Source organism: Ambystoma mexicanum, chromosome 5p, assembly GCF_040938575.1.
Source record: "Ambystoma mexicanum isolate Mex_15411 chromosome 5p, UKY_AmexF1_1, whole genome shotgun sequence".
Taxonomy (NCBI): Eukaryota; Metazoa; Chordata; class Amphibia; order Caudata; family Ambystomatidae; genus Ambystoma; species Ambystoma mexicanum.
The window spans coordinates 142,933,045-143,077,223 of NC_090930.1; the positions used below are offsets into that span (position 1 = coordinate 142,933,045).

Below are 144,179 nucleotides of genomic sequence, written 5' to 3' on the forward strand. Positions count from 1 at the left end.
GTAACTGCAAAGGATGCCCGAAGTAAAATAGTGCCATCTTTAGAGGCCCAATCTCCATTACATTAATGGCTCGCTAAACAAATGCTAACCAGGCTCTGTAGCTATTTGGAAAGCAGACTAAACATGCACTCTGAAAGGAAGCTTATACCCACCTGAGAAAGTTCTCACAGGCACCCTGTGCATGTATAGCGCAGGAGCTCTTGGGAGAGAGAGACACACACACACACAACTAGTACAACAAGTGTGTGTGTAACAATTAACTAAAACAGAGATTCTCCTGGAGCATAATCAGCCCACTCCTGTAGACTCCTGAAGAGTGAGATATTTAAATAAGTGTTGGTTAAATAGGGTGGCAACTCAAAAAGTGCACTCACTCAAGACACCCCCCAACCCCCGCCCCATGCAGCACTGGGAAGTCCACACTAAAAATCACAACTCCTGCTTACATTAGAATAAAACGAGTATTGAATTTTATAACCAAAAACCTTTATTCGGAATCAGAATATATGCCAGACAGGAAGAACACAGACATCTAATGCCTTGAAAGCCTTTTTGTGTGTGCGGGCCAATAGAATACATGCACAGCACATGGGACACGAGGTGAGCAGAAAATGACCCCGACATTGTTGAGATGCAAGATATCACTGCACGCCGACTATTATTTTTCTGTTGGACAACTCTTCATTACAAGCTTATGTCAAGACACACCCCTGTGTTTTGTCAATCAGCATTACGATATAAACAATCCACTTCCTTATGTAACTAAAAATGTTATCATGCAACGGAAACCTTTGTAAAAGTTTGTGCCGGGCCCCAAGACTGGATACAGAATAACGGGCATTGTGTAACTGGAGTTTTTGCGAGAAACTAGTTAGCAGCACTAAAAAAAAACGAGGCTGCCATTTTATTCTGTATTCATTGGTAGGGTATGCCTCAGTCTTTGAAAGTGTTTTAATGTGTTCTTGTTTCCCACAGATGACCAAGTCCATTGACAAGCCCATTTTCTAATAATCTATAAAGGAGGCTTAAGACTGCTGGGTGAGAGGTCCTTCAAATCATTTCACAGCAACAACGTGGACTTGATCTGTGGATAGCTGAAACATATCCACTTAGACAAGACAGTCCAAGACTCCAAGACCAATAGTCATACGACAGTAGTAACAACAAAAACAAAACAAATCACTCCACCTTTACATGAAAAACTGTAAACCCTCTGCACCAACATTCTCTTTAAAATGTCATGTGCAGCTGTTATGTACTCCATTATCTTAAAATATAACATTCCTAAATTTTACAAAAACAACTTTTTTTTAAAATAACATACAATTAAACATTTGCTATAAACCTCAAGTAGTTGATAGCGTCTATGCAATCCAGCCGAATCACAGTAGATCAACAAACACAAGTAAATCTAGAACAGGATCAGAAGGATCATTTCGACAAGACCCGAGGAGGTGAAAGTTTAGTTTAAATGTATAATATTAAGCCCATGCACTCACTGACCTGGAGTTCTTATTCACTGCAGTAATCTTTGCCTGACTGATCACTGGAGGCCAAACCAAGAGATGATTCAGAGCATAATCGGAGAGAATGCAACATGCAGGCCAAAAGGTCACAGCAAGTCTGTACCTCTAGGAATAGCTTATGTTGAGAGTACAGAGAAGGTGGGTGGGGGGCTTAATGCTACACTTCTAATAGCACCTCCTGGACCATCAAATCTGACAAGCATTCCTGTTAAATTCACTGATTACAGAGAGCGCCAGTGTAGAACCTGGGATGGGCTCTCTCCACACGCCACTACCTTCCCTAAATAACCACTTTACACATCAGACGAAACAGCAGAATATTAAACCCCCAATATTGTCAAAAAACACCATCACCCAAGTTAAAACATCAACAGCAAGCTATTAATGATGTTTAATGCTTCATGTGTCTTCCCGAGTAAAAGTATCCCTACAATGTCCCCCCCACCAACACTCCGTGAGAAGCAGATGGATATAAGCATTTGGACCCTGCTTTTGGTACCGAGTTTTGTGCAATCAAGAAGTGCCAACGTTGAGAACGCAGAAACCCAAAACGGTGCAGTTTGTAAGTTCAATGTCTACTACTCCACTAAGGAGATCTGCTTGATGATATCAGACGGAGAAATAATTCTTTGTGCAAAGCCAACGTCTACGAACAGCCTATAAAAACTTTGATAAAACCACTTAAAACGTTTTTTCTTTAAATCCACAATTAAAAGATTGAAGTAAAAATCACAATTTCCACTCTGTCAAAAATGATCCCAAAAACGGTCCGTCAGCAGTTCTTCTTCTCATTAGCACTTTGTTTTTTGGAACCTACCAGCTGCACCTACAGTTATACTTTCAGATCGACAGGGTCATAGGCCGACACTTTCATCTTTTCCAGTGGTGCAGCAAAAATCTTTCGTAGAACATCGTAGTCTGGTTTCTCTTCGTATTTCAAAACCATCACATGATCGAGGTAGGTCTTCAGAGCCTCTGGGTATTTTCTCTTGCCGAAGCAATGCTTGAGGAGACCTGCCACATCAGACTTGTAGCTTTCCTTCTGACTCCGAACAGCAGATGCCGTCATGCCTTTGCTCCATGGAAGGATGCCACACATCCACTTCAACATGCAGTACCCCAGCATCTCCAAGTCACTACGCCGAGATGGCCCCATACCTTTGTGGATATCAAGGCTGATAAACTCCACTGTACCCTCATGAGGCTTCCTACTGCCTTCCATTGAAGTGACGTGTGTCCCACCAGGGCAGTATCGATACACAGAGAAGTAATTTGCCAAAAGAACCTTGCTGAGATCTTCAGGATTGACAAAGATGTCCTCAGCCTTGAGATCACCATGGACATATTCATTTTCGTGGATGTACTCGAACACGTCCAGCATTCTGTATGAAATCTGAAAAACTGCCTTCTCGGAAAGTGTGTCTGCACATGTATCCAGCACAGACTGCAAGCTCATACCCAAATCAGGAAATACCAGAAACCTATAGTTACCTTCATGCTGCCCAAACCCAACACAGTTTGGGATTCCAAGGAAGTTCATTCCACGAGTTTTTATCCATTTATCCACTGTGACTTTCTTGGCAGCACGCTGCAAAAAGTTGTGCTCATTGTAGATCCGTCCATTCTTTGCATCCAACTTTAATGACCATCTTTGGTTTCCAGCATGTGATCCAGAGGCTGCTTCAGCTGCATAAAGAAAACCATCAGGGCCACGTGCCAACAGTCTCCCAAGTTTCCATTTCTTGTTGCTGTTGTCTGTAAGTAGTTGATTTTCAGGTAGTTGTTCAATAGAGATGCTCTTTCTACGCTTCTTTTGAGGACTGTCTGTGCTTTTCACAATGCTACGATTGGCAGAACTAGAGAGTTCATGCTTGATGGGAGTCGTTGCCTTTGTGGGTGAGCTCTCTGGAGCTTTTCTTTTGGCACGACCACGCCCTGCAGTCTGGCAGTCTTCGGGCTGTGCACATTCTACAACAATCTTGATAATCTGTGGAGCTCCTGGGGGGCTAGGAACTACTTCTTGTATCTGTATTGAAGATGTTTTATTTTCAGGTAAACGCACTGTGGAGAGGGTCACCTTTGGAGGCGAGCTCCCAGGAGCTTTTCTTTTGCTTCGGCCACGCCCTGTAGTTTGACAGTCCTCCTGCTGTGAACTTTCTGCAACAGGCTTGGTCAGGGGCGGAATTGCTGGACTGGGGATGATAACTTTCTTGGGGCTTTGAGGAGGTGAACATGTGGTTAAGATGGTCGACTTTGGAGGCGAGCTCCCAGGAGCTTTTCTTTTGCTTCGGCCACGCCCTGTAGTTTGACAGTCCTCCTGCTGTGAACTTTCTGCAACAGGCTTGCTGAGAGGTGGGATTGCTGGACTAGGAATTATAACTTTCTTGGGGGGCGAAGGGGTTTGAGGAGGTGAACGTGCTGTTGAGATGGTCGACTCTGGAGTTGAACTCGGAGGAACGTTCCTTTTGCTTCGGCCTCGCACTGGCACTGGTGCCTGGCAATCTTCCAGCGGTGGATCTCCCACAACAGTTTTAGTGATCACCTGCGTTTCTGGACTGGCGAAAACATCCTTAACGGGGGTAGAAGAGGCTTGCTTTTGTGGTGAGCAAGCGGGGGATTTCGACTCTCTTTTGCCTCTTCTTCCCGCGGGTTCTTCTTCTGGTCCTTGCCCAACAAGAGTAGTGCTTCAAACGGCGGTGGTCGACTCTGCAATTGGCACTGTTTCCTCCTTGGGTAATTTAACACCGCACTGAGGGCAAAAGTTGAACAACTGCTCCGCTTTTTGGCCACAATTTGGGCAGAAATTAACCAGCATTCTCACAGTGTTTCAAGAGCAACAAGCAACGTGCGTATCACTTAGGGCTCCGGGCGCTGCTTCCGGGTATTTTGAAGAAGCGAATCGCAGGGGTTCTTGGGAAGCCTCTCCTTCCGTAACTCTGGCGGACATGTTGAAATGTCTGATTGTGCGCGATTGATGCTTACGAAAGGGCAGAGGGGGGACGTAGAGCTACGGGAAATGCAATCAGGTAAATGGATATCTAATGTCTACTCACACGATAGAATATAACCAGTTACCAGGTTCTCTATTTTAAACAACTTAAAAGCAAATATATACCAGCATTAAAATTCAGTTTATTTTCTTAGATGCATTTATACATATTGTTTTTAAATAATATCCGTGTTTTTCTTGTCAGCCAACACTAAATCAAACATAAAGCTGCAACTTACAATTGCCGTACATTTAACATTCACTTGCGTTGTCCTGCGTCTATGTTCATTGCCGCTTCCCAGACCTTCCGCCTGGGTCTCGTCCAGACCGTAAGTGACAGCATGAAAGGTAAAAACGAGTGCGAGCGACGGCCATGTTCGGGTCAGGCAATACGTGCAACCGTTCAAAGTAGAATGCACTCCCCCTCTTTCTCAATAGTGTTTTACCTGACTTGAACATGGCCTCCTTTGAAAACACGCGACGTTCTGTTGTGTTGGAAGCGGTTGGCCGTCCTACAGCTCCTGATTGGTGGAGCAGCCGCCTGTCAGTCAGCGCCGGGGGCGTGGCCGGTGCCTGCTGGTATGGTTCACGCCTCTAGGCAGAGGAAGCGTCGGTCCGGCTGTGCAACTTTACCTCTGCAGCCAGAAAGGGGGGGATGCAGCGAGACCCCACGATCCCGGGGTCGGAGCAGGCCAGGTAAGGGCAGCGCCGGCGCTGGGGTATAACCAGGTGGAAGCGGAATGCTGGGGTGCAGGCAGGGCTGGAGGGGAGGGGTCAGGCTTGATGTTTCGGGCTGCCCAGCGAGGGGTTTTATGGGGTGGGGAATGGGGCAAGAGCGTGGATGGTGCTTGGGAGGGCCTACGCCCCCTTGCTGTAGTAGGGGACTCACCTTTTGCTTCCATACATCTATCCATAGGGACATGGCAACAGAGCAATTGCAAACCGTGCTGCACCGTGTTCCGTGCTCAGGTTCTAGCATCTGTTAAGAGTGTTCGCCCACTGCCCTCTCTAAAGACCACCCAGGCGTGGCTTATTTCTAGCTAACCGTAGGCCTTGAGCTCCTTTCTTTTTAGATAGGTTCAGCAGCTGTCCTGATGTAAACTCCCGAACCAGGCAGCGCCTACAAAACCCCCACCCCCAAATCGGAGCACAAGCGCACTTGGCCGCTTAATAGACTATTATTTTGGTTATAAAATGTGGCAATCTGAAAAGTTCCACAGACTTCCTCAAGATTTCGACCTATTTACCAACTAAAGAATTTCCTGCCTTAACACACCCTTAATGGTTAATGTAATAAGTTGAGTCTAAGAATAGTCCTAAAACTAAAAGGTAGTAATTAAACCCAATTAAAATGATCACAGGTCCCAGTATAAAGCAAAGCAGAATATAGTAAAGACAAACTGCCTTAAAAAATAAAATCAAGTAACACAGCAGTGTTGTTTTGATCAATCTCACATGTCTAATGTATTTTTAAAGTGCACATTTTGCCACTTTATCTTCCCAGCCTTGTGTGCAGCCTGGATTGTTTTAAAGTAGCAAACGGCGATTTGTGAGTATGGGGTCACTATTTTGTTACTTGGGCGGGCTGGACATCATCTTTGCTCCAGTCCTACCTTAGGGTGTCATGATGTTTGGTCGCAGCCCTTGATTCTTGATATGTAAGCAAACCGACAGACCACAACAAAAGACATATAAACATACCAGCTGCCTGCTATGCCACATAACCAACGTATTGTTATGATGGGACTGAACAGTACCACGAAGGGAGTGGATCTATTGCTGTCCCTCTAGAGATTGGTGCAGGGCACCACCTGAGGGTGGTTTCTGATATATGACAGCCCTCAAACTTGTTTAACTAGACTCCTTATCGATTATAGTTAACACGCACCTGTCCGGCTGAGGGATATGCGTATTCTGTTACAGCCTTCCAGGCGTGTCAAGCTTTGATCTGTTACAGTCCTGCTTGGCTGTGTTTTAAGTGTCCGCTCGGTTAAAAGGCCCCTACGCCGACTGCGAGTGTTTTATCCTTTGTAGCCCATCAACTCGATCACATGTTTGATTACGCTCGCCAGACCTGTCGGGCTCAAACCGTAAGGGTACCCTCATATTTCGCACACTGAGGCTGTAGCCGGCCTTTCTTTCAGAGCCTGTCAGACTTGTTAGACTGAGGGATGTGCCAGACCCAAAGGCGATATCATTTACAGTCGCTACTGCAAACCAGGACCGGACCTTTTTGTATCGTCGTGTGATGGCCTGTCTTTCTGAGCTGACCGAGAGCAGCTGGACAATGTTGTTAGTGCAAAGTTACATTCAGGGCAACTCGGGGATACCATGTTTTAAAACCTGACTTTTTTCAAACTAAGTTGGCCTCTGTTAATTCCATCACTTTGTTTCCGCCTTGAAACCATGCGCTGACTGTGCGTTCCACAAATACAAAAATGGTTATGTTTGTCAGTATTTTGCTGAATACTATTTCCCAGTTTTGAGGAAGCTTGTTTTAGTACAAGCTAAAGAAATGGGTTGTGTTGGTTACCAAGTGTCTCTGCGCCAATCTATTTATCCATGTTTGTAATATTTTTCTTCCAAAATGTAGGCACTGTCAGCATCAGGTGGGGGGAAGACCATAAGACCTGCCGGTCTGCAAATGTGTGCAAGAAATGAAAGGGCGACCCCTCACACTTGTGCACTCAATACCTGTGATCCATCATTCAAAACATGATTCTGTTCCTTGTTCGTTTTACTAGAAGTGCTGTATTTAATTAAGTAACTTGCTATGAGAAGGTTGCATCATTATTATCGGATGTGTACTTGTGCAATCATAATCAGCCATTGCATACAATGCAGTAAGAAACCGCCAACAATAACCTGTTGGTGCACATGCCTCTTATTTCGTCAAACAATGGCTTCCTCAAGAAAAGTTACAAAATATCTGGCTCTAGCCAGGTTAATTCCTGACAATTCAGGTGTGATATCTTTTGTTTGCTTAAAATTTCATTATAACATATGGTAAAACATTTTACATTCAATGATTACAAATTTAGATTAACAATCTGTGAGGTTTTTTTTTGGTCTGTAAAGGATGAGACGGTGAAGGAAAATGGCCCAGCATGAGAAAAAAAGAGCATGGTTTCATTTGAGAGTGTGGTTAGAATTAAGTAATTATTATTGTACACTACTATGCTTAGTAGTAAGTTATTTCACGGTGTGATGGGCTGTTGTGCTTCACATGCTTGGTTACACCCCATAGATAGTGAAGAGCGGAAGGTTGTCTCTGGCACAGGTTTCTGTGCCTACAGTAGTGATGGCTGTCAACGCGAGTGTGCAGACGGATGGTGTGGATTAATTAATGGTTGACAAAGAGTGCCTGCGGGAGGTGGTGAAGTTTGGGGGAGGGCGTTTATGGTATGAGCAGTTGTGATTGTGGTAGTTGCTGTGTTAGGTGGCTTTGGTGACTAATTGGTAGCTAAGGTGAGGAGGTGGAAGCAGAACAGTGTTTACCTTACATTGAATGTTTCATCCTGTCAATAAGTGTTCCAGTGCTAGAGCACAGTGCCTCTCGTACCCTGTGTGGGATACGATGGAGTGTATTCCTGTGAAAAGATAAAAAGGCGAGTTTGAATGATCACATTGTAGTAGTGCAAATCATTGTGGGGCTCAGTGCCCAAAAGTGACCATAATTACCTATATACACTAACAGAATTCATTCATGGCATCTCCTGGGGAGTCCTCTGTGTAGCTGTAAACCAGGTACTGCTGTTTGTTGAACAGGTGGGTAACAGTATGCCTCCTGGATTAAGGTGGGTCTGTGTTTCAGATTTCTATGGGAGACAAATGTCAGGGGTTAATTTCCCTGCCAATAGACCTGCGTGGCTCTATCCAATACATGGTCAATGGACCAGGATTGGGATTATAGAGTGAGCATTGAACGAAAAGTGAGGGGGGGTAAAGTCTTACCTCCCAAAAGAGCTGTGAATACAGCGTGTATCTTCTCCTAGAAGACAGTTGGTGTTCTGCTCAGTCATTCTCCTGCTGCCATCTTGGAGAAGTCTATTTATGCTGAGTATGATCTGTGAAGTCATAGTTGCATTAGGATCCGGGTGTAGGCTTCCAATGTTATTGCATGTGTAATTTTTCAAAGGATGGCATTAGGATCCGCGAGTGGAACTTTGTTTTTTCTTTAAGGACATTTTACGGCAATTGTGTGTGTGTGTGTGTGGGGGGGTGGAGACCCCCCGCCCCCCAAGCCCTTCTTCCCAATCCCCCTACCTTTTATTATTACCCCCCCACCTACATTTGTAGTAACATGCAACCAATTTCCCTTGATTAAATCTACTGCGGCCAAACCTCCCATTACCTGGCATTGGTGAAACTTCAGTGTTTGCACTCCTCTCTCCCAGGCAGTGGGCCTCAGTGTGCGGTATTTAAATGGGCGAAATGTATTGTTGCAGGCATTCCCTCCTGCAACCTCCAGGTGGTGAGCATCTGTGTTGTGTAATCTGGGAATGGTTTATGGGTTCTGGTTCATGTCTCGCTAGGCTGTGAGTCGCAGAGTGACATGGGCTTGGTTAGTAGTGGCTGACCATCCTACCACAGGCAGTAGGAAGATCTTTAAAAGCGATGAGTTGATTGTGTCAGGCCCAGGTAACTCCTGGCAGCTGTAGTGTGTAACCTCTGCACGAGTGTGGTGAAATGACAACTGGCCTGCAGGTCTATAGGAATGAGTAGCGGATACAACTCTTATTCTGACCAACCCTACTGCTAAACTAGCAGTGATTCCAATCATAAAGGTGAAACGGGCCCCATCCCGACAGGTCACACCTCTTTTTAAGGGGGAGGCTCTTCGGGAAGAATAAGGGGGATGGGAGGCTCTTCAGGAAGAATTCGGCACAGGAGCAAAAAAAAAACAATATAGTACAGTTGTCCCAAAATAAGGGAATGTCCCACAAGCTTCTATAAAAATAGGATGATTTTAATTAAACTAAAAATGCAAACACTAATCGTACACTATAACCCACCCCTGTAAGGGAAGACACAGAATAATGTATAGACTTGTAATGAAAGGGGCAATCTGGTTCTGTAGACAGCGATGCATAGGCAATCATTTCAGCAGCAATGTCAAAAAGTCGAAAGCTCGGTGGTGATAGCCACTGGGGCCCATTAAGGCAGGCCAGGGGGACAGAACCACTTCAGATCTATTGAATGCTTGTTCTTGCAGCTAATACCACTGAGCAGGCTTCTATGTGCTTTGGCTGGGTTGAGGCATTTCAAGGTGGCTGTTCCTAATGGATTGTGGGCACTGGCGGTTGAGTCGGCTTGAGACGGTCCATCAGTGCAGTCCTGTAGCGGTGATCATTTGAACCCAGGTGAAGAACTGGCAGGCAGTGGCTGAGTTGCCTCCAAGAGGTCTAATGATGCAGTGTGGCTTTTCAGTGGGGATTGACTCAAATGGCCGCTGTGCAATCGTAGATGGTTTGAGACCGCAACGAAAGCAGCAAGTATCAACGGCTGCTCTTGGGTGCTTGCAGCTCTGGTAGACCCAGCTTGAAAAGTAGAAAATGGGGTCCAGAGCTGTTTCTTTTGCGGTTTAAAAGCTTTATTGCAACATTACGAAATACAAGCCTCATGAGCTATCAATATATCCTCTAGACAAATAATTAACAGCACATAGAAGAAAAAAACATGTTTGTAGAAGAAAGAAACTAAAAAGAAAGGGAGAACAAGAGGTTAGAAGAAAGAAAATCCAGAAACCAGGAAAGGACAGAAAGCAGTAGTCTAACCAATAAAACCATCAGTGCAGAATCAATGAAATATTGAATCAAATAGTCACAAATATGCATTCACACAGCAATAGCAATTTTAACTAGAGAGACATCCCATTGTGACAAAAGTTCAACCGTAGACCTCCACGAATCTATTCCAAATGCCCCAGAATTTCTCAACATCATCCGCGTTCTTGTAAATTGCCTTCTCATAAGTTGGAACAGTCATCCACCCATTCATCAATGTTAAAGGAGCAGCTTGACTTCCATCATCTCAATATCATCCTTTTAGCAACCATACTGGCTCGAAGTATCCAAGTCACCTGCCCAAAAGAGATGTCATCAACTTTTGAAACATCTCCAAGAATCAGCAAGGTGGCAGAGAGGGGAATCGTACCGCTCGGAACCAGTCCCAACCTCTCACAGATGCACTTTGTTGTTGGGGGTGGGGAGGACCCCATACAGAGGCAAGGCACTTGACAGTCACAAGGTTTTTAGAGGGCATTTTCAGGTTTCTTCACCTCCTGGTGTCTGGGTACTAGAAGTCTCAGCTTGCACTACGATTTGTCCAGTCAGCAGGTCACTCCCATTGTTCCTCTGGGATGATGGAGGGAAAGGGCCTCTCCTTTTCTTGGAAGTCTTTGTCTTCAACACTATGAAATAGTGCTTTGGAGCAGAATGTACCCCCCAAAAAGTTTCACGTGTAATCCTTCAGTAGATGCAAAGATGATTCAGCGGTTGTGTGGGTCTCACCCCCATAAGTAGGCAATCAGCTGATTGGTTCCTTCTAGCCTTCTTAAGGGGATAAATACTGGCTTCTGCTTGAGAATCTCCTGTCTGGTGAATTCAGACCCAGAGTGCTTTTCCTGCAGTAAATGGGGAGAGGGCACAGGAAGTGTGGGAGCCCTGGTAGAAACCAAGATGGTGGGACCCTTCTGTGTACAGGTGCTTGTCGCCTTCCCGCCTACGCCTACATAAGTCTTTTAATGACCACCCTAGTGGGACTTCCTTTGTCCTGGCAGAGCTTGTAGTTTAAATCACTGCCCCCCTCCCACCCCCACCCCCCACATCCCGTGTGCAGTTCTGGTGTTCCTGGAATTTGACAAGCCTTTCCCAGGGAAGGGAAAGGCTTTTGCTGTGGCAGAGCCCAAATGGTCTGTTTGGGTGAAACTCCTTCATAGCTGGTGAATACACAGGTGTCCCTGACGGGAAGGTCGCTAGAAAGCAAGGTGACGATAACATTACACTAAACGGGCTTTGTCAGTACATTGTATATTTCCCCAGAGACCGCCATGTTATAACCAGATGTATGTTCTATTTAGATTTTTAATTTTCCTCCCCGTTCTGGGACGACACATTTATAGGATTTAATTTGGGATCAGGACAACCCACACTTAAAGGCACGCCATGGCTGCTGGAGCTCTCTGCCCCATCAGTCTTGGCAGGAATGCACAGGTCATTTTGTTCTGTCATGTTGCCAAACTACCAGGCAGTAGCTGCACTATGTTTTTCGACATGGATCATGATGAAAGTGGTGTCTGAAGCCAGACCTCCTCCAGAGACCGCTCTACCCGCATTATTGTATCAATACACATAAAAGATGCTCATGCTGGTGCACTATTCTGTCACAATGGGCTGTTGATGGTTGTAGGCCTTCCCGAATGTGCTGGGGCATTTCATCCCCCACTGAGCAGCGAGTAGGATGTCTGTGAAAGGGCTCCGTTGATGGTGGCAGGCAGTCCCGCCTAGCCGGGAGCTGTGGAGTGTAATCTGCAGGGGCTTGGTTGCAGAATTGACAGGCCATGGTAGGCACTGAGCGCTTGGTTACAGGGCCTCGTTCCTTCCCAGGCAGTGGACTTCGGGCTCCAGCATGTGTTGCGTGAGCGGGGCCTTCCATCCCAAGCGGTGGGCCTCGGGGGACCCAGTGTTTCCCCGGGCCAGCTCCAGGCTTGGTTTGTTATTGTTTTCGTGGTTAATCCGCCTCAGGAGCAGCTGTTGGGAGGAGGGAGTGGGCAGTCTCTCTCTCTCCCTCCCTCTCTCTCTGTCCTGGTGCCACCCCCTCTTCTGTAATCTTTTCCAGAGGCCGCATTTATTTTTACTCTTGTTTTATTTCTGTTGAGGAGTCTAGCCAGAGGCGCCGTTTTTTTCTGTGGGGAAGCGGGAATAGCGACCAGGCGGATGTTGTCTCAATTATTGAGTTTTTCATACCCATACATTTTAACATTTTAACGCTGTTATTGTAGCCACCTTAATTCACAACCTTTTCTCCTTTGTCTTGTTTTACTGGAAGTCACAGACCAGCCTCCCACAAAATTGTTTCTTACAAATACCGCACCCATTAGGGTTTCCAGTCATAAAATGATACAACCAAGGTCCCATTTCTTAAACAGCGAAATAAAAGGTCTACTCGTGGTGTTTTGTGTCCTCTTTCAAGTTTTACTTTTTTTTAAAAGGTGAATTAAAAGCTCAGCAATTTCAACATTTTCTCAAGAACCAAGAGCTTTCACATTCTTTGTAACCAACACTTCAAGTGAATGAGCTCTGTTATGACTGACAGTTGTGTGTGTGTTTTTTTTTTCGTCTAAGTAAAAGCATCACTGCATTTCTGCGTGCCTCTCGCACATTGACGGCTTAGACTGAATAATCATATAGCCCTTCTCTGAATATTTCTCAAGCAATGAAGCCCTTTTCTTTCCCCGCGTTCCTAACCGTTCCCGCGGCATCTGTTCTACCCTCGCATGAAGCCTCGTGCCAATATATCACCAGCAAGGCATGCCGCAGAAGCAGCCAGTGCCAGGGCCCAAATATTTTCTAGCACTCATGTGACATTACAGGTGGGCATCACTGCTGCCACCACTCATAGATGTTCCCCACAGCGTCGACAGGAGCCCCCATTTGGCGCCTAAAATCATGAAGTATGGCCCAGTGTAAAGAGGTGAGGCGACCACATGGCACTTCGCCCGGCGTCGCATACATCCATGCACTGCCCTACACAGAAAGCGCATGTACGTGTTCTTGCGTACGACTCGCCCTGCCCCGGTCAAAACGGGGGCACTGGCCCGACCTTCATTTCAGGTCCGTGCCTCCTTCTGCCCTCCACATTGGCTGAACGTAAAACAATAACGCGCTTTACCGGAGCATGCCCGCATGCCTTGCTCTGGCACCTCTCTGCCACTCCTTGATTGCCTGAGGCAGGGAGTCTGATCGCTTCCCGTTTTCATTGGACTTGCAGCATGGAGCAGAGCTGTGAGGCGTCTGGTATTTACTAAGGAAGGTGCTTGCTGCGTTTGCCCCCACCTGGCTCTGGCATCCCGTTTATTTGGATCTATGTGATTACTGCAACGGCCGAAAATGCCGACTTTTTTTTGTTAACCCTTTACACCACATATATATGCTGGGGGGGAGACCCCTGCAGGCACCCCCACCTTAAGATTATACTCTATACCCACCACATATGTGCTGTAATGGGGGTTTACACCACATATATACATATGCGGGGGGAGACCCCTGTAGCCCCCCCATATTAATATTATACTCCCCCCGCAGCCCCCCCATATTAATATTATACTCTAACCCATATATATTAGTAATGGGGTTAAAAAAAAAGTCAGCATTTTAGCCGTCGCAATTTCCAGGTCGACATTTTTGTACGATGCCCTTTTATTTCTCTTCTCTGCCTTAACTGGCCTCCTCTACCTGCACAAACCCCCACCCCCCCTCCTCGATTAAACGCCCAGGCCTCCCCATTCCTGACCTCACCTTAGGCTTCATCGACCATTCTGTTGTAGGTGAGGGTGCGAAGTGCCAGCATTTGCACATAGACGGGTGCTTCTTTCTATAGCCCCCCCTTTCTTGTGTGCCACAAGCATCAGGCCCTCCCGTGTTCCCCACCCCACTTGTGAATTCAGGGACATAAAAAGTTTCCTTGAACGAGGCAAGTAAGTTTGTAATATGTAAGAATGGTCACTATTATGTATTGTTTAAGTAACATTGTAGTAATGTACGGACGGTCAAGGCTTTCTTTTATAACATAAGCTGTAAACTGAATTGCTACCAGGGACTCCCGATTTTGGCAAATAAAATGGTGAGATTAAATTGTTTACCCAGGATCAAACATTTTGGCAAATTGGTGGACCTGGTACTCTAGACTAGTCGTGAGATTTTTTTTTCTTTCACAGCACTAGCGCTTGTTTGTGAAAATATTTTTGTGGTTTGCAAAATATTCCATCCTGTGTTTCTTCGTGACCATTTTTCTGGTCCAGCTCCTGTTGGGTGCCAGCCAGACCCCCCTGCAGTGCAGAGGTGCGTTTTACATTTGCACGTATAGCATTTCCAAAGTGCTCTTCCTATATATGACGGGTCCCTCATGACTTTCATCCTAAGGATCCTCCTGGGGTTGTGCACTATGGGCAAACATTGGGACCCAACCCAAATCTTTTAACTTGTTTAAGCTTCAGTTTCGAAACATGAATCCCAGAAACCAAAGGCCTTGTCCCGCCCTCAAGCACTTATGTCACCTTCTCCTATTTCTATGCTTTGAAAATGCCACAAGTGCATGATCTCCCCTGCTTGTAGACCCCTGGTATGAATCTCCGGGACACTCTAGTCCCCCTTCCCCACCGTTGCCCTCTCCTATTAGGTATCCTCCCCTTAAGTCAGACCACCGACTCCAATGCGCCCCACGTGCTCACTCGACGTCCCCTTTGGCACTCCCCCAACATCTTTTATTGTTTTCACAAGGTCCTCTCGTTTATGCACTGCATTCCCAATCTCATAGTCAGTTTAAATCTCACCTGGCCAGTCAACATATGTCAGAAACACGTTCATATGCTTATGTTCCCTCTTGCGTTCCTATGTAATGCCACAAACCCGCGACATAGGCCCAGATACACCATTGGGAACCAAAGCACTGCTGTTGCATGCCAACACGCCTACATAGACTGAGGTTTAGCCTCGCATGCCCATGTTTATCCATCACATGCCCACATACCCCTGTAATATGTTAAAACGGAATCATTTGGCTCACGTGTGCGCCTTACCTTGTCGAGGACACATGCAATTGTCTGCTTCTACACTGCTGCAGAACATTTCTATGCCAGTTTCCACATTAACATTCTACATAGTGCAATGGAAACAGTAGTGCACGCTGCTTTCACTTTCGCGCAGGACGTACAGTACAGGCAACAGCAGTACAAGCTTGCGCCACTAACAGAATCGGTCCTTCACACGCAGTGGCAATTTCCTTTCTGAGAAAAGGTATAGCACAGGCGGTGACAGTGTAAGTCTCACCCGCATAGAACAGCAATGCAAGCCTCCTTCATATTCCCCACAGCAGGGGTCTGCAAGCTTTGGTTCGCCATATGTTTTTGCCACCTCCCATCGGCCCCATCTAGCATAGTCCATGCGGAGGTATCATGGATTTGTAGTCTGACACACCTGGAGAGCCGCAGGTTGCACACCACTCATCTACAGCATTGTTGGCCGCAGTGCAAGCCTCATGCCCACAGAAGAGGTACAGCATGTGTAGCACCAGTACTATGTTGGTGGCTCTATAGGACTGTGCTTGCCCTCTACGTGTTTGGTGCTAGCACTTCAGGCGTTGGATTACTTGATACATTCACACCTTGCTTATTGCAATAAGCAATGCAGGTCTGTTTGTGACCAGTCACATTGGAGAGGTTTCAGTTTTGCTCTCGGCTCTCTGTCATTTTTCTTGGGTTGCCCAGGGAAATCTGTAGAGAAGCTGTCCAGTGAGAATGGCAGAAAAGGATCTGTGCAGAGGGCTATGGTAGCTTATTCAAGGCCTTGTATTGCCAAATCTGGACGGGTTCTGGACGCTTTTTCCTATTCCAATGCGGCCATCGCAGTAAATTCTTCTGCCATATCCTGCGTCTTTTCCTCAGTTTTCTTCAAAGCGGATAATTCCTTGTTTTATGTGACGTCATGTTCCATGCTTTGTGTATATGGAGAATTGAGGGGGGCGAGTGACATTTTATGCCTGGCTAGACTTGGAACTTGAAATTGTTTTATCCCTGCTTGTCTTTGTTCCTTGCACTGAATTCCCGTTAAAACAAGATTGCCAAGTCAAAAGTTTGCCTGGTGTGGAGGATTGGCTTTTTGACGTGCAAGTCTTGTCGAAATATGAAAAGGTTATGCTTTTTGGTCAAGGGAAGGAGGGAAGTTATCATCGGATTTGGGGGCCTTTTAATGACCTGTATGGTTGAATATTTGGGTTCTTGTGTTTGGTGGCCTATTGTTTGGATGGGGGTTGGTGAAGGACTGTTTCGTTGTGTGTCTTTGTATTGTTTTGTTTTTGTGGTTGTGTCATGAATCTTTTCTGGAGTTCGAAAATATTATCTTACTATTGTTTTGGGGGTCCATATTGTTTGACTTTGATTTATTTTTAATTCAGCTGTTTTAGGAGTATTCTGATCTGGATACTTTGTTCTAATTTTGTTATGGTATGATGCTTGTTGCACTACACCTTGTTTTCTATAATGCTAAATAAAGAGTTTAAAAAAAAAGGTTTGCCTGTTTGTAGGCATTTGCCTGGCAATGCCACAATTTGCCAACTGTTGCCCCTCTTGTTGCCAAGTAATGCCTGGAACATGCCTTTCCCATTGCTACACAAGAATACATATGGTTGGCTTATCCAATGCGTGTTCAAATGTAGACTAAACACATATATGTTTTTTGTTCCTTACCAATCTGTAGTAAAGAGTATATAATATTTCTAAGATCACAACCAGATAATGCTAGACTGGTTCTACTAGTTTGGCTGGACAAGGATTATTTAGGTTGCATGAAGGTTTCTGTTGCTCAAAAGCAAGAAAATATTGGGGCATCGCCCGTCTCTCAAGTTTAGATGGTCGTATGGAATCTTATTTGATGAAATAGGCTTTGGAAAATCTGGTAAGATAGCTCAGCAGGTTGAGCGCTTGCGGCAGCATTCGATGTGTGATCTGCTGGTCGCAGGGTCGTCTGCCAGCAAGGCCAACTCAGCCTTCCATAGTACTAACTCCGGTAGGGTGATATTGTATGTATATATGTTCTATGTAAGCGCCCTATAAAGAATGGCTGCTAGGGGGTTTCGTGAAATCGTCATAATCCTGCAAAAGATTGTCTTTTTGTGCGAGTGCGGCCTCAGTATGCAGGATTATCTCAAAAGACCTCTTTATTTCTTAAAATGAGTATGAGATCAGCTCTGTGTAGTGACAGTAACTCACCACATGCATTCAGCTTGTCCAATTTGTTTTTGTTTTAAAGGGCTCCTAACTCTATGCTAAACCAAGGGTCTAGAGTTGGTCATTCAAGGCCTGGGATGAAATTATCCTATGCAACTCGAGCATCACAGTTTTGGTGTTGTGCGTTATTGGGCACAGTTTCCCTGACTTGAAAAGCGCCGCATAATTGTTGGGTTCATGTTCATTACCGTGGGTACATTTATAACCCTGGTGCGTCTACACCGGATCCAGAGACGTTTTTTGTGTAGTCAAACTACTGCCTCTTGTACATCAGTACATACACTATGCACATGAATAATCACAATGTGTCTATATATTGCATCCTTTATTGGTATTCCTCTTTATAGCTTCTTAGTAGAGGAGGAGAAGCTGCTGCTGCCAATGCATTTCGGACCAGTATGGTCCATCATCGGGGCAAGTTCTACAATGACATATATTTTTTTTTTTAAAACCTTTATTTTTGATTTTTAAAACATTAAACAACTACGCACCCACATTAGGGTGGTTTTAACTCTGCGCCATGTCCTACCTCCCTCCCGCCCTCTCCTCCCCCCTGCCCCCCCGCTCAGTCCTGTGACTCCTATGGGTGTGCAGTCTTTTTCCGGTTACTTGAGACATGTGGCCGGTGTTGTTAGCTCTGTGTCATCACAGCTGGCTTGTTCCTGTGCCAGGGGTGCCTGGCCGAATGTCAGGTGTCTCCTCAGCTTCGTTTAACAGGAATTGTACTAACGGGCCCCAGATGTCAGGTGGGCGGGCATGTAAGGGTAGTGACTTAATAAAGTCCGTTTCCACATCCTGACAGTAAAGAATGTCCCTGCGCCAGGCAGGGATTGTTGGAGGGGGGCCTCGACCCCAGGCCATAGCCACTCTCCTGCGGGCAAGTGTCAACAGGAGTCCTGCCAATGTCCTTGACGGGGCGGAAAGTGATTTTGTCATGCCGAGTAAGGCTGCCGTTTGGCTCGGTTGTATCTCCTCACCCACTATTGCTGCTGTCGTCTCCAAGACTCGGCTCCAGAAGGGTGTTATTTCAGGGCACTCCCATGCGAGGTGGACGAAGTCTGCTGGTTGCATCCCACATCTCTCGCAGTTCGCATCCGCCTCCGGGTGGTGTCTGTTAGCTTTTGCTGGTGTGTAATAGGTCTGGTGGAGGAAGTTGAAATGAATTAGTTTAAGGCGAGAGTTGAGAGCTATTTTTTGTGTCTGTTTCAGGATGTAGGTCCAATCTTCCTCTGGAATGGTCATGTGTAGGGACCTCTCCCATCTGGTCTTTGCCTGAGTAAGTTTGGGTGTCGTGTCTGTGATGATGGATTTGTAGATTTGCGACACCAGCTTGCCCTCGCCTTGCGCCTGTATGGCATTGTGGAGTAGTTGCCAGGTTGGGGGTTGTTGGGGGAAGTCTGGCAAGAGAGCTTGTAGAGTGTACCTGGTCCTGAAATATAGGAATGTGTCAAGTGCGGTGTTGCCGCCTTTCGATTTTGCTTGTTGTGGTGTTATAAAGCCGTCCTCCGTGAAGAAGTCTCCCAGGGTCTTTATTTGTAATTTGTCAACCCACTGGTGAAATACTTTCTCAGATGTCAGTGGAACTCCTGGGATGAACTTTACAGGCAATAACGGAGAGTATCGAGGTTGTACCCCGTATATTTGAGCCAGTCTCTTCCAGACCTTGTACGTTGAAAGCATTGCGTTCATGGTGCAGTTGGGGACGGGAATTTGGCTGAAGACGACTGCTGTTAACAAGTTTGGGGTAGCCAGGGCTCGCTCCACCTGCACGTGAGGTCTGATTGTATGGGTGGCGTACCAATGGCTGAGGAATTGCGCCTGGGCTGCCCAGAAGTACTTCTCCAGGTCTGGGAGGGCGAGGCCCCCGCTCATCACCGGGAGTGTCAACGTTGCGTGCGCCACTCTGGCTGGTTTGCCTGCCCAGAGCAGCTCAAGGACCATACTCTTTAGTCTTTTCAGGAAGGTTTGGGGTAGCAGTATAGGGATATTGGTGAATAGGTACAACAGTTTTGGAAGAATCACCATCTTGACCAGGGAAGCTCTCCCCCAGAGCGTTAGCGGTAAGGACTTCCACCGCGTCACTTTTTCCTGGAGGGACTTGACTACCTCTTCGTAGTTGTCGCGGAACACCTCGTGGTAACTCAGGGACATATGGACCCCCAGGTACCGGACTTTGGACGTTTTCCATGTGAACTGGAAGTCATCCGCGAATGGTTTGGTAGTAGGGGTCAGCGGGAATATGATGGACTTCGCTGGATTGACCTTCAGGCCGGAGGCTGTTCCAAACTTGATTACCTCCCTCATGACCGGGTTTAGATTTTCTTCGGGATCCCGAATGAGCAATGCCACATCGTCTGCGTAGAGGGACGTAATGAGCTTGTGCGGTCCGATTACGAGCCCTCTTTGTTGTCTATGCTCTCTTAGGTTGGAGGCCAACGGTTCCATTATCAGGGCGAAGATGAGTGCTGAGAGCGGGCAGCCCTGTCTGGTGCCCCGTTGGAGCTCTATGGGAGCGGATTTTGCCGTGCCTACGATGATGTTGGAGCGTGGCTTGTTGTACAATAGAGAAACAAGTTTGATGAAGCGCGCACCCAGCCCCATTCTGGTGAGTACGGAGAACATGAACGGCCATTCCACTGAATCGAATGCCTTCTCGGCGTCGAGGAGGACTGCGATTGCTTGAGCTGAGGGATCGAGAGCTTCGATGACGCTGAACAGCCTCCTGATGCCAAAGGTTGTATTGCGGCCCGGTATGAAGCCTGCCTGATCTGCTAGTACCAAGGTGGGCATCAGTGGTAGTAGTCTGTTGGTAAGTACCTTCGCGAGTATCTTGTTGTCGAGATTGAGGAGGGAGATGGGTCTGTATGATGCACAGTCCTCCGATGGTTTGCCTGGTTTGTGCAGAAGGATGATGTTGGCTTCTCGGGTAGAGTGGGGGAGGGATCCCTTCTCCAACGACTCCTCATAAACTGCCGTCAGAAGGGGAGCGATGGTATGTGCGAAGGCTTTGTAAAACTCCCCGGTTAAGCCGTCTGGGCCGGGAGCTTTGGAGTTCGGGAGGGATTTTATGGCATCAATAATCTCCTCTTGAGTGATTAGCTCATTCAGCGGTTCTCGCAGGGGTTGTTCGACCCAGTACAGTTCAGTATCCTCTAGGTACTCCCTTGCGGCGGTTGGGTCTCCGTTGTGTCTAGTACTGTAGAGTTCTTGATAAAACAGCCTGAATTCTTCTGCCATGTCTTCGTCGGTGTGGGCCATTTGTCCCTGTTTGTTCCTGATCCCTTCTATCGGGGGCAGTTTATTGTCGGCTCTGACCAAGTTTGCCAGAAGAGCGCCCGGTTTTTGCCCCTCGCCGTATTGCCTGACCAATCTGTCGCGGTTTAGGAATTTCACTTCGCGATCGGCGGCGTTCCTGAATCTTTGTAGCTCTTCTCTCAGGGCGACTGATCTTGTTGGGTTGTTTGTGTCGGTGCCTTGAAGTTCTAGCTGTTTTAGCTTCTCTTCGCTGGTTGCCAGCTCCCGCCTTATGAGTTTCAGGATGCCATTTTCTTTGGCGTGGCAGACCCCTCTGATGTAGCACTTCAGAGTTTCCCAGAGCGTGCTGGCTGAGGAAACTGACCCTGTGTTGGCTTCAAGGAACATCGAGATCTCCTTCTTCAGTTCCGTCGCGAAGACCTCGTCTCGCATGGAGCCTGTTTTGAAGCGCCACCTCGTTAGGGGAGGTTTGGGATTAGCCGGGATGAGGACGAGAGTTACTGGGGAGTGGTCTGAGAGAGTTCTTGGTTGGATGTCGCATGAGCCGCTGGTCCATGGGCCGTTCCTTGAGGTCAGAAGGTAGTCGATTCTAGAGCTAGAGTTGTGTGGTGCGGAGTGGAATGTGTATTCTCGCCGCTCTCCGTTTGATGCTCTCCATGAGTCTTTCAGGTCGAATGCTTTGCATATTTCTTTTATTTGGAGGCAGGCTCTGGACGGAGGGTGTGGGGTAGCGTGGGATCTGTCTTTCACCGGGTTCAGCACTGTGTTCATGTCCCCACCCCAGATTATGGTTGCGGGGTCTCGAGACGAGAGATGGGATAGCACCCAGCTGAAGTTGTCAGGGCCGTCTACGTTTGGTGCGTAGGAGTTGACAAGGGTGATTTTTTGGCCATCTATGATGCCACTTACGAGGACTGTCCTCCCTTCGATGTCTTTGGATGTGTGGACAAGGCGGAAGCCAATCCTCTTATGTATAAGGATCGCTACTCCTCTAGAATATGACGAGTAAGAGGAGAAGTACCTGTGGCATCCCCAACTCTTGGCCCACTGATGGTCCTTCCCTGGGAGCAAGTGTGTTTCTTGAATCATGGCTATGTCCACTTCATGTCTCCTTAGGTATTGGAGGATTTTCCTGGTTTTCGATGGGACATTGCCTCCTCTTATGTTCCAGGTTATGACTTTGAATGGAGTAAATTAGGGTCTATGTTGATTCGTCGTCTGTTTCTCAAGATTGTTGGTATTGTAGTTGGGAGTGATCTGGCGGATAGAATGGAGTCGGGAGGTTCGGAGGTTGGGCTTTGTGTTTGCGTTAGTGAAGCGGGGGGGTGTGGGGGAGATGGCGCGGAACCTGGATGCTCCTCACTGTTGAACCATTGTGAGGATACCCACCTCAACTGGAGGTGGTGTGGTACACTTAACTTCCCTCCCACGCGCGGGCAAACCCCAACAGACCCGCGATGTTCCCTTTTCATCAACAAACAGTAAGGGTTGCTGTGCGTGGGGCACTAGGTGCCTCCCGGGAGTCAAGGGTGGCTCTCCTACGAACTAGAAGTGTCACTTTCTGCGGCATGGGTTTGCGTGGATGCGCTGGAGGCAGGAGGTCGTCTCCCTCGGCTGCCCGGGACGATTATTATGGTGGTTCTCTGCGCCTTTGGTTTTCGCGCTGCGGCCTGGGGTTGTTTGGGGCAGGCCTGCAGCCAGCTCGGTCCAGGTAGTCGTTGGCTTCATCAGGTGTGTGGAAGAAGAACGCTTTCCCATCATGTTGAACGCGAAGCTTTGCCGGGTATAGCATTGAGTAGAGTATTTGGTTGTCTTGCAGTCTCCTCTTTACGGTGGTGAAGGAGCGTCTCTGAGTCTGTACGCTGGGGGAGAAGTCTGGGAAGAACTGAATTGGATCTCCATCGTACTGGAGGTTCCCTTTTTCCCTGGCTGCTTTGAGTATCGCATCGCGATCTTTGTAATTTAACAGTTTTGCAATAATTGGCCGTGGGTTTGCGCCTGGGATTGGTCTTGAATTTGGAATTCTGTGGGCGCGCTCGACTACGAATAGCTGGGAAAGTTCATTCCCGAAGAGCGCTGTGCAGATCTGTTCAACATGGTCTTCCATTTTGCCTTGAAGTTGTTTTTCCCTGATTCCTAATATTCTGATGTTGTTTCTTCTTGAGCGCCCTTCTAAGTCTTCATTTTTGGCACAGACTGCCTTCATTTGGGTTTCAAGGGTGGAGATCCGCGTGGTCAGTGCCGACGTGCCGTCGTCTAGGTCGGAGACCCGTTGTTCCACCGTGTCGAGCCTATCGGCGTGCTTGTCGAGCCTGTGTTGGAGTTGGTCTACTTTAGACGAGAGATTGTCTAGTTTGCTGCCTAGGTCACCAATCCCCGCCTTGAGGTCCATCAGGATTTCCCTAATGTCGAAGCTTGGTATCTGCTCGTCCGACATGGAAGTAGCGGGTGTTGGGGACGCTGTTCTGCACCCTTCGTTGGGGGGTTTGCTGGTATGGCTTGCGTCGAAGTTCAATTTCTTTTGGGTTTTGTCTGTTTTCCCCATTACGCTCTTGTTTCTGCGTTGAATGCTTGACCACCCCCCACTGGTGTTTATAGCGAGTCCGATGCTTTCGACCTGGTGAGGATGGCGAGTGTTCACCGTGCCGGAGCGCGTTCGTGCTCTCCGCTGAGTGAGAGAGATTTAGGGTGTCTTCCGGTCTTGGCGGGTATTGCGCTGTTTTGTGAGAGAGGCCAACAATGTCCACCTTTGTCGAGCTGGAAGCAGCTGAGTGTGGGGCCTGGTTCGCTCGGATTATGGGGCAGGTGATGTGCGTGCTTGGAGCACCCGATTTTGAAGGGGGGATTCGTGGCGCCTGGCAGCGGGGGTAATCTTCGTCGCTTTTGGCGGGCGCTCCGGTTGCCGTCTGTTGGGACTTGGTCAGGCCTTGGAGTGGGGAGTCGTTGCCGGGTAATGGGGCTTGTGCGGCGTCGGGATGAAGGGGCAGCGGGAATGTTCTGTGGCCGTTATTCGGGTGGGCGCCAAGGCAGGCAGTCTGTGTGGGGCTTGTCGTTGCGCCTCCTGAGTTTACACGGTGTCTGGCGAAAGGGGTTTGAGCAGCCTGGTGGGTCGGGAAAGCCGACCTTTCGCGCTGGATGGGGATCCTACCTTCGTGTCTGGCGATCTCCGCTGGATTTTCTGCCTGGTCGCTGCGGGGACGGAGACCGTGTGTCTCTGGGCGCTGTCGTGCGCACGTCAACCCGTTCTCTGGTGTGCCCTCGGTCTCTGACCCAGCGGGTCGCTGCCAGTTCTGGGCGCCGGGTGGCTCGCCGCTACTTCAGCGCTTTCGGGCCCGGGTTGCTCCTCCCCTCTTGGCCTGTTGCTGGTGTGGTCCGCGGGCCTTGGCGCTCGAGCAGGATCTCGGCCGGTGCTTCGCCGTTGGGGAGGAAAAAGGTCTCGGGGTGATCAGAGGCGCCTTCCTAGCGCACCTGGTAGCAGATTTGGGTGAATTGGATGCCGCAGAGGCGAGGATGTCGCAGGATTAATGGAGAGCCACACGGAGCTCTCTAGGAGGCGGCCATCTTGGATGGCTCTCTAGCGCCCTCTACAATGACATATATAATATGAACAGAAAATGACCTTTTTACCCAAGAATAGAGCCATGCAGTTACACTTGTACAGGTGCAGAGCCATCCTACCTGCCTCACCTCCACCAAAGATGCCTCACAGTCTGTTCTGGAAAACGTAAGTAAAGCTCCGATTTTTGCACACTGTTCAAGATGTTCACTTGTTAAGAAGGTGCGCTTATTGGGAATATGTCAGAATCGTGAGCCATACCTGATCATCAAGGGGTGTCACACTCTTAAACTAAATTTGTAAAAAATGTGTCCCTCGACAATTTACTTCACCAATAACTCTAAAAACTCTAGTTTTTGCACACTGTCCAAGATGTTCACTTGTTAAGAAGAGGCACTTATTGGGAATATGTCAGAATCGTGATTCATAACTGATCACCAAGGGGGTAGGGAGGTCTCCGTCTTAAATTACATTTGTGAAAAATATGTCCTCCATGACTATCTACTTCACCAATCACTCTAAAAATAATGGTGACAAAAGTTCTCAATTGCTATTCGAAATATCAGAGGACTACAAACTGACTACTGTTACTGTACAGTCTTGGAATCCATCAATACAAAAAGTGTACCTTGACTGTAAGGCCCCAGCTCTAAATCCTGCAGGAGCAGATGAGTTCTCCAGACCCCTTAGTTGGGTGTTCCCAACAATCTTAAGGTTACAATTGCTGAGGTGACTAGGCCGGGAGAAAGGAGTAGTGGATGAAATAAAAAAGGATAGGTCCTGTAAGAAAGGCTTGGCATAGTGACCACAGTTCAAGGGTGTTTTTTGAACTTTAAAAAGGGTGGATTAAATGCCTATCTAATATTAAATCTACAGATGGGAGCAAGCTACGACCATCAAATAATAATAATGCAGTCCTAGTGGAGTCTCGCCAAAATAAAAGGGCCTTTAAACGATTGCCAATTCTTCCCACTAAATATAAATAGTGTAGGGTAAGGTTCATGAAAAAGTAAGAAATGTTCGCAAAATTATATGTCGGGATGTTCAGGCCGTTGGCTTCCCTTCCCCATGTTTTAAGCAAGGGACAAGGCGGTTCACTTAAGCATAGCACACCCTCAGGCTTGTTCGGCACAAGGACACAGTTCCATTACCAGCGTCAGGGCCTTCTGTGCCAGAGTCTCTAATGTCTCTTGCGGTATAGGTTAAAAAATAAGGGTGCCTGTTAAGCCGCAGGTCCTCCAGGCTAGTTGTATAGAACAATAATACGGTTTATAGTGATATTACCGAATTACATTATGTTGAGTCATAATGTCGAAAAAAAAGTAAAAAACCAAAAAAAATTCGAATGTTTTGTTTCTTTTTTGTTCAAAAGGGGGGGGTTCCCCCACCCCACCTTTTTTTTCAATATTTTTTTTTGTTGTTTTACCGCTTTTTTCTTGTTGTGGAACCCAAAAAAACATATAAATAAAAAAAAATTCGAAAACATTTTTTCCACATTTTTTTTCGACATTATGACTTGAATGTTCGACTTTTTCACTGCACACCCAATAATACAATGGACCTTGGCAAGTGAGATTAGAACCTCTTCATACAGACAACGTAAATCTTGTCAATATCACAAAATATATTTATTTATATACAACTTCACAGTATTTGTTCAGACACCATGGACCTGATTCATGGAACGTTTTCCTATGGGATTGCACCATTATAAAACACTTCCATGAATCAGGCCCAATATCTCTTAAAGGAAAACTTATTCAACATCTACATATATATTCCACCATTCATCTCATTGTTCATTCACACACTCATTAATGTACATTTCTACACAGATGGATTATTCAAAAACCCATGAATACTCAAACATTGAACCAATTCTAATTCCTTACACCTATATCCATTCTAAATGGGTGTTCATACAAAAAAATCAAATGGCAAGTTTGCTTATTCAATGGTATCGACATATGTTTCGGTCGTCAGGGGATGGTTACAAATAAAGCCACAAAGTTAATGCAACCTTCTTCAGGATGCGGGTCGTTGGAGGTGAAACCTGCCCGATGTGTCATGAGGTGGGAGATATCATCTATCATCAATCTCCAAACCACAGTAATGGAGGTAGTGTCAGCACTGGAGTATATCCTCAGCCCTTTTGTGGTTAAATTGACGGGGGCCTGATTCATAGGTCAGGGTAGGGCCCTTTTAAACTCTATGCGCGGTACATTAATCCATGCTAATGGTCCAGGGACTGAGGGTGAAAAAATACCAGCGCTTGTCTATTTTTGTGTTTCCTTATTATAGAGTAGTGTTCTCTCATCTCATATGCAGCACACCTATTCAAGGTCAGCTAATCTGATGGCATACCATGTATGCAGAGAAATTATTTATGTAGAACGATTTTCTGCTGGAGCTCGGCAAAATGTCAGAACGGGTGCAGGGCAAAGTGATATCACTTTGCCCTGGACCCGTCCAGTGCTGACACTACCTCCATTTCTGTGGTTTGGAGATTGATGATAGATGACATCTCCCGCCTGAATGGTGGAATATATATGTAGATGTTGAATACGTTTTTTATTTAAGAGATATGGTGTATGAGCAAATACTGTGAAGTTGTATATAAATATAGTTTTTGTGATATTGACAAGATTTACATTGTCTGTATGAAGAGAGGTTCTAATCTCACTTTCCGAGGTCCATTGTATTATTGTTCTTGCTGTAGAGGGCCTGATGTACTAAAACAAAGTTTATTTTCCTTTATAAGCACTCAAGTTGGGTGATTCACTCTTCACCCTGGACCCCCCCACAGCTGTGCTCAGATCCCCTTTCCAATGTTCAGAGAATATCCTTTCTCGGGTGACTCACTGTTCACCCCGGATTCCCCTCAGCTGGGCTCAGATCCTTTCTCTTACACAACTAGTCTCCCTCAGCCGGGCTCGGACCAATTGCAGTTCATATTAGCTATCAAAGACTTTCGAATGTGCACAAGATTTAGCTCGACCCTTTGCAGGACCAATTCGATTTGACATTTTCCACCTGTCACGTGGATACCTAACAGAGACCTACAAATGAGCATCCATGTGCCGTACCACTCTGTATATGTATCTATCTTGGCTTCAAAAGCTCAGTCACTCCTTAGATGTTCAATTATATATGCGTCGCTTATCACATATGCTTCACACACTGTTTCTTCAGATTGCTTTATACAAAGTTGTCACTTGCAATCTTGGTCTCCCTGACTCACCGGCTTTGCTGACTTTAATGGCGCTGCTTTGTTGTAGGAGCCAAGGACAGTACCACAGCAGCAATCGCTCCTCCCCGTCTTGGCTATCAACGCGTGGAGAGCCCCAGGTACCTTCATTCCAGGTCTTATGTTTCTTATTCTCGATCATTTGTGAAAGTAGCGGTCTTCCTCTAAAAAGGTCAGGGGCACTTCCCTCCTTGCAACACTGTCTGGTCTTGCCTTCTTTTTCCTCGTATTAAACTGCCATCTCAGAACTGCTGCATCCTCATGTGTTTTGCCTTGCTCAGAGTGTGCTTTCGTGCTCAGCCTTTTATCCGTGTGGGGAAGTGTGATGGAAGTCAGGTGTGTAATTATCAGTAATTGCTTGCCTGCTTGACCCTTGTGTTGGGACATGTCAGGTATACGGCTCGGGTGTGAGTCCAGTTTCGCGCCGGGGAAAGAGGGGGAGGAGTTCCTAAGTATCCTACCTGGTAGGAGGGGGGGGTGTTACAGGGAAGGGTATACCGCATCCCACCGTCCGGCCTCCCCTCCCTGAAGCCCCCCCCCTCCATGTGATCTTCCTGCACTGGTCCACCCCCAGGAACTGGATCCAAAAGCGATGGCCGTGTCCTGGCCACCTGGATGACGGATCCCTGGGGACTAGCGGCTGAGACACATTCTAAATTCGCACAGTCCATTCTGAAAACCATTGTCTCTAGAACCTTGCTCCTTCAGGAAACCTACAAATAAATACATCTGATGGTTACACAACTCTTACATCACTGACATTCCCCTATAATATTCAATACCACTTTCCAAAAGTTACACGACTACCTCTGCCCCAAGCTTGGAGGTAACGGGCTGTGTGTGCTTTAGACTCCATTTGCTTTATGTAGTTATTCCTGAATGATACTTATTCTAAGAGTTCCTTCAGATTTACTTTTTTTTTACCTTGGTTCTGTCCATAAACCTTTCTCCAGTTATCTCAGACTTAGTAATATCTATTTTCCTTTTCCAGATTTGTTTCATACTTTGACTCCCTTCCCAAAGTAATTGGACTTGGAATTCAAAATGTAATCTTATTTGCAAATTGCCTTGGCTAGTTCCGTTTTCATATTAAAACTCCTTAATGTTAAATATCTTCTCAGGTAATGAAACATGGATTCAATGGATCTCCAGTGTTACCAGCAGTCTGACTTGTTCACTCATTAAGTTTCAGATTCTATACTGAACAGGATATCACTGACTTTCAGGAGCTAAAAAAAAAATGCTATTTCCTTTGCGTTCATGATGAATGAGTTTCCTCTGCGCCTCGCGCTGCACGTTCCTGGAGATCTCCGCATTTGCTGGAACCTTGGATCAGACGCCACATGCAACCGCGGTGGCTCGCTGGGGAAACTGCACAGCCCCAAATATCTCTATGAAACAACGGGTTCGGTATTCTTCCGACTCGCGCACTTGATGCTGCAACACGCCATAGGGTTCTTTCCTCAAACCCTCTTCTACTGTCAACAGAGCCCACACTTTGTTTCTAAATTTGCTAAAATTGCTTTTACCGCAGCCGAGATGCCCCCCCACCATTACTTTTCATTATAATGAAACTTTTCAAAATGATCAAGAAGTTAGGTCAGTCTCTATAGATTAATTTCCACAAGGTATAAGATTAAACATCTGTTGTTTAAAGCACTTTTTCCACTATGTGACTTCCCTGTAACTTTGTTTTTCTGAATTAAGCGGCACTTATCAGAGTTCTGTTGCTGGTACTCTTTCAGAGTTTGTTTCTTCACTTCAGTTTTCTTTTTGCAAATCTTCAGAGTGATTCTCATTGTTACACAGGACCTCTATTTCTATGACCTTTCTTGAGCTTGACAGGAATGAAGGGCAGTTTCAAATCTTTTCAAAGATTCCTAACTACCTCACAATGATGTCTGACTTAATCATTGCTGCTCAACCAGTCCACCATCTAATTGGGACTATTCCTGAATCCTGAAAAAGTACTGTTAAGGAAAATAAAAGTATTCTACTAGCCCCAAGATGACCACCGTAGACAAAAGACTTAAGATCTGACACCTTCTTTGCGCAAAACACACTTCCACACCATGAGCTGCCTTCTAGCGGGGATACTTAATGGGCACCTGACACTTGAGCCTTAATTGGCCTGTTGGGTTTAAGGCTAGAATGCTCTGAAACAAAGCTTTCTTCGAGAAGCCTATGATCATTCAAGTAGCCTACGTAAAAATGAAAGAATTGAGTGAAAATAGAGGGTCTGCTCTTTGACCAAACTAAAATCATAATCAATTTTTCAATGTGACAAACTGTAGCCTATCCGTTATTCGCCATATAGGCGCTTAACTACAGTGCGCTGAAGACGGCACCATGCACTGGTTCACTATTTACCAATTTGTTAAAGCTATGCTTCCGTGAACGCTGAAAAGTGGCACGTCGCCAAAATGGCACCCGAGGCATATGATGTTATACGTATCATGTTGTGCTCGGTGTTACTGCGTAAAAATAGTATCGCATGGTTCTATATAGACTGATGATATAGTATTACCTACATGTGAACTGATAGCGTTATGACTAAAACTGTAAATCACATCAGCAAATAAACATTTTAGTGGGAATGTGTATGTGAATTTATGTGAATTTATGAATGACTCGCTGTGTTATTAGTGTGCAGAAATTGTGTATGCCTTAACATGGGTTGTATGTTCCAGTCTGATAATCATATTGAAAATGACTTATCTGAAGCATATGTAACCAGAGTAGAATTATTCCTCATGTTGCTTACAATATAGTAACACACATGAATGTCACCATCCGTACAAATAGAGTGAGTCCAGTAAAGGTGAAACATGGAGGGCCTTCTTATAAACAGTTGCTGGTAACAATGTCTGTTTCCATCATTGGTCTACAAAAGACAATAAGGTGTTACATACTGAAGGGGCACATTTTCAGGAATGGTGCCTGATTCAATGAACTGTACTAGCACGGTGGTCCTGTTAATAAGAACAATCATAGAAAACAATTAAAATTCACCTCTTCTTTCAAGTTATTTGGGATAATTGTTTCTAGCTTATCAATCCAAAAGGTTTCTCTTTGTCTTTGTTAAAGTTTCTTACTGATGTTTATCCGGAGATCTTTATCATCAACAACTTCTAAAATCTGAAACCGTATTTGTGATAACTGGTGTTTATGTTCTGAAAAATGTCTGGTGACCTGAATAATTCTGTTTTATGTGGGTGAATATTCGATGTTCAAACCACCTTTATTCCTGCCTTTCTGCAGGTTTGGCCTGCGTATAGCAGGCCTCAAGGACATTTGATGGAGTACACTTCATTTTTTGAATTGCAAGTGGAAAAATGTCTCAACAAAATTCTTTCACCTGTCCTGGGGTGCATTACGTACTCTCATTTTAATTATATTATTGCAGCTGTTACATCCCAAACGCTTCTGCTGAGGTAGATGCAGTGGTTGTGTTCGTGGTGGTGTTCTAACTAAAAATTCTCTTAAATTACTTTTCATGAGCAAAAATTGGTTTTTCCCTGAAAAGTGACTGCATCCTTGCATCACATGTTAATATGGGCCAATGTTTCATAATGGTCTTTTTGATGCCATGATGATTGCGTGCTGTATTTGTTAATGAAAACCAACAGCGTGCTTTCCTTGTCCATCTGTGTATCCTTCAGAATTAAGGAGGGCTTATCTGAGTTCTGCCTTGTCCCGTGATCTAGCAATTTTTTCTTATGATAACCACATTTCTGAAATGTATTCAAGATGTGAACTAGATTCTCCGTGCTTATCGTCATTATTAACGATTCTCTTAATCCTTATAAGATGACTAAAAGGCAGTCCTCTTAAGGTAAATGGCAGATGAAAGCTCATCCTGTGAAGTAAGTTGTTTTTGCGGTCTGTTGGGTTATGGTAGATTGTGATGGAGAAACTGGGTGTTGTGCGGGGGTAACCTGTACATCGAGAGAGTGCACTAAAACCCATCAATTCACATGTTGGACAGGATTTGTTTGTTTGATCTTTAATTATCTAGATAGAGAAGTACCTGTGTATTGATTATTCATTTGTTTGGTTTAGACTTCTCCAATTATCTTTGCTGATTTCTTTTATGCATTTTTGATATTCTTTTTGTTTGATATTATGGTAGTTGTCATTTGGCAAAATATTAAACCAAAACAATGTATAACTGACCAAGTGAATAATACATAATTTTTTCTTTGGCATAAAACTGTACGGTTCATTCATTTTTCTATTCAAAACTGACCGCTAGCTGGGGGAACCTGACAGGTGTTGAATAATATAACGCCCAATACTAAATACAACATAATGTATCATCTGTTTACTAGACTTCAAATCGCAAAATTCATATTTCAGACACAAAACATAATTTTGTCTGCAAACAAGTGGCACAGCCATAGGTGCAACAATGGCACAGGGATATGCAAATGCATTCATGCTTAAATGTGAACACGACTATGTCACTCAACATAAAATTTGGCATAACTATATTAAGTATTGAGGTCGCTCTATAGATGACATTTTCTTGATATGGGAGGGTAATGCGGAAGATCTTAATTTTCTGCAGTATCTCAACATGATTGACAATAGAATTCAGTTCACCCACCAGCACTTTCTCGATGTACAGGTTACCCCACAGGAACCAGTTTTCTTGTAAACTACCATAAACCTACAGACCGCAACAACTTACTTCACAGGATGAGCTTCCGTCTGCCAGCAACCTTGTGACGACTGCCTTTTAGTTAACTTATAAGGATGAAGAAAATCGATACTAATAAGTACATATAAGAGCCAGTGCACATCATGAATACATTTCAGAAACGTGGTTATCACAAGGAAGAATTGCAAGGCAGAACTCGGAGATCAGCCCTCCTTATTAATTCTTAAGGGTACACAGAGGGACAGAAAGCACTCTGTTGGTTTGCATTAACACATACAGCACGCAATAATCATGCATCAAAAATACCGTTATCAAGTATTGGCCCATTTGGATGCAGTCACTTTTATGGGAAAGACTTTTGTTTTGATCATGAAAAAGCTGTAATTTAGGAGACCTTTTAGTTGGACTAACAGCACGAACACAGTCACTGCCTCCACCTAAGAGAGGCACAGTTTGGTATTTAACAGCTGTAATAACACAATTAAAGGAGCGTACGTTATGCACCCCAGGACATGTGAAAGAATTTTGTTGAGCCATTTTCCATTTGCAATTCAAATTCAAGAATTTGTGTAAGCTGTCAAGTGTGCATGTGATCTCCTCCTACATGTAGGCCAAATTTCCCAAAGGGCACGAATAAGGTGGAATCAATACAAATCAAATATTCACGCACATAATCGGAATTCAGACTTTTTTAAACAGTTCTCATAAATATGGTTTCAGATTTTAGAAGTTGTTAGTGACAAAGATTTCGAGATAAGCGTCAATAAAAAACTTGAACAAAGAAAACCTTTTGGATTGATAAGCTAAGTAGTTTTCCCAAATGGTTTGAATGAAGAGGTGAATTTATATTATTTTCTATGATTGTATACTCTACGTATAGAGGCTACATACATCAAGGTCAATGTGACAAACTAAAATCATAAGCAATCTTTATTATAAACCATCTTTCAAAGAGTGGGCCCTCCTATTTATTTTCACTCAATTTTGTCATTTTCACATACTACTTGGTTGTAGGCTTCTTGAAAGAAAGCTTGGTTTCAGAACATATTGCCTTAAACTCAACAGGCTAATTAAGGCTCAATGTGTATGCTTTTTGCATCAATGGATTCTAGGACTGAACAGTAACAGTAGTCTGTAGTCCTGATATTTTGGATAGCAATTGAGCACATGTTTTACAATTTACTTTTAGAGTGGTTGGTGAAGTAAATTGTCGAGGGACACATTTTTTACAAATTTAGTTTAAGAGTGTGACACCCCTTGATGATCAGGTATGGCTCACGATTCTGACATATTCCCAATAAGCGCACCTTCTTAACAAGTAAACATCTTGAACAGTGTGCAAAAACCGAAGCTTTACTTACGTTTTACAGATCAACAGACTGGGATGCATCTTTGGTGGAGGTGAGGCAGGTAGGATGGGTGTGCACCTGTACAAATTTAACTGCATAGCTCTAGTCTTGGGTAAAAAGTCATTTTCTGTTCACATTATATATGTCGTTGTAGAACTTGCCCTGCATTGGCAGCAGCTTCTTCGCCTTTGATAAGAAGCTATAAAGAGGAATACCAATAAAGGATGCAATATATAGACACATTATGATTATTCATGTGTATAGCGTATGTACTGATGTAGAAGGGGCAGTAAGAAGAATGCCAATAAAAGATCCAATATAGAGAAACATTGTGATTGTTCATGTGTATAGTGTATTTACTGATGTACAATAGGCAGTAGTTTTGACTACACCGAAGCGTCTCCGGATCCGGTGTAGACGACCCATTTCCATCTGAGCGTTGGTTGGTTTTTTGAAGGATGCTAGAAATGTACAGACATTACAGAAATCTAAACTAGTGGTGCCCACCCCCTTCCATAGTCTTACATTAGATGTCCTATCAGGAAGGGCAGGGGTAAATGCACACCCTGCTAATGGTGAGGGGTGGAGACACCTGAAGTAAAGGATGCATTTTTCCAAGAAAGGGTCAAAAAAAGTGCATGTAACTTGTACATTAGTTAATTTTAGTTAAAAAAGCCAGATACAAAGTGCTCGAAGGAAATCCTTTGGAGTGCCCCGGCACCCAAAAGGTTTGTCATCTCCCATAATGCACTGCTTGTGCCACGGTTTATCATTTCTGAAAATTCAGCCATATGGAACTCACTATTTGAATCTAGAATCGTTGTTGGAAAACAGCCCTAAAATGATAAGGTGTGCAAGTAGGGTAGTTTTGATGCCAGGGAGCTTGTGGGAAGGCCAAGCAAGAATGATTGATGATATTTTGAGGCTTGGAGCTAGTGTAGGCCGCCCCCCTCCCCCCAATACATATCTCTTCCAGGTCTAGATTAATTTTCGAAGAGGCAAAAAAAAGTAAGTAAGCCCTATGGGGGCGCAAGTGGGAATGGGGAATGGTTCCTGCAAGGAGGAATTACTGGGTCCTCCTATGTCGGAATGACCCGGTTATTCCTCATTGCAGGAACCTGGTAAAGGAGCCCGGGTTGGAGGCAGCTCCATGGCTACATCCAACTCGTAATGAGGCCCACAGATTCTCTTTCAGTTTGGTATAATTGTACAGAAAGAAATGGCATTTAGTTGCACAAAATAGTATCCGTTTTAAACTGTGATTCTCAATACAATGTGTTCAGCTTTACAGAAATTAAGTCTCACTTTGAACTGAACTTTAGCACAATACATGGTATCTTGCACGGAGCCTGTGTCTCTTTAAACTAGAATCCCCTTTCTTGCTCCCATGCTAAACTCGTTTCCAGGGAATTACTTGGACCAAGGCAATGTGGATTTTCATTGACACTTATGTACTTGCATTCAAATGTTGCTTTCTGTGGGAATCAGTCTGGACCCTGTGAGTAAGAGTAAGTAAGTATAGTTCAATACTATAATAACTTGAGATATGGCAATCACTGTGATTACTAGTTGGGGGGAAGAGCAGTATTAGAACTTAGGAAGCAAGATGATTATTTCTATAAATGCAGGCATTCCTTCCTAAATTAACTTAAAATATATGGGAGGATAGTATTAGGTGGTCTTGGTGTTTTTGGGTTGTTAATTGAGCTTAAGCTTTTATGTCATTAATTACATTGAAAAGAAATTCTGCAATGAAAAACCTAGCGAAGCCGGTGTAGTTTACTGTATCCTTTGTTTTGATTGGACAAGCTTTTCACATGACTTAACAGTGAGGATCTCGGGTCACTCCTGACATCAGCAGGGAAGATATCTTCATTATTGCACCTCCCTCTTCGTCACAGAACCTATTTATTAATCCACCCTGAACCCCACCACATCCCCTCTTCCTCATCACAGTGCCCCACTACCACAAATTCCCACTTCCTCTTTGCGGCCCCCCACTTGCACCACATCACTCTTCCTCGTCACAGTACCTTACTTCCTACAACTCGCTCTCCCTCGTCACAGAACCCCACCACCACTCTTCCTCGTCACAATACCCCACTACCACCAACTTGCATGTACTCTTCACAGCGTCCCACTACCACCATGCCCCTCTCCCTTGCCACAGCACCCCACTACTACCACCTCACCCTTCCTTGCCAGTCCCCCATTCGTACCATCCCACTTTCTCTTCACTGCCCCTACCATCACATCACTCTACCTCATCACAGTAGCCAACTACCACCATAACACTTGTCCTCTATAGCCCCTCTTCCCCACCTCACTCTTCCTCATCAGAGTTCCCAAATAACGCCACCTTAGTCTTACTTGTCACAATACACCATTAGTAATCCTTTATCTACCGTACAAAAAAATGATGCACTACTTGATGAACCTGATGTTGCGTAGCTGAAGAACAGATATTGAAAAATGTTATGTTACCAGAGATAAAGGCAGAATTACAGGTAGTGGGAGGTATAGCATAACAAAAACCTTGAAATTCAGTGAAAACCTTACTTGAAGTGACTTTAAGTTGCTGATTTATCACCACAAAACCCCTGAAATGTGTCAGTTTGGACGCTGCACCACCTTAACAATGGGGCCCCAATTGCGCTGCCCCTAACCACCCTCGTGACCTCACTGAAGGCATTGTCAATATCATCACTGGTAGAGAATAGAGAGATGCAACATTTAAAAAGCAAGTTTCTGCATATAAGGGTGCAAAGCTTGATTTGGAGTTTGCTTTAAACAATATTGACCATTTACAACCATGGTATTCTTACACGCCATAGTTACTCTGTATTGAATGAGCATTTATCATCATGTGATACTCTAGTACCTTTTGTCACTCTGTTCTGAAAACATTCCCCTATGCAAAGAAGACATTTGGATAGTACAGTTATGACTTCATCAGACCACCAAAGAATACAACCTACATGAGAAGGAACGGTTTCCGAAATCATTGTATCTTCACATATCTGACTACTTACTGTCCGTATAGCTAATCAAAAGGTAGGCCATGACCATGTCAAATGGTAAACGTCAGGGCCGGCAGCCTGGAAGGGTTAACGATGTTAAACACTACCTTTTTGAGGTCACATGGTTATCAGGACTAGAGTAGCTAATGTACTGGATAGACAAAAGTTGTAATCATTTTAGTGCTGTGGTTTAAAGCCGGCATTCAGCCAGCATTCATCTACGTATTTTGGACTATGACACCCATTGCATATTCTGGGTAGGGCTAGTGGAAGTTGTAATGTGAAACCTCTGCAGACTCTGCTGTATTGAATCTGAAATTGTAGATTGCTACATGCAAGACCAACTTTCTGTAGTTCCCCCAACCATTATTTATAATGCTTGACAAATGTTTTCGTACCTTCACGAAAGATGGGGGTATATTGTATCTCTGGTATATCTCTATATGCAGTCCAAAATGTTTACCAATGGCTGGTCTTACCAGTAAGACTACCAGTAAATTCATTGCGGAGGTCATAGGTGGTGTCCTACCTGATTTCTCATTTGATGTCATCACTGATGGCAATCGACTTGTCCTAACTGATGTCATATGTGAGTCATCGGCTGCACAACAGGGGCCTCATAGTTAGGGTGGTGTAGCGGGACCGACCCCCTTCATTATGGGAGCCCCAATGACAAGCTTCCCTTTGCGGGACCCGGATCAGACGCCTGGTAAAAGCGGGACCGGGAAAGGACGCCTGGGAGGGGGGGAAGAGGGAGGTAATAACGGGCCAGTTGAAATCTGCCCGTTATTACCTCCCTCCCCATTCCCATTGAGCCCTATGGGGGCGCAAGTGGGAATGGGGAATGGTTCCTGCAAGGAGGAATTACCGGGTCCTCCTATGTCGGAATGACCCGGTTATTCCTCATTGCAGGAACCTGGTAAAGGAGCCCGGGTTGGAGGCAGCTCCATGGCTACATCCAACTCGTAATGAGGCCCACAGATTCTCTTTCAGTTTGGTATAATTGTACAGAATGAAATGGCATTTAGTTGCACAAAATACTATCCGTTTTAAACTGTGATTCTCAATACAATGTGTTCAGCTTTACAGAAATTAAGTCTCACTTTGAACTGAACTTTAGCACAATACATGGTATCTTGCACGGTGCCTGTGTCTCTCTAAACTAGAATCCCCTTTCTTGCTCCCATGCTAAACTCGTTTCCAGGGAATTACTTGGACCAAGGCAATGTGGATTTTCATTGACACTTATGTACTTGCATTCAAATGTTGCTTTCTGTGGGAATCAGTCTGGACCCTGTGTTGGGTTTCCTTAATCAGCAAGGTCTGCAAGCTGTTCTGTGTCTAGGTTCCCATATGGACTACTCTTCTCCTTAGAAAGGAGACCATCTCTTTGAAGCCTCGATGAAAATCTCAACTCTCCCATTTGGTGTCACTACACCCAGCTAGCCATCTCCTTTGGTTAATATATTAATTGTTTCTATGTCTTTGCAGTCTTTTCTTTATAATCAAAAACCTGCCTTAATCTTGTGACTTGAAAAGTGGGGATATCCTAGCCTTGTAGATACTTTGATTTTGACCCATAACCTTTCATATACATGTGATACTTTAATGAGACAAAAACATTAGGCGTTGTCTGTTGTCCTGCACACGAGAAATATTTCTCGAGTCTGTGGCATATTTATGATAAACCATGAACATTTTATGTTTGAAAAACAAATCTTTTTTTATCTACCAATCCCAATTTGGTTGCTGTTAGCAGGATCTTTGACTATAAAGTTATGGATTCTTTTTATTGCATATTTTGGCCATTTGATAAATATGAAGCTTGCATTCATCTTGGACTGAAGTGCATCTGAAGAAATTACTGTTTTTGCCCACTCTGTGTCTCTGTCTTCGGCTTGGGCCTCCCTTTTGAACAGCCTCCCGGCCATCTTGAAACTTGAGGAGACCCTCAAGACCTTCCTCTTTGCTTCTGCCTTCGCCCCCCGCCCCCTCCCCTGCTGATCTGTTCTCTCTTGGCACCGTGCACCTGGCCCCCCTCTGTCCTTCGGTCCCAGGTACCTGCTCATCCTGCACTGCCTCTGGGCCACCCCCTGCACTGGGATCTGTATCTGTACCCATACAGTGCCCCTCCCGCTATTCTTCTGCACTTAGCAGATATACCCTATCTGAATAATTTTGCACTTGCCACTTGCTGGCTGCCCTACCACTGTTCATCGCCTGTATTTATTTATTTCACTTATTTACTCTGTTCTCTCCTCTGTTCTGCTCTTTCCACTTCTCCCCCCTTCCACGCACTTTCCCCCTTTTCCCTTTTCCGTGCACTTGCGCATTCTCAATGTCACGGGGCTTAGTAAGCTCGTTGTTTTTGTCCTCCCTTGTTCCCCTCCCTTTTCTTGGTCACGCTCTGAAACACTTCTGTACAAGTGCGATATAAATAAAATACCATATCACTAGCGGTCCTCTGTGTTGCATAAGACTATTTTCCATTATACTGATTTAATACAAGCTAAAACCTGTAATTTCCATTTCACAGAAACATCTTTTGATCACAGCCTAGAAATCCTCTGTTTTACAGGATTATGCAAGTCATTCTTACTGTGTCTAAAACTGCAACTTGTGATCTGAAGTCTTATGAGACCATTTCCTGAGGTTGGGGATAACTCTTCCAAACTGTACATTTTTTTGCACCATTTTCAAGCTGCATAAAATACTTTGTTAGATAAAACTGTTGAAAATTAATACTGTTTTATAATTCGTATGTGCATTCTTCTCTTATCTTGGACACTATGGTGAAATTCTGGAATTGTTAATATATGTTTCAGAGCTTCAAAATAAATCTTCTGGGACCCGAGAAAAGTTATTTTGCTGGTGATCAAACTCCAGATCATGGGGCCCTAAAATGTTAGATGTGCCAATACCTCATCTCAACAGGGTTAGTTCTGCGTGTCTTGTTATTCCCTGGAATTGACAACCCAGTCTCTGGACATAAACTGCTTGACGGGCCTTGAACTAGTGATGGTTTGTGGTACTTTCTTTTACTTATTGAAGCCCTTCTCCCGGGTGCACAGTTACCTGCATCTCAAAGTTATGTTCTTTTTAACTTGGCAGTAAGAGGCGGAAATCTTTCAAAAAACAATCTTTTGGGCAGCACATATCTCACTTAATATTGAAGCAAGTCTCATGTTGTTTTACTCTGTCATGTCTGGATGAGAGCAGTAATAGAAAGGGCGGGGCGTGTTGAGTGACATTCTAGAAGGGTCTATCCCGGCTGACATGTTAATGTAAAACATACCCACATCACCAAACGATTTCTAAACCAGATAACACCAGGCCACTTGCTAGGTTAAGTTTTGTTATTTAGATGTCTACTTTGCTTAACGCAAAGTCACAGAGGTACGTCTGGAGAACAAGCAATCAATCCCCTTGGCACAGACAAACCAACTGCTTTTCAGGTAATTGTTGTAAACCGGTTGATTGAAAATGGCTTTCAGTGGCCAACAATAGCAGCCCCATCAGTGCTTCAGCATTGTTAAATGTGGCTTCGACTTTTCTTCTTGGCTTAACACGATCTTGATACCGTGTGAATCTAATCCTAGTTTTATCCTGCCTACCTTACCAACCACGTTCGTTTAGGGATCAAAGAGCCCTTAGGGTCTGTGCTTGGCAGTATGCCAAAACAGGGAATTTTAAAGATTTTAGAAGTGGTTGGAGATCTAAAATATTTTCACGATCGCATTCCAGGAAAGTGGAATATAGAGCGTGGAGAACGCCCCAAAGTAGAGGAGAAATGAATTTGAAAGTGTTTCAACGAGGAAGCTGCAGTTAAATGTAGCCTATTTTTCACCCCGTGTTATGTACATGCACCGGCTATACATCGCTGGGGCAAAACTTGAAACCTTTAAGTTGAGAAGCTGTCGCTTTGCCCACAAAGGGGATATACTGCTCTCAAAGGAGCTACCTACCAACAGCCTTGCAAATGTTCTTTAAAGTGTCTGTAAATATATATGCACCATTGATACTTGAAATATAGTAGCTGGACTATAAATGCACATTTCACACACCTCCAAGTTGGGCATGAAGGAACAACTACAGTGCCGTACGTGCCACTGTAAATGTGCAATTCGCAGCCAGAAGTAATGCACGGGAGAGGGTTCTTTCTTCTTTCTAGTTACAGGTCCGATGCAGAACATGGATCGTCGTCCAGGCTCCAGCTCCTCTCTCCCAAACCTCATGGCATCTGCTTCAGCAGTGTCGCACGACGTGCGTGATCGCGTTTAAATGTTTCTTTGCACCATGCGTAATGCAGGGTGGGTGGCTCCCCAACTCCTTCTCCTTTCTGCAATGGTTTCCTCTTGTACCGCGTATTTGCCGTGCTGACGCGTCTATCACCAAGGGCTCCGATGTCTTGATGCACGTGACTTTTGTTGTCCACTGGCAGCCTTGACCGAAATCCTCCAGGAAGGGATGTAGATTGTTTCACTGTTGATCCAAGAAGACATGATTCTTCCTTTCACTAAATTACTATAGTTCAAAAGATCAAAAGATCACTCAAGTCTCCCAGTCCCTTTTCGTCGTCAGATCGTCATACCTTTCTGAGCGCTTGGAAGACCGCTAACTCCTGTTTTGTGTGAAACTGAGCCCTTTCATTCGAAGAACGACTTCTACAAGCCCATGGGCTTGGTGCCTTCATCTCGGCCTACCGTTTTAAGGCAGTGGCACGTAACATACCAGGCACCACATCCAATGAGGGTGTTGCTGTTCCGTGCGGTGCAAGCCATGGTTACAGAGCGTTCTGATGCCACAGCAGGTAGCAGCAGAGGCTTGGACCTATACATGGAGTACACTTTTGCAAATGGTGCTGCTAAATGAAGGCCTTTAATTGCATATAGTGTCACTCCATTTTCAGTTTTAGCAGATGGAGGCCATCATCCGTTCGCTGGCAGATTAAGCCTTTGCGTAAATATTGCCTTGTGCAGCACTTGCACGTGAATTGCTATTTGCTAAGGCAATGGCAGAATGAATAAGCAGTGTCTGTGTCGTTCGTGGTCCATCTGCTGCTGAAACCATGTAAAAAGTGCATTCATTTTTCTGGACGTTTTATTGATCTGAATCCAAGCACCCAGTCCTTTAAACAACGGCAGTCGCTATTACCCAAATGAATGCACCATAGTTATAATTTCTCAACCTGTAAAGGATCCGACTGGATTAAACATGTGTTCTGCAGGTTTAGCACAGAGCTCGGCACTGAGGGCTTAACTAATGGGGATATTGGTTAAGGATTCTCACTAATGTAGGCCGAGCCTTTACTCTCTCCGCCTCCCTTTCATCTGATCCTAGTTAAGGTAGGAAACCTGGAGGTATTACGTGTGAGAATCCTTGCTGGACCACTGTGGCCAGGTACTGTGCTCCTGCACCCCTCCTACCTGTTCAAGGTAAATTCGTTTCTGAGCTTGCATTGACCACGTGCCACCTCCTGAGTGTTTTCTCGCTAAGTTTTTCATGACCAGGGAGCGACTGAATGAAAAGTAAATTCACCAGTGGTGCTTGGAGAACTCTAGGCAATGGATCTAAACCCCCCCCCCCCCACCCACTCCCGCTAACCTTGCTCAATAAAGATGCCTGAGGAACCCACCTCTGTTTAAGAGATGATGCTTTCAGGTGCCACTCGTCTCAGATTCATTATCCAGGTCCCTTTCTTACTCTTCTGGACCCCCTGCACCAGCTCTCTCCAGGAAGCTTCTAGGCACTGAATCAAGACAAGAACTGCCCCTATTCTCCCCGACCAAAAATCAGTAGCAGCCGACACCTACTATTTTTTCCCCTCTTGCTCTTTGCCGCCCCCCTTCCCTCTCGCCAAAACTAAAAGTGCTTTCTCGTGGCCTAGTGGGGTTTTGCTATCCAGAAAAACCATAGCAAGCTACAAGGTAGGAAACTAGTGGAGATATGAATTTACAATAGTGGGACATTTGGGATGTTTGTTATCAAAGATACTCTGAACCAGCAGGGCATGAGTATGCTTTCTTTTCCAAGCTTCCCTAGTTTTGCCTTTTTTAAAATGATATTTAGAAAAATAACACGATCTGGGTGGGTTTTATTTTCTTTTAATGTCTCCCCTTTTTAAAAGCTAGCTTTCCTACTTTTTGAGGGCTTTGCATGCTTCTGGGCAGGACAGGCTTCCTGCACACTCGTAGGAATCAAGCCACACATCAGTTAGCTCCATTGTTTGTGGGGACTGAAGTGTCTAATGCTAGAATGATCCCTGATTCTTGGCGGGGAACACACTGATCTGATCCCTATTTATTTAAAGGAGGTCCCGTGATGGTGTAACTTGGTGTAGACTTACCCCTTTGTTTTCACACCGCTGTAAACGTTTTACCTGCTTCTGTTCTATATTGCTTGCTTTTTTAGTTTGTGCTATAAAATGAGTTTCCCGACACCATCTCGAGTAAGAAGGCAGAGTTGACTAACGGTCTTTGCCGTCTTACTCTTGGCACAAAAGGCCTGGAAGCGCAAAGCAGGGTTTCCAAATTTCTGGATATTCAGGCTCTTTTCTGAAATATTCACAACGAATCGGATTGCTGTCAATTTCCAATTTTCTTACTCTGATAATCGAATTGCTTTCTAGTACCTGGTTAAAGATAAGACTGGGACAGAAAGGGATCGCTACTAACTCAGATACTGTAGTAGTCGGGCAATGTATTGGCCCCTCTCGTTTAAAATAATAAAAACAAAGTGTTCACAAAATGTTTTGGCTTCTCAAGAATAGGCACTTTTAATTTTTTTGCTAATTGGAAAACAGATCGCTTTTCGCAGTAAAGGTTAGAAAGTTCAAATGGGATAAATTGCTTATCACATTTACCACGTGAAACGGTTGTTGTTTTTGTTTTTATGGCAACACAGAGGTGCAATTCTAATTTTCTAAAAATAACGGCGCCATTTTCGCAAACTACCTGAATGTAACACAATTCTGTACCTGTCACATCTTCACACTGGACTACAAAATGGGTATCTAGTTGGAAATGTCGTGTGACCCACTGCAGTTTAATTTTTACATGACCAACCGCTCAATGTGTGATTACTTTGATAGACCGTTTCTTTGTACTTAAATAAGTGTTATCAAAAATGACTCGGCCTAGTCCTTTGAATAGCAGTCATTATTTTTATTAGTTTTCATCAAATAATACATATCCCCCGCCCATTTACATTTTGTCCCAAAGAAATACAGAAACAGTAAGTGCAACCCTTAGTTGCGTAGTCCCTTTTGAGTTGATCCTTACTCACCTTTGTGTCCCTTCACATCTGTGAAGTATCGATTCTCTGATTTACTATTTGTTTTTCCCCAAATCTATCTATGTACTATTACCACCAGAATCACAACAAAGCCCAGAGGTGGTGTTCTGCACAGGTAGATACTTTTCTGCGCACCTCGTTTGATCCCAACTCCTAATTAGGTGATGTTTCAAAAGTAGCAGGCATTTCAAATGCCACGTTTTTCGAATTACCAGCGTTTTCACCATGTGCTCGGCAGGTGTCCTCCCTGTCCTGGAGTGGGTTTCGAGAAGCATATAGTGCAATACATTTTCACACATTCGTCAATCCCTCCCAGGTTGTGTGGTATTGATGGCAACATTGTGTGGCAAGAAAAAGCAAACATTGTAGTTTTAGTCTTCCCATGGTGAAGGTGAAACTACCACCCCCAACCAGACTATGGGGGACCTGGCATGTAAAAAGTGGAATGGTGTTGCAATCCCCCCGAAACCCTGTTCTATTGATTTCCCGTCAAAGATAATGTTTGAATTGCTACTAAGTTTCATTATTTTACATTTAAGTCTTAAAGTCGCCCGGGGAGGCCCGATACCCGGTTACTAGTTGCCCTCATTGTAGAATACACGTTTTCTTCTAGCGCCATTCGAGCCGCAGCTGTCCAGTAAAGAGCATGTCGGCCTGAGGCAACCTGTTTGTTGGCTTTGATGCTGTGAATTGGGGTTTTAATAATTATTATTTTTTGTCCGTTAGTGGCGCTGCCCCTGCCTCATCGCTACAGGAAGTAGTTCCATTGTCTTGGTTATGAAGCGCCATGAAGTAAGCCCCTGTGGCTGTGATCAGTTAAACCTGCCGGTCACAAGTTCGTATCCCACCTGCACTGAGTCCGCCTTTCATGTTTCCAGGGTCAATAATCGGGGTTTTCCTTCTTTCATGGGCTATTACTGTATACCATTTAGTTGGGTAATAGTATTAATTTGGTACGAAATGGGAAAGAAGGCTGTAGCCAGCACTGCCTAAGTTATTCATTTCTTAAAGGGAGTACTTTGTATTGAAAAACTTGCAAATCTACGAACTACCCCATATTCTGAATGGGTATCACCCGTTTACTGCGAACCAAAAAATACTGAACACAAAAAATGTTTAAAGTTTTACTCTGCATTTCACCTCAAGGATATGTGGGGGGTGAGTTAGGGTAATAAAGAAGGTATGTGGAGTATGGGAGAATTGTGGGGAGTTCCCCCGCCCCCCACCCACTTATACTTGCAGTGAAAGTAAAACCTATTCCAAGTTTTTGTATTCAGCAGCATTTTTAGTTTGCAGTGATCACATCGATCCTTATGAGTGCTGAATAATGCCCAGCCAACACCTTGTTTGTTTTGCGTAAGTCACCCGAGTGGGACAGTTATGCCCAGACGTGGGTCCCGTGCTTGCTGGGCCTAGAGAGCCAAGCTACTCCTCGCTGATGAGGCCCAACCAGGCCTAAACATGTTTGGGGACGCTTATGGTCTCGTGCAGAAGGGATGTGACCAAGCAGTCCGGGCAGGACTGCCCCTTTTGGGGTAGGACCGAGCCTTATTTGCATATGGTCTTTCCCCTTTGATGATGGCTTGGCAGGCAACGAACGATAGTCTGGAGGGTTGCCCAGAGCAATGCCAGAGGTTAGGATTAATTCTAAACCTTCCAGCCATCACCTCTTTATTTTTGCTTTGTCAAACTGAGTCGTATGGGTATGCCCAGACGTGGGTCCCGTGCCTGCTGGGCCTAAAGACCCAAGCTACTCCTCACTGATGAGGCCTAAACATGTTTGAGGATGCTTGTGGTCTTGTGCTGAAGGGATGTGACCAAGCAGTTTGGGCTGGTCTGCCCCTTTTGGGGTCGACTAAGCCCGATTTGCATATGGTCTTTCTCCTTTTGTAATGGTTTGGCAGGCGAAGAACGATGGTCTGGAAGGTTGCCCAGAGCAATGGCAGAGGTTAGGAGTTATTCCAAACCTTCCAGCCCTCCCCTATTCTGTTTTGAATAATACGAGACCAGGGAAGAATCTAGCTTTTAAAGAATTTGCCAATTTTAAGGACACTTCCTTTGAGCAAATTGAGGGGAAGGTGAATTGGAATTTCGAATATGGCGTGTTACAGAAGCAATTTTAAACAAAGCTTGGGAATGGGACTGGTGTGAAAATATTATGCACACAGCAAGAAAAGACATTGCTTTTTACGTTTTCGACCGGCCCCTTTATTTTGTTCCAGCTACAGCGCTACCTACTCCCGTTTCCTTCCCCCAAATACTGCAGATGGTTTTTATTGATGGCACTAGATCTATTCCATTCCGTGGCTGTTTTAGGCACAAGGCTTGGTATCTCCAATAGCTGGAGCACACCTGCAGATGCGCTAACAATCCTTTAGTGTCATCCTCTAAGCCAGTGGATTGCAGATTCAACATTACACGTGTTTGCAGAAACTTGTTTATATACAATGCTTGATAACCCGGGATGCATTTTGGTTGCGCTGCTTACCAGGACGACCCATTTCACTCGCTCTCACTTTGAAACTGAATGAATATTGAAGCTATGATAGAAAAGTATCATTTCTGATGTAAAGAAACATTTATTCTACTTCTTTTGAATTTTGCATTTGGAAAGAATTTGGATGTAGTGTAATATTTAAAAAGATTGCAATGAAATGTATTCTTTCCATTTATGTATTAAGAAGTACAGACATTTTAAATAACGGTAGCCCACTTTTAAATACATTTTTTTAAAAAAAAAAATCTATTCTAACTGGTGAAATTAAAAGTGCTGTTATCTCTGCAACCTGTTGCTTGCCACTCCATTTTTAAACGTGTGGATTGTGCCTTTCTGTATTATTTTTGTTATGGATTTGAAATCCTTTCGTTAAAAAGTTGATCTGCATTGTTATCAAAATCCTGATTGGCGCACAAAGACGAACCGAAAATAAAGTAGACATGAAGAAGGGGGGTCTTGCATAGAGCTGTATGGTGGAACCGCCCTGTGCATTCGTATGATTTGGATAATTTTAAGATTACTCGGTCTTCCATGGGAAGCTCTTGCCACAAGTCTTGGTGGTGTGAGTTTTTTGCATTCTAGCTGTTGCATTGCCCAACTTGGTGCTCTTAGTGGGGTTTGCAACAAGACTGCAACCACTGGCGACAGTGCGTTTGTTGTTTTGCACAGCAAGTATAATGTAATGACCGTACAACTTTACCATGCCAGGTTTGTGTACCTTTGCTATGGCTTTCTACGTAATTGGTACATTGGATGTTAAAGAAATTGGGAATATGTAATGGAAAGCATAAGAGATGGTATAGAAATTGGTGTGCAGGTGGCCACATGCTTGAGAGCGTACATAAGTATGTAAAAATAGACAATCGCTTAAGTAAATGGATATGTTATGTTAAAGGTTCTTGTACCGCACACTGTTGCCACCTGCGTGGTGCATTGGCGCTCTGGCAGATCTGCAATGCAAGGAGGGTGACTGAGTTGAGTTTGTTAGTCGGATTGAGCGGTATAAAGGCAAGAGAGCTGTGTTGTGCTGTTGGCAGCTTCAGTTCAGAGAAACTTCAGTGAGCCCTGGTGCGTTTTCGGTTAGTAGCGGTCATCTCTCCCATCTCACAGACTCCACCCCAGTATGCTACACTCCCCACTATTCATATGAGTGTTTTACAATTCCTGCTCCCATCAGTCTTTGGGTTTGTTCCATTTCCCACCCCAATTAATCTGTCTTGATTAACCCAACATGATGCAGAAGTTATTTGGTGTCTGTTTCAGGGTGCAGCAGGGAGCATAAGGCTTAGCTATACTATTAGACTGGATGCTTAATGCGGCTAACCTGCATATCTATGCTAACAGCGAGAGTGGCTGATAAAATTGGGAGCATGCTGGATAAGGCCAGCCTATGTGGGTAGGTTAAATGCTGGTCAGAGTATGGTTTCAGGATATTTGAACATGGGATTTTCCCAGAGTACTTTAGTAGCTGTACTACCTGCTTTTCATGCAGGTTTCTCTTGCTGGATTTTGTCTGGTATGGCATGTTGGATTGTGTTGATGGGGGTCGGGTCCTTTGCTCGGTCACAGTTCATGGGTGTGTTGTTTCCTTCTTTGTTTTGGCTGGGTTCCTTTTTATTTGTATTTGTACGTTTCGAGGTGCATACATGTTATTCAGTCATTGTCATCCCCTTCAGAGTTGAAGAGCCAGGTTTAGAAGTTTTCTGAATTTTAGATGGTCTTCCCTAGTTCTTATTATTCTCTGGAGGGAGTTTCAGATTTTTACGGCTATGCACAAGATGGCTAATCCTCTCGTGTAGGGTTTTGGTTCTAGGCGAATGTCGTAGCTGCATCTAAGTGCTCTTGTTGGCTTGTAGATGGTGATTTTCCTTTGTATGAATTCCACTCCCTGTCTGTGAATTGCTCTTTGTGTTATGCTCATTGTTTTGAAGGGGATTTGTTTGTTTTGTTGACTGGGAGCCAAAGTAGCATCCTTAGCGCTTGTGTGATGTGGAGAAGTCTGGCAGCTGCATTCTGTATTCATTGTAGTTTCTTCAGCAAGTACTCCGGCATTCCAAGGTATATGCAGTTGGTGTAGTCTATACTGGACATGATCGGGGAGATGGTGGCAAGTGTTTTTGTGCGTAAAGGAAAGAAAGAGTAGAATCTTTTTGATAGTGTGAAGTTGGAAGAAGCTTTTCTCAATTATCACATTGACCTGTGGTTCTAGTGTTGGCTCATTGTCCATTAGGATTACAAGGTTTTTGACTACTTTGGATGGTTTTGGTGGGGTTCCCAGTTCTGTTGTGCATGGGGTGTCCTGGTTGTTTCCTTGGTCATCTGGTGAAATCATGAGATTATATATAATTTTTTTTTTGGTCCGGGTACTTTTTAAGGTTATTAGTGTTCATCCATTGGTAGCGTTCGTTGAGGCAGTCCGTTAGTGTGAGGTTCTCCTTTTTATTGCCGTTCATTTTGTAGATGATTTGGCTATCATCTGTGTAATTGTAGCATGTGAGGCTGTGTCTTTTGATGAAGTTGATTAGTAGATTCATATAGCTGTTGTACAGTAGCGGGGATAGCGAGGAGCCTTGTGGTATGCCACAAGTGGTGTCCTGTGGGGTGGATTTTAACTGTTTGTTCTTTCGGACAAGAAACATTCAATCCAAAGCAGTGACATGTCGCCGATCCCTTCAAGTCTCTTGACAAGGGTGTTCTGGTTGACTGTGTGACTGTGTAGAATGCTGGCGAGAGATCGAGTAGTATCAGTGCTGAGTTTGTGTTTGTCTGTCATGGTCTTTAGGTCATCCAATATAGAGAGTATTGCAGTCTTGTTCTTCTCATGGGTATGAAGCCTACTTGTGCCTGGTCCAATAGTTGTGTGTTTCAGTATTTGTTGGTAAACGTGGGGTTTCAATTAGGTTTGCCAGATAAGGAATGTTTGAGATCAGACTATACTTTGAGAGGTCATCTTAATTGCCCAATTTGTCTTTGAGAAGCAGTTCGATGTAGGCTGATTCAAATGGTCATGGTACTCTTCCAATTGAAAGTGAAAAATTGAAGAGGTTTAGGTAGTATTCCGATGGCGTTCCATGTGTAAGGATCGATATGTAGATGCCTAGTGGACAGGGTTCAGTTGGGGAGTCTGCCTTGTTGCTTTTGTTCACCAAGCTGATGAATTTTATTTTCAACATTTGGAGAAAGATGTTCAACCTGTTCTCTGTGCTATGGTTGGTTGGATGTGATGAACGGTTGGGTGGGTCGGTCTAATTTGTATGATCAGATGTATGCAGGCGATTTTACTTTTAAAATTTTCGGCAAGATCGTTGCATAGTTTTTGCGATTGGACTGGTGTGTTAATGCGTTCTGGAGGATTTCTTATCTCATTTATGATGATGCTTTTTCTGAGTGTTGTTGGCTTTTGAGACTCGTAGCATTTCTTTTTCTCTTTGAGAACTTTTGCTTTATACAATTGGATAGGTCTTTTGATATATTATTCTTTTGTCTTTGTTCTAGTTTTTCCTCAATTCTTCTAGTTTCCACTTTATTTTCATTACTTTGAGGTGGGGCATGAACCCTCTGGCCACCACTTTTTTTCGTGATGGATGACCGTTTTTTCCGGTGAGAATCTATCCATTGTTTTCACGATCCATTTCAGGATTAGGTCTGTTTTTTTCATCCTCTCCGTTGCGTCCAGGGTTGTAATCTGTGGTATGAAGGATCCTCGTTTTTCTTCAAGGTCACTGCTTTTGATGGTTCTCCAGTCTCTTTTTGTGGGGGTTCCTTTGTGGCCTGTTGGATGCTTTTGATGGTATTTGGACCACAAAGAGTATAATGAGGCGGTTGCATTTGGATTGGTGGTGCTGTTGTAATCAGAGTTTTACTGGCGAAGCTTGCATCTAGTGCGTAGCGTGCTATGTGGCTCTTTTCACCATTTGCCATAGTTTCACTGTCTCAATCTGTTTAGTTTTCTGCGTTTTTGTTTTCTCTTCTTGGAACTATGAAGTCTCTGTGAATGATCAGGTGATCAGGTTTAATGGCCATGTTCGTGACCTCTTCTACGAAGGTGTCTATGAAGATTGCGTCGTAGGTCGGGGTTTATAGAAGAGTATAAATGTGAGGTTTGTTTGTGGGTCCGAGGTCGGCTGTAGGAGTAAGGATTTGCATTTCAGGATGTTCAGCGGATCAGCCATCTTATTTTTAGGTGTTCTTTGTTAGCCACAGTGATTACTCTTCCTCTTTACCCTTTCTTTGCCTGTATGCATTTAAAGTGATCAGGCAGCCAGCTGTGCAGTATGTCTTTGCAGTTTTCACGTAGCCAGGTTCCTGTGATGAATAGGATGTCTGTTTCCCCTGTTGCAGTGTATATCCTAGATTTCTGTTGTGCGTTTGGACATAGATCTTGTGTTGATTAGGTTGCAGTGTATTTTTTATTTTATTGTGGCTTGTTTGTTCTTGCTTGTCTTCTGGTGGTCTTGTTTACGACTCTCATTATTGTCCCCACAGTGTTTTGTTTTGGCTAGTTTGCGTATTGGGTTCACGTCTTCTTCTGGATCCTATTCTGTTTCAGGTCGATGTTGCAGATGGTTCCCTTGGTTTTTTGTAATATATGGAGTGGAGGTGTTGTTTCCCATCATTCTCCTGTGTTTCTGCCCTTTCCTTTTGGAGTCCCGGTATCCTGCGGATGTGTCTAATGTTTCTGGTTGTAGGTTGCTGCTCTGGTGAGTGCACTGTTAATGGGTAAGGCGTCGGGTAGAGTGATTTTTGTCCTGTTTTCATGGTCACTCTTATTACAGTCGGGCTTGTGGGCATGGTGGCCCGTTGTGAATCCAATTGGTGTATATCTTTACCTTTTCCGTGGTTTCTCGCACATCGTCCTTTCCTCTGGCGTGACCTATTCTGTGTTTCTGTCTTCTAGTGGTTTTCCTTTGAGTATTTGGGTGGTTGGAGTATATCACAGTTGCGAATGTCTTCTCTTGAATCTGATGATCAATATTTTAGGAAGAGGAACACGTGACAGACCGTTTTGGGAAGAATGAGTGGTGAGGGGCACAGTTTGTGTTCAGATTTAGAGTGGTAAAATGGGGAATTTAGTTTCAGGGTGAGGGCATGGGTCTGTGATGGACCTATTGTGGGAGATGGCATGGAGAGACATGCATTTGGAGAAACTGCTTCTGGGGAGAGCAGGTAGCAGGGCTGACAAAGTTGGCATTCTAAGGAAGCAAATATTGGCAGGGGCTTGTATGGAGAACGGATTTAAACAGCTGGCATTGAGAAGGCACGTTTGGCTGGACCGCTTTATGGAGTGTGCGTGGAGATGGTCCGAAAGCCGTGACATGCTTTAGGAAGGGACTATGGCCATATTTGGCGGACATCTTAAAGGATTAGCATAGACAAGACAGGATTGTGAATGCTGGATTGAGGGCTGGTGTCCACTTCACTCCTTGTGCCATATCACAGTTTAGGCTCTTGAAAGTGGCTGCTAATCCTAGCCATCATGCTGTGAGCCTCCATTGGGACTGGTCTGGGAGTGCTTCTCTCTACGCGCATGATTGGGATTGTTGACTGGTGGGAATATTTTTGGTCATCACCCACATAGGCCCACATGCTTTCGGGAATGTATCCTCCCGGGCTTCTGGTGTTATGTGGGATGGACAAGCCTTTGTATGTGCCCCATGATGAGTACCAAGAAGCTTCCAAGTATGATCTCCGCACTAGCACCCAACCTGTCTGTGGTCGGAGTCACAATATTAGGGAAGTCTACCTCGGAAGACCAGGATGAGGAAAAGTCTGTTCACCATTGATTCCAGGTTTAGGGCTTTATCCGGTTACTTGAACAGGTCAGACCCGTGGACTCCTGGTGTGGGCTTTTCCATTTGACTTTGGCAATGAAGGCCTAGGGACAGTCCTCTTTGAGTGGCAAGCCGCTCTGGATGAATGATATGGATGAAAAGTATGTCTGCGAGAATGAGTAATGAGAAACGCTGTTTAAAGCAGTGTTGGGCCACCATTTTACTTTGATCTAGCGGGGGAACTATGGCCTACGTTCGAGGCTTTTATTTCCCTGTGCAGCTGTGCTTCCTTCCTTCCTTCCTTCCTTCCTTCTCCCAACCCGAATTGATCTCTGGTTGTAGCCTTGCACCATCACATTTATTACGGAATGTGTATGTGATTTTGGCTAAATCTGCCATCTTGCCTTCCTTTCCAACTGCAACATTCCTAACTATCCTAGGTTCTGTAGGCTGCTATGGAAAACCAGAGGTTCGGGTAGTCACTTTGGCGAAAGTGCTTTATGAATAACAGATTATTTAGAATACATCTGCTTTTCCCGCAATGTGCACATGTTTCTTCCACCTGAACAAAGCCCTTTGTATTCCCAGTGTTGACACCTTGTGCCACGACTTGTGATCTTGTGAGGGTCTGAAGACTGTCGTGCACGGTGACACTTGTTGGGGGAGCGGTGCTCGTTTGTGTCTATTCTTAACTCTTTCCTTAGAAAAGTGGTCAGAAATCTGCAAATGCAGAGGAAGGGGCGTCTGCATGGCCAGAAATGTGAAGCAGCGATTATGGGAAGACTTCAGACAAAATGTGGTTGAATAAAAAAGTGCTGTTGTCCCCTCCTGATATCGGACCCTTGGTTTTTATCTTCTATTTGTTAGAAAAAGTAGCATAATTATGAAACTTTTCATTGTATTTTTGTCTCCTTTAAATTCAACATTGGCTAAAATAAAGACCCGCTCGTCCCCGATGGCATTCATTAAGTAATATTCACAGTACACATATCAATTGAAGGGCCTTTTACCTTTAGCCCATTACCCTGTGCCTTCTGCTAATGAACTAACCCTGTGCCATCTGTCCCTTAAGCTCCATGCCATCTGTTCGCGAAGCCTCTCTTGTTCCTTAAGGTTGCCTGAAGAGAGGAGAATGCAGCAAATTGTAAGCCTATATTCTTTTCGGGGACTGTCGGTGCTTTTATCTGCTGTACTGCATGGCCTTTATTTTAATGAGTCATTACTTTTCCCGCTTAACGGACATTTTGCTTTTCACATTACTACAATTTGTTTGCCTTCCTTTAGACTTTGGGGCTGAACCCTCAAGTTGTGCTTGACCTTGCATTTATGTGGTTACACATGATAGATAACTTCTCTACTTTTATCATGGAGTGCAACAATTTAACTTGCATGATACAACTGCCAAATCAGTGAATATAGGTAATGTCGCTTCTGTTTTCTTTGAATCCAGCTAGTTCTGATGCTAAAAGACAATTGCACCAGAAATATCCTGTAACTAGTGTTTACAGGCTAGTTCTGATGTCCCAATACCTCCTGCAGACTTAGGAGTTCCTGTCCACTTTCTCCCACTAAGTGAAAGTGAAGGATGGTGGGAGGACAGGGGGCGAGTGCTGTGGCACTGCAGAATCAAATTGAAGTGTGCTTTTAACCCATTGGCAGAACACTTGAGTTGGCACATCTGCTAGGCTTCCTTTTACTTTTGGTCACCAGAAGAGATGGCCAGGACTACACCCTCTTCCTGAGATCGTGAAATAACATATAGTAAATGTAGCCCATTGACCGGTTGGTTGGTGGGGCATTCTAAGCAAAGCTCCTATGCTCACTGTCAAGTTCACAGGGCACGTTGCTGTTTACCGTGGAAGCAGATTGGCCATATAGCATGAATGCTGTAGCAATGTCTTGCTTTTAATCTAGGCTTCGCATGCACAGCTCCCCTTCGCTTTATACAGATCTAAATACATTATGCGGTGTGAACATGTAGCAAAGAGAAACGGAAAACGTGTCCAGTTCTTTCCTGGCAGGCACGTTTTAAAATGTTCTTTTAATCCATTTAGGTGCGTTTTTGTTGCTTAAAAAAAAAAAACGAAGCTCTGCAATATTGACTGGATGTTTGAGGGGAGAACACGTAAAATGAGGCATACAGTACTGGCTAACATGGGTCCTGTGGAAGTCACCTCAAATGTTCCTCATGGGTGTGCTCAAAGTCTATATACATAGAAATGATCTGGCCAATGCTGGATAATGAGTGACCCACTCCTTTTTATTCAATATAATTCATATATAAAAACGAGTATAAAAACTCAACAAAAAAAATACAATATTTGAATCTGTGTTACACAGGAATACAAGCGTTGTGCATTACATTTAAATTCAAAATTTAAAAAACCAGGTGCGACTCCTATAAGTGATGAACCCTTTTAACTCTGTTGGGGCCAACATATGTCTATCTGCCTCATCAGCCATCTGATTCTGCAGTGTTTTATTAAACTCTGCCATATCAATGGGTTGTCGACACTACAGTGTTTCAGCCTTTTGAGCAGTTGCGTAATGATCCTATTTCATCGGGCCTTCTTCAGGACAGACGACTGCGCTCATATCCCTGTGTGCGAGCTATCCTGTGGTCCATTGTCATGCAGATTGGCCCCATGCACGTCGGAGCAGTAATCTGGAATGAAGATCCCGACTCCTCTGTGTTTATCTTTTGTATTTCTTTGTCTGTACCTAATGGGCCAGTGGTGTCTCTTCTACTGGTGTATCAGTAGTCTCTCGGGTGCTCATCTGGCCTGTGGTAGGCCTGTCGCCTAGCTTGTAGTCGCTGGTGAAGAGATGCCTGAGACTAAACCCCTCTGCCAGCTGGCAACGCTGAGTGTGATGCTTGTATTCCTGTGCAACTACAGCTAGCTTAATGTATTGTTTTGTGAGTTTTTACTCTTGTCTTTAATATATGAATCATATTGAATAAAAGGGATGGGTGACTCATCGGTAATGACACTGATCATTTGTATGTATATAGATATATTGTTGAGAAAAATAATAAGTGGGCACCACAGGGTAAATATTATTATTATTTGTCGTCTTCAGTTCGTATTTGTATTTCAAATTTTAGCAAAGAGATATCTAAACACTTGCGGGAGCAGGCTGAGAAGGGTCTGGAGTCACCCTGACCCAAGAAAACAAGTGAGGCAATAGACTAGATGAGAAACCTAGTCACACAACCGCTCTCCGTTTGTACCCAGTCTGGGTAATTATATTCGAACAAACAATTCCAAATAACATTAGTTTGGTTCTTCTTAATTTAAGAATTGTTCATAGAAAAAATAATAAGTTCCAAGACTTTGTTTATGTAATATATATTCTTTTATCAAAAAAATCAAAAGAATGATCACTAATCAAATCTTAGTGAGGACGCAGCTGACATGTTACTTTATGCTAGTAGACTTCAAGTGCCAATGCATTTCGGAGTATAAAGCTCCTTCATCAGGGCAAGTCTGTACTTATAGGAAACAATAACATCATCAAAAATGCATACAATATACATAAAGCAAGAAATACATAATGATATGTAATGGTAGCATAATGATAATAAAGCGCATAGAAGAATAATGGTTACATACCCCAATGGAAGAATTCGAGTCAAGGTGTAATATGTAAAAACAGAGAAAATGAAGTAAATAGAAATTAGTGTAGATTCGCGTTTACAATCATTCAATTGATGTCATGGGCTCATAGGTAGAAGAAAATTACCTCGCTTAAAGAATGGAGTCAGGCGCGTTAAAACTGGAAAGAAACAGTATCAAACGTATGTTCTCGCAAAGAACACGATCGGATGCTGGAGGGAATCCAGTGTGCGATCTGTAAAAGCGAAATCTGCTTTAGTGGGTGCGGTTGTAAAAGAGTAGGTACACGGAGTGTAAGAAGCCACAACCGAAGCGGTTACCTGAGTTCAAAGAATAGTGTCAGCGGTGGACGCAGCGAGCCGTGGTGCATCGCTGACTGAAAGCGTTGCTAGGGAAACGGTAAGTGAAATAGGCACGTGACCGCAACCCGCTGGGCGAACCCGCGCGATGCGTAATGTGATTCAAATGGCAGCATACTGCCGTTGGGGGCAACAAAGGTGCAAGAAAAACCATTACGGGGGCTGCAAGGGCTGAGGCATGAATATTAAAAACGAAAAATAAAAATAAGCATAACATAGACATAGAAAAAATACTCATCATATGTAAACATCTACATTATGAGTCAAACATAACCTATATAAGGCAAGTGTAATCAAATTCCATCATATTCAAAAAATGTTATACAGAACTGAAAAAAAAGCGTCCATTACAAGTGCTATACCTAATGTATCAAGACTAATAGATGTATAAAATAATGAACATTCAGACAGCATAAACAATATATACGACCGATCCGCAGGTGGTGGTGTCAGGTGGTACCACCTTGGGTCCCAGTCGAATGACCAGGAGAAGCAGACCGCTTGGGGCGAATCATAATATTTGTAAAATGAAACAAGCAAATAGAACAAAAATCGCAAATTTACAGATCGCACACTGGATTCCCTCCAGCATCCGATCGTGTTCTTTGCGAGAACATACGTTTGATACTGTTTCTTTCCAGTTTTAACGCGCCTGACTCCATTCTTTAAGCGAGGTAATTTTCTTCTACCTATGAGCCCATGACATTAATTGAATGATTGTAAACGCGAATCTACACTAATTTCTATTTACTTAATTTTCTCTGTTTTTACATATTACACCTTGACTCGAATTCTTCCATTGGGGTATGTAACCATTATTCTTCTATGCGCTTTATTATCATTATGCTACCATTACATATCATTATGTATTTCTTGCTTTATGTATATTGTATGCATTTTTGATGATGTTATTGTTTCCTATAAGTACAGACTTGCCCTGATGAAGGAGCTTTATACTCCGAAATGCATTGGCACTTGAAGTCTACTAGCATAAAGTAACATGTCAGCTGCGTCCTCACTAAGATTTGATTAGTGATCATTCTTTTGATTTTTTTGATAAAAGAATATATATTACATAAACAAAGTCTTGGAACTTATTATTTTTTCTATGAACAATTCTTAAATTGAGAAGAACCAAACTAATGTTATTTGGAATTGTTTGTTCGAATATAATTACCCAGACTGGGTACAAACGGAGAGCGGTTGTGTGACTAGGTTTCTCATCTAGTCTATTGCCTCACTTATAGATATATTGTTACCTGGATAGATCAGGGAATAGCCAGGTTCCCCCTCTTATACATGTGCTCAGAAGGTTCCATCCACATGTGAAATAGAGCTTAACCACTGGATTTCACAACACACGCCATGCAGAGCTCTGGGTGTAGCTGTATGGGGAGGCTCTCCATTAAGACCACTGCCTGAGTGGTGGAAGCCCTGCCCTCTCAATGCCACCTGTTTTGCAATGGGTGGATGCCACCCACCCCTAATCCAGGGCCTAATATTAATCGTTCATCCTGCTACTGCATGCCTTTATACGATCGTGGATATATTTGGTGACTACCTATTCTGATTGTATACAAAAGAGAATATTTAACGAAAGAGCATTGTTCAGGGGATGGATTGGGGGAGGAGGGTATAGATTGGGATTGCAATCATGGATTTATTACATTTTGGACTGCCCTAAACCATTAATACTTTCGGTCATTTTGATATGGCCTGAATTTCCAGGAGATATTCATATCTTTATGCAGACCTGTAGGGGCGCAGACAGGCGTTTCCCTGAGTGGATGTACACGCAGGACCATTTGTGTTTGGCAGGAGGTTTTAGAGCTGGACACTTTGGGATCGCTGCCACTTCCTCAGAATAGTTACAAAGTTCCACATATTCACTTCTGTTCAACGAAAAACAGTTGTTCTTGGAACTTGGGTGCTCTTGGTGCAATGGTAATGCTGTGCGGTTCGATAAAAGTCCCATGTTATTTTTTTCTCTTTTGTTTAGGGTCACTAGTGCGCAGCGTGTTAATATTAAGGAGCATGTGGGACTGGCTTCTCTAGTGGAGCAGTATTGGATTGGATTGGGTTGAGTTGGTAAGCATAAAGCCCAGGCAGTGGCCTTTGGTGTGCGTATAGGATCTGAAGAGGAGTTAATGTATGGCTGTGGTGAGTAGGCATTCGGAGGGGTTTGGGGTTCGTTTTCCCCCGGCCGCAAGCCATTTCACAGAACTATTGTCTGGGATGTGGATTCCTAAGTTACTCTGATGTCTCGGGAAAAGGAAGTAGCAGGTTTCTCCCTTCAGCTACTCACTCCTCAATTTTGTTCTGATTTTATGATCGTGCTTAAGCCCTAGTATTGTTTTCAATTTGCATCTTTTCATCTTCCTTCGCAATTTTGAAATAAAATGATCAGTACTTTGTATTTATTTATTTGTATAGCGCACCTGGCCCAAGGGCATCTGGGCGCATGTCTTATGTTACAATAACAAAGTATACAACACAGCATATTTACAAAGATGCATATATACAAAAAAACACATATTAAACATACAGAAACGCAAAGAAATAAGAGTAAGGCTGTGTGCTTGGATAGCAGTTGTAAGAAAATTCAAGTAATTACAGAGGATAAGCATTCATAGTATTACAGAATGTGAGGACCTGGAGAGGTATAGGAGCAAGCTATCGTGTTTGAGAACGATGAGACAAAAATAGTTATTCTTTTTTAATTGGAATAAAACCTGGAAGACCAATATTGGGGTGGAAACCACTCCCGATGGTTCAATTTAAGTAAACCACAAAAGACCACCTCATTACTACTTTAAGCCAAGGAGTGCCACCATCACCGAGGCCATGTGACATGTAAACCGCTACATGGGCACATAATGGAACCAAAAAAGATATCAACTGTTTACACTGGGCCCTGAGACCCGGTGGGCCGTACAGCTAAGACTGCATTGCTATGTCAGTCCTTTTCATTAGTTCTATGATCGAGACTGATATCATTTTTAGGGAGGGTTATATTGGCAACTAAATCTGCCTGTATCCATGGTTGAATGCAAGGCACAAAAAGGAATCTGAGAAATCATTCTCCTCTCGCCTACTCTAGTTTTGGCTATTGTGGCCAGAATAACATTCGGAAACAGCATTTCCAAGATGACGGTTTAATACAAGGAGAAAGACGGTGAGACCAGAGAGGGTCGCAAGGAGGGAAGTACCCGTGACCTCTAAAGTCTGTTACTTTCGTGATCCTTGGAAAGTAAGAAACCGAAGACCAGGAACTAAGGATGATCAAACCTGCACAGTGTGTCGGAGGTACCCGGGGCTCGCCCACGTCAATGACCAAGGCGAGGAGGAGCGATTGCCGCTGTGGTACTGTCCTTGGCTCCTACAACAAAGTGGCGTCAGAAAAGGCAACACAGCCGGTGAGTCTGAGAGACTGATATCAAACCAGCTTGTGTTTTGAACCAAGGTTGCAAGCGGCAACACGCCACGCAGATATAATTGGAAACCAAAAGGAGTAGTTGAACTTTATAATTGAACTTTGGGAGTCCAAGAAAAGATATCATACTCCATACTCTGTGGTGTGGCGCGGTGCCATGCAGGTGCTCATTCGAAAGTCTGTTAGGTATCCAACTGATGCTGAGTGTGAGGAAAAAGGAATATTGAGATTGAAGTGGTCATGCAAAGGGTCAAGCTAAACCCTGTGCCCAATCGAAAGCCTTTGATAGTTTAAAAGTACATCACAATTGGTCCGAGCCCGTCTGAGTAAGACTAATTGAGTGAAAGAAAGAGATCTGAGCCTGGCTGAGGGGGATCCGGGTTGAACCATAAGTCGCCCGAGAGAATTATCTGAACATAGTTTGAAATGGATCGGAGCCCCGGAAGAGGTGGATCCAACATTGAACCTTTTTATTTTGAAAAGTATCTGAGCCTTGCTCAAGTGAACACCCAAATTGAGTGCTATAAAAGGAGAATGTTTTTGTGGTTATATACCAGGCTTTGAGTCAAGAGACCTGCAAGAAGTAAAGATACTTGGACACAGAAGGTCTTGAACTATGAAAATGGAACTGTATTCTGGTGCCGCAGAAGCCAGAGTGTGTTCTTTGCTCGAGTGATCCGCCTTGTCCCATGCTGAACACCTGGGGAAGGGAGCCGAACGGCCCGACTTATCATTTTGTGAACACTTCTTTCTTTTTCTTGAACGGCACCCCACCTTATTTTGCAAATTAGTGGTGAGGATTGGCAATAGGATTTTTTAGTATAGGCCCTTTTTAATTTGACAAGACTCCACTAGGACTGCATTATTTGATGATCGTAGCTTGCTCCCATCTGTAGATTTAGGTTTAGATGGGCGGGTTTATCTCACCCTTGTGAAAGTACAATAAACACCCTTGAACTGTGGTCACTTAGTCTGTATTACTGTTGATATCATGCCTTCCTTACACCTGCTTAGCCAATTGGTATAGACTGAGTTGGAGACGTCTATTCTTTTAACCCTGGTAACCAGTCTGACATTCCACCTTGGCATCCAGCAAGTGTGTGCCCAGCCATTGTCACCCTAAATAATTAGAGGTTTACAGAGCACTCCACATAAAGTCACCTACCACGCTCTACCTATAACTGGATGTATGTTTAAATCTTTAGTGGTTCTTCACAATCCTAGTATATCTTTTGAATAGTTTTTCCACCCCACTGTTGTATTAGAACATTATTTGTTGTACCCCCAGCTGAGTTCAAAGGCCTCTATGAACGTGTGAGCTGGACTGTTGACACCACGGACATCTTCCTTTTAGAATACAAGACTTCAAACTAAATATGTTCTTAGGGTTTGAACCGATAGTAACCAAAGACGGCCAACCAAAACCCATCCCTGGAAAAGAACCTCAATTTCGATCTACAAGCACTTCCCCGTGCATCCATTGCCATACACACCCCCCCCCCGCACTCGCGCAATCTCAATGTCACCTGGCCTAGTAGGATCGTTGTCTGTCTTCCCTTGGTTCGTCCTCCATTGCCTCGTCGCGCCTTGAAACACTTGTGTATAGGCACGTTATAAATGCCATATCATGTTAAGCCCAAGCAATCTCAGTAGGTTTGGGCTCCAATCACTGCAGGGCTAAAATATTTCTGATGTGTGAGAAGGCCATTTAGCCCTAGTCTTGCTTGAAATTCTGGGACTTGTTTTTTTGTATTCCAAATTGGAAAGAAGAAAACAAGTCAGAGCCCAAACGGGGGAAAACTGGACTGGATGGCTTTCTCGCGCCTGGCCACAGGGAAAAACCGGAGTGCCCTGTGACAGCAAGTTCAACGTCAATAATTTGCTCCTCACTGTTTCCTCCCCCGATTGCTTGCAAATCCCTTGCTGCCAATTGCCCTCCATTCCACTCTTTTGTTCGCTCACCACTTCTTGTCTCTATGCTTTCCTCCCTATGTTCTTCCCTCTGGTTGTGAAACGTTCTGCTGCTTTCCTAAACTAGGTGCGCGCTCAATAAATAATTAATATTATTACCAGGGTTCAAATTAGGATTTCTTGACCAGGACCAAAAAGCAGCTCCTGGGTATTTGGCAGTACCCATTAGGCAGGAGCTACCTCTGGGGACCAAGAGCCGGCCCATAGCATGCAGCAAGTCACAATATGCTTTAAATGTCTCTTACATGTGCCCTTTATTTTTCTTTAAATACATTTCCAAATCTACGCAGTTATATATGGTACCACTTGCCAGGGGAGTCAAATCTAGCTCCGATAGCTTTGATGGATGCTGCAGCAAAGATCTTTACTAGTCTGCTACTCCAACAGATTAATCAGCATATCATAAAGTGCAATCTTCTCTCGAAATATCAGACTGGCTTCCGACGCCAAATGGGTTGTCAACTTAATGCGACACTCATTGCTCATGTATACCAACAAACTAGATCTTATAAGGCAGGACCGGTATACATGGCGTCACTGGATCTCACTGCTGCATTTGATTCGGTAATTAGACGCACTTTATGGACAAAATTGACCAAATTTGGATTTCCTGAGCAGCTGGTGTCTATCATTGCTGCCCTTCATAAACAAACCACTTATCGAATTCGGTTGACTAGCAATGGGGCATTCACCGATATAATTCCCACTGAGATCGGACTGAAACAGGGATGTAACCTTGCTGCAGTCCTCTTTAATTTATATCTATTAGACTTGGACGAGCAATGGAGGGATGCCATCATTTTTCCAGTGAAACTGGGGGGCAACTGTGCTAAATTGGTTGAGTTTTGCAGATGATTTGTTATTTTTTGATAGGACCCCCTTTGGGTTACAGTCAAAATTGGCCCTGTTTCATTCCTTTGCTAGCAAACATAATCTTGAGATCAATCTTAAAAAATCCTTCATAATAACGTTTATTGAAGGTCGGGAAAAAATTGTTAAATTTGAATGGGGACTGAATGGGATTGCTATTCCTAAATCCACTGCCATCCGCTATTTAGGCTACCAACTTGCTAGTTCGTACTCTTTGGAAGGATGGAAGATATTTCTGGCCGATAAGGCAAAAATGTTAACTATACAGATGAAAATGATTCATCATCGTCTGGGGAAATACTCTATGATCCCTATAATGAAATTTTATAATCAAAAGATTGAACCAATACTATTGTATGCTCTAGATCTATGTTTGCTTGATGTGGAACCAATTCTTGACGTGATCCAAGGTAAAATGTGGAAAACTGTTTTGGGTCTGGCTCATTCGATCCCAAATGTTATTGTGTATCATGAGATGGGCTTACTACCATTATCAGTGAAATGGCACTGGCGACTTCTCGGGCACTATGGTAAAATGCTAGTGCCCCCTAAAGAATCACTCTATGAAGATCTAGAATCTATGATAAAGAAAGGACACCCTCCATCATTTCTAAAATATAAGAACAAGATGGAGGAGTTGCTATTTTAGTGCCATGATCTCTCGGGATGAGTTGGTACTGTGCTTGCCCTCATGCAAACTTAAATACTTCAGATATCATTGCTGTTTATTGATTGATAAAATTAATGAATATCATACTTTTGGTGAATACGCAAATTTACATGGCAGTGGGGACATCGGCCTATGCATCAGGCTATTTTTCCTTGCAAACGGGCCAGGAAGACGTATTTGAGATTTCGCTTGAATCAGTTACTTACAAATGAGCGACTGATGTCATGGAAATCCTATAATAATTCACCTAATAATGGTCAATGTAGATTCTGCAATGATAATACCATGTTGGAAACATTGAAACATCTGACGGTTTACTGTGTGTATTTTGAATCTGTTAGAACCCATATACTTGGTAAATATCTGTACACAGTATCTACCCTAAGCAGAGAGGCCCTCTGGCAAAGATGCATGGTAGGGATGAATCAAAGCCTCATTATTGGTTTAACAAATTTCTTAACAATTATTGAAAACAAATTGCGGAGAGCTGCGAGGAGGTGCAGTCTGGCAGAGATCCCTGAATCTTTTTTCCTGCTTGCCTGAGTCTGTTCTTGCCTTTCATTAAGGCACAGGGTTTAAAAACCCATTTTGGCCGCGGAGAGCTGCGAGGAGGTGCAGTCTGGCAGAGATCCCTGAATCTTTTTTCCTGCTTGCCTGAGTCTGTTCTTGCCTTTCATTAAGGCACAGGGTTTAAAAACCCATTTTGGCCGCGGAGCGGCCGCGGAGAGCTGCGAGGAGGTGCAGTCTGGCAGTCCGGCTGCTGGCGTGCTGGCTGTCTGTCTGCCTTCCCCGACTGCTCCCAGCAAAGCAAAGCGAACCCAAGTACTAAATCCCACGCACTTAAGAACTTACCTGAACACCCCGACGACTATCCTCCCAGCACTGAAACTAGTGCAATCATGGAGGAACCCTCCCTGATAGAAAAGACGGACCTTGGGCAAACAGTGCAAGAAGAAGCCGGCCGTGTGTTGAGAAGCGGCTTTCTCACACTAAAAAAACAAGAGGAACCACTCGAGCGCAACACACAGGAATCCAAATACAAAACGAAGAAAGCACAGCATTTAGAGACGTCTGATCTCTCCCCTCCGATCCCCCCCTCAGATCGCCCCATCGGCTGCAGCACGACCCACCTTGGAGAGGCGCCGTATCACCGCCTGCAGGATCTGCCGGCTGGCGGGCGCCGGTCGGGAGTCCGCCCCTCGCGGTCGCAGTCGTGCCGCCGGAGCCTGAGCTGGGGAGTGGGGGGGAGCGGGGGTCAGCGGTGGAGTGTGCGGCGGCTCTGCCGATTGCTACGAGGATAAACGTCGGGGCCGTTGAGCCCCTCCGTGCGGAGGACCCGGTGCCGGGTGTTGGAGGGAGGTAGGAGGGCCCGATCCCAGCGAGCCCGCGGCTGGTTTCAGAGCTCCAGGAAGTGGGGAGAGGTGAGCCTGAGCCGGAGAGTTGCCGCACTACGCCCTCGTGTGGCAGACTGGAACCATCACATGGTGAAACATACACAGAAGCAGTACCAAGGACAAATCTAACTACAGATAAAGGATTGATGGCTTTTTTCGAGACAATGAAGAAAAAAAAACACACTGGGTTGGATAAAAATGACCTTTGTAGAAAACTAAAAATTGAAAGCGAGGTCCACCCAATGACTATAAGAGCTGCTCTACCAAGCCCTGAATTAGATTCGACTGGATACGGAGACCAAAAGTCAATCACCTATTCAACTACAGAAGTACACGACGGATTCAAGTCCATACCTATTCTGTCTCATTCCCCTACTCCTGGAAAAGAGGAGGAGTCAAAGCTCAAAGCTCAAATTTCCAAATCAAATGACATTGTCATAAACCAAAACACACAAAGTCTAGAGGGAAAAAAATTAAAGCCAACTGGCTCATCAACACCCAATAACAGAATACCAAATAAGATACAGATGAAAAAATCAACTAATACAATAACTCCGACAAATAACCCGATTGGAAGGTTTTTTGAAAAATTGGGAAAGTTTCCGCCGGTAAACCGGTTCGAGCTATCGGATTTGGAAATCTTGGAGGGATTTCCCCCATCCCCTCGAAAAATCCCACCTAAACAACCGGCTTCAGCGCAGGGTCTGAGAAGCACCAGCCACTCACCCCAAACACGCTGGCACTACAACTTATCTACGTCCCATCAAAAAACAGAACCACCGACTGTCAATACAGATCTCAGACTCCCGGAGCGAAACTTGGAAAACAACGCGGAAATGAGAGAAAAAAGCGTTGTGGGACAACCAGCTAAAACCACGCACTGGGAAGAAAAACAATTAGATCTTGGCTCACAGCCAGCTACGACTGAAGGAAGAAATTATGTTGAAACACAAATGGCAGACCCCATTATGAGCGAAACACTACTGCTTTCATCCTTAGGTATGGCTGACAAATCGGGTAAAGCCGAATCACCAAACAAACTTCTGATGCTGAAAAAAAAAGAAACGGAATCAAATACAACGATGGTCCAACTAGATCACCAGAGAAAACGTGATGAAATCAAACTGGCGGAGGCACTATTAAACTATAAAAATACGTTAAAAATCAGAGAAACTTCTCTCGGTGGGATTTTGATCCCGAAACAAAGACAGGACGCCGATCAAGTAGAAGTTTCACGACCATTACTCTCTACTCCATATAAAGCCAAGACAGAAAGCGAAATGCATAAAAAAAAAGACACCAACTTACCTACCAAAAACACTGACATACTACCAATTATGTCAGCTGTGAACATCGCGCTTGCACCATTTGGAAAGCTATATGAAACTATCAATGACGCGTTAAAGGATCACACCTCATTATTAGCTGCATGCAACTCAAAGCTAACCCATCTCGAAGGCTATATAACAGCCTTAGAAGCTTGGAAGGCAAGTAAAAATGACCAAAGCTCCATGACAGATAACTTTGAGGTATTTCACTTCAAACATAAATCAGTGAATGTGTGCACTCAAACGAATCTGACCGAGATTAAAAGAAAACATAAACCAGAAAACAAAACGGCAGATGTATACCCGATGACCTCTGACAACACGGGCGCTACATCGCCAAAAAGAGCAATAAACTCACATGCTAAGCCTGGTGACACGGAAAAGATCGGTAAAAACCTAACGGATGAAGTTCAACCCAGAACGCAAACCGAAGTGAGCAGTGTAAAACTGCTGAGTCTAAAGGTTCAAAAAAATCAATCATCAGTAAAAGAAAAAACCACGAAAGCTCTATCTGCACAGAAGAAGCAATCAACAGAAAGCCTTTCAAATAAGCTTATGACCAAATGGATAACGGTGAACGATCAAAAACCAAAATCAATGGAGATCGAGTCCTCCCAGAGCACTGTAGAAGAAGAGCAGAGGGGAGCCAATGAAAACAACTCACTGGACCTATCCAATCTAAGCGTCTACTCCATTGAAACATCGGAATCAGACATTCCCAGACCATTTACAAAAAAAAGAAAGGTATCCTTTCTGGATGATAACCACCTACAACGTGAATCAGAAGATCCACACCACCAGATCAAAAAAAAAACATCAACAAAAAAGAAAAAGAAAACTGACGACTCAAGTAACAGAAGTTGTCAAATCACCCCAGAGAGGAACACGCTCCTTCGTCTAGGTAACTCAAAGATCAACAAAACTGAATCGAAGCTCGGAGGTACCGAGGATTCTTATCTAAGGAAACACAAGGGAAAACACACTGTTGGAAGAACTGAAGAGACAGCAAACAACGAATCGCGGTACAGACTAAAGTCTCGGACTAGTCATAGTGATTCAGATAAAAATGCAAATGCACCAACACACAGAATAACGAGTCACAGGAGGGATGTGAACAGGCGAAGACACAATTCCGGGGAATCACCTGGATTAAATCGAAGACTTCCTGCCTCGTCCACACAACAAAATTCCACGCGTACATCCAAAATTTTCACTCAAAAGTCTCACTCGTCACGTACGCTGAAGCTTGAAAGACGTGACAAAACGGGAGAAAAAATCATCCTCAATAGAAGAGCAACCATGAAGCTCCTCGAAAAAATTAACAGAGGAGATCTAATCAGAAGTGCAGACATCAAAATAGTGGAATTCGCACATAAAGCTAGGACAGATAGCATCTTTCTGCACATCACGTCTCTAACAGTGAAGAAACTCCTGCTCCAGGCGGCAGGCGAACTGTCTAAAAGAGGGTACCTCCTTAGGGAAACCACATCTGAAGAAAGAGGTCATAGGAGTGCTCAGCCATATGCACCAAAATTAGAGTGCACTTATGAGACAAACGGGAAAGAGAGACGGAAATCAGCTCTGTTCATCCCGGAAGAAATAGACACTAATAGAACAAAGAGGAATTCATACCGAACACCAGAGAAGAACGAGCGTGCAACTGAAGAAAATAGAAACACAGAGCGAGCAATTAAAAGGCAACACAGCCTAGACACCAGAAGAGATAAAGGAAGAGTAAAGAGCACTGACAATTCTACCACCTTGGGAAGGTGGAAAACACAGGAAGGGACCCCAGTAAGTAAATCAAACAGACAACCGAGGGGCCCGCCCTCGAGATTGGGCAGAAGGGAACAAGAAACGCGAAACGATCGAGAAAAGCCCCCGACTTTAAAGCACGATGATAAGGTGGAAAAAGCTCTCAAAAAATGGGCTTGGATACCGTCCGTATTGACACGCTACGTGAAGAAATAGCAATCAAATAGCCCTTCGGCGAGGACTAGAGGAGACTTATTAGACTAAACGCAAGGTGTACAGAAGTTGAAGCAAATGATCACCATTGGCTCTTGGAATACAAGAGGCCATTCCCATCTGACCAAGCCCGGAGAAATAAACCTTGGCCAATTTGACCTAATAAATTTACAAGAAACATGGCTGCTCTATCCACCCAGCTTGGACGGCTACGAAGTTCTATTATCTCCTGCTCAAAAAGGAGATAAAGGCCGACCTATATCAGGCCTCCTAACAGCAGTCCGATCAGGAGGGCCCTTACGAATAGTCCACAATCTGAGATCATCCTTGGCAATCCAGGCAACGTTACTGAAATGGGAAAAAGAGGAAACTTACCAAGGAAAACTCAGATATGACCTCCTTCTCCTCCTGAACATCTATTGGAACCCATTAGAAGTTAAAACAAACGATTTTCTAAACATCGTGGAAAAAATACTGACTGATGTCGCTGAAATCTACGATGTGGACCACACTCTGATATGCGGTGACCTGAATGCCACCTGTCCCGGTCACAAAGCATCAAAGGCTCTGCAAAACACAACAAATTCATGCTCAATCGCCCGAGGCTGCGCTTGGTCGGCGTTGATGAAATCCAGAGACTTGTACAACTTGAACTCTTTAGAAGTTGCCAGCACCATCATCCCTACATGGGAAAGCGAAGGAAAGAAAAGCACCATCGACTACATCTTCGCCTCCAAAGAACTATACTCTATAATCACGAGCTTTAAGGTAGTGAAAACCACCAGCAGTGATCATAACTTACTATCCGCAACGTGGCCAGTAAGAACACACGCGACCACAGTAATGCCTTACAAGCTTGAAACAAATGCACAAGGAAACCGGCTGAAAATGACATCAGATGTTTTAATCGATATAACAACATCCTACTATAGACAAAGGACTGTTGAAGCTACCCCTGAAAACTTGGACTACTATCCCCTTCTCATTCCATACCTGCGCCCAATGCAAAAGAGAAGACCGGAAACAACTCATCTGCACAAATATAATGAAGAGCTGAGGATAAAGAAAGGAAGGTAACACGACAAGCAAAATGAAATCCAATGCAAAAAAATTTAAAATCGGCAAATATACAAAAAAAAGGCTACAAAGCATGGCTCCAATGGTTTCGTTGGAGATTATACCAAAAAGATGCTGAGTCCATGTTGAGAGCAACGTGTAAAAAGAACTCACAAGACTTCTGGAAACTAATAAAGTCCAATCAGGCTACTACAGATACAACTATCACCAATAGTGTCCCAGAAGAGAAATGGGTAGAACACATCACCGAACTATTTAAAGAACCTACAACACCAGAAACCGCAGTGGTAAAACAAAATACATTGCAATGGATAACTTGCTCTGAGCGGGCTATTCTGGAAAAGATCTACAAGTTAAATAACTCTCGAGCACCCGGCCCAGATGGAATATCCAACATTCACCTAAAACAGGATGCAAAAGCCTGGGCACCTCTAATAACAGAAATTTTTCGTAGATGCAGAAACACAAGACAAATCCCTGACACGTGGAGAACAGCAAACATCGTTCCCATTTACAAGAAGGGCCTGAGAGACGATCCGAAAAACTACAGGCCTATAGCACTTCTAGATGTACTTGGAAAACTCTTCGGCTCCTTGGTGCTAGACGAATTTCAAACATGGCAAAAGGAGGCAAAAACAGCGGACCCATTTCAATCGGGTTTCGAAAAGAACTTAGGCACCTCCGTCAACATCATGCTGATCAGCATCCTGACGTCCAAAGTCCTAGAAGGTCAACCGAAAATCTTCATTGCTACGATCGACCTGGTCCAGGCCTTCGACCGCGTCAATAGAGGAAAACTATGGACGAAACTCGAAAAACAAAATTGCCCACTATTCATCCTAGAACCAATGAAGGCATTGCATAGTGACACTTCCGTCAGAGTCCGGTTTAATGCAGCAGGCTCGTTGTCTACAATCATAAAGACAGCGAGAGGAGTCAAACAAGGGTGCCCTTTGGCACCAGCATTGTATAAAGCATACATGGCGGACATAGTGGACGCAGAAAACAACACTCGATCATTTCCTCCTCAAATAGGCATGCAGAAAGTGACACGTCTGCTCTATGCGGACGACATTCTTCTATTTGACCAAACGCCCATTGGGCTCCAGAGACAACTGGATAGCCTATCCTGCTACCTAAAGAAAAATGATCTGGAACTCAACACCTCGAAGACCAAAATAATGATCTTGGAAAAAGGATCCAAACAGAATAAACGCCCCCAGTGGTTTGCGAACTCAGAAAAACTGGATACAGTAAAGAGTTTCACATACCTGGGGGTTAAATTATCGTGCAGCAGAATTGAAACAACAATGCAAGAACATTTATTCTCCAAGGCAAAAACACTAGCAGCACAAGCCGTATCCTTGGAACGTAAATTCGGCAAATTTTCAATCTTACCAATAATAAGATTCTTCAAAGCAAAAGTTACTCCAGCTTTAACCTGTGGAGCAGAGGCAATGCCTTATCTCCCGAAAACACTGTGGGCAAAACTGGAAGGATCATTTTGGCGGAGGGTGCTCCGGTTGCCAAACTCTACCCCAGTAGCAAACATTCGACGAGAATTAAGTCTGCAATCATTGGAATCAGTGGTGGAGAGAAATAGCTTATTGTTCCTGGGAAAGATTCTAAGACACCCACGACCAAAAATCCTGGAAATCATTTTTGCAGAAATGAAAAGCGGCCAAAACCCCATGCTAACAACATGGTATAACAACCTTCTAGATCGAGCTGCAAATATTGGTTGTTCTGAATGGGAAATCGAACGCATCCCTGGAAAAATAAAGAAAAAACTAAAGTTACAAGATTGGATTGAAACACTCGAAATAGCTGACGAATATACAACTGTGGCCCATCACACAACCAATACACAAAAGCTGGATGTCGTGAGAAACTACTTAAAAAAAGTTCCCAGACAAAAGATTGCGTACAATCTTTCTGAGAGCACGCCTGAATATCCTGAAGACAAATGAGATCTTATACATCAGGAAACAATCAGTGACCAACAAGTGCCGCTTCTGTGTAAGTGGGGATACCGAAACTCTCAGACATCTACTCCTTCACTGTCCTGGTACGAGCAACACCAGACAAACTTATCTTCATCCACACGGATTAAAGTTCCAGACCATAAGGGAAGAGGATTGGTGGAACAAGCTTATGAGCGGGGATTCAATTTCCCTGACTATAGCAACTGCAACATTTCTGGATACTTTGAAACTAGAAGAAAAGGACAATCGAGATCAAATAGGAACCAGTTTCTCCTAACTTAGAATAAACAGAATCTTAAAAGAAAATCATAAAGAACAAAGGGAATAAATAACGGTCTTAGGAAGCACCCGAGAAATTGAGTGAAGGAAAGATCTTGTAAAAATTGAAATTCAATTAAAAAACAAGAAAAAAAAAAATTGTCAGAAAAGCTACCAATTGAAAGTGATGAACCATGAACTACTTATCAAGATGGCTTCACTAGAGGAAAATTGTGTTTGTACTAATTTCTGTACCAGCTTGGGTAGTGCTTTTCAAAGTTGTAGCCCTATGTATATGTTTTTGTGTGCAATCGGGATATGAAATGAAATGAATTGAGTGTTTTTTACCTCTGTCAAGATCCAAGTAGTGAACCCTGGACTTTTAATATGTGATGTTGATGTCTAAACCGGTCTAGTAATACTAGCGGTGGTCTGCTATGTTGATGTATAATCAATAATTTTAGATTCTTAAGAATAATCTATGTAGAGATGTTGTCTGGGTTTGGATGTAAAGGATGGTGCTTGTTATGATGTATGTGATTTATATGAAATATTATTGTCTTGTTTGTTATGTTTTTAAAAGAATTTTGTAAAGGTTTGTAAAACAAACCATAAACAATAATAAAAAATAAAAAAATGTAGCTCCTGGTAGCTGTTGGTTTCAAGCTAACTAGGCTCCTCTTGGCTACAACCAGGAGCTAAATTGCTCCTAGCTCTGATATAGTAATATATATTTGAACTGTTCTTGAAACTGCTCTGGTCTGTTATGCTTTGTAGCCCTGGTGTTTCTTTCAATGGCCCTCTGATCTTGACATTCCACACTAAGCTGGGGTGGGATCACTCCTCACAGACCAGCTGCAAATAGAGGAGTGCTAGACAACCTCCAAAAATAAAACTGTTGTCATCCCTACCTACAATAGGGTATTGGCTAACCCTGGAGTTCCTACCTTCCATTGTACCCCCCTTTTCTCTTTTATTTAAACCACAAACAACCTTAACCTGGCAGTCATTACCTCTTTTTATGTACTCCCTTTCTCTATATCCTGGCATGAATTCCTTCTGGGGCATCTGTTACCCCAGTCCACCCCACTCTTACTGATTCCTGGGTGGACCCCTACGGTGTACTAATGGACCAGACCCCTTGGCCTTTCCAGGTACTACCCACCAGTAAGAGGGCAAGAGGATGACCCCCCAAGTGGGCAGCCTCTTGCCCTAGGCCTATTATCTTTTCCTCCATAACTTCAGTCCCCCAACCTCTAAACCAATTGTTATGGTGGTCTCGTGGGTTTCTTCTCGGAGGCAGTGCTGCCTGCCCTCAAGGCAATGTTCTCTTCATGGTGGTGCCACGTGGGGCATCATACTATCTGCTGCACATCTTCACAGCCTTGTGCCATTGTCTCTTACCTGGGCATGGATAATCGTATTCGCCGCTGAGTGGACCCCATGCTTATTTGATCTTCAGGCGGTGTGCCCCAGGTGGCGCCAAGCTCTTCAATGCTGAATTGGTGGAACTATGTTGACTTACGCCATGGCCCTGTGCACAGGGATGCCAGTCTCACTGCCACCACATCAGCGCATTTCTTCACTCCCTTGTGTACATGCCGGTGGGCATGCCGCAGGCTCTCCGGGGATCCAGGGCTCATCACCCGGACTGCATGAAGTTCACGGCCTGGAACTTTCTTCACCCCAGCACACGTGCTGATCTCTTCCAGGCCGTCCCACAAACAGCCCATTGTTTTTCCTGTGGGCAAGTCGACACCGCAGCAAGACCTGTGGGTGCCCGGGCTGCACCGGACACGCAGTCCGGTGCTCAAGGTTTAGCCTTCCTGCTCCTGGCAGATGCGGCCTAGTCTTTGCAGTCTTTTGAGGACGGGTGGGGAGCGTTGAGGGACACTGCCTTCCAGGGACCTTGTTGTTAATGCTTCCCACTCCTTCTCTCTCCCACAAATAAGACAGTTAAAACTTGCATTTATCGACATTCTCTCTCCTGCCCAGTCCATTTCTTGGACAGGGCAGGCACTTCCACTGTCTTTTCACCTTTTATTCCATTCCATCCAGCCCCAAGTGGGCCTGGATGGTTCAGTCAACAGAAAAACATCACACAATCACTAAATTAAACCCCCCTCAACCCTTGGTGTCTGTCTTTTTTTTAAATTAATTTTACCTCTGGGGACAAGCGGCACAGCCCATCTACCCTAATTGGGCCTGGGGCTATAATTTAAGGGAGCAGGAAGCCTAATATTAGCATGTGCAAGAAGCTAATTCCATTGCGGCAGGTGGAACAGAATGATCTGCTGTCGTCTCAAGAACCAAGGAAGTCCCCCTTTGAACAATTGCATTTACGTGGTGTTCTAGCACCTTGTGATGGGTAAAGATGAAGGATTAAGAACTCTAAAGAAATTTGACACTTAAAGAAAATAACATGCTATTTTGACAAATGCCTTTGAAGGCCCTCTATTGATGCATTTTCAGTCCCAACAACATGTTTAGCAATAGCCATCGGAACAGTCTTTTAATAGAAGAAATCTTAGGACCATTTTTAAATCGGCGAATTTCAGTTTTCTCGTTTTTGTATTGTATTTGTTTTCATTTTTTTTACACCCTCTCCAGAAAATTCCAAACATGTTTGACCTCCCAATAGCGTTGGAAGCAATTCTGGTGATTGTCTTCGTGGTTTTCCCTGTCTTGCCTCAGTCTTTTTGTGTCTTGCTGGCCGCCGATTGTGGTGTGTTGCTTAGTGCTTCCATTAATTTTGCTCTCTTTAAGAATGGTAGGTTTAGTAGGTTATTTAAAGTGCAAGTTCATGGTTTTCCCGGAGTCCTAAGCTCAGTGCTTCAATCATGTTGTCCCCATGCTATTGAAGAGGAAAGTAACCCAAAGAGTCAAATAAGCACTGCACCTCTTTTCAAGGGAAGAAGTTTATTACATGCAAAAAGGGCTGACGGTCCATTACAACAGAGTTCTATGAAGGGTTACATCTTTTATAGGCTGATGAGGCATAATTAACAATAGTAATATAACAATGAGTTACAACATAATCCCTTCACCCTCATTGGCTGCCACTTGTATGGCATGCGAATGTCCCTGGAACGATTGGCCACATCTAATCCAAGCCTGTTACCCTGTGCATCCCCACTACGAATTCCAAGAATGGGGTTGGTGTTTTTACCTTATTGATGCCTTGTTAAATTGTAACCGTCACGTGGTATGCACCCCTCCAGCCCAGACACTATCAAAGTAAGCTGGCGAGGCTAACTCTGCATTAATAGACGGTAGGCCTTCTCATTATACCAGGCACCATGGTGCACACAAGTTGCCTGCCTGATCTTGTAATTCATTTATTGGCATCACCTCCGCTCCTCCTATCCCAAATTACAGAACATTCCAGACACCGCTCCCCCTCCTTTCCTTTGAACCCCAGGTGCCCAGTAATTAAGTGACAGGGGCACGGCTCTCGAGTTTGAATTTCAGGCATTCATTTGCTTTTGGTTGTGTCTACTTGGAATTCATATGGGATCACCGCTCATTGGGGAGGGCAGTAATGCTCTAAATCTTCACCTTGCCCATTGGCATCACACAACCTTATGTCCTGGTCTCATGAATTTGTCCTTCAAAGGGCACAGCCCTACCCCCCCCCCACTCCCTCCCTGCAGCTCACATTCTGTTGCCACCCATTCATACTCTGCACCTGGATACAATGTAGCGTTTATCTGTGCACTGTGGGTGCCTCTAACCTCGGCGTCTCCGCCGGACCGGGAAAGGGGATTTGTTTTTTGGAGCTGAGCTACACAAAGCCACACCTCCCCTTCAGGGCCTGCATTCTATTCTGTTCAGAGTGTACCAAGCCTTAACTTCCAATATGGCGATGCCTCTGCCATGTTAACACGTTGACCTCGCTTCTGCCACAGTACCTTTCTGCCTCCATCTTCCGTCAGCTTCAACTCTTCCCTCACCTCACTTCTGTCCGTAAACATAATATTGCTCTAACTATAATCTCTGCAACCGCAACAGTAGTGCATTTGTTGCTCTTTCTCTGTCGCTATATGTGAGCATCTGTGTGTCAAACCTAACTAAAAACAATACATGCACTTTTAAGCTGCGCAACCCTCTATCGATGCCCACAGTATTTTGTGCTAATAGATTCTTCTCAGTCTGACCCTTTTTGCCTGGCGATTTACAGTGCTATTATATTGGGTGACCAGTGTAGGACTAATAGGACCAGTTTTAAAGTGCGTTGGCCATTATTCACATTTGAGGACCCTCACCCTATGCTAAGAGGGCAAATGCACCAAATTGCAGGCACTGATTGTGCCCTGCAAAAGATTTCTAGGTAATCACTGGACTAGCGCACCAAAGCCTTCACAAGTCCAAGCATAACCAGCTCCCTATTACCAGAACTGCTTCCTTCACACTTATGAAATTGTCTGTCTATGTGTAACTTTACTTCACTCAAATTCTCAAGTATGCTGTGCTTGCTTTCTATTCACACAGTAAACGAGGCCGGTGGCAGGGGTGTGGAGTGGGAGTGGGAGACAGAGGGGTCTAGTGTGTGCGGCTAACGCCATAAGAGGATGCTGGATTTGAGTTGCCGGTATGTATATTTCAGCTGATGCAAATCCTCCCTCCCCATGCACACCTCTTAATGTTCTGGAGTTGTTCCTGCCGGACTGCTTTATATCCTGATGTCTGTCCTTCTGTAGGAGCACTGGCTTTACAAAAAAATAACTGCTTGCTTTGATAATATTGTTTGTACTTCTGGCATAGTATCAAATAGTTTGACCAGGTTAGTTGGCTTTCAGGGTAATGAGATATGGTACTAAAATGCACAATTTAATTCTTGACAAACGTTTGCCAAAATACTTTGCCTACCTCTAAAATAAATGTTCATACCTGTAGTAGAAGCTATTTATATTTCTTATTTTGCTTTTTCTCTTTAGATCCATAACCATGCTGCCATCCTCACAGACAGAAGAGAAGACCAGCACCAGATCTGCTCGCATTTCCAGCTAACCACACCTCGATTTGCATCTGTTGTCATGGAAACCTGCAGCAGCAGTGATGTTAGAAAGGACACCCTTGAAGCAAAGCCTGCATGCTGTAAAATCTCTGCCTCGGGAAGCCAGGCTCGACTGTGTGGAATAGCTAGCCACCTATTGGAGGCCACAGAAACGCCTGCAGTGCCACCCGAACCACAGATTCCAGGAAAGAGAAAGAAGACGCCATTCACGTTTTTTGGGGTGCGCAAAAGTATTTGTACCCTTCCGAATTTCTTTAGTGGACGGAATAAAGGTCCGGGAAAGGGAGCCCAAAAGAGCCTTTACAAGAGCAAGACGCATGACTGCATCAGTGATGTTGGCTATGGAGAAGTGAAAAGAGGACCCTTGGAGAATATTTCAAATGGGGGACTAGTATTTAACCATCATGAGCATCGTGGAGCGAAAACATTGCCAAGTTCTCAGAGTGCTCATTCGGCAATCGAGGCTGGTGCCAAATTAGATTTTCACCACCAAAGGGCATCGTCATGTGGGAGCACAGAGGGCTTAGATACCAAACACAAGGAAGACCAGTCATTGTCTTTCCCAAAAGCCAAAAAAGGCCTGAAGGGCCTGTTCAGTGGTATGCGGCGGCACAAAAAGAGCAAGGCTCGCAGTTGCGATAAAGAGGAGTCTCAAGAGCTGCATGTGTTGCCATCATGCACAGATCAACTACATGACAACCCACGGACCGAGGCGGCGGACCTCCAAGACGTCCATAGCCTCAATGCAACGGACAAAGTTGACACTGAAGTCAGCATAGAGAGTCCAAGTAAAAAAAAGGCTTCCAGCAAAATTCAAGAGCACCCCGAAATGGATGTTGCAGCCACGTTATCGGAGTCGCATGTTGTTGCCACAAACTGTTCAATAGCTGAGCTTGCTGAGCTGCCAGAAAATGATAGCCCCATAATAAACCTGGATGCAATGCTCGTTTCTCCCGAGTCTGAAGAGGGCATCATTCCAGAATGTGGGAACCCAGATGATCTCACAATGGACCCAGTGTCCTCACATTCTGCAGATCGGAACAGTTTAATATTTGAGGATGTCGCCTCTCTCAAAAGCTTTGATTCCTTGACTGGTTGTGGCGACATCATTGCTGACCAAGACATTGACAGCATTGCTGAAAGCACAGTGTCTGTTGAGCGGAGCCGAGAAGTGACCAAAAGGAGTTCTTGTCTTGTAACCTATCAAGGAGGAGGGGAGGAGATGGCCACACCGGATGAGCTTGGCGATGAATACCTTCACCGGCTGTGGGAGAGTGCTGCAGAATGTGGCGTGACCGCTGATGTGAAGTCCGAGGAAGGCCATGTGGGGTTGCAAGATGTGTCGGACCTCTGCTCCCCTCTTCAGACGGGGATCACTCGCCTCTCTTCTGAAGGGGCTGTTGTGGAACCTGTTGATCTCTTAACACCACAGAGTGACCAGCAGGGATCTGCTCCGAATAGTGATGAAGGCTACTATGATTCCAACACCCCTGGGCCTGAGGATGAGACAGCAGACAGCCTCAGTCATGACTACAAGAAGGACCGTCTTTCAAGAGACAGCTATAGTGGTGATGCACTGTATGAATTCTATGAGGCAGATGACAGTCTTATGAGCCCACCTGCAGGTGAGAAATCCTTGTTTGAAAGGGAGGCAGATTGCCCTGAGCTTTTTGATCACTTTTTAGACGGTGGCCTTCCAAGTGATCTGAATTTGATGCACATTCTTGCACAGCACATGGGTGCAATGGAAACTGAGGAAGACCGATTAGCTGCAATTCAAAAGCAGATTCTGCAGTGGGAACTGAAAAGGGAGGCAGTTTTTAAAAAGACGGAACATGCACATCTAGAGAAATGCACCAATGTTGAGCCAAACGTTGAATGTAAAAGCAGAGCCGCTGTCTTCATTGGTAGAAACCAGAATTGCCTTAACAGTGAACAGATTCTCACTCCTAATTCAAGCAGGACTAGCGTTAATGATGCCTTGTCTGATTCTGGCACAGAGCCTCCAAACTGGAGAGACTTTCATGGAATGCCCTTGCCTTGTTCAGATTCTTTTTACAGTGACCAAAGCGCCATGGGCAAATGCCACCTTCAAATAACTAAAAAGAGCTCTGACTTCGATTCGGATGTGTATGGCTCAGTGGGGGGCATCAGTGGCCACAAGGCTTCCGGGATGTTCTCAAATATCAGAGAAGTCTACAACGGCATCTGCTTGTCAAGGGAACCTAGCGATGGCGTCTTTGACTTAATTTCAAAGGACTCGAACAGCGATTGCGAGCAGGCAGTGAGTTTCTCCCAAGCTTTGGTCGATTTCACCAGCAATGGGACCTTGTTCTCTAGTCTGTCTGAAAGTATAGGAAGCTCCGATTCGGGCTCTTCTTTTACTCAGAATCTCACCTCTCTTCCAACAATGGTCAATTTTGACATTGTCGATGTTGAAAATGATGGGGAAGGTGAATTTGACCAGCAGATAGAAATGAGTGCAGAGGAAGAGATCAATGCATCCTTTGAAGACTTTGAAAGCAGCTACGTACAGAAGGAATCTTTTGCAGAATGTGATGAGCAAATGTTTCACATGGATCCCCAGATTGCTTTGCAAAGTTGCAATTGGGGTGTTGCGAGTCTTCCCCGCCATCTTAGCCTTTATAGACTAGGCTCTTCTCTGCCAGCTCCGTTGTCTCTGAATCGGCGAAGCCGATCGCTTGATACAGAAAGCTTGGAATTTGAGCTTGCCAATTTGCATCTGTCGAAAAGTGGTCTTCGGTCCTGTGAACTCCCAGCCAAATGGGAGGGTAAAAAAGATGACTTATTCTATGAGCTCACTAACAGTAAAGAAAGGGCTCCCCCTTTTTATGCGGACGGAAGAGCAGATGTCGATTGGTTGAGGTCCCAACACTACAATGCGGATCTCAGTCTAGAAGTTGAGGAAGGATGGGATTTGGGTCGGAAAGTTGACGCTGCTGTTTTGGGTAGCAGCTTGCATACATCTGCGCTGTGTGAAACTGATACAGAGAGGCAGGACCGAAAGCTTTTTGAGAGAAGGCCTCCAAACAGAGGGGCTAGTAACCCAAGCCCAAGACAGATGGTGAGGCCATCCAATTTACCTCTCCCGAGTAATGGCAGACAGTCCCCCGAGCATTCTGGCTCGTACCAGTATTACGCAAAACATATTAAAAATAAGGCTGCCCCTGCATTACCTTTGGAAGAACAGAACAGGGATTTTACCCCCAGATTTTGCTTCACTCAGTCCTCTGACAACCCCACAAAAAGCAGACCTATTGGTGTCACCCAGGGGGTGCCCCAATTTATTCCAAATTGCCCTGAAACCTTAAAGCATTCTGCAAATTATGCTGAGCGCTATGAAAGCCCTCCCAACATTATGCAGAAGGGGAGAAGCGAGCAAGTTGAACCCATGCCCACTAGTTGGACCAATGACTACGGGGACTGTCGCAGCAATCACATGCTGGCTTTTACCTATAGTAGTACAGGAGGGGTTTAGGAGACCTCGCTTCCAGCTTCCTAGTCATGTAGGAAAAGAGTTTTGAATAGTTTGCCTTTACTGTAGTGCGCTTAGCCATGATATATATGGGGATTGTATTTCGTTTTTAGTTGCAATACCAGTTTTATATTAAAGCTGCATTGACATGTGGCGGGCCCTCTGTTGTATGCTTCAGCAGGTAGAGCGAGCTTCACAATCTATCGTTCTGCTGAGCCATAGGGGCCTGCCCATTTTCTGTACTGCACAGGGTTCTCACCATCCAACATGATCGCATCTTTACTCCCATGAGTTGCCTTGACCCTGTTATGCTTGCAACATGATGCGGACTTTCCATAGCAGGTTTAGTTCATTTTCTTTCAAAGGAAGTTTATTATTACTGTTTGAGCCAATGTATTCTTATGTTTAGAATACAGGACCTTTACGATGCAGCCTAAATTAGGCTATGTGGTTAGAGTAGATTCTTTTTTTTTTTAAATGTCTTTTATTTCGGCCTAGTGAATGCAGCAACGAATGGGGAAGTACACTGCCACTACACACACAATAGCACAAGAAGTGGTGCACAGAACTTTTAACATATTCTTGGTTTCAATGGTCACTCGCAATGCTTTTTATACCAACCACCAAAGACAACAGTCTCTCTATTTTTTTTTTTTTTTACGTTTTATTTTTGTATGGGACGTTTAGTTTGTGATTTATGTCGATGAAACACAATGTTACTACATACTGTCCTGATACATTTCGAGATAAAAGTGCACGCCTTTGTAAATGTGTATATTTTGTTTTAGTGGGTGAACGGAAGTAAATGTTTGCGAATAAATATGTTTGTGGGATCACCAGCTGAATTCAGGCCGTTGACGCAACTGAAACGTCCTAGTCTAGATACCGCAAGCTTTCTTTTATTGAACTGTATGAATTCAAATTTTTGTTTAGGAATTGCGCCCCCTTTTTTGTTACACAAGCGAATAAGGTTTGCGTCAAGTCCCCGTTTAGCCATTTGCAATCCCCCGAGACATGCAAGATGGCTGGACACAGTAGGTCATTTGTTTGCGGTCTCCAAAGGTAGCACTTTCAATTCATACTTGGTACTCTAGAAAGGAGACATTTTTATTTTCTTGTTGTATAATTTTAATCACCAGTTGCCTGAAGTCAAACTAGTATTTTATTGTGTCGTGACCGAAGGTAAACTCGAAAATAAATGTGTTTCCTGGAGAGTACTTTTGCATGGTTAATTTCTGACTTGTCAAGAACACGGACTGTTTTTCTGCCTCAAAGTACATGTCCTTAATTGTGTCTCTGTGAGTTGTTGTAATTTGCTTCAATGTCCTCACTCTTGGTGTTCGCTAATTTAGCGAACACCAAGAGTGATGACATTGTTAGGCTAATGCGCTTTGCAGGCTTTCTGTAATGTGCTGAGCCAACCCTGCTGGACCTCCCCTCCACAGAAGTCTACCCATTGGGGCCTTCAACACACTTACTTTTCCAACACCTTCAAAAGTTTCGGGCACCCCGTAAAGAAACCGAGCACCTATTACTTCAGCCCTGGCTGTTGGCAATGGAAGCCGTTAACCGTATCCTGAAACTTAAAAGGATGGGCTGAGTAAACTGAAGCTAAACAAGTCCACCAGCTGCAACCCTCCGTCTGCCCAATCATGTGTTCAAACGGATCCCCGAGCCCTGCAACCGAACACCCTGCGCAAAAAGTTGTAGCTCCTCCTTCTGGCCTCTACAAATCCCTTTTAGGAAGGCAGTACATAATTCTTTCAATCCAAACGGGCATATATGCACGTGTATTCTCCAGTCCCCCATTGCACAATATGAACAGTAAATTAACATTCGATATGCTGTGTTATTTGTAACGTGCTTAATACCCAGAGGTTTTTCTCCCAAGGCGAGCACGTTGCCCCTGAGCTATCCACCCGAGACACTTACAAGGCTATGAAATGAAAAGTGCCGTCATCGAGGTGGAAAGCTCAAAGTGAGGAAATCGATTGCCATATTGCAAGCAGAAAGAAATGCGACCCTCAGTCAGCACTTACAGGGGCAACACGCTCGGTTTTATTGAGAACAGATTTCTTAATGATATATTCACATCAATGCCAATACCGATGCACCTTCAACGCCCAGGCATGCTTCCCTAGTAATCCAAACACATCATACAATTACAAAATTAATATGGGGTAGGGAGGAGCAAAGAACAGCGGACCAAGGCGTATTCGTGCCTGTATCTATCGCAATCCTAAAATAAGATGGTCTAGTGAAATGACTTAGTATACTATAAAAACCCACATGTCGCCCCTACTCCAACATCCAGTCCCTTTCCGATGAGTCATTGGTATCTACCTGCAATGTCCTTTCTTTTTAAGTGTGAGTTGGGGAGGAGCTCTGCCCATTCATGCACCACCCTGCGGCTTTGCCCACCATTGCTTCTAACTGCGCTTGGTAAGCATGGCTGCCTTGTCGGTGAGCAGGAATTTCTTTCCTGTGCCACCCCTCGTGCCTTGTTTTTGGAGAAAAAAAAAATGTTTTTACCAATAATTTTCTTTTTCATCGGCCTCCTGCCGGTCCATACTGCTGGCATATGCCACAGCAAGCTGGTTATTCAGCGGTAAGTCATCCAACACGAGTTTTTCTTCAGTAGATCTGCAAATGTTGTGTCCTGAGCTTTTAGCCACAGACTGCGTGGTGTATCTGTGCATTGTGGGACATGTCTGTTGGATCCCCCAATGATCGACTTGCCGATTGGGTGTTCATCTTCAGACCGGCTCCTCTCCTAACCCGCAAGCAGTTTGGCAACGGTTCGAAAAGGGAATTTAAGGTAAAAGTCAATTTCTACAGCATTCAGCCCTTGGACTCGTTACACAGGTCTCTACCCCGGAGGTTTTGTCCGAATATTCTGTACCTGGCGCTATGACGGTGCCTCTGGGATTACCCATTTTATTATGGTATTTATTGACCACGGACCTACCTTTTGAAAAGCAACAGAGCGCTTTACAGAGGTATGCATCAGTACAGATGCATATCGGGGTGTTTTTCAGAGGTAACGGAACCAATATACATCGGGGGCGAAATACAGACGGCCGCCGAGGAGTACAGCTGTACTGCGTGGGGGTGAGGAGAGGGGCGGGCGTCTAGCAAATCGGGACTCGCGAGGGGTGATGTGATGGCCTAGGTGTTGAGGCAGAGAGATTCCTTGAAGAGGTGGGTCGTGAGTTTTCTTTCTGAATTGTAGGAGTGTGGGGGCGAGTCTGATTCTGACTGGGAGGAGGTTCCAGAGTCTTGGGGCGTAGGCAGAGAAGACTTGTTTTCTGGTCCTTCCCCTTTTTGGAGGTGGAATTGCCAGCTTTCCAGTGAAATGCTTGCAGGAGTCTGGCTATCTTTGCAAGGGAGGACCTTCCAAAGGTAGCATCTCGGCACACTATGGCATGTAAATGGTTTAATACCAGGAGAGCGACTCTTGAGGGCCTTCAGCCTGGCATCAGGATATGTCCCAAGGATCCCTGAAAGGTTAATTTGAAGGCCACTAGCAGTACTCTAGCTGTTTTAAGCAACATTTGGATTTCTGCATATATGAAGCAGGTTACAGTGCTACAGAGGAGCCAGCTTTGCTTCAACAAGTCTGATCTCTTGGGTCAGAGAGCTTAATGGCACCGTCGCAGTCCTAAGTTTTCATACTCCCAAGCCTCCATGGAGGATTTCCAAGTGTCCCAATAGATGTGGCATTCACGTTGAAAAGAATGTTAGGAGAAACCGAAACAATGTGCAAGGAACTGCAATCTGTGCAATCCCTTGTTGGGTAGAATTTCATTTTTTGTCCAATATTCTCCCCACTTGTAAGTCTCCCAGCACCTTTTGCCGCAGCCTTGGATTTCTGATTGGTTCTGAGTGAGTGGAACGTCCCCCCCCCTCCCCCACTCACTCAGTCTTTTACCTCTGGGAACCTTTTAAAATCCTTTAGGTTGTATCTTTTTTGGAGTAATGCTTCCCGCCACCTTAAGGCATCTGCATTTTACTATTGCAGCACACTGCATTTTTGTGCTGTGTTGCTGGACGCTCCTTGAGCGGGCCCTTTTTTATTTTTCCCTGTGAATAACTACTGCAAGGATGGGGGAATATACTTTCTATCCTACCTAACTTTTATTTCTCCAGCATTGGGTCTGGCATGGATTCACATGCTCATGAATATTCACCATCATCAGGCTGGGAATCCTCGGTAAAAGAAAACAGTTTCACTTTTACTTAAACTGTATTTCTCCTCTAAACCAATCACTATCCTCTGGGTCATACTGCCCTCATCCAATGACAGTCCTCTCCCTAAGCCCCTCTGGCAGCCATCTTCAAATTTTTACTGCACGCTTCAGTGTTGGGCGTCCTCAAGTTTGCTCTCTGAGCTATTTGTGCGTTTGCTTCGTGTTCTCGACAGAAAAAGTTATATTTTTGTTTCAAAGGAGCCTGTGTGCTCTGTTCTTCATCTGCCGTCAGCTGGGACCCGTTGTCAGTGAAGTTCTGCGCCCCTCAAGGGCGAAGATCCTACAAGGCCATCTTGGACCTACTTTGCGCCCTCCGACCATGACTGAGAAGGAGGGAAGATCCCTCTTCAGGCCCTGCACCAAATCCGGTCTACTGGATGGCAAGCACCTGCAATGCCTCTTCTGCCTGCACCCAGACCAAACGTAGAGTTCGAGATATGCCTTGGTTTCTCCATGAAAACATACTAGTCTGGTGGCGTGGCTTAACACGAACAAGGGCTCTGACCCCTGCTCCAAGCAGGGTCACGCCTCGTCCAGGACCGGCTGGTCAGAGGAGCTGTCTTCTAAGTCCTTTTGAGGACGCCTCATCCATGGGAGGGCCCAAGATGAGGCCAAGAGCTGCAAGTCCGAGTCCACCGGGATCGCTGTGGAAGCGGATCCCAAAGTGTATAGGGCTAGACCAGCATCACCTTCTGCCACCATTGCCAGCATACCTTCAAGTTCCTCTTCAAACAGGAAGTCATCTACCCTGGCTAAACTAAGGGAGAAATCCGAGAAGCAGCAGACTGACGAGAAGAAGGCCACACAGCCCAAACAGGCTTTGATGACTACTACTACTACTACTACTGCTACTACTACCATGGCAGCTCTGGGTGTTGATCCTACAAGGGTAGTTCCCACGGCTGGGTGTCCCTGCCCTCACGGTGCGACACCACTGCAGTGACTTTGGGAAAGTCTGCAGGCACGCCAGAAGTGGTCAAACCAGCTCAGGCCCCTGTTCAAGACGCTCAGAGAGGGGGGGGGCGGAGGGGGCAAGGAGACCCGAAAACAGCCCTCCCAAGCCATGGATGTCTCGTCTATGGATGACTAAGATCAGGAGTCTTTGCATACGGTCTACGAGGACGTTGAAGAAGAGGACGACGGGTCAGGGCCTATTTATCCTGTTGTGCCTTGTTAGCTGGGTGACATTTCCTTGGATATTCTGTCTACTCTACACACTTTGGTGTCAGAGATCTAAATAAGAATCCCTCTGGCACTGGTACCAGTGATTCCCTCAGGTCCCTGATCAGCCTGCAGCGAAGAAGCGTCTCCTGACACCCCATAATCAACCTCCTCCACCATGTCCGGCCCCTTGTCCCCCAGCAGACCCAGACATGGGTACAGGAACGGATACAGCTACAAAGACGGATGACGAAGACATTGTCGCAGCGGACGGTGAATCACTACATTTGGATGCTCCAAAATAGGGTGTCCCCAGTGGATGAGGTGGGGTCATTCCATTCCATGATCGCCATAGCCTCCGAGCTTTTCCAGCTGGTGCCTGAGGAAACCAAGAAAGAGTGCTTTTTGTATCAAAGGTACGAGGCCAAGAGGAAGACTATCATGGCAGTGACATTTCCTGAATGATGTTTGAGAGAAGGGCCTGGCCCTCATGACGAACCCTTGCATGACTCCAGCCAAGCGGGGATAGGCTGGAGAAGAAATATAGGGTGCCGGACTCTGCACCCATGTGCTTGAGGTCGCAACCATCACCAGATTTGGTGGTATTGGCGGCTGTGAGAAAATAGTCGACTAACCTGTCCTCGTTGCCTTCGGTCCCTCCGGACAGCAAGGAGAAAAGAATGGATGCCATGGGAAAGAAGGTGATTTACACTCCAGCGTCCATTATCAAGGCAGCCAACGCACTTCCGATCCTGGCCAAGTACGAGTTCCTCCCTGCCGATAAGAAGATGGAAGCCCTCGCTCTCTTCCAGGAAGGGTAAGTGGTGTTGGATCACACCATCACAGTGGCATTGGACGTCGCTGACACAGGGTTCCGGCAAATGGGGAAAAGTGTCTGCCTTCGTTGGCAAGCTTGGATGAAAGAATCAGGACGATTGAGGGTGGGCACCGCTTTTAGATTAATCGTCCATGTTCGTGGTAATTGTGAGTAAGGTAATCTGAGCACGCCTTGAGACCTTGGCACAAGGTTAAAATACTGGAAAGAAGAACTAGAATTAAATCAAGTTCAAGGTGTGCTCATGTATGGCTCTCCTTTGCAGCTGCAATTGAATATACTGTTGCTTATGTTGACATATCCAGTATATCTAAATATCAAAAAGGAGACGGAAGCTTCTTTTGTAAAATGCTTTCAATTTCTTATTGCTTGGAGGCAAAAAAGTGCATCCAGAATATCAGTGGCACTATTCGTGGTATGCCAATGCATTTTGGAACAGGTCAGTCTTCAGGGCTAGGGCACTGTATATGTTAATAATCGTTCACAGTATTTATAGTCCTTCACAATCTTTGTAGTGATATGTTCAAACCTATTAAAGCATAAATCAAAATTCAAGAGCAAACACATACACAGATACATTCCGTTGTCAATATGTACAACCACCAGATTCAGAGAGTTTGTCAATTATCACAAAATTATCGGTTTCCAGGAATTGTCAGTTTTCAATACGTTTTATGATTACCAAAATACTGTGATCAAGCAGCGAGAGAAATGAAGATGGACAATAAATATTAGTGAAATTTGTGCCTCTACTCTCAAGGTCAACCAATATCCACAGGGTTGTGTCCAATATTACCATGTGACCAGAGTTCTTATATGTGCCTGAAAAAACATTAGAATGGATTCTAATTGTTAATAAGATCAAAGTCAAACTATGTGTTACTGTTTACTTTCTAACTATATTGGCAAATGTGCCTACCTGCTGGCCCTTTACAGTGTGTACGCACGCAGTCAATTGCTCTATAGAATAAGATCAATTGGTAAGTCCTATTAGCTAAATTGGGACCAATATGGAAGGTGATGAGTAATACGTAGTGCAGAATTAGGGCCGCCGTCTTGTAAAGTAGATACCAGCTGCTGCGTGTGTTACTAAGCACCGCCTGGGGAAACCCAGCATGTGCGGTACACTCGGTTGTGGTTAATCGGTTTTGCCGATGCTAGGCGATGTGATGCTGTGCGTTCGGGAACGTGACAGCGTCACGTATGCCTCGTGTCCCGCAGGTCCCTGTTGCCGGGGGCTATGGTAAGGCTTACCCTGCTACAATGTCTACTACTGCGTAATGTATTCTATATATCACATCAATTAATGCATATCAAGTGTGCTGATTCAATATAAAGTAAACACTCAAATAGGTTTTATGTCCTGTAACCACGTAGTATTAAATGCTGCTAGTGTACCTGATATAGCGAGATGGCATGAAAGTATTTCCTTCCCTTTATTCCCGATGCTATTTCAAAGCGTTCCAGTCACGTAAACGCACAGATCGATGTAAGTTGAATGTATTTGTGTGTAATGACCTGACAGTTACTTGGTGTTTAGTGCTGTTTGAAGGAAGGCTTGCCCTTGTGGCATTTATGTGGGTCAATCCTAACGCCAAGGGAGACTACGGTGGAACGAGCACAGATTGTGCAACAGACCAAATAACATTCATTCTAAAGTGGCGAGACATTGGAGCGACAAGAAACCTAATATCAACCAAATACGGTTCCAAATATTTGATGTGATCACACGACACAAGGCACATGAGAATTTGAGCAGACGTTTAGACCAGAAAGAAACCTACTGGATCGATCCAACACCAGGGAGAACTACATGAAGAGATGAACTACATTTCTTACCTATAAATTGACCACCACTATGGCACATGAGAACATATGTGCAGATGATTGTCATCATTTTCAATGTCTAACCACTGTGCCAGCCTTTTGGCTTTTTACTATCCTCGTTACTATCCCTATCCAAACATAGCACTTGTACCGCAGTGATCTCACCATACTCCTGTGGTGATAAGGGCCATTGAGTCCCACTCAGATGTTCTTGCATTTTCTCTTACATTTTCCAACATTGTCAAAAGTTTCTTGGAGAATTACTGCAGTAGCACATTGAACGCCTGACTCAGTTTTCTCACGGATTATAATAGGAGAAACAGTAGCCTTGTGCATAGCCTTCATTCAAACAGCACTAAACACCATGTAACTGTCCGGTCATTCTGTTATTTGGCATTTACATAGTGCTTTATATATCATTGGTATTACCTCAAAGCGCTGTTAGGTTGAACACCCTCGGGGACTGCAGTCCATGTCAGTCGAGACAGTAAGGTGTCATAGGGCGCTGGTGTGCCCCGAATATGTGCGTAGCTGATGCGATTGCTTGATGGTAGCTGCATCCTAGCATTAGGTGTGGTGGTATTTTGATATCAGTTGAATGTGTAGTCTGGACTGGGTTCTGGCTACGTTAAGCCTGTGTACTACGCTTATGTGTGCATCTGGGCCGATTTACGTGTGATATAGCTGCGTTTTATCAGAATGTTGGGTATTCATGAAGTATTGTTTGTATGTGAGCAGGTAGGTTGAATTGATAGTGGTCTAGCTGCACTCTAATTGTTGTTGGTCTTTATTATATGTATTTGCATTTTTAAAGTGCTCACACAGCCAGGGGGCATCGAGGCGCTATTAAGGAAGATGGCTTAGTTGAGTATTCATAACGCGCTTATTAACCAGAGGTTTTTGAGCGCGGACCCTCACACAGGCACAACAAAGACCCAGGGCCAGCCCCTGGGTCCAATATAAGGAGCTGCGCTGGCAGCAGAAACCAGTTTGGGACCCTGCACGGGGACCCAAACGAAAGAGTATTTTGCTCACGCAGAGTCTCTCTTTCCCAGAACCCTCCCACTCTAGAAAAAGGGAGAGGAGAAAGAGAAAGAAGACAGGACACTGTACGGTGGCCACTCTGTCATGGACAAGGAAGGCCGCACGGGCCAGCGGGTGCAACCTCCGGACCCGTTGCCCAAAAGTACAGCATGTTATGGTTACTGTGATTATGTTCAGGAGAGAGTGAGCATAGTGCTAGGAGAGGTCTGTGTCGGAGTGGAGGTTTTGATTGAACGCGCTCGCTTTCTGGATTCCAAGTGGGTGTTTGCGAGTGCTGCGTTCAGAATAAGCTTATTCGTGACTAAATGAGTGCATTCAGTGTCGTCATTGCTTGGGATCTCTTTGAGCAATTGTCATTTGGATGCAGGGTCTCAGCAGCCTTAGATGGTCTTAGTCGGTTTTATGGTTTTTAGAGCCTTGCGGCAGGCCATGTAATCATGGGTCTGTCGGATGTGTGTGGAGAGTGAGTTCCACAGAGTTGCTGATCCTGACAGAGGCAGAGGTTGGATTCACTAGAAAGTGTGCATAGCTTGATCTTAGGGTGCGAGATGGGAAGTGGGCTATTATCTTCTCCTGTAGGTACCTTGGGCCGGTCTTGTGCACTGCTCGGTGGGTCTTGCATAGGGTCTTGAAGGTGCCCCTTCGTCCGGCTGGGAGCCAGTGGAGGGTACGGAGAACAGGTGAGATGTGGTTTGTGTCCCAGGGCGAGGAGGAGTTTGGTGGCAGCGTTTTGGGCTCTTTGTTCTGGACGTGGGTTGGTCCTTGTCTTGGGGTTTCTTAGGACAATTTGCGTAATGTCGGCGTAGCAGGAGAGGTTGCACGCGCGGATGATTCCTGGTAGAGTGGACATAGAGGTTGAAAAGGAGAGCAGAGAGGCATGCACCTTGGGGTACTCCATTGTTCACAGGGCGGGCAGACCAAAGGGGAGAAGAAGGCAATTGTCTCCTGTTTCTGAGGAAAGGGGCAATCCATTTGTGTGCCGAGCAACGGATTCCTAGGGAATGGAGGCGGTCAAGGAGGATTGAATGGTTAACAGTGTCTGCCGAGAGATCGAGGAGAATCAGCAGTTGAGCTGAGAGTATATGGTCCTGTCGATTAGTTTCGCGAGAAATCTGGTATTGGAGATTGGCCTGTAATTCTTTAGGTTCAAAGGGGTCGAGGGATGCCTTTTTAGGAGCGGTTTGACATGCACTGTTTTAAAGGCTTCAGGGAAGATGCCAGAGGTGAGGGAGTTGTTTAGTATGGTTCTTACATGTTCTCCTATGCAGGTAGAGGAGAATGTTTCTTTCAGAACAGAGGCGGGGCAGGAGTCGAGGGGTGACGTGGAGGGTCTGCTGGCTGATAGTAGGTCAAGGAACTCTTCTCTGTAGATGGGTTTGAAAGAGTCGAAGGTTGGTAAAGTGGGTGTCTGGGCTATGGGGTTGGTGTAGGGAGGGAGGTGAGCGAGGACAGTTTGGTGTTTAAGGGTTGCCATCCTGTCATTGCAGTTTTGTGGAAATGTAGAGAGAGGGAGTCGCAGAGTGGTTGTGTGTTAGTAGATTTGGTAGAGGTGCAAGTAGGTTTCATGAATTCGGAGATGATTTTTGTGGAGTTCTTTGCTGCTGCTGCCACAGTTCAGAATTTGTTTATTGTAATAGGCTTTTTTGCCCTTTCGGATCTCGGATTTGTAATTACGGTGGAGGGCGAACATGGATCTGCTGAGATTGGTTTTAAGTGCTTGCTGTTTGCGTTCAAGGGTTATTTTGATTTTTGAAAGTCCTCAGGTGGGGTGTGAACCATTTGGGGGACGGTCCTTTGCGTGGGGTTGTGGGGCGCTATGGCGTGAGAGGAATTATTGATTCTATAAGCCAAGAGTCGAAGGATTCTATGGTTAAGGGTCTGCCAGAGGACAGTGTTGAACGGCTACGGACTAGCAGGGCTTGAGCTAGGTCTGGAAGTATCTTTACTTTGTTCCAGCATTTGTGATCAAAGGTTGGGGGCTGGGAGAGCTGTAGGAGGAGGGGCTGGTGAGTGGATTGAGAAAGAGATGGCAAAGTGGTCTGTCCAGATAATGGATATAGAGACCAGGTCATAGGAGCTGAAAATCACATCGAGGGTGTGCCCACCTGAGTGAGTTGGACCATTGGTATGTTGGCAGAGATTGAGTGCACCAAGACTGTCAATCAGAGCATGGGTCATGGGGTTGTTGGGCATATCAAACCGGATATTGAAATATCCCAGGAGAGTAAGAGATGTGTGATTTACCTGAATCGTAGCTATTTAGTCACAGAAATTGTTGGCAACATGTCTGTCGTATCACGGGGTAGATGAGTAGGAAGCTGTGGATAAAAGTCGATGATGGGGAGAGTTTTACCAGAAGGGATTCGCAGGAGGCATTGCATATCTGGGATTCGGCGAGTGAGACAGAGAAACAGGGTTTGTAGAGGATTGCAACACCGCCACCTCTGGAGGGTCTATTGTGGGCAATAATGGAGTAGCCAGCAGGGATTGTTTTGTGCGCGACGGCGACTGGCACAAAATCGTCAGAGAACCAGGTTTCGATGATGAAAAGGAGGTCTGGATTGTCAGCGGATAGGTCAAAGACTCTGTGTCTGTTGCTACAAGCGGGCATGAAAAAGGATGCATGTGACTTCATGAGGGGACATGGTTTTCGTGACGTTCATTGCAGGAGTGTTCGTTAGATATCTGTGCCCGATGAGGTGGGGGATGTGGTATGATCATTCTGGGTGGTTGAGACTGGTTGAGGGGGCTAGTTGGAGGGGGGACAGGATGCCTGAGCACTTTCAGTGCCGGGTGAGGGGGGGGGGTTACATCTATGGGGTGCGGGAAGAGTAGGTGGGTGGTTGTAGGTAAGTGAGGGACGAGGTGGGGAGGATCAGGGGGCATTGGGCTGGAGGTGGGAGGAGCACTGGGCTTATGGTGTTTCAGGTGGGTTATTTCAGGTTCGAATCTGAACCATCAGGAAAAGTATCACAACAGCATACAGTTCACAAAACAGATTGAAATTGAAAACCCAGTGCAGCCGGATTCACACATGGAAAAGTTGCATTTACACTTTATCAGCTTTAAATGTTAAAAAAAGGTTTTTACAAAAAACTGGTGAAAAACACTGCATTCGAATACGGATTTTGGGATGGGGAACAGATGCACATCGGAGTGATAATGTAGAGGTGACAGGAGGGGTATAGCTGGTGAATTGAGAGAGATTTGGGAGGTGGAATGAGGTTCGTTTTTGGAAAATAAAGCAGATAAAATTAGAATATTGTTTTTCAAAGAGGGAAGTTTTACTTAAACTAAATATTTACACTATATTGTTAAAGAGGGACACCGTAAGATCCAGGATTGATTCGCGGCATCAACCTTGTCACCCCTTGTACAACTTTGTGGAAATTAGTTGATTACACAAAATATGACTAAGGAGTTATTCGAATATGAATTAAATAATTGCGCTAACACTAGAAAACAAGAACCGGGTACACAGAGAATTAGAACAGTCTATGCAAGTTATCAGGGTATGGATAGGTTTGCTTAGAGAGTGGAACAAAGGCAAAAGTCAAGATGGGGTAGACTGCGTCATGGTATGTGGGGTACTCAGTCCACTTTCGAATCTGGGATTTTGGACAGTCGACTGATTCTGGTCACCGGCTAGCAGACTCTCCTGGCAAAAGACAGATGGGCAAAGGTCTGGTCACCAGATAATCGGGACAGCTGGATGGCGGGGTTGCAGCGGGCATGCATTTAGTGGGCAACAAGCTGGTCTGGTTTCGGGATGCTGCCCAAAAGAATACCACAGCGTCTCCGTTTAGGTATTGGGATTTTTAGTGGGGTTTCAGGATTGAGGCCTTGCTGGGATGGTCAGCAATGCTTTGGCCTTGCAGTGGGAGGTAGAAGATCAGGAACGCAGGTGCAGGAAATTCAGGCAAGAGTCTGTCCAGATTTCTGCCAGGGACCCTTTTTTATAGAGCATGGTGGCATTGAATTATATGGCAGGGCAGGCTTATCTAAGCACGCCTCTAAACAACTGGATTGGTCAGGGGTAATGGTTGACGCCTTGATCTCAACTGGTTGGGTTTCAAGGGCATGTCAGATTTATGAGGTGAGTTTTACAATGTCCAGAATCTTCCACGGTTACTTCAGCTAAAATCCAGTTTTGCCATAAATGGCACACATGCCAGTCCAACTCTGCAGTCTGTAAGACATTGTTTTGCCCTTGTAATAATATTTGTTCATTTTTAGTATGAAATATTTGGCCTAAAAGTCTATAACTTTATACCGGTGTATAAATTATCATTGGGCATGTCAGTATTGAAATTCACAAGGGCAGCATGTATACTTTTCTTAGAATACCCAATTTGAGGGGATTGGGTCCTCCGACGTATTCCATATCTATGACAGTAATCACCACAGCTGTGCTGCTTCCGAAAATCTTTCTGCGTCGATACGCTGTCCTCGAGGGCCTCCGTCGAGCCGACGTCACCAGATGTTATAAGTAGGATTAACGACGCCCGTAGCCTCAGTTCCGTTTTTTCCACGAACGTGTTCGCTTCGGAGATCTAAGCGCGCCTTGACTCTTCTGAGTTCTGTTCTTTCGGTTCCTCGAACCTGTTCCTTTGTGAAGTTATCGCATGATGTCTTTGTCTTATTCTACCCCGCGGCCGGGTTTTAAGAAGTGTCTGGACTGCAGGTCCAACATGTCGTTGACGGAGTCGCACGTCGCTTGCCTCTGGTGCCTCGGTGAGGACCACAACACGGATTACTGTGTGGACTGCCAGTCACTTACTTCGTAGGCCTTGCGGGAGCGTAAGAAGAGGCTTTCTGTAGGTAAAGTGACCAAGGCTCATAAGCCGAGGTCCTCTGGGCTTTCGACGGAAGATTTGAGGGGCGACTCTCCCCATCGTCGTCGGTCTGGGAGGTCTCGGTCCCGGAGTAGGTCCCGTCATTCCTCTGCCTCTTCGAGGCATTCACGGAAGCGTCATCGGTCGCCTTCCCGGTCCTCTTCTGAGGACACCGCCCGTCGGCAGGTTGCTTGTCCCACCAAGCATTCGACTCCTGTGGAATGGGTTTCTTTCCGTAAGGAGATGTTGGCGATTTTTGAATCGCAGGGCTCCGGTCCATCCGCTCCTCAGAGGTCCCGCTCTGACAAGGGGAATCGTTCTAGTCATGCCCGTACCAGGTCCCGGTCCTCGATGCCCTCGAGACCGCGAGAACCTGTGATGTCTTTGAAGAAGACATCGACGCCTGCGGCGCCGAGGTCGTCGACGGACTCTCTCGAGGCTCTGCCTCTGAGGAAGTCGTCGAGGTCATCGGTGGCTAGGCTGTCGAGAGACACGCTCGGGGCTCCGCCCTCGAGGCCTGTGTCGAAGCTGTCGGCATCGCGCTCGACACCGATTCCGTCGACGTCTTTCAAGGCTGTTTTGTCGAAGATACCCCGTGGCACGGTGGAACCCCCTAGAATGGCTCTGGCCAATGCAAAAAATGTCTTTATCCCTTATTCTGTGCCCACATTCCAGCCTCTGGATTATATTTCTGAGGTGGATAAGGGTTCTGAAGATGGGTTGGTTCCTGACATGGTACCAGACAAGATTATATCTGGTCATAACCAGATTGAGGACATGCGTCAGCCGCTGCACGATGCCAGCGGTCTGGACACCTCTCCGGAGGTGGAGTTCTGTAGGCCTGAGCCTGGCACCCATGCCAAGTTCTCGTACCGGCGCCTTATGTCAAGGGTCACGGATTACTTTGGGTGGTCTGCGCCACCAGTGGATTTTTTGCAGGATGATCTGACCAATATCCTCGACCAAGGTCCACCGACTGACTTGGTACTGCCATTCCATATGGCCTTGCAAAGAAGGGTGGCAGCGGCTTGGACTGCCCCGGAGAGTCTGCCGGCAGTGAGCAAGTCTTTGCCGTGAAAATACCATCCAGTCAGTAGCGACCCCTGCTACTTGACCACGCACCCCACTCCGGAGAGTTTGGTGGTGCAGGCGGCTACGGCCCCAGCAAAGCAGGCGTTGTATCCTAACATCCCTCCTGATAGGGACGACAAGCGTTTTGATGTTTGGGCGAAGAAAGTGTTTTCTTCAGGGGGTATGGCTCTTCAGGCAGCCGACTCCATATGTGCCTTGTCACGTTTCACGCACACTCTGTGGAACTGTATTTCCTTAGCGGCTGAACATATTCCTGAAGGGGAGGAACGGAATGGTTTTCTTGCTATTATACAGGATGGCAAGGATGCCATGTGCGAGTCCGTTCAGTCGGGTCTGGACATGGCAGATTGTGTCAGCCGGTCCATGGCGGTGAGCACCGTAATACACAGGTTTGCGTGGTTGCGGAAGTCAGGGTTTGCTCCGGATGTGTCCGCCCAGCTCCTCAACATGCCCTTTGATGGTGAACATCTTTTTGGCAGCAAGGCTGACGAGAGCCTTCAGAGGTTGCAGACCTCAAAAGCTGCAGCAAAGTAGTTGAGCGCTGCAGTTCGCCAACTTCCACCTTTTCGTCCTAGGGGACAGCAATGGAGGGAAGGTTCCTTTCGTTATTACTCATCCTTTAGTAAATCGAGAGGAGCTGCAAGTCAAAGGGGCCACCATAGGAGTGCCAGATGTGGAAAACGGGGTACTCGAGGTGCCAAGGCCGCTCGGGCTGTTGCCTCTTTGCCCTCAGGCAACGCCGCAGCTGCTTCAGCTCAGTCATGAGGCCAGGTCCCATGGTTCGCCGGTTGGGGGAAGGCTGGCGCAGCATCTTGTAGAATGGTGTGCCATTGGGTTCTGGAGATCATAGCCCACGGCTACTGTCTTCCCTTTCGGCAGAGGCCTCATGACAATCCACCAGGGAATCTCTCTTTGAAGAGTCCAGATCCGCCCCTTGTGCAGGAAATGCAAGCCCTCCTGGAGAAAGGCACCATAGAACTGGTGCCTGTAGCGGTGAGGAACAAGGAATGGTATTCCCCATATTGTTTTATATCGAAGAAAGACTGGGGATTGAGACCCATCATGGACTTGCGCGGTTTGAACAAACTCCTCAGGAAGGACAAGTTCAAGATGGTTACTCTCTCTCTCAAGTCCTCCAAGCCCTTCAACTTCAGGACTGGTTGGTGTCTCTCGACCTCAAGGACGCTTACTTTCATGTGCCGATCCATCCCAAGCACAAGAAGTACCTGAGGTTCGCGGTTGGCGACTCGCACTTTCAGTTTCGGGTCCTGCCGTTCGGATTGACCTCCGCCCAAGGGTTTTCACCAAGCTCATGGTGGTGGTGGCAGTGTATCTCAGGAAAGGGGGGATTCTCGTTTACCCCTACCTGGACGTGTGGGTGATCAGGGCGAGCTCTCCCGAGCAAGTCCTGGATCATCTGTCCGTCACCTGCCACTCCCTCCACAAGCTGAGCTTCTCCTTCAACTTAAAGAAGTCCCAGTTGACACTGACTCGGCAGCTCCAGTACATCGGAGCAGTGCTCGACATTTCCCTGGGGCAGTGTGTTCCTCCTCAGGTGAGGGCTCTTCACTTTCAGCAGATGGTACACAAGTTTCGACATGCTCAGAGTCTCCCGGCGTTCGAGTTCTTGAGGCTGCTTGGCCTCATGGCATCCTGCATTCTTCTGGTGCCAGAGGCTCGACTGCGGATGATATATTTGCAGTGGGCTCTCAAGATGCAGTGGTCACAGTCCTCCGGCAGGATGTCGGACCCCGTTCAGGTGCCACTCTCGGTCACCCAGGACATTCTGTGGTGGGCCGACAAAGGCAATCTGATGAGGGGGGCTCCATTTTGGCTGCACTGGCCAGAGGTGATGATCGTGACGGATGCATCGCTCACGGGATGGGAGCTCATGCCAACGAGTTGACAGTCAGCGGTCGTTGGTCTCCGTCGGAGTCCAGACTCCATATCAATCTGTTGGGTCTGAGGGCCGTCAGGCTTGCCCTGAAGGCTTTTCTGCCGAATGTGTGAGGAAAGAATGTCCTGATTCTGACCGACAACACAGTGGCCATGCACTACCTCAACTAAAAGGGGTGGGCAGGGTCACTTCCTCTTTGCAGGGAGGCGATGCAGCTCTGGTTTTGGGCCATCCAGCAGGAAATTTCGATCTCGGCAGTTCATCTGGGTGGAGACGAAAACGAGATGGCGGACGCTCTGAGTAGGCAGAGCGCGATCTCTCACGAGTGGGAGCTGGTTCAGGAGATTCTCCTGGAGATCTTTGCCCTTTGGGGGACCCCTCAAGGGGATCTCTTCGCCTCCAGTGTCAACCGGAAGTGCGAAAGGTTCGGCTCGCGGGAATTTCCTCCAAGAGGAGCCTTGGGAGAAGTGTTCGCGGTGGAGTGGTCCTTCCCACTGCTGTACGCGTTTCCTCCAGTCCCCGTCATCCCACAAGTGCTGCGCAGGTTACGGATGTTCGTTTCCCGGATGATCCTCATTGCTCCGGCATGGGCCCGGAGGACGTGGTGCCCAGACCTTCTCGACTCTGCCCTCCACGTCGTCTTCCCTACCGAGACGATCTGCTCTCACGGGAGGGGGGTTCAGGTTCTCCATCCAGAGGTCAGATCCCTCAACCTTCACGCTTGGCTTCTGAAAGGTTGAGGTATAAGGATTGGGACCTCCCTGAAGACGTGATGGAGGTGTTGCTTTCGGCCAGACGGCCGGCAACAAAGTCCCTGTACCGTTGCATTGGAGAAAGTTCTGCGACTCGTGCAGCGTTAAGAATATGGATCCTTTTTCATTTGACATTCCTGTAGTTCTGTCTCTTTTTGCTTTCTTTGGCCCACAGGGGCCTGCAAGTGGGTACTATTAAAGCTTACCTGGCGGCGCTGTCTATATTTAAGCGCTCGTCTGAGGAGTGTTCTTATTTTAAAATCCCTTTAATTTCTCAGTTTCTGAAAGGGCTCACTAATGTGTTCCCTCTGTCACCTTTCCAGGTGCCCGGTTGGGATCTGAACCTTGTTCTCAAGTTTCTAATGGGTGCTCCATTTGAGCCTTTACATTCTTGTCCTTTGAGACTGTTGACCCTTAAAACTGTATTTTTAGTTGCGGTCACTTCCGCTCGCAGAGTGAGTGAGTGAGTTACAGGCACTTTCAGTTAAGCCGCCCTTCACCGTGTTTTATAAGGACAGGGTTGTCCTTCGAGTTCGTCCTTCCTTTCTTCCGAAGGTGGTGTCGGAATTTCATTTAAGCCAGAAGGTGGTTATTTCGGCATTTTATCCTCCTCCACATCCTGGTAAGGAAGAGGAGAGGCTCCATAGGCTTGATCCTAGGAGAGCGTTAAGCTTCTACATTTCACGCATGTCCCGGGTCAGAGTGGACGATCAGCTCTTTATTGGTTACGCTGGAAGGCGTTTGGGACAAGCTGTTACGAAGCAGACTTTGTCTCGATGGATTATCTTGACAACTTCTGAATGCTACCGCTTGGCGGGTAAGGACCCTCCGGTAGGCTTACAGGCCCATTCTTCTAGGGGTATGGCTGCCTCTACTGCCCTGCAGAGGGGTGTTCCTATTCGTAACATCTGTGATGCAGCCACCTGGGCTTCAGTCCATACTTTTGTACGTCACTACTCCCTTGATTCTATCCATGGGCAGGATCTGGCCTTTGGCAAGGCGGTCCTTTACTCTGCTATGTGATTGGGCATTCTAAATTTGTATATTCTAAATTCTTTCCTACCTCCTTACGTTGGTACTGCTTTGGGAGTCTGTCATAGATATGGAATACGTCAGAGGACCGAATCCCCTCGAAGAACAAGTTACTCTTACATGGTAACGTTCTTTCGATGTGATGGTCAGACAACTTATTCCGTATCGCTCCCTCCCTGCCTACCCCACTACAGAATTTCTTATGCGATTGCAGCTTACGATTCCGCAAGGCTTTCTGCGGTCATATTGGCAGAAGGTTGGTGCTACACGTTCTGGGGGAAAAAACTACAACTAAGGGTACGGGCATCGTGCGTCCTACTTATAACATCCGGTGACGTCGGCTCGACGGAGGCCCTCGAGGACAGTGCATCGACGCAGGACGCCGAAAGATTTTCCGAAGCAGCACAGCTGTGGTGATTACTGTCATAGATATGGAATATGTCGTCGGACCATCCCAACGAAAGAACGTTTCCAGATAATAGAGTAACTTGTTCTTCTCTGCCATTTCTGTTCCCAATATGGCAGAGAATGCTACAATGTCTTCAATTAAAACACACAAAATTACATTAAAACTGTTGGATTCCAAGTCCGGATGCCAAGATAAAAGTCTGAAAAGTTTCTTAATAAAATAGCTGTTTAAACCAAATGGTCAACATTGTCCTCCAAATATGGTCATGCCTTTCCTGGCTACCCCCCTTAGCCCAGGGTCGGCATGGTGTTTTTCTTTGAAGCTTTTTGTAGAAGTCACGGGGAGGTGCGATTTTTCTTTTTTCACTCGTGTCCCAGAATTTCTATTGTAGAAGGCCTCAGCCCAGACGAAAGTCTGAGTATGTGAACTTTCTTTGTCAGTCAAAGTTTTCCAACCTACTGTTTTTTTGGGGGGGAAGCATTAGCTTAGCCAGCAGGAAAAACCTGTTCTGGAGCTTGCAAAATCCAGCCAATGCACTTTAATTCCTTATTATTTATTTTTGTTATAAATCAGAGTAAAGCCTGTTTAATAAGATCTCTTATCTTTCACAGCAAACTCCCCCCCCCCCCCGCTCCCCATTGCTAGATAAGGACAGGACCTTATCCAACATCCACTTTTAAACAAGTATTTTTCTTTCTTTGAAACAGTACATTTTAAACATGTGGCGACTGCTGTATGACAAATTTGGTTGGTCTCTTCCATCTGCACTTCCACATTGTTTTGTTAGTTATAGTCAGCTTCTTGTACACAACAGTCTGCAACAGTCTCTTGAGATTGACATGTGTGCAAGAGCTAGAATTTCTTTTAAAGCAGTGATTTGTGACATTTCATAGCAAAAGTCAAGCCTTTTTCCTTGTAGCTGAAGTAAAGCTTTTGTTGATTTCCCCAGATTTGGCTTAACAGAGCCTGTCATTCAGGGATCATGCTTTCTTCTGCTGAAGCACAATGTGGATATCGAGGGGCATGGCATTGCCTTCTTAATAAAAGTAGTTTGATGAAAATAGTGTCAGAGCAGCATCCTTTTCAATGTGAAATATTCCCTTTTTCAATGGGAACTTTGGTCTTGCAGCAAAGCAGCGCTGCCTTTTCACTCCCCTTATTTTTTACATCTAAGCAACACACGTGCAGGCTTTTTCAGTGTGCCCCCTTGTTCCATCCTGCCCAATATGTGCTTGGCAAGATGGTGCAGCCATATTTGTGTAGTTGCAAAACACAGTTTTGGTGCGAGGCAGTGGTGCTCAAAGGAGCCAGCGCAACCATTTTGCTGTTTCTGTTGAAATGCAGCTTTGTTATGGATAGGAGTACTGCTGAGTGGGACAAAGTAGCCCACAGGTGCCATGGGAGTGCGAGAGAGGGCAGGAGTATCCGAGGGGGAAAAGGATGAGGCTACTGTTCTAGAGAGGGCGAGACAAGCTACTTTCAGAGAAGGGAAAGGGTATGACGGGGGGTGGGGTCTGTGGTTGGGGGGGGGGTCAAAAAGGGGCTGAGGGGGAGGGAAAGGGCAGCATGGGAGGTAGGTTGAGAGGGTGGCGAGTTCCTCAGGGGATGCAAGGTAAGCGTGTTACTGGAGGGGTGCTTATGATGTTTGGAGCACCAGAGAGCTCCTCTGGCTTGTGAGTTTGATATTGGACGGGGTGTATGGAATGGGAGTGAGGGATTGTTCTCACTAGATGCTAACACAAATACATTCAACTTAAAGTAGATCTGTGTGTTTTTTTACGTGACGGGATCCCTTTGACGTAGCGATCGGGAATATAGGGAAAGAAATACTTAACATGCAATCCCGCTATATCCGATACGCTAGCAGCATTTAATACCATAGAGTTGCTACAGGACAACACATATTCCAGTGTTTACTTTATATTGAATCCGCACACTTGATATGCATCCATTGATGATAGGATACATTATGCAGTAGTAGACATTGTAGCAGGGTAAGCCCACGCGTAGCCCCTGGCAACAGGGACCTGCGCGGCACGAGGTCTACGTGAGGCTGTCGTGTTCCCTAATGCACAGCGTCACATCACCGCAACGGCAATCCTGATTAAACACAACAGAGTGTAGTGCGCACGCTGGGTTTCCCCAGGTTGCGCTTAGTAACACACGCAGCAGCAAGTATGTATTTTACAAGACAGTGGCCCTGATTCTGGACTACTTATTACTCATCACCTTCCATATTGGTCCCAATTTAGCTAAGAGGATTTAGCAATTGATGTTCTTATTCTATAGAGCAATCAACTGCGTACACAATGGGAAGCGCCAAGAGGTAGGCACATTTGCAACTACAGTTAGAAAGTAAACCGCAACGCATAGTTTGACTTTGATTTTATTAACAATTTGACAATTTGAATCTGTTCTTAATGTTTTTCAGCCAAATAGAAGAACTCTGGCCACATTATTAGGTAATATTTGACACAACCTTGTGGATATTGGTTGACCTTGAGAGTAGAGTCACAAATTTCACTAACTTTTATTTTCTAACTTAATTTCTCTCACTGCTAGATCACAAGACTGTATGTTGGAAATCATAACTTATTGAAAACTGTCAATTTCTGGAAACTGTTAATTTTGTGATAATTGACACACTCTGAATCTGGTGGTACATATTGACAATGGAATGTATCTGTGTAAACATTTCGTTTTAGAATTTTGATTCATGTTTTAATATGTTTGAACATATCACTACAAATATTGTGAATGTCTATGACTATAAATACTGTATGTCTATGACTATAAATACTGTGAACGATTATTAACATATACAGTGGAGGCCTTGCACTTGCCACCAGCTGGCTTCGCTTTTATTTATTGTCTTTATTTTACTGTTATATGTACTGCACTGCCCCCTCCCATTTCTCCCTGCACTTCTCCCCTTGCCCCCTTCCCTGCACTTGCGCAATCTCAATGTCAACTAGCCTAGTGGGATCGTTGTCTCTGTCTTCCCTCTGTTTCTTCTCCCTTGCCTCGTCGCGCCTTGAAACACTTGTGTATAGGCACGTTATAAATGCCATATCATATCAGTGCCCTAGCCCTGAAGACTGACTCGGTCTGAAATGCATTGGCATACCACGAATAGTGGCACTGATTTCCTGGATGCACTTTTTTGCCTCCAAGCAATTAAAATGTAAAGCATTTTACAAAAGAAGCTTCCTTCTCCTTTTTGATATTTGGATATACTGGATATGTCAACATAAGCAACAGTATATTCAATTGCAGCTCCATAGGAGAGCCATACGTGAGCACACCTTGAATTAGATTGAATTCTATTTCCTCTTTTTTCCAAGCTTGGATGAAGGCCACTAATTTCCATCGGGAGGCCCAAGCGAAGGTGCTGGACAGGCCCTTCGACTGGGGAAAATCTGTTTGGGAAGGCCATCGACGTGTCCCTCCAGGCCATCAAGACGGATACATAGACGGCCCGTTCCCTGGGCATTCTCTGCAGCACCGCTTGTCTTTTCGCTCCCCCAGTGGAAAGTCGAGCAGGTATTCAAAAGCGTTCTCCACATCGTATAGTTATCCTTCCAGATCCTCAACGCAAGAAGCCTTTAGAGGCCATTCACAGGCCTACAGTAGCGGAGGACCGTGTCGCCCACAGGGCAGCACGCTAGCGCCAAAGCAAGCCTGAACTGACCGGGACGTCGGGCCCTCACTTGGTGGGAGGCCGGCTGACGAGGTTAATCAGCGAGTAGAGAACGATCACCACTGACATATGGGTGCTGGGCGCTCTCGCCCAAGGACACACCCTGGAGTTCAAACACAGGTGTCTGCGAATTCTTCCGTTGCCCCGTCAGAAGCAGCACATCCCTCAGCTTCTGGAAGAGGTATGAGTCATGCTGCGAAAAGGGGTGATGGAGTTGTATCCGGGGTCTCTTCCAGATACTTTCTAGTCAGAAAGAAATCTGGGCTGGAGGCCCATCCTGGATCTACGATGTCTGAACAAATATCTAAGGTCCCAGAAGTTCAGGATGGTCACATTGCAACACGTGCTAGGCCAACTGGAAAAAGGAGACTTTGTGAGGACGACTATTTCCACGTTCCTATTCACAAGAAACTGCAGATGTTTCTGGGTTTCGTGGTGCAGGTCCAGCACTAGCAGTTCCGGGCCCTACCTTTCGGCTTAAAGTAGGCCCCCAGCGTGTTCACAAAATGCCTGCGTCTTCGGGGCATACGCGTATACTCGTCCTGGACGATTTGCTGATCAGTCGCCTGCTCATGGGACCTGGCCAGCGGACACACAGAGAAGACAGTCTGTTTATTGACGGATCTGGGATTCTCCGGTAAGTATCGAAAGTCCTTTTTTACGCCATTGCAGAATGCGCTGTTCCTAGGCGCAAGACTCAATACAGTGTCTTGCCTGGCGTCTCCTTTGGAGGAGAGGCTAGCAACCATTCAAGGAAAGGTGCAACGGCTATCACCGACAAAGATGGCCATGGTGCGGGCCATCAACTCATTGCTGGGCATGATGTTGTCCTGCATCTACCTCGTACGACTCTGCAGGTTGTAGATGCGACACCTCCAGGAATTTCTGGATGCATGCTGGATACAGGTGTCTGGATATGCCACGGACAAGATCCCTCTCCAAAGATTTCCGACGGGCAATAGAATGATGGGGAGTCTGCTCAGACCTCGCCCAAGGCACAGGATTTCAAAGCCCCCCATACCAGGAGAGGGTCACCACGGAGGCCGACCTATGGCTGCTGGAGAAGAATCTGCAGATCAACATCCTAGAGCTACGGGCAGTGTTCTGGGCCTTCCAGTTCGTTCTACAGTCTCTGAAAGGAAAGGTGTTGAGGTTCTTCACAAACAACACCACCACCATATTCAGCATCAGGAAGCAGGTGGGCATTCGGTGCTCTCCATTGAAGCGTAGGACTTGAGGTACTGGGCTGCTGGACAGAGGATGTTTCTCGTCCCTCTCAACCTGGCGGGAGTCAAGAACACTCCCTCAGCAGGGAACGGTGCTCCTGCCGCGAGTGGGAGCTTCGTCAGGATCAGGTGGAATGCCTGTTTGTCAAATGGGGCAGACCCCAGATCGGCCTGTTTGCAACGGCGGCGAACTCAAAGTGCCAGACGTTTGCCTGCAGATTCCACCAGCTGAGGAACCTGCGGGATGCTTTCTCCTTCCTATGGCAAGAGCTGTTTCTACCTGTTTCCTCAGTTTCCTCTCCTGCTACAAGTCATCAACACACTCCGTGACAAGGTAAGATGATACTCATCGCCCCGTTATGGCCGAAGGCAGATTTGGTATCCGGACCTTCTCGTCCTGTCAGCTTCTCCTCCAGTCAAGTTGCCAGTGCTTCCTGATGTTCTCACCAGAGAGGAAGCGCAATCCTTCATCACGACCCGTACTGCTGAACCTGAGGCTCGGCTCCTGCAGCCTTAGAGTTTGGAGGTTACGAGTTGCCAGCGGACTGAACAGGAGCTGCTGTTGCCTCACCTGGGGACCCGCCGGTGACATCTTCATAAAAAGGTACTGTCCCGCTCCTAGGTACTCACCCGGGTGCTTGCTGTGTTACTTCTCCTGAGCTTTCTGAGACACATTGGGTGGACAACCCAACTATGTTCTCCCAGGCCTGTATTTGGGTCACTTCTCAGACATAAACCAATGCAGCCAGCCATTCTTGGATAAAAACATACAAAGTGTGAGAAACTGAGACTTTTATTTATCCTTTCACACGGCCAGCCGAAGAGCGTTTCTCATGCAACCAAATGCTTCATTTTGCATGCCATCTCCAGCGTACCATTATAGAAAACCAATATACGACACTCCAGTTCTTTTCTAATGTGATTCTTGCAATATAATTAGCCATGTTTCTATGGGTAAAATGCATTACCCTTTCTCAATGGACACAAATGCTTCCTGGAATACATCACTATTTCGTCTCCCAAATGGCCTCATACTCTGCTGATTAGCATAAGCTTGTTTTTCCTAATTTCAAATCCATCATGGACCTTGTCGCAATTTGGAGCTGGTTAAAAGCAGCTATGGGGTGACGCAGGCTGAAGCAAGATTCTTCCAAGAACATCAGGTCTGCTCTTTTACCATTGGTTACTTTGTTCTCATTTTTTTTTCTCAATTTACTGCCAAGTCCAAAAAAACTCTTGCAACATTCTGCTGAATCTGTTTGCAATTCATTTTGTAATGCATGCTGTGGAGTCTATTTTAAAAGGAATGGAACCCTTTTGCTGTAGCATTTCTTTGTCGGGAGCTATATTCTGCATATATTTCAGCACTACATTTTGCTGATAAATTTATATGTTTTTCTAATGTCGATTGAGTGTCGGTAATTTCTTCACATCTAAACACAGTTTGTCCTAATGTCTGTCTGACTTTGTCATAAATACATATTTGCCCTGTGACTTATGCAGCACATGTCAGTCTTGGGAGGATAGCTCAGGGGTAACGGTCTCGCCTTGGAAGCAAGAAGACGTGGAGCAACACAGGTTCGATCGCCGGGTCTGCGCTTAGGAACCTCCTGGGTAAAGCGTGTTATAAATAACCAATTACAATAGATAAGATGACATCATTTGCTTTTGTCATCCTTGGCTCACACTGTGTTTATCTCCACTGTTTCTGTTTATGGTATAGATAATACAGTTGTTTAAGTGCATAACTCTTCCAATATTTGCGTTTTTGGGCCAGGGTGGTGGGACGACGCATGAGCCCTAAGTGAGATGTTAATTGGTTCATCACCAGAGGAGGATGGGTAGTAGTCTTTTGAGGCCCTTTGGATTACAATCATTCAGGTGGGTCTGCCTGACCTCCCTTAACCATATTTTATTAAACAGTTTACCTAACTGCAACGTAGAAGAAACCTGCTATTTTAGCTGCGCGTGTGCGTGTGCCTAAAGTTGAGCAGGCTGCAGTGTAGTTTGTGTATTTTCCCTTGTGGTTTGTTCTTTTCTATCGGATTCTGTGTGGTGTATGTCGGGTTTCCGTTGCTGCCAGTTCTCTCCTGGTTGTCCTTGTTGGGATGAGTTGTTCTTGGCGGTCTATCTCTTCGTCGAGCAGTCTGATTTGATTGATGGCAGGATTGTCTGGTTTTGGTTCATTCTAGTTGGTGAGTTGTGTTGGTACCCATACTTTGCTCCAGTCTTTGGTGATGTGGGGTGTGTTGAAAGGTAATGGATCCAAGTTTGTCCCTGATTTTTGTTGGTGTATTGTCCATGGTGTTCTCTGGGTTGGTGTGGTTTATTTTTTGGAATGCTGGGTTCAGCGTCCCAATGACATCTACATTTATTTTGCTTCTTTCTTGTGGGATTGTTGCTGAGTGTCTGTTTCACTTGCAAAGGAGTCGTATGTAGAGATGTAGTTTGTGTTTGCTCTATTCTTGGTCTGTGTCCTTATTCCTTTTGTCTTCAGTGTGAAATCTTGTTGATCATATCCTTCCTGTGCGGATAAGGTTTCCTTCCAATTTCTGTTTCAGATTCTAGCTCCTTTGTCTTTGTCTGTCTTGTGGCGAGGCATGGTGTATTTGAGTTGTGGGTTGATTCTTGGAGCAGGGGGGGTCCTCTTTGGATTGGCTTGCTTCCTGGTCCCTTGGTTCGAATCTTCACTATTTGTAGTTTAACTTGTGGATGAGGTGTATGTTTTATGGTTAGTTGACACTTGTTGATAAAATTGTGGTTGTGACACCGGGCATAAGCCCTCCTGTATCGGTCGTTTACTGGTTTTCCTTTATGGTTCTGTGTAGTTTTGGTGTCCTTTGGGGGCACTGGGTGGTCTGGGTGTGTAGGGCTGTGGTGGTTGTTGTTGTAGGTACTGCACTGTTCAGCTCCATGGCTTTTGGTCCGGCTACCTTTGGGTGGTTGGGTCTTAGTTGGTTATGGGGTGAAACACAGTCTGCACCACTAACTAAGGATAACCTGGGTGGAAGGCCCTATGAGGCTGGCTATGGAGCATAGGTCCGGTCAGTACCTATACATTGAGGAGGACACAGGGTTGGCTGCCGGCAGGGAGGTTTGGACTCTGTGTCTAACTATTGGTTGCAGCAGTAAGTATGGTTGCTAAGTATAGGGCATAGTGGAGTATGGCCACCTAATTCCCTTTTCTTTAAGCAGGGTAAGGCCACTTAACACAGATGACTGAAGGCAGAATATGTCCCGTCTGACACCATATGAATAAATGCAGAGTTTGTCTACCTGGCACAAATTTGGCAAAATATGGCTTTCTGGTACACTTGGAGCAAGAGCAGTGTATGGCCAACTGAACACAGCTAGGTGTAAGGCAGGCATGGTATCAAACAGTAAGACGGACACAAGTGATCACAGCTCAAGGGTGTTTATTGAACTTGAATTGAGTTTGAAAAACGACCATCTAATCCTTAATCTAAAGATGGGAGCAAGTTACGACCATCAAATAATATGTCCTAGTCGAGCCTTGTCAAAATAAAAGGACCTATTGCCAATCCTTACTTCGAAATACAAATAGTGTGGGAGACCATATTATGCAAAAGAAAAGTGTTCATGAAATGATATGTCAGGATATTCAAGCCGTTGGCTTCCCTTCGCCAAGTTTTCAGCACAGGACAAGGCGGCACACTCTGGTTTCTCTAGCACAAGTATGCAGTTCAAAATCCCAATATCGGGGTCTTCTGTGTCAGTCTCTTTGCCATTCAAAGTCTCTTATTTCAGAGGGCCTGATGCAACACATAAAGAGTTTTTCTTCTTAGGATTTCACATGTACAACTTCTCAGGTGATTTACTGTTTACCCCGGGTCCCCATCTGCTGGGCTCAGACCCACACAAAACCTTAAATTGGTCTCGCTCTGCCAGGCTCAGACCAAAATAATCTACTTTTCAAAACTTTCTTTACTTCAACAAAATCAAAGATTTTTGACTGTATGCAGGATTTTGCTTGACCTGTTGCAGGACCACTTTGATTCACAATTACTTGTTCTCTTCTTGATAAAACCTTTTTCTCACTTTTACTTTTGCCACTTCTCGGCAGCTGGATACCTCGGAGAGACCTTCGATTGAGCACCCCCACAGTACCGGACCACTCTGTCAAAGGTATTGTATCTTTCTTTTCAAGTTCAATCACTCATCAGCCGTTGAACTTTACTTGCGTCTCTTATCACATGTGTTTTAACAATGTTTATTCCAGTGCTCGTCATTCAATATTGCTGCTTGCAACCTTGGCTTCAACACAGACCGGACTTGTATCGGTCTCCCCAATTCACTGTGTGTTGATTTCACTGATGCTGCTTTGTTCTTGGAGCAAAGGACGGTATCACAGCGGTTGCTGTTTCTCGTCGCCTTGATTGACGCAAGAGGGCCCTGGCTATCTCTGACACACAATGCAGGATTCTTCAGCCTGGTTTCCTGGTCTTACGCTTTCTATTTCTCGAGGGTTCTGGAAAGCAGCGGCTCCTTGTCCAAAAAGTCCAGTGAATTTCCCTCGTTGCGATCCCCTTCTGTTTGGCTGTCTTTCTTCTCTTGTTTATCTGCAGTCTTGAAACTGCTGTTTCCTCATGTGCTTTACATCGCTCAGAGTGTGCTCTCGTGCTCTGCCGTGTGTGTGTGTGTGTGTGTGTGTGTGTGTGTGTGTTAGTTATTCATATATATATATATATATGGTCGGTAATTGCCTGACCTCGCATGACCAATGTATTGTGTGAGAAACCTGAAGGTATCTACCCGCTTATCCCTGGGGATCTGTCATCCAGGTGGCCAGGACACAGCCATCGCCTTTGGATCCTGTTCTGGGGGTGGACCAGTGCAGGAGGATCACATGGATGAGGGGTCTTCGGGAAGTGGAAGTGGGACACTGGATGGCAAGACACAGTATTCCCCTTCCCTGTAACGCCTTTACCCCATCGTACCAGGTAGGATATTTAGGAACTCAACACCCTCACCCCCCATCCCATACCACTCTTTCCCGACACAAACACTTTCCCACGGCTCGCTCCTTGTGAGCGAAAACTAACACCTGAGCTGTATACCTGACATGCCCCAATACAATGGTCAGGCAATTACCATTTCACACACCTAACTTCCATTAAGCTTCGGTACACGGATAAAAGGCAGAGCATGAGTGCACTCTGTGAGCGAGGCAAAGCACATGAGGGAGCAGCATTTCCAAGATGGCAGTTTAATACAAGGCGGAAGACCAAAAGACAGAAGAGGATTGCAAGGAGGGAAGTGCCCTTGACCTTTTCACTGAATGACTGCATCTTTCATGAGCCTTTGAGAATAGGAAATGTAAGGCCTGTAATTAAAGCTGAAGAATCCTGCATTGTGTGCTGGTGGTACCCGGTGCTCTCCTGTGCCGATAGTCAAGGCGGGGAGAAGCGTTGACGCTGTCATACTGTCCTTGGCTCCTCCAACAAAGCGGCACCAGTGAAGTCAGCACAGCGAGTGAGTTGGGGAGACTGATGACAGACTGGCCTGTGTGGAAATCGAGGTTACAAACGGCAACGTTGTATATAAAGATGATTATTAAAACAGCAGATGAATGAACTTTGAAGCTGAAATACAATACCGAAGACGAGTGGTCCAACGCCATGTGGGAGCTCATTCAAAAGTCTCTGGTTGATATTCAACTGAAAGGTTGCAAACAAGAATTGTGAAATCAAAGTGGTCCTGCGACGGGTCAAGCCAAACCCTGTGCACATTTGAAAGTCTTCGATATTTGATGTAAAATTGACATTGGTCTGAGCCCGTCTGAGGGAGACTAATTGTGTTAAAGGGTTCTGAGCCCAGCTGAGGGAGATCCGGGGTGAACCGTGAGTTACTGGAAAGAAAATAACCTATGAACATTGTATAAAAAGGATCGGAACACGGATGAGGGGTATCCGGGGTGAATAGTGATACTTGCGAAAATCCAAAGAGAAAAGGGAACTTATTTATTTGGTTGCATCAGGCCCTTTAAGTAAAGAGACTTTGAGAAGCAAGGAGACTTGCACTCCGAAGGCCCAAATGCTCATGGTTGAACTGTAATCTTGTGCTGAAGAAGCCAGAGACTGTGCTAGCTTGAGTGAACCGCCTTGTCTTGTGCTGAACGTGGAGAAGGGAGGCCAACGGCCAGAACATCCTGACATATCATTTTGAAAACTAATTTCTTTTTCATAACATTATTCCCCACACTATTTATATTTAGAGGGAAGGACTGACAAGCTTTTATTTTTTAAGTATAGGCCCTTTTATTTTGACCAGACACCACTAGCACAGCATTAATATTTGGTGGTCCTTGCATCTGTAGATTTAGGATTAGATAGACGTTCACTTTTTGAAGTTCAATAAACACCCTTGAACTGTTGATACCATGCCTTCCTAAAATTGGGACACGTCAGGTATACGGCTCGGGTGTTAGTCTATTTTTCTTCCATAGCAGACTGTCCGTTTGGAAGGTTTTGTGTTGTAAAAGGGGGCGGGGGGTAAGAGTCCTATCTGGTAGCATGAGGTAAAGGTGTTACAGGGAAGGGGTTACCGCGTCTCACCATCCGGTGTCCCACTTCCCGAAGACCCCTCACCCAGGTGATCCTCCAGCACTGGTCCGCCCCAAGGAACTGGATTCAGAAGTGATGGCCATGTCTTGGCCACCTGGATGACATATACCCGGGGACTAGTGGGTGAGACACTTTCTGGTTTCTCACATGCTCTTCCCCCTATGCAAGGTGGATATACTTGGTCTTAGCCTAGGTTCTTCAATTTGAAGATCTTGGATCAAACAAAAGGGAAATATATCCAATGACTCTCGCATGTTCCACAGGATTCTTTTCCTCTGTTCTGGTAGGGACGAGATGTTTCTATTGGTCTCCCAACTGTATCCCATAAACTGGTATCGAGGGGGTGATACTGGAATTTGATGCTCCGTAGGCATTGTGGAAGAGTCTTGACAACTGGTAGGTTCATGAGGCTCTGTTTCCTTCTGCACCCACACCAGAGGTTTGGGAGTAACAGTTAGAGTGCCAATAGTCTTGTGGTATAAATTCCCTATGGGGAGTTGGAAGTTCCTGCAAGGGAGTGGAGAATGCAGGGAAGTCCATTCCCAGAATACATTTTTCGGGAGGCCCAGGAATGATGGCTGGTGATACTAGATATGACTCGCCCCCCTCCTGATGTTAATGTACACAGGTATCTTGGGGTATATTTCATTATCTCTCTGTACACATGTAACTCGAACTAGGATGGCATTCTCGAGGTCTGTTGTAACCAAAATCGCCCCTTATGGCAGTCTGTTTCCTACCTGAGTCGATTTAATGCTTTTACTTGTTTCCGTTTACTATGGCTTTTTCATACGTAAAGTCAGCGGAAGACTGAATGCTCAAGGTTTCTAGATCTTCTTTGAGTTCTTCCCCTTTTAGACGCCCTATTTGCATGGGTTCTTCCTTTAGATTTTTAGGACAGTTTCTGGCCAAATTGACTGCTTTTCTACACAAAAAGCAGATAGGAGGCGATGGTTTGATACCTTTAGGTTCTTCTTGTTTGCTTTCCTCTCTACCCCTTGGGTTAGCTCTTTTAACTTCCATTCTTTATTTTTTGTGTCCATTCTTTGGATTTATAGGCTCTGCCTCACCTATCTAATACCTGTGTTTGGGAGTGATGAGTACGTTTGTGATCTTTCTGCTCCTCACTTTTGTGTATCGAGTGGAAGTGTTTGACTCAATCCGCGTGGTTTTGGGCAGTCTCAATAGCCATTACTAAGGTGGGTCAATTTTAACTAATACTGGCTTTTTGAAAAAACAGTGGTTACGATTTGGTAAATTGCTCTAGGGTAACCATTTCTGCCTATTTGTCCATTGCTTTGTTATTAATCCAAAGGGCGACTGTGTTTTTAATTCGTTCTCCCTATTCAAGCGGGGGTGGGGTTTCTCCGGGGTTTAATCTAATGGCCCTTCATTTTTGCTGATAGAAGCCTACGCTTTTTAGGAGCCCCTCTTCGAATGGCTTTTGTCCTCCAACGTATTCCTCATCTTTGACATGTAGTGTCCACAGCTCGGCTGCTACAGATATTTTTCAGCAGAGGGCACCCTGCTTCAATGGCGTCTGGTTGATGTACCTCGAAGGCCTCCGTCGAGGGTGACATCATCGGATGTGATAAGTAGCATGCACAGTGCCTGTTGCCTCAGTTCCGTTTTTTCCGCCAACGTGTTTGCTTCGTGAAACTCGGTGCGCCTCGTACTTGCGATTGTTCGATATGTCTTTGTCTTCCACTCTGCCGCTGCCTCAGTCCAGGTTCAAGAAATGCCGGGACTGTGGCTACAAGATGTCCATCACGGATCTGCATCGTGTCTGCCTTTGGTGCTTCGGCAGAGGCCATGACACGGATATGTGCTTGCCTTGCCAGTCGATGACTGGAAAGGCCTTATGAGAACGAAACAGGAAGTTCAAGGTAGGCAAGGTGTCCAAGCCCCATAAGTCCCGACCTGCTGGGCCTTCGTCTGAGTCGAAAGGTGACTTTCCTTCAAGGAAGAAGGCCAAGTGTTCAAATCCCGGGGTGGTTCCCGCCACTCGTCCTCATCGAAGCGCTCGAGGAGAAGGCACCGCTGGTCACCTTCCTCATCGTCTTATTCAGGTGGCACCCCAGAGATGGCGAGATGGCCCTCCAAACACTTGACCGCTGCTGAGTAGGAAGCTTTCCACTTTGAAATGCTTACAATTTTTGAAAGGCAGGGCAGTGCCTTGTCCACACCTTCTGATGAAGCCAGCAGTGAACGGTCTCGGCGGGATACTCATACGCCTTTGAGCACGGGTGAACAGCATGATCCTCATCGGGAGCCTTTCCAGGCCTCGGCCGGACGACATATCCAAGAATCGATTGAGATGTGCAGAGAGGTTGCGGTCTTTGTCTCCAGCGAAACTGTCCAAACCCTCAAAGCGTTGGCGCCATGCCAGTCGATGGTGCCTGTCGGGCCCTCCACCCCAGTCAGACCCTCAGTGCCGATTTTTGCCAGTGCAGCCCCTGGTGATGATGGAACCTCCAAAAAAGGTGGCGTCTAAGTCGACGACTTTGAAGCCTCTGGCTGTTTTATTTCAGAAAAGGTGTACTCCGCTGCCAGAGACACTTTTTAACCTCCATTCCATTTTTAAGGAGGATGACTCTCCTTTTGTTCTGCAGTTTGTGACCCCTAATGTGCCAGAATGCCTCATCGCAGAGGAGAGTAGAATGCAGGATCTTTGTGATACATTGCTTAATGCCAGTGGTATAGACACTTCTCTTGAGCTGGAGTTTGGCAAACCAGATCCGGGGGAGCATGCCCACTCATCTTACAGACGATTTATGTCAGGAGTTGTGGAGTATTTGGGCTGGTCCAGGCCTACTACTCATTATGATCAGGAGGATCTTACGGACGTTTTGGATCAAGGTCCTCCTACAGATCCCAGTTTTGCCACTTCATGCGGCTCTGAAGAACAGGGTGGCCAGAAATTGAGAAACCCCAGATACTAATCCGGCGGTGAACAAGTCTGACAATGAAATACCACCCCTCCAGTAGCCACGCCGCCTACCTGTTATCTCACCCCACTCCTGAGAGTCTGGTGGTCCAGGCAGCCACGGCTACCTCGAAACGGGCTGCATACCCTACCATCCCTCCAGATGGGGACAAGTGCGTGGATGGATGGGCGTGCAAGGTATATTCAGCTGGGAATATGGCGTTGAAGGCGGCCATTTCCTCTTGTGCCTTGGCAAGATTCTCGTACACTCTGTGGGATTGCATATCTATGGCAGCTGAGCATATTCCTGAAGGGGAAGAACGGGAGGGCTTCCTAGCTCTTAAGGACGGCAAGGAAGCCATGTGTGAATCTCTTCGGTCTGGGTTGGATGTTGCAGACAGTGTCAGCAGGTCCAGGGCTATGAGCACTGCAATACGTAGGTTTGCGTGGTTGAGGAAGTCTGGTTTTGCACCGGATGTGCAGGCTAGACTTCTGAACATGCCATTTGATGGGTCTCCCTTTTTTGGCAGCAAGGCTGACGAGAGCCTTGAGAAGCTGCAGACCTCTAAGGCAGCTGCCAAGTCTTTGGACGCCGCTGTTCTGAAGCCTCAGCCTTTTTCGTCCTAGCGGACCGCAATGGAGGGTTCGATCTTTTTGCTACTACTCCTCATTTGGAAGGGCGAGAGGAATGGCCAGTCAAAGATACCAACAGTAGTTCCTTGTGGTGGAAGAGGTAGAGGTGCCAAAGTCGCTCAGGCAGCAACCTCTTTGTCGTCAGGCTCTGCTACTGCTGCTTCAAAACCGCCCTGAGGCCTTCAGTCGCAGCTTACTGCTTGGGGGGGGGGGCAGGCTGTCTCAGCATCTAGAAGAATGGTAAGCCATTCCTTTGGATGCTTGGGCTCTGGAAACAATAGCCCATGGGTACTGCCTTCCTTTTCTACGGAAGCCTCACGACAATCGACCAGGAGTACACTTTTTGAGGGTTCCAGATCTGCTCCTTGTGCAGGAAATATTAACCCTGCTAGAGAAAGGCGCTATAGAACCAGTGCCTGTAGCGGAGAGGAACAAGGGCTGGTACTGTCCTTATTTTGTTTATTCCCAAAAAGGACGGGGGACTGAGACCCATCTTGGACTTGAGGTACTTGAACAAGTTCCTCAGGAAGGACAAATTCAAGATCCTTCAGGCCCCACAACTTCAGGATTGGTTGGTGTCATTGGACCTTCAGGCTGCTTATTTTCAGGTGCTGATCCATATCAAGCACAGGAAATGCCTGAGGTTTGCTTTTGGGGGCTCACACTATCAGTTTTGATTTCTGCCATTCGGGTTGACCTCTGCCCTGAGGATATTCACCAAACTGATGCACAGGATCTTCTCTGGTGGGCCTGCGAGGAAAACCTCATGAAGGGAGAACCTTTTGCCAGCGATGGCCGGAGCCACTGTAGTGACGGATGCCTCCCTCATAGTGTGGGGAGCGCACACCAACAATCTGACCATCAACGGTCGTTGGTCTCCATCAGAGTCCAAACTACACATCAATCTTTTCGAGCTGAGAGCTATCGGGCTAGCACTGACTGCTTTCATGCCACCTGTATGGGGGAAGAATATCCCGATAATGATGGACAACATGGTGGCCATACATTACCTCAAAAAGAGAGGAGGCATAGGGTCACTGTCTCTGTGCAGAGAGGCAGTTCAGCTCTGGTTCCGGGCAATTCAGGAAGGAATCTCCCTAGCGGCAGTTCATCTGGCCGGAGAGGTGAGCAGAGCATGGCGGTGAACGCTCTGAGCAAGTACAGCGCAGTCTCCCACGAGTGGGAAATAGCTCAGGAAGTCTTTCAAGACGTCTTCTCTCTTTTCGGAACCCCTGCAGGTGGATCTGTTTGCGACGTGCAAGCAATACTGCTCAAGGGAATTTCCTCCGAGAGGAGCTCTTGGAGACGCATTCATGGTGGATTGGTAATTCCTGCTACTGTATGTGTTTCCTCCAGTCCCTGTCATTCCTCAAGAGGTTAAGACGCTTTGGGTCCGGCATGATCCTAGTTGCTCCGGATTGGGCCAGGAGATCGTGGTACCCGGACCTTCTGGACATGTCCATCTGTCCTGCCATGCGTCTCCACCAAAGAGAGGATCTTCTCTTGTGAGAGGAAGGTCAGGTACTCCATCCAGAGGTGAAGACTCGCCCTTCACGCATGGTTTCTGAAAGGTTGAGATACAAGGATTGGGACCTCCCGTATGACGTGATGGAGGTATTGCATTCGGCCAGACGGCCAGCAATGAAGTCTCTGTACCATTGCCGTTATTCTGCGATTGGTGTAGAGAAAAGAATGTTAATCCTTTTCAATGTTCAACTTCGGATGTTCTATACTTTTTGCTTTCCTTAGCCCACAGGGGTCTTCAGGTGGGGACCACTAAAGGTTACCTAGCAGCGCGCTCAATCTTTAAACGCTCATCCAAGGAAAGCTCTTATTTTTTTGGTTACTCAATTTCTAAAAGAGTTCACAAATGTGTTCCCACCTTCACCGGTTCAGGTTCCAGTTTGGTCTTACAGTTTCTGATGGGACCTCCATTTGAACCATTGCACTCCATGTCCATTGAGGTTGTTAACTATTATATTGGTTGCTCTTACATCTGCACGTAGAGTGAGCGAGTTGCAGGCGCTTTCTTCCAAGCCACCCTTTACTGTATTCCACAAGGACAGGGTTGTGTTGAGTCAGACTCTCCTTTCTACCTAAGGTAGTTTCGGACTTTCATTTGAGTCAGAAAATTGTGCTACCTGCCTTCTATCTTCCTCCGCATCCTAGTAAGGAAGAGGAAAGGCTTCATAGGTTGGACCCTAGGAGAGGTTTTAGCTTTTATATCTCCAGAATGTCCAAGGTGAGAGTGGATGACCAGCTCTTTGTTGGGTATACCGGGCACAAGCTAAGCCAGCCTGTGTCTAAACAGACCTTGTCAAGGTGAATTCATCCTCCCTATTTCTGAATGCTATACTTTGGCGGGCAATATCCCTCCTGAGGGCTTGCATGCTCATTCAACCAGAGGCATGGCTACGTCGACATCCCTGCAAAGGGGTGTCCCGATTAAAAACATATCCGATGCTTCAACGTGGTCTTCGATAGATACGTTTATTAAGCATTATTCCCTGGATACTTCCCATGCTCGGGATGTGGCGTTTGGTAAGGCAGTGCTTTACGCTGCTCTTTAATTTCACCTGTCAAAGATGAAGAATACGTTGGAGGACACAATCCATTCGAAGAACAAGTTACTTACCCTTGATAACATTCTCTCGACTGGATGTTCATTCAGTGTATGCCTCATCTCCCTCCCAGCCTACCCCTCTGTAGAATTTCCCATGCTATCACAGCTTTCGTTCCAACAAGGCTGAGTACAGTAAGGCCGATTTGTGGCCACTTCTGCTACACAAGGAGGAGGGTGCGGGGGGAACATAACTGAGGCATTGGGCGCTGTGCGTTCTATTTATAACATCCAATGATGTCACCCTCGATGGAGGCCTTCCAGGGACATTATTGACCCTACACCATCGACGCAGGGCGCCATCTTCTGAAAAGTTTCCAAAGCAGCCGAGCTGTAACAACTACATGTCAAAGATGAGGAATTGGTTGGAGTAACATCCAGTCGAAAGAACGTTACCAGGGGTAAGTAACTTGGTTCCATGTCATTTCATTGCGGGATGTTTTACCGTGAATTTTTTAAAGAAAAAAACCCATAGAATTTTTTTTAAATGTATTTTGGGGGCTCCCTCCACCAACTCTTTCCCTTTCATTTTTTATCTATTCCCAAACGCCCACATCCTAACATCTTATATATATTTTTCTACCCCCTCCCAAAAAAATTGGGTTTTTTCATTAAATTTATTGTAAAAATCCCCACAAAAAAACATCCTGCGATGAAAGGACATTGTACCAGTAACTTGTTCTCTTATGGATATAACGGTAGCTCCCTGGGCAAGATTAGGTAGCTGCTAGGCGGTCTGTAGCTCACCCTTCAACAGTGGACCTAAGTTTTAAAAAAATTGGATTTTCTTCCCATCCTAATTGTTCAACTAATTGCTCGAAATTCAGAAAGAAATTCATTAGGTCTTTGCCCTCTTTATGGCTGTAGTATCCCTTGAGGTAAAAGGGGTCTTGCCTGTAACTCAACCAATTTCGTTAAATTCTCTTGACGCCTAGCTTCTGCCTGAATCTTATGGCGGCCAGCTGGGCCAGGATGGATGAAATGGTCGTCCATGTCTTCCGGCTTGGTAAGGGGTCCTTCCGTAGTATATAGTCCGAAAAGAAACCGATCGCGAGTCCCTTTGATAGAGTTTTGATGGTGTCTGACTCCGATGAGTCTGATTCCGATGGAGGGGGAAGATCTAGATTGGTTTATTTTCAAACCTGATGGACCAGACACCGAAACTGACTTGGTACCGAAAAGAAAAGGTGGGGATTCAACACGCTGGTTTTAATGAAGGTGTCCTATCTTCAAGATTAATCGATCCCACTGTTGGATATTATGCTGGGACAGTGGAAGGGCGTCTAATAACAGCCGGGTTTAAAAAATAAAACTTGTTGGCCAGGTGGGACATGGAGCTGAGAGAACAAAAGCTCTTTAAGAGTGGGTACATGATCGGAGTCAAGGAGTTCAACAATTCTATTGTCCCCTTCTGGTGGTACAATGATTATTAGCATGGATTCTCAATTTAATTATATCCCACCACTGACACCACATGTAAGGAAGGCATGGTATCAAACAGCAAGACAGACACCCGTTTCAAGGGTGTTTTATTGAACTTCAATTGGGTTTGGAAAATGCCTACCTAATTATATATCGAAATATGGGAGCAAGTTACGACCATCAAATAATAACAGTCGTAGTCCAGCCTTGTAATAAAAGGGCTTATACTAATAAACCTATTGCCAAACTTCCAATTACAAATAGTGTGGTAAATGATTTTATTCAAAATAAAAGTTCATGAAATGATATGTCAGGATATTCAAGTTATTGGCTTCCCTTCCCCAAGTTTTCAGCACGGAACCAGGCAGCACACTCGAGCTTAGCACACTCTCTGGCTTCTCTAGCTCAATGATGCAGTTCAAAATCTCAATATCGGGGCCTTCTGTGTCAGTCTCTTTGCCATTCAAACGCTTATATTTCTGAGGGCCTCATGCAACACAACAAGCATTAAAGCGCTTTTCTCCTTAAGATTTCAAATCTACAACTTCTCATGTGATTTACTGTTCACCCCGGTTCCTCCACAGTCGGGGTCAGACCCATACAAAACCTTCAATTGTTCTCCCTCTGCTCGGACCAAATTCATCTACTTTTCCAAACTTTCTTTATTGCAACAAAATCGTAGACTTTCGACTGTGCGTTTGATTTTGCTTGACCCATCGCAGGACCAATTTGATTAACAATTACTCATTCTCTTCTTGATATAACCTTTTTCCCCACTTTCACTTTTGCCTCTTTTCAGCTGGGTACCTCACAGAGACCTTCGATTGAGCACCCACGTGCTGCCGGACTATTATGTCAAAGGTATTGTATCTTGCTTTTAAAGTTCAATCACTCATCAGCAGTTCAACTTTACTTGTCTTATCACATGTGTTTTAACAATGTTTGTTCCAGCGCCCGCCATACAATGTTGCTACTTGCAACCTTGGATTTAACACAGACCGGATTTGTATCGGTCTTCCCATCCCACCAGCTGTGTTGATTTCACTGACGCTGCTTTGTTCTTGGAGCCAACAATGGTACGACAGCGACTGCTGCTGCTGCGTTCCCTCCCAACCCCCCTTCTGCCTTGATTATTGATGTGGGATGGCACTGGGTATCTCCGACACACAATGCAGGATTCTTCAGCTTGGTTTCCTGGTCTTATCCTTTCTATTCCCGAGGCTTCTGGAAAGCAATGGTTTCCTTGTCAAAAAAGTCAAGGGAATTTCCATCCTTACGATGCCCTTCTGTTTTCCCTTCTTTCTTCTCTTGTTTAGCTGCTGTCTTGAAACTGCTGTTTCCTCGTGTGCTTTACCTCGCTCAGAGTGTGCTCTCGTGTGGGGAAGCTTAATGGAAGACAGGTGTGTGTGTGATAGTAATTGCCTGACCTCGCCTGACCATTTTATTGGGACACGTCAGGTATACGGCTCAGGTGTTAGTCGGTTTTTTCCCATGGCGTGGCTGTCTGTGTGAAAGTGTTTGTGTTTTAAAAGAGAGGGGGTGTCGGGGTAGAGTTCCTAAATATCCTACCTGGTGGGATGGGTAAAGTTTTTACAGGGAATGGGATACTGTGCCTCGCCATCCGGTGTACCACTCTCCGAAGACACCTCACCCAGGTGATCCTTCTGCACTGGTCTACCCCCAGGAACTGATCCAAAAGCGATGGCCATGTCTTGGCCACCTGGATTACAGATCCCCGGGGACTAGTGGATGAGACACCACCTGGTTTCTCACGTAGGTCTAAAACGGAAAAGGTTGCCAGATTATAATTGTTCTTTTATAACACGCTCAATACCTGCATGTGGCTTCTAAGCGCGGAATCAGGATTCAAGCCTGTGCTGCGCTGGGTTGTCTTGCTTCCAAGACAAACTTGTTGCCCCTGAGCTATCCTTCCTCCCCTAGATACAAGCCATTGAGGAGCACAGTATGATGAATGCAGAAAGGCTACCTGACACAGTGAGGTTGGGAACCAAGACTGGCTGCCTGGCACAACTAGGCTGAACGTAAAGTGGGAACATGGCCACTGGACCCAATTATGGTGAAAGCAAAATCGGCCTGCCTAAAATAGAGCTCGTAACAGTGTGAAGTGTCCCTGGAATTTGAGATTCACAGTAGCAGAGTCAAACGACCCAGTAGTGGGGCATTGCACACAGATCATAAGCACCAAGCAGTAGAGAGAGCTCACTGGGGTTCGAGATGCACCTCAGAGGGGAAATAACGCCTCGATTCAAGATACCGGACACTGAGCTGGCGGCTTTAATAAACTCACCCTAAAGCTCACAGCACACAGAGTTAGTTAGTGTAAACACTGCAGTAGTGGAAAGAAACTTAGATTTGAGACACAGCAGTATTTGGTAAACACCTTAGCTTCCACGACAGCCTATACCTGCAAATTAATAAGAGCAGGTAAACCTTTCTTATCTTACAGTTGCATGATCCTAACGAGAGCCTTTATACTATCACGACTCGATTATTGCAATGCCCTTTACAGCGGCGCTAACAAAACTATCACCAAAAGGCTACAAATCCTACAAAATAACGCCCTTAGAGCCGCCTTAGGCATAAACAAAAGGGAACATATCTCCTCTACTAGACAACCATACAAATGGTTCTCAACCGACACTAAAATTCACCTAAAAATGCTCTCCTTGACGCACAAAGCCCTCAACAACGCTGCCTTTATTTAACTGATGGACAAAATAAAAAGAAAAATCTCTAGCAGACCTACAAGATCTCCCAACTCCAACTGCCTGGAAATTCCAAGATTTAAACTTGCCAAAATTGGCGGCACAAGCTTCCCTGTGCTAGCCGCTAAATGGTGGAATGCCCTGCCACACAACCTTAGATCAGACCAACCTTTCCCTCACTTTAGAACGAATCTTATCAAACACCTCAATGACAACATGTAAGGTTTGAAAGTGTTATGTTACTTATCTGAATGTACATATGTACCATCAAAGACTTAGCACTATTGTACATTTTTAATTATGTAACACTGTAATTTCTATGCAACATTGTAAGCTTCATATATTCTGTTCACTGCGCCCGGTTACCCTTGGGTCTGGCGCGCAATACAAATAAATAAACAAACCAACCTAGAATTGGAACACGGCATTAGGGGGATTTTTTATTTTATTACATTTATTATGCGCCCAAACCCGGAGGTACCACAGCGTAGTTGCAGACAATGGGTAAATACATGCTTCATATTATAAAGTGAACAAAAGATAATAACAGAAGTGAAATAAACAGTACATTTCATATACACATGGTGGGTGTGGGTCTGGTCAGTGTGGGTAAGGGCCTAGGTTCATAATTAGTTTGGTTGAATAGCCAGGTTTTCAATGATTTTTAAAAAAAGAAAAGTGGGTAGGATGTTTCATTCTTGATATTGGGTAAGGCATTCCAATGGCTAGGAGCAAGGACTTTAAAACAACTGCCTCCTGCTTTCTCTCTTTTGTATGGTGGGATTTCAAGGTGAGCGTTGCTGTTGGATCTGACTGAGGCTGGTGTGTGGTTTCTTCATGACTGTATTTATTAGATATTTGGGGGCTTTATTGGTAATGCATTTGTGTGTAATGCTTAGGGTTTTTAATATTATCCCAGCTTTGATAGGGAGCCAGTGGTTATCTCTCCGGATGTTGGAGATGTGTTGAGACGTTTTTATCCCTAGTGCAGCTCGGAGGGCTTAATTCTGGATAAGTTGGAGTTTGGTTATATTGGTTTTAGAGGTGCAGAGGAAGAGGATATTACAGTAGTCGAGCCGGGAAAGAATTGGTGCTCTTGCTAATGTTACGCAGTTATCAGAAGAGAGGAATTTGCGACATAGGGAGAGGAGTTTGGATGTATAGGAGGTGGATGAGGCTAGGGTGTTATGATGTTTTGACATCGTAAAGGTTAGACACCTAGTGTCTTGATTTGTTTCAGCACTGGGATTGTGGTGTCATCAATGATGAAAGAAGTATAAACAGGCTGTAGAGAGTCAATTTTAGAGGATGATCCTAATATAATTGGCTCTGTTTTATCATCGTTGAGACGTAAGCTATTGTTGCCATCCAGTTTTGGATTAGGGAGTAAATTTGGTTGATGAGCATTGAGGCTTGCTCGTGGTTACCTGATAATGGGATGAGGATCTGGGTGTCATATGCAAAATTGGTGTAGATGACTCCCATGGCATCCAGAGCTGCGAAAAGCAACTTTGTATATGCGTTGTAGAGCATGAGGGATAGGCAAGAACCTTGTGGGATACCTATGGGAACTGGTATAGGGTTGGCTGATTCTTTGCCGTTGGACACTCTTGAGGTCCTGTCTGCTAGGGATGATTTAATCCAATCAGCGGCATCTTTGGATAGGTTGAAGTTATTGGCTAGTGTGACAGAGAGTTTTTTTCATGGTCGACCAAATCAACGGCCGCCGATAGATCTAGTAGCATTAGTAGGCAGAGTTTGCCTGCTTCTCTTGTGGCATCCATTTGGATTTTCAGGTCGAGAAGGCCTGTCTCTGTGAGTGGGTTAGGGCGGCATCCTGTCTGTCGGTCTCCCAGTAGTTGATGGTGTTCTAGGTGGTTTTGTATTTGGCAGTATGCTATTTTGTCGATTATTTTCAAGAGAAATGGAACTGTTGTAATTGGTTGGTAGTTGGTGGGGATTGAGGAATCTAGGGTCTTTTTTTAGGAGGGGGGGCTACCCAAGCTGTCTTGATGCTGGTAGGGACTGTGCTTGTGTTGAAAAAGGCGTTAACGCATTTGGTAATGATAGGTGATAAGGTGGGAGCGCAGAGATTGACTAAGTGGGATGGGAATTGGTCTTCTTTGCAATTAGATGCTTTGAGTTTGGCTATTGTGTCTAACACTTCTTTGTGTGGGACTGGGGTGATGTGAAATGGAGAGCACGAATTGGTGTTGGATGGGTTTGCCATTATGGTAGGAGGTGTTTTTTCTGCTAGGAGTTTTTTTTTTAATTTATTTTTTTACTATCAATTTTCTTTTGTAACAGTAAGATTTTAGAAGCTAGGGCGTCTTGTATTGTAGTGCACCAGGCTTTACTGGCATTGGTGGATGCTGTGACTTGACAGGGATTCTCTATCTCTCTAAGGATGGAGAACAGTTATTTACTGTTGGAGGTGGCATTGATGATGCAAAGGTTGAAGGCATTGGCTTTATGGATGATTATGGCTGATTTGTAGTTTTTGTTGGCTTCTTCAAACACTTTTGCTGACTCTAGGGTGTTAGATTTTCTGTGGATTTGCTCAAGTGATCTTTTTATGCATCTCAGGGAGACTAGTTCCTCGTTGAACCAGAAGCAGGAGCGTTTGTCTGATTTCCGAGTTTTTACAGTGATGGGGGCGAGTGAGTCTATAGTATGTGTGAGACTTTGCTGGTAGCACTCTGCTAGCTAAGCCGGATTATTTGTGTTGGGAGTTATTTTGGCTAGAGCAGCACTCAGGACTGGGGAGAGGTTATCCACTGAAAGCTTTCTGATGTTTCTAGTTTCAAAGGAATATGGTACTTTGGGGGATGGTATATTCTGTGGTGGTGTTATCCAATGTGAAATTGATGACGAAATGGTCAGACCAGTCTACGGGGAGGATGGAGTCAATAGTAATTTCAGTGTTGAGAGTGAGAATTCAGCCCAAAGTTCTCCCTTTGGAATGGGTGGGTTATTTGATCCACTGTGTGAAGATTAGACCTGGAACATGGCAGTACCGGGAAGGGCATGTAGGAATGGAACACAGCAGAAGTGGGAAGAACACCTAAATTTGGAACACAGCAGTAGTGGGATTAACCCCTGGGTTTCAACGCAACAGTAATGGGGAGAGCACCTAGAATTAGAACATGGCAGTATTGGGAAGAAGCCCTAGAATTGCAACACAGCAGTAGTGAGAAAACATCTAGGTTTGAAACACAGTAGTAGTGGAGAAACACCTAGAATGGGAACACAGCAGTATTGGGAGGAACCCTTAGAATTGGAACACTGCAGTAGTGGGAAAACGCCTAGATTATATTGTAGTAAGAGTGGTGGCACTTTACTGGAGTACATTAATGGCTGTTTTTCATGCCCAGACCACAGTTGCCTTATCACTAACTGCTGGCTGACTGTGGCAGGCTTCCCAAGTGAACACGGGCAATCATGGACTGGAGTTGCTTACTCAGGATCTGCCCTTTGCTGCAGGCTGCCCTGGAATGATGTCCTGAAAAAGCAGCACAGCCCTATCATGGAGCGGTGGGCAGAGAGGGAGGGAAGCTGGCGGGCTGTAGGACCAGGGAGTGGCGAGCGAAGGCGGTTAAAGGCATGGAAAGTGCTGACAGTTTCACAAACTGCAGATGTTAGCTGAATATAATGGCTAGACCCTTGCGGTGTGTTGGGGCTTGGCAGGGGATGGAAGCAATCAGGAGTGGGATTGGAGGCGGGGCGAGGAGCTTCCATTTCAAATCAAAAGTTTCAAAAGAAGCATGCTCACGCAGAGGGACACAGACTAATGTAATCCCCTAGCTTTTCAAGAATCCAAGAATTTGTAAAATACTCCACTGTATTCCTTTAGAAACGTATTCCATATTTTTCTTTTCCTGGTACCCCCCTTTTCTTTTTGTACTGTATACAAGCTGGCTACGATCTGTTTGTTGAGTACAGTAACGTAGACTCCTACAATAAGTAGCAGCCATGATACCCTAATGGGTACGAATCAAATGCCTCACTCAAGCGATGGTCTTTACTCCTCACGCTATGGTTGTGTAAATAGACCTTTGGGCTAATGAGCACAGTCATTCATCGTTAGTCTTCTCTTTTTGGCATCTCTTCACAGGAATTGATGAAAACTGAATCTTTGCTGTCCCAGAAAGTCGCATGTCAAATACAATTATTTCCTTGAAAAATCATCCATCGGAGTGAAGCGTGCATCTTCTTCACAGAGGACTTAACTCGCTCAATATAGTACTTTATTGCGAAGAAAAAGAAATGACCTGCTACTGGGACATGTGCACGCTGCATCTGGGGACACCTGTATTCTTTTTTTCATGTGTTTTAGTATGTTCTACATGAGGGTGAATTTGCGGCCTTAGGTTGTGCTTCTTTTTCAGGAAGTTAAACTGACTCACCTTGCGTATTGTCCTATTTCATGTATGATGGTGATTAATTGGGTCCATGTTGGCTTTACATTGACCGCTTAGTGTTTTGCGATCTGTGGTGTAAATAGATGTTTGTATTTGCGTAATGCATGGATGTTGCTAGGTGGGTGGTGTGAGTATTCTAGTGGACTGGAAAGGAAGGAAGGAATGTTCCAGAGAGATTAGTTGAGCAGTGGAAAGGAGGAATAGAGTCTGTGGTGGGAGCACTATCCACGCATTATATTCATGCTAGCAACCTTCAATAAATAAACCTGAAGGTTACCTGATAGTTTACGCCATCCTCATTACATGATCATAGCGCATTTACTGCCTCTGTAAGTCCTCCACCTAGAGCAATTTTCCTAACCCTTGATGCCAAAGTCTTTCGGCCCTAGGCACCAAGAACAAAACTATTGTTATGTTACTCAGATTTGTAACACACACGTGCACCCGAAGGAATCTTGGCGCAACATCAATCTAGGGGACTAATGAAAGAGCAGAGTTTTTAGCAGGTGACGGAAGTGCAGGTGGTTTGTTGTCTGCCTCAAAATTGAAGGGAGACAATTTCATAACTTACTAGCTGCCACCGAAAAGGCTCGACTGCCCACTCTTCGAAGATGAAATCGGGGGACAGCAACCAGACAGTCACTGCTTGACCAAAGAGGGCGGTCAGGAATATAAGTAGTGAATTTATCCCACAAGAAATTGGCACCAGCCTGGTAGTATGCCTGGTGAACAAGACAGAGAGTTAAAGACTTCTTTGTTTCTGCAGGTGCCAGTACACAGAATGTAGCACGGCTAATGTGGGAACCATAAGGGGTGACTGTCCGAGCTGCTAGGTTTTGCAGCAGCTGCAGGTGATGGATTAGGCCTGAGGGCTGGGCCAGGTAGAGAGTATTACTACAGTCCAGCCTTCTGGAAATGAGAAGCCACAACTGGAGGGCGAAGAGAAGGAGGAAGAAAGGGCAAGATCTTCCGAAGGACCCTCAGTAAGAAGTGGCCAATCTGGCACAGTGCACTCACCTGTGACGCCATGGACCGAGAAGTGGAGAGATAGACCCCAAGATTTTTAACTACTGTCACTGGAATAGGAAAGTCACCCAGTGAGGATGGCCAGAAGGCCAAGGACCAAGAACAGTATCCAGAGGAGGCGCCCACCACCGCCCAGGACCTCAGTCTTGTCCCCGGTGAGTTTCAGCCAATTTGCGCCAATCCACTTGCCATGGCCACCAGGCAGTCGCACAGATGGGACAGCACCTCCTCCCGATCAAAACGGACCAGGATGTTCATGTCTTCCACATATGCGTAGCACCTGAGGCTGTGAGAGCGGATGAGGTCAACCAAAGGCTGCACATAGATCTTAAATAACATAGGGACAAGGCAGAGCCCTGGTTGGCGCCACAGGGAAGAGAATGGAGAAAAGAGAGAAAAGGAGGTAAAGATACTGATTGTCCCTGATCGGTCAAAAAAGAGGTAAATCACGCCAGGACAAGACCCGAGATGACGATAGAGGCAAGGCGGCATAGGAGTATGGGGTGGTCGACATTGTTGAAGGCTGCTGATAGAACAAGCAGAATTAGGGCCCCCACACCACCTCCATCGACCAGGGGGGCCATATCCATTACTGAAATGAGGACACTTTCGGAACCTCTCCGGGGCGGAAACCCGACTGAAGGGGGTCAAGCACAGAGTAGGACTCAAGAAACCTGGTAAAGAGTTGAGATATCAAGGCCTCAAGAAGCTTCGTAAAGAAGAGAGGTAGAGAGATAGGGTTGGAAGTTGGACAGAACAGAGGCATCCAGTGACAGCTTCTTTAAAATAGGGTCCACGATAGCCCGTTTAAGTTCTTTAGTGCTATCACCAGTGCAACATGAATGGTTTACTACCTGGGTCACCAGAGGAATAATCCTCAGGCAAGAGATCTTTAAGAATAAATAGAGGAATAGGGTTGGGTGGGGCTGCGGATTTCAGGTGAGCGATGGCATTCAATACGGCCTCATCAGAGAACAGGGATGGTAGCCCAGCCAGAGGTAGCCGAGATGGGCGGCCATTCAGCTGCATGGTTTTAAAGGGTGCCAATTGATCAGCAGTAGCTAGCTGCACCTGTGATAGGGTGGCAAAATCCACAGGCAAGTCACTAGGACATTTAGCCTTCGCTGCAGATGCAAAGACAGACTTATGCCATACCATTTCCTCTTACGAACCGTGCCTCTAGACGGTGTAGGAGGGGAAACTCCAAGGGGTACTGAAAAAGGGATCAGAAAGTGGTTGGTCCAAGGGACAGACACTAAAGGGCAGACTACAGAAGACTATGATCCAGGATCCCCCAACCCCCCAGAAGATGGGTGGGTTCAGTGACATGTTGGGCTAAACCCAGATCCACAAAACCCTCAAAAAAAGCATCTAGAGTAGGGGCAAGAGGAGGGTTAAAGTGATTATTAAAGTCGTCCCGCACTATAAGATTTAAATATTAAGCGAACCCATAAGTTCCAGGAAAGGTAGCAGGAAATGCATATAAGGGCCAGGCAGACAATATACCAGCAGAAAATGAACACAAAGTCGGAAGCAGAGATTTCCAAGCACACTAAAAAAGTTTGCATGGCGAAATCGTGGATTACTGGTACTGTAGTAACCTTAAGGGTGGCTTTAAATATAACCTCTATTACCCCCCCCCCCCCTGCACGGGGTGCAGCTCTGGCTTCATAAATGATTTTATACCCCTCAGGAAAGAATTGAGAAAACATGGGGGGGCCGAGCTGGCTCTTGGCCAGGTTTCCGTTAGATAATATATCTGGACCATCGTCAGCATGTGTGAACAGGGAGCGTGAATTAAGCAACAAGGTTTTCAGAGGTGTGTTCTAGCTGGAAGAAACCACAACAGGACCGCAACATGTCAAATTAAAAATCAAGGGAAAAAGAATACCTGCCGGTCCCATATATAACAGACATGAGCGGGAGTAGTGCGGAGAACCCATAAGACACCAGCCCTTGGACCCGCCCATGACACGGTTGGGCCCAGATGGGCTTAACTTTGGCGCAACTTCAGTGCTACGTGCCCTTTCCTGCTGCGCCTGACCGCTGCGCTGTCTGTAAACTGCTGTCCTTATAGGCACTTTGTATAACCCTAGCCAATCCACTCCCACTGCTATGAACAGGGAAGAGGGACTGCCTCCCCAGTGAGTGTGGGTAGGAAATAAAAACAGGACTGCCGGTTCCAAGCACGAGCCTCGGGGTCCTCCGTGAGGCCAGGAACCCTCATACCTGGTCCAGAGCTGGGATATAACAAAATTAATGCAGGATTAAAAGCAGGTAAAGCAAATTAATTAAAATAATAAAATGCTAATCCAGGTAGCGTGTATGCGGCGGCCAGTCACCTACCGTGGCCCGTGATAAAAATAAAATAGAACAAAGGCAATGTTCGTGAAGGATGTCCCATTTCTTTAGACGTGCCCCTCAGACCTTTTGTTCCTAGGCAAAAAATAGTGCTGCTATTTGGGAAGAAAAAATGTCTCTCAGGCCTGTTTTGCCTCCTGACCTTTGATGTTCGCACCCTGGGCCAATGAACACTAAGTTGTCCATCATTGATCACCATTCAGTCACTGATGAAACGGTATAGAGTTGACATGTCATGCCTTGTCCTGTGTTTGCCTAACCAAGTCTTGCCTCGTCCCTATATTCTTCTTGACCCCAAGAGAGATTCGGTGAATAAGAAGGAAGAATCTGCCTGCTTTCTCCTTGATATCTTTTTCAGATTTGTATTATGTAAATGGGATAATGTAGTCTTTGTAGCCTTTTATTTTAATTCTAATAAGACCAGCCTTCTCGCTGCCACCTTCTTACATCGCTGTCCCATTTGCGGCTCTAATTCTCACTTTCAAAACTGGGATTGCCACCGGCAATCAGCCAGACATCAACAAAAGCAGGGAATTTGATACCCCGAGGGGAGAGGTAAGGCTCAATTGGAGGCACCTTGTATCTTCTGGTCTTCAATACACCTGACACTTTTGCAATTGTTTATATGGTGGAGCCCTGCAGTTGTCCTATTGAAACCCCAAAGAGTGCCATATTGAGGTTTCCTGACCTACATTCTCATCCAGACCTCAATAGCATAGACCAGAGCAAGGACCGGGATTTGATGTCTGATATGGGATGAGTCAACGGATACTCCATTGCATGTTCTGTGATAGATGCCAAGGAATGGTTATGATTAGGGAACACTACATCAATCTCTATGCTCCAGGACCGGACGTACAGAAAAACGGTAAGAGTTTGACAGAACAGAGGTCTACATTCCTGGAGGTAAGCATAAAATTGATGGGTGTGCAATACTACTTTTTCGTGAATGAAGATTTTTAATTGTGTATCCAACCGACACGTGTTTCGACTGCAGCAGTGGCCAGGACCACATGCTCCTGCTCAATTTGGGCATTTATTTTGCCATTTAGCACATATATAGGCTACTATAGGTATTGATACCATTTATTGATTCTACAATGGAATTTTTTCACTGAAACCTACTGAAAGACCAATTTGTCGAATCCATGAGGACAACAAAGCGTACCTATTCGGTAACATTCTAGGAGACACCCAGTTGTATTCCTGGAACTTTGCTATAACTGACTCTTTTGAGGGATATATCCCATTACTTCTTGCCTTGAGGATGACCCCTTTGGTCGAAACACGTGTCGGCTGGATACACAATTTAAAAATCTCCATTCACGAATCTGGATGACTATTCCTTTAAATACTGAATAATATTGAGACCTGATAATTTGAACTTGGTGTCCCTTGTGCAGTAGTATTGCACACCCATCAATTTTATGCATATAACCACTGGAGGAAGATGGGGGTATCTCCTGTGCAGTATTTGCAGCAGCGGACTACTCACATCACAAGCAAGTTTGTGCGCACCCCAATTTGATCACTTTCCCCTTTCTACATTTCTCCAGTTACATTCCTGGAGGACTGCCTAGTCTATAAACGTTTGCGCTTTTCGCAAGCTGTGCAGAAAACCTAGCTTGTGTCAAGAAGGTACTGATGGTAAAATCGGAGAAGCCCACTCTATCAAAGAAGAGTTGTAATGGGCTTCTAACCATGTTATCAAAGTTTTGTTCATTTAGTGGCCATAGCTGGATACAGTGATGGGGTCTGCGTGGGATGCAAAATTATACCTGGCGTCAAAAAAAAAAGAAAAAAGAGGTGGGTCAAATTCGCAAATCACTATTTTTGATTTTTTTTGGGACCAACTGTGTCAGTAGTACTTGGTAGTGTGTTTTTGCATAAATGGTGCATCTTAAAAACATTGGGAAAGTGAATTGTGCAGTGGTATAAGTGTACTAAACAAGTAGTGGAATTGTAGTCTCGCTAGGGGAGAGGGTAGGTGGAAGCCTAGTGCAACATGTGGCTAGTTGTTTTGGCTGGGGCATTACAATAGTCAAAGTGACTAGTAACTTAGGCTCCTATTAAAACTTTACACTTGCACGGGGACATGAATGGACAAATCCTCTGTATAGAATGGTGAATTTGGTCATAAAAACCTGAGGAATGTTAAACAGAAAAAAATAAAAGTGGAACACTGCTCCCGACCGTACTGGACTCGTGCAACTGGTGCTTTTGTCCACTATTAATGAGTTATTAAACTGGCCCACATTGTTCTAAAAGAAAAAGCCCTCAGTGAACAGGCTGGCCTGTTGTTCTATGAAGGCAGTCTTCTTTGTGTATGTTTCTGCTGGAGGCACAGAACAAGGGAGTTAACTTGCCTTTCAACGAAACAAAATTATTTTTGTTTATTGGGAATTTAATCAAAAATTTGATTTTGGACACAAATAATAAATTCATACAAAATCGCAACACATCCATCATAAAAAGTAACATCTCTAAAATATGATGAGATACATGTTCTACCGGCTATCTAAGTATGCCTAACTCATCTAGCATTTGTACAATTGCATACGTTAAAAATAGTTTGGATCCCGTAGACATGCGGTGCCACAAATCCTCCAAATTTACAAATTCATTTATAGTGCAAAAAAATCGGTCCAGATATTTTGTTCTAAATGGTGCCAGAGTTGGACATTCCACCATTATATGCCGGAGTGTTTCTGGTTTTCCTACAGAATTACAGCATGGGCAAATGTCATAGCCCTCGTCCCTTTGTTCTCTATGAGCGTATGATAATTCCCCAGTCGATAAACTGCTGAGTCGAAATCTTAAGAACTGGATTCTTGCGACGGGGCACGGATATTGATGGAGATCATTTGGTAAATGTCCAAGGGGTTTATCGATTTATTGAAAAGGTTGAACGCAGTATATATCCTCTTGTTACGAGTGATGGTGACAATCCAGTCCTTTTCCTTCAGAACCTTCTTTACACTCATTGGGTTGCCAACCAAATCTGAGCAATCTTTACCTTTATCATCTAAAAGTCTATCAAGCAAAGATAACATCTTACTCAGAAATGGTGATTAATTTTCCTTCAAACTATTTTTGAAAGATTCACGTATAAGGAGTTTTGCGTAGGCAACACAAACCAAGCAAAGATAGTATCTGCCAATTAAAACGATACTGTAGTGATAGCAATCCCCATTCACGGCTTAATGGGGCCATGGGAAGAGAGGATGGCAGTCCCAAGGCCCTCTTCCATAGTCTGCCCTCCAATCTTTCCCATTGAATGTTACATGCAGCACAGTACATTATCCTCAATATTTACTCGTTGTATTTTTAAATCTACCGAAAGTGGGCCCGTGCGCACAGTAGAAAAAAGCACCATTTTCTATTTATGTAGATTGCTCACTTTCAAAACCTCGTGACACCCTTATTCAGCTACACCACGAGCAAGAGAAAGGGAAAAATGAAAGGGGCTTCCAACCAATGGCCAAGTCATGTAACACTAATTGGAACGCACGATCGAACAGCCCCTTTCTGGCTGGAAAAGTGACTTTGTCCAAACATGGACTGGGTACCACCAGATAGCGGGCCCCTTTGTATTTCCTAAAAGAATTCCTTCCGGGGTCGTCTTGGTTAAATAATCTGCTTTAGGTGTATATATATATATCTATATCTGTCCAAAAGAAATACCATAAATATGTCCCTTTAAAAAAAAAAAGTGCCACGACAGAGCAATTCGTTTTTGTAAACAATATTTGAAGTGGAATTCCATTGATTTCATCAAACTATTCTCTGAAATGAGCAAATTTGACCACGTTCATAAGTGTTATGGTACAAAGCTCTCATACTGACCGAATCACCACTGTAATGGTCTTATAACGCTGGTACCTTGTCCAAGACATTGGGGTATTGTGCCATCACCCAAGGGGTGGGAGAGAGGGGGGCGGTAACTGGACCATAGGCTATAGAGGAAATAGTGAGGAGTAGGAAAGAGATGCACCTAACTAATATATTAGAAATGCACGGTGGGGTTGAGGTACAGGGGACATGCTTGTATGGGTAGAGGTGCATGTAAAACGATAGCTAGTGGGTGAAATGAAAAGTTGATCATGGAAGTTGAAGGAGGTAAAATCGCATGTGGTAATGAGCAATCATCCAGCTCATAATGCATTTAAAAAGGTAGCACTAGAATTAGTGGAAGCGTTGTTGGGTCATGGCCCTGAGACTTGCTTGGGAAGCCGTTAAAGTATGGAGGCCAGAATCATCAGTGTTTTTTAGATACCCATTTGCCATGCCCCAAGGCTGACGGTCAGGTCAACTGTTGGAAGTGACAAAGCCAAGGATTGGCTGTGTAAAATAGGGGAGCGTGGGGAAGCTGCAGTGGAGGGGGAGGGGGGAAATGGGGATGAGTACACGAACTTTCCTGCAAGAGTCATATCTGCATGGCCTCTCTATGAGGGCAAATTCGCTATACCAGTAAATTAATCTCGACCTCCTTCACCAGCCCCCTTAGCTTGTTTTCTCCAGTCCGTTTAAGATTCCCAGACATGGAACTTCTCTGCTGAAAGGTGCGGCTCTTACTCAAAGTTTCAGCTCTATTTATGAACAGGTGAGCTGTTCAGTCTCTCTGCATCCCCTAACGTTAAGGGCAATATTGAGACTAAATCCTTCTGATCCTCTTGCATTTTTGCAGGCAACCTCTGTCCGGTACACCACTTGAAGGAGCCTTGGCATATCCACTGTTCCACACTGTTGGTTTTGGGGGTGCTTCCCTCCTCCAGTGGACTGCAATAGCTGTTTAGGCTACTTTGAAACCAGTACAGACAGAAGGAGATGGCTGCTCCCCTTCTGTCTAAGCAATGTAACGTGATCACTTCAGAGTTGATCTCCATTAGCCATCCAACCGCCTTTGATAGATCCCCTGTGATCTGGTGCCAGTACTGCATTCCCAAACTGGTGACTGTCCCCTAGAGGTCTTTCATCGGAGGCACATCTTTTCTCTGCTTTTTTCCCCCATGTTATCTGACATGTCTCTCAATAAATATACTCTATAAGGATGCTTAAGCTGTATGAGTCGTAGCCATGTGCTTGTAGCTTCCTCTCTTGGATGTTGTCGACTGTTTCATGACTCCTCTGTTATTTCCCAAACATCTGCCTTCCTTTTTGCCTTCAGCTCTGAAAAGCGATTTGGACAAAACGCGTCCATTACAATTTGCTGGTTTGCTGCGTTCTGCCTTCTAATATGTTCAATTGCGAAACCAGGTGGTACATCAGGTTCCCACCGCTCCGGCCGCTAAGGCACGCATCAACTGTACATACTTGTAAACGTCTCTGTCACAGATGACCTCAATAATACACCAACTCCCAGAGATAGTTCAAGGATTTTTTATTAAGCTTCTTGCAATGGGCTATACAGAGTATCCATTTACTCTCTCTCCTCGAGAAAGAGCAAATCTCTCACTAACCCAGGTACCCCTACTCCACAGGTTAGTATCTATTCATTGTTTAGCCATACAGCCTAAATTCTTCCTTTCTGTTTAGTGCTGTGGCAAGCCAGAAGAAGCACCTGGACCAGAGCACATGGTTTCCAAGTGATTTTAATTAACTTTAAAGAAAAATGCCTCGATTCCCCTACTGCTAAAGGGGAGTGCCCGTCTTATCACTTAAAATACTTATACCATTTAAAATAAGGTGCTCATCAATAGCCCAAATAAAAATACTGCTCCGTCCAAACCTATCAACGACACTGGCTGTACCGCTTTGAAACAATGTAAAAGAAAATTAGGTGGCGTCTCCTGCACTCGGTGTTCTTGACCACAATCTCTCTCGAGCTTCCCAGGTTCAATCCACTAGTTATCTGTGATTAACAGTTCTCCTTCTTCAACAGTTCTTGGCAGTCTAAGAAAGTTCCTCAAGTTTCATCAATGAAATTCATCAGTGAACAACGTCTTTAAGTGCCTCCAAAAACTAAATGTTCATGTTTCTTTAGGTGGAAGGCTGTTTCCCTGATCCCCTCTACCACTTGGTTTGGCCTTTCTCCACTTGGTTCACTTGTTGGCACTGGGTGGAGGCCTCCGTGCTCTCCTTGTATCTGCTCTTCGCTTTGCTTATTGTGCCCCACTCACTCCCTTGGGTTTCACTGTCCCAATGTCTCGGTTATCTCTCTGGGGTATTGGTAATCCCTCTTTCCTTGTGGCTCTCTATACTCTTTTGGGTACCTGTGACCATTCTTGAGGTGTATACTACTCCGGTTTCTTGGGCTCCCATAACCCTTCTCTCGTTCTTTCTCTCTGTGCCTCTGGTATGGGGTTAGGTCAATCCTCACTTCTTCCCCACTTGCTCTTACCTCTCTCCTCCCTCTGACCTCATAAACCCACGTACCTTCAGTATTGCAGGGTTTGCACCAGTGAGGTTGTGTCTCTTCTGCAGCGGTGGCGTTCTCCAGGGCTTGCCGCTTTTCTGGACTGGGTATGAGCAGGTTTCGTGTTCCACTCGTCTTGGCATTCTCTTGCTCATGGTCCCTCGCCTTGAGATCTGAGGATTTACTCCTCTTGTGGGTCCTGCACTGCTGTGCTGAGCAGGGGACATCTCCCTTCAGTGTCTGCTGCTCTCCCTGCCACAGCCGGCTCTGGTGTTCAGCGTGTCTCGGCCACTGATCGAGGTACTCGCATCAGGCGTGCCTTTGCGTGTTGTTTCTTGCTTTCCATTCAAGGGATGTTGGCCGTTTATTCTTGTGCCGTGACTTCAAAGGGGTGTATTGTACAGTCAGTTGTCATGGCTTTGGAGAGTTCTGCATTACCTTTAGCCAAACACATGGAGGTAATGTCAGTGTTGTTTTGAGTCCAACCTGTAGATGTAATATTAGCCAGTAATCTCCCATGCAGTCAGACAAAACATTAGGTAAAGAGAGTTCCCTTTTGAAATCAGAGTCCTTTTCCACTAGAGGGGAATCCCTCCCAATGAGGTCCTGCTTTCCCAAATCCTTGGGGATGGTTTTGCTGAGCATGCTCACCTCCATAGCCTCCCTGGCCTCACAGGGGGTGCCTCCCCCCTAGGGAAGAAGACTACAGATGCATCACAGTTCCTAAAGGCAATCTCCCTATCTGTCTAACCTCCTTCTGGGGCATTCAAGGTGTTCGGTCCAGACCCACATCCTCTTCTAACTCTCTGTTGTTCCTCTCCCTGCATCTCTCTGACATTCTCTCTTCCTCCTGCTCCTCCCCCCACTTCATCTCTACACACATCTGCTGTTTCTTTCACTTCTCTTCCTCCGTTGTCTTTCTCTCTCTCCTTCGATAACCTACCTCTAGCCTCCGAAGTTACTCCTTCCTACTCTCTCTCTCCTGCTAATCTCTCAACTCCTTCACAACCAGCCTCCCCTCTCTGCTTCAATTTTCCCCTACTACTCCACCCCTCCTTCTACTCACTCACGTTTCACTCACTCCCTACTCTGTCACACACCTTCTATGAACACTCACAGTACGGTACCACTTTCTCTCACCATCCAATAACTCACCTTCACTGAAAGTCTACTCCAGACTGTTATCCACCACCCTTCCTCCTTCTGCTCCCTTGGTCGGCCACCCTTTCCTCCTTTTCCGAACAACCCGCAACTTCATGCATTCTCCCACCCCCCACCCCCCCCCCCCCATCCCCTCAGCTCCCACATCTCCCATTGGTTCTCTTCCTCAGGCCACTCTCCACTCGAGAGATGTTAAAGACGTCGGAATGTATCAAAATTGGGCTAAACCCTGCACCCTTGTCCCCCTCATGGTTCTGACGCCCCTTGCCAATGCTGGCCTGTATTGAATAGTGGTTCTGATCACCGCTAAGTGTACAAATATCTTTTATGTTCGAGTCAATGATCTGCTTCAAAGCCAAATCAGAGGTAAGTGTAGGAAAGTCTTCAAAACTCAGGGGAGGAAGCCGCTCCGTGACGGGTTTATAGAAGTCTGCATCAGCGAGCTGCATCACAGCTGCTCTTGCTGCGTGTAGGTGCTGTGGTGTTCCCTGTAGCACCATAACGTCCTAGCGGCTCACTCTTTCTGGTGGAATTCTTGTAACCAGAGAGTTTATCATGAGGCCCTGGTGAGCTGTTGTGTTGCTGATGGTCCGCCCAGACCATTGATGCCTCTTGTAGCCTGCAGTGCAAAGAAAGGAACTGGCAAGCATCTCTACGAAGAGCTATGGGGTGGTTAACAATGCTACTGCCCAAGTGCAGGCACTTAGGGTGCCGGTAGGACATGAGGCGTGACCAACTGTATCCCCTGATTACCCCCCCCCCCCCCATCCCCTCTCGGGTTATGAATAGCTCTGGCTTCCATCCTGGTAGGCCTCCCTCCCCAAGCTGAGGGGGGGCCTCACCCGCCCCTCTTGACAGGGTCACTCCATTGACCTTGTCACAGTCTCCCTGATTGGCCTTGACAGTCTCCCTGATTGACCTTGACAGTCTCCCTGAGGCCGTTTCCTTCCAGTTGCAATTCCTGAAAGCTCTTCCGGTGTACTTTCGGATGCCTGCTCGTTTTTGCATCCCTTTATGCATCAGGGTTCGGGACCCTTTAAGCTGGGCTGTATCCTTTAGGGCCAAGATGGATCTGTGTGGTCAGCTTTCCCTTCCAACAAGGCTTAGCGGTTTCTTGTCGTCTTTGTGATTTGTGGGAGGATAGGGGGGCGGGAGGGGGGGGGGGGCATGCGTCCCTTTCCCATACGGTGTCATCCATGAAGAAACCTCCAGACCACATGAGCTCCATTTTGAGCAGCAGTTGATTGCGGTCCTGTGTTTCCAGTCATTAACCAACCTCATAAAAGAAGCCTGATGACCTTCTAAAGTCTGCACTTATAGATGTTCGTATGTTGTAAACTCATTCTGGGTATCTGATCCTGGCATAAGAACGAACTAATTATGCCATCTATCCTATTAAAATATACATGCTCTTTCCACCAATGGGGTGTATCTTGGCCTAAGAAGAAAGTCTACGGAATGAGACAATGTTATTAAGCGCTTCTCTTTTAATCCATGATGAGTAGGTTTCATCCAATGTTTGATGTTGATTCAAACCTTTGATTGTGGGACTACAGTTACTTCAAGGAAAGATTCCCTTTTTTGACCTAGGCGTATCTTGAAGTACTTGAACGTGTCCATTCTGAGCCACCATTAAAGGGCCGCCAGTATTGGGAGCGATGCAGATTGATCCCAGCTTTTCCTTAGCCCTGAGGTTCTGCCAAATTCCCTTACTAGATGTAGTAACTCTGAGAACTGGTATACCTGTGTCGATGGAGGTTAGATTCTCTTCTCCCCATGTCTACTCAAAACCTACTGTGGGAGGGAGGGAGGAAGGGTCTTGTCTCGCCTATTCTGCAAAGGACTTGAAAGTTATGGTTAATACAAGTGGGGACACTGCGCAGCCATGCCTCAAGCCAAGCGGATACTCGGTCTTCCATTTACCCTTGCTGAGGGGGTTCTTGTACAGGTGTCCGTCTCGCCCAACTCCGAAACCTCGGATCACATTGTATGGTATCCACCAAGGCAAATGTGTAGCGCCACACAACAGTCAAATGCCTTCTCCCTCATAGTTCAAGAACTAAATGCATGTGCACAACTGAAGTCTTGTAAACTGCTCTGGTATGAATCAGTGTTGGTCTGTGTGCACCAGTTCTCTAACTATGACTTTTGTTTGTTAGTGAAATAGACCCATATGATGCACAGCGATCAGGTGCGCATCCTGATTTTGGCATTACCGCCATGGTGGCTTTTTTCTAATCTTTCAAAAGAGACCTTCAATCTTTACTTTCCTAAAGAAGCATTTTCATCCTTCTAGAACATTCCACCGGGACTCCATCGGGACCAAGGGTCTTCCCTCTCTGCATTTGGTCAATTACTGGCACCTTCACCTTTTTCATTGGTTGGCCCCTCGAAGTTCCTGAATTCCCTGTTTTAACTCCCCTACTTGGGGGCATACACATCCTTCTAGTACTCCACGAAGACCTCTGGCACTGCTCCGCTTTCTGTTATTTTAATTATTAATACCTTTCAGGTGGACCTCTTCCCTAACCCTTTCCATGTCAATCTGGGCTCATTTCAAACTAGTTTCCATGCAGAATCTTTGCAATCCTGGGACTTTCCTGATGCTCTTCCTTCCTCAGTTTCTCTTGGTTTTAAAGCGGTCATCACATTACCCCTCATCACCGTGTTGTAGGTTTCCCATATGTGTGCTTACTCTTAATTTAAGGGGCACTAATGCAAAAAGTATTCCTATACATCCTGTTCCTTTATTGTGCCAACTTCCTGATCCAGTAAAGGAAAATAATTAAGCCTCCATGTTCCCTGTGGGTTTAGGTCCCTCCCTGCTGATGGCGAATAATAGTTGATGTCCTCAGATGATGCCCTCGCTAGGAAGTGCATAGTCTTTGCTCATCCCATGTTTCGCTCTAATTGGAATGCTTTATGTGGCCTGTAAATCATGCAGTGGACTAAGGAAATGATGGAATATTGCCTTGCGTCCCTTTATCCTAGGGCGTCCGGAAACATGGCTGGTCTTGGTGGCCATATGCGTGGTTGGTCCCTAGCGTTCAATTTATCCAGCGTTGGGTCCGTCACTTCATTAAAGTCTCAGACTGTGCATTTTTTGTTTTGGCTATTAGGTGATGCTAAACCTCAACCTATAAGCTGAAACTTTTGCATTGGAGTACAGCTAGGTGGGTCCTAAGACGTGAGGAGGTACACACAACTTTTTGGTGTTTGATTATAAACCCATCTTTGTGCTGTTGGGCCAGTCAGTGTTATTTCAGAACAATCCTCTGAGACTTAATGGCTTAATAGGTAACTGGTGAAATAGAAATGTTTTAACCAAGTATGCTTTCTGCCACTCGACTTAAAAGCAGTAGGCATATCCTTTAACTGAAGTCCTGTTAAAAAAACAAGAACTGACAAAGCCAACCGTTTTTGGCTTGTGTTAGCAGTGTCCTGCAAACACATCTTCAGTACCTCTCATATACACAGGTAATCACACCATGTACCATCGCATAGCCATGTACTACAACTATGGCAGTGCCTGGCAAATGCATATCCAGTTCCCACACAAAATCCCAAACTGTTGGCTATGCCAATGCTCGTTTTAGTTGTGTACCCCTGGCTTCACAATGTCATGTCAACTCTTCATAAAAGTGTGAAAGACTAATTTGTGTGCAGAAACCGAGCGATACCAGTGCACACCTCAGTTGCATCTCAGACCTGTATACCGGCCATCTGGTGTCTTAAAATAAGTTTCTTTTATTAGTCCCACCTGTGTATATTTACCCCTTCTGTGTATATAAACCCCGAGGAAGGATTGATATCCAAGACCCCAAGAGAGGCAGGTTTCCAAGCACCCAAGGAGAGATTGATATCCAACATCCCAACAGAGGCATGTTTCCAGGAACCTGAGGAAGGGTTGATATCCAAGACCCCAACAGGGGCAGGTTCCAGGCACCGGAGGAAGGATTGATATCCAAGATCTCAAAAGGGGCAGGTTCCCAAGCACCCGAGGAAGGATTGCTATCCAAGACCCCAACAGGGGCAGGTTCCCAGTAACCCGAGGAAGGATTGATATCCAAAACCCCAGCAGGGGCAGGTTCCCAGGCACCTGAGGAAGGATTGATATCCAAGACCCCCACAGAGGCAGGTTTCCAAGCACCTGAGGAAGGATTGATATCCAAGAACCAAACAGAGGCAGGTTTCCACGCCCCCGTGGAAGGATTGATATCCAAGACCCCAAAAGAAGCAGGTTTCAGGCACCCGAGGAAGGATTGATATCCAAGACCCCCAGGCACCTGAGGAAGGATTGATATCCAAGACCCCAACAGAGGTAGTTCCCAGGCACCCGGGGAAGGATTGATATCCAAGACCCCAACAGGGCAGGTTCCCAGGCACCCGGGGAAGCATTGATATCCAAGACCCCAACAGAGGCAGTTCCCAGGCACCCGAGGAAGGATTGATATCCAACACCCCAACAGGGGCAGGTTCTCAGGCAACCGAGGAAGGATTGATATCCAAGACCTCAACAGGGACAGGTTCCCAGGCACCCGAGGAAGGATTGATATCCAAGACCTCAACGGGCAGGTGCCCAGGCACCCGAGGAAGGATTGATATCCAAGACCCCAACAGGGCAGGTTCCCAGGCACCCGGGGAAGCATTGATATCCAAGACCCCAACAGAGGCGGTTCCCAGGCACCCGAGGAAGGATTGATATCCAAGACCTCAACAGGGGCAGGTGCCCAGGCACCCGAGGAAGGATTGATATCCAAGACCTCAACAGGGACAGGTTCCCAGGCACCCGAGGAAGGATTGATATCCAAGACCTCAACGGGCAGGTGCCCAGGCACCCGAGGAAGGATTGGTATCCAAGACCCCAACAGAGGCAGGTTCCCATGCACCCGAGGAAGGATTGATATCCAATACCCGGATGACAGTCAAATTAATCGTGCACGCCCCTCCCGTCACTGAGTATAATTGTGCCTCCCTGCTTCAAGTACAGCACTTGTTTTGCATGAGGTTCTGCGTCTGTTTTCTGCACCCACCTTTGCACTAATTGTATCGGTGCATTTAGGGGAAAATAATGCTCAAAGATTTTTAGTACAATCTGGAGTACTTTCAGATTGGCTGTAAGTGCCAGGCTATTATGCAAGTCTATGCAAAAAATACGAGTATACTCGTCCTTGGCACTTAAGGGGTTTAAGACCATGAACTCTCCGACCCTTAGATTTGGAAATATTTTGAATATGAATCCCGTCATGCCTCTTCCTGTAACCATTCTTGTTCTAACAGCATGCACTGCTGATAGTCGTATTTTCATTTTTTAAATAATTTGTTTTATTTGTTTTTGTCTACTGCTTACTCTGGTCTTTTGATGTTAATACCCTGCTACACTCTGCAGACAAAACATGTTTATCTCGCATCAACGTTTGCAAACCATCATAGTGGGTTGCCAAATTCACTGCGCAAGAACGCATTTGTCATTTCAATGGTAATGCGTTTTCTTCTTCCTCAACCCAGACTATTGCTTTAAAGGTGGTTTCATTTTGTCAGTTTCATCATGATGCTCCCAACAGATGAGTCCACTAACATTTGTTTTCACCTATTTATTTTCAATTAGTACCCCGGCGAGAGACAATCAGAATGAAACAAGCATTCTGATTGGCTCTCGCCAGGTCCATACCCGACCGGGAATCCCTCCGTCGGGATTCCACAGCCTTTTTCCCCGGCGAGGGGCGTGGCAACCCCTCAGCCTATGCGGAGGCTCGAAGCGGGGCCTCCCCGCGGCTGAGAGGCTGCCTTCGCCCCCCACCGGGGACTTGAATAAGTATTTTTTTTTCTCCCTTCCCTCTCCTCCCTCCCACCTGCCCCCCCCAACTTACCCTCTTGTTTCTGCGTCCCCGGCGGGGGACGAGGGAAGCCTTCACACGGCTTGGGGCTTTCATCGTCCCCCGCCGGGGACGCAGGTACGTGTTGTTTTTTTTTTTTTTTTTTTCCTCCCAACCCCACTTACCTTTTTCTTGATCCTTTTTTGGGAGCGGACGCGCTGGGAACACGTGTTCCCAGCGCGTCCGCTCCCGATGACCGCCATGGAAAGGGAAAACGGACTCCGTTTTCCCTTTCCATGGTGGCGGCCATTTTCTTGGCCGTTTCTTTTTTTCTGTCCCGAAACGTTGCAGCGTTTCGGGACAGAAAAAAATAGCTTTTAGTACTCCGGTCACGCAAGTATTGCGGGCCAGGATACCAATAGCAATATGACCCTCGCGGCGGGGGCATTACTGACTCTGGTAATGCCCCGGGGCCTTCGTTAAGGCGCTTGCTTCGCTCGGGCCTATAACTATGGGCCCCGGGGCATTGCCTGAGTCGGTAATGCCCCCGCCGCTCGGGTCATATTGCTTAATTAGCACATGAAGATCGTTATTGACCTCCTCTCAGCCAATCGGAATGTTTACAGTGCAGTCAATAACTCGTATTGACTGTGTTCAGTACATTTTTTCTTCAAAAGCAGACGTGGAACCGACGACTGCAATTTGCAGACAATATTATTTTCCTCAATGCACTTCTTCTTTGGTGTAATAGAAATGTCTAAAACAAGTATGTCCCACTTGACTTAAAAGCAGCAGGCGTATCCTTTCACTGGAGTACTGTCAAAAAACAAGCACTGGCAAAGCCAACTGTTTTTTAGCTTGTGTTAGCTGTGTACTGCAAACGTTTCTTTAGTACCTATCCTATACACAGGTAATCACACCGTTTTACAGCTGTTACCATCGTATAGCCATGTAGTACCGCTTTGGCAGTGCCTGACAAATGCCTATCCATTTCCTACGCAAAATCCCAAACTGTTGGCTTTCAGGTATTGCTTTGAATTATTTTAGAAGGATTGTTTTTCGTTTTCTAACCAAGCATTATTGACTTGTCTGAATTTTCATTTTTTGGTGGTGATTTGTAAAGCTATGGCTCTTACGTGAAAGTTGCTTCCTCCCCACTAGGCTTGAACATGCTGGCTGCGTCCCAACATTAACAATTGAAATGTATTTCTGAAATGGTTGTCCCCGTGCGTCACTCGTGTCCTGTTGCTGGGCATGCAACTGTTTTGTTATGACGCTTTTATAGTGTGCCAACCTGTCACTATCGTGGTCTGTTAGTGTGCCCTCACCTTAAGTACCCCTAACAGCAGAGGAACATGAGCGGATGGAGTAGGGTGTGTATGGAGGTATATAAATCAGCCGGTTTTTGGTTCCGTCTCCAGCCCATGGTAACATCTGCCTCCCACCCCCCCCCACGCCAGTGTTTCTAGTAAACTTGCTGTACGTGGTGCTATCAGAGAGCTAATTTTACCGTGCAGCGTGTGACCTGCTGAGCGAGGCGCTGGAGGAACAGGGCCTTGCGTGCGGTTTAATTTTCATGCCTGGTCTACTTTCGTCTGTATGAGTCTTTTGGGAATTTGGGGGCCCAGATGAGGCGGCTCTAAAGAGCTGCTCCGATGGGACACCATTGTTCCCTTAGCATTCATCTACCCGACCCCCCCCCCTCTCCACCTCCAGCCAGACATATGCCCAGGAACAGATTGGGGCCGCCATGCTCGCCACCAGCTGCTGCCATGAAGCGTGCGGGCATAGCCACCCGCCAGTCCTGCTATATATGCTTAGCAAGCTGTCTCTGGCGCGAATGTAGCTAAATCTATTCCTTGGGAATATATTGACATTATTATAATCTACCTTTCTTCGTTTGCAGTCTTTGGGTTCGCACGCTTTGACCTGTGCCTCAGTGCCCATTGGGAACAGCACGAAAACTGGTGGTTTGAAAATGTTATTGTCCTTTACTGTTTTTATTGACCATTCTACTCCTCTTTAACGTGCTATCATTATTTCTTTCTACAGCGCCAGCTCGCCAGCGTAACAGCCTCAAAGTGCATAAACCTGAGTTAAGGTGCATGGCCCCCAGGGACCGCAGGACCTTACTGTGCCATCCTATATTGCAGCAGAGGTCGCTTTCCATTCTGAGAGGCGGGTTGTAAGCAGTGTTTGAAGTGTACCAAAAAAGTAGTGGAACTGTGACTCCGCGGGGGACAGAGCAGGCAGGAAGGGAGCACTGTGAAATACATTTTTCAAGGCTTGCAGCCATGTTGGTTGACAGCCAATTGAGTCCAAACAGATTTCAGTTTAGCTGTAACTGGTATCCGGTGATCACAAAGAACAGTTCTGGAATGGTGAAAATGGTTGCAAAAAGTAGTGGACCTGTTAACAGTAAAAAATAATAGTAGTGGAACACCGCTCCCGACCGT

General features: G+C 45.5%; 2 protein-coding genes across 3 annotated transcripts; one reads left to right on the top strand and one right to left on the bottom strand.

The window, feature by feature from the left end:
- Window positions 1–464: 464 nt before the first annotated feature.
- On the bottom strand, window positions 465–4,402 carry LOC138480798 (serine/threonine-protein kinase VRK3-like). The gene is given in 1 exon segment (XM_069612540.1): window positions 465–4,402. A coding segment is annotated over 1 exon segment (1,983 nt). The 5' UTR covers window positions 4,342–4,402; the 3' UTR covers window positions 465–2,358.
- Window positions 4,403–5,054: 652 nt separating this feature from the next.
- AMER1 (APC membrane recruitment protein 1) lies at window positions 5,055–80,829 on the top strand. 2 transcript variants are annotated; one of them, XM_069612542.1, is made up of 3 exons: window positions 5,056–5,211; window positions 75,591–75,690; window positions 76,037–80,829. In XM_069612542.1, the coding sequence occupies exon 3, from the start codon at window positions 76,136–76,138 to the stop codon at window positions 79,613–79,615; it is 3,480 nt and encodes a 1,159-aa protein (XP_069468643.1). In that variant the 5' UTR covers window positions 5,056–5,211; window positions 75,591–75,690; window positions 76,037–76,135; the 3' UTR covers window positions 79,616–80,829. The 2 variants fall into 2 exon arrangements, with proteins under 2 accessions (XP_069468642.1, XP_069468643.1); XM_069612541.1 differs by lacking the exon at window positions 75,591–75,690 and having other exon boundaries at window positions 5,055–5,211.
- The last annotated feature ends 63,350 nt before the right edge of the window (window positions 80,830–144,179 follow it).

Excerpts from the sequence above, each read along its gene's own strand:
- AMER1 (XM_069612541.1), top strand. The coding sequence starts at position 76,136 with ATGGAAACCTGCAGCAGCAGTGATGTTAGAAAGGACACCCTTGAAGCA.